The sequence below is a fragment of the Apodemus sylvaticus genome, chromosome 3, assembly GCF_947179515.1.
Source record: "Apodemus sylvaticus chromosome 3, mApoSyl1.1, whole genome shotgun sequence".
Lineage (NCBI taxonomy): Eukaryota > Metazoa > Chordata > Mammalia > Rodentia > Muridae > Apodemus > Apodemus sylvaticus.
The window spans coordinates 138,556,815-138,696,953 of NC_067474.1; the positions used below are offsets into that span (position 1 = coordinate 138,556,815).

At 50.6% G+C, this 140,139-nt stretch overlaps 4 protein-coding genes and 1 non-coding gene across 6 annotated transcripts; 4 read left to right on the forward strand and 1 right to left on the reverse strand.

The window, feature by feature from the left end:
* The first annotated feature begins 5,421 nt into the window (after positions 1-5,421).
* On the forward strand, positions 5,422-36,954 carry Epha10 (EPH receptor A10). Its single transcript, XM_052175672.1, has 17 exons — positions 5,422-5,527; positions 7,387-7,451; positions 8,662-9,340; positions 17,015-17,170; positions 17,645-17,995; positions 22,135-22,268; positions 24,670-24,841; positions 27,298-27,406; positions 32,794-32,852; positions 32,971-33,096; positions 33,896-34,081; positions 34,523-34,584; positions 34,800-35,003; positions 35,248-35,397; positions 35,572-35,765; positions 36,341-36,496; positions 36,669-36,954. Exons 1-17 carry the CDS (start codon positions 5,422-5,424, stop codon positions 36,781-36,783), a joined length of 3,024 nt encoding a protein of 1,007 aa, XP_052031632.1. The 3' UTR covers positions 36,784-36,954.
* LOC127681863 (U6 spliceosomal RNA) lies at positions 8,218-8,319 on the forward strand. The gene has a single exon (XR_007977213.1). It is a non-coding gene; the product is annotated as a U6 spliceosomal RNA (small nuclear RNA).
* Positions 36,955-39,724: 2,770 nt separating the features above from the next.
* Cdca8 (cell division cycle associated 8) lies at positions 39,725-54,336 on the reverse strand. Its single transcript, XM_052177311.1, has 11 exons — positions 54,251-54,336; positions 54,029-54,159; positions 53,795-53,923; positions 50,557-50,597; positions 45,700-45,772; positions 45,162-45,268; positions 43,477-43,541; positions 42,759-42,851; positions 41,629-41,755; positions 40,965-41,051; positions 39,725-40,290 (listed from the first exon to the last, which is right to left on the reverse strand). Exons 2-11 carry the CDS (start codon positions 54,120-54,122, stop codon positions 40,246-40,248), a joined length of 861 nt encoding a protein of 286 aa, XP_052033271.1. The 5' UTR covers positions 54,123-54,159; positions 54,251-54,336; the 3' UTR covers positions 39,725-40,245.
* A 140-nt stretch (positions 54,337-54,476) lies between these two features.
* On the forward strand, positions 54,477-63,858 carry C3H1orf109 (chromosome 3 C1orf109 homolog). The gene is made up of 5 exons (XM_052177312.1): positions 54,477-54,777; positions 55,849-56,126; positions 57,643-57,812; positions 59,241-59,369; positions 59,505-63,858. Exons 2-5 carry the CDS (start codon positions 55,852-55,854, stop codon positions 59,582-59,584), a joined length of 654 nt encoding a protein of 217 aa, XP_052033272.1. The 5' UTR covers positions 54,477-54,777; positions 55,849-55,851; the 3' UTR covers positions 59,585-63,858.
* Positions 63,859-106,207: 42,349 nt separating this feature from the next.
* Rspo1 (R-spondin 1) lies at positions 106,208-128,102 on the forward strand. Of its 2 annotated transcripts, none has more exons than XM_052177313.1 (6): positions 106,208-106,439; positions 110,827-111,171; positions 124,362-124,553; positions 126,512-126,661; positions 126,933-127,121; positions 127,724-128,102. In XM_052177313.1, the coding sequence occupies exons 2-6, from the start codon at positions 111,078-111,080 to the stop codon at positions 127,885-127,887; spliced, it is 789 nt and encodes a 262-aa protein (XP_052033273.1). In that variant the 5' UTR covers positions 106,208-106,439; positions 110,827-111,077; the 3' UTR covers positions 127,888-128,102. The 2 variants fall into 2 exon arrangements, with proteins under 2 accessions (XP_052033273.1, XP_052033274.1); XM_052177314.1 differs by lacking the exon at positions 106,208-106,439 and adding an exon at positions 110,329-110,377.
* The last annotated feature ends 12,037 nt before the right edge of the window (positions 128,103-140,139 follow it).

Genomic DNA, 140,139 nt, shown 5'->3' on the forward strand with positions numbered 1-140,139 from the left:
AGTATAGATGCTGAGCCAGCGTGGCCATCCCCCAGTTTCCCAATGCATAGATTCCTTCTTACCGCGGCCAGGTCAAGTTTATCAGCCTGGACCATGATGAATTCACCGAGGTAAATGTCACCTCTGATCCCACCTGGCAGCTGTCCGGGGTAGCCCTGATGACACTCCCACCTCTCCAAGGCCATTTCTTTCAGACTTCTTTGCTTTCTGACCCCTGATCTCAAGCGGCTGTGTCATTATCCCCTACTGTCTTTTTTTTTTTCTACAGCTCTTTACCTAATTCTGTTTTTCTTCCTATCTCATCAAGTAACCTTACTTTATCCTTTCTTTCCTCCCCTTTTTTGACTTTTTTTAAAGAGTGTAGTTGAAGATTACTATAACAGAGCCTATGTGTCAAGTGCTGTGTTGGGCCACAAACTAATCTTAGATCCTAAAGCTGGGAATAACGGCACACAGTCGTACCCTCAGCACTTGAGAGATAGAGACAGGACCATTAGGAGCTTGGGGTTGTCCTCACCTACATGGAGAACTGGAGGCTAGCCTGATCTATATGAGATCCTGTTGAAAAGGGTTTGTTTGTTTGCTTGCTTAAAACTCCATTTCATTTGTACTTTGAAATCAATTACCTCAGAAATAACCCATCTTGGGTATGTTGACTCCTCTTTTAGGCCAGTGAAGGAGAAATGAAGCAGGCAACGGAAGCAACAAAGGAAGAAGGAAGTCCCTTTGTGGAAGATCTGTACTGTTCTGCCCCTCCACAGCCTTCCGGAGAGCAGAACTCCCTCCTGATCTTCCTTGTGCACTGTTAGTTTTCTCCCTGAAGGAGATGAACTTCTCTGTCCACTGAGGTACTCCCTGCACCTGTGAAACTAGACTTCGCACAGTTCTGAAATATTTTCAGTAATGTGTAGATGGATGTTATAATAAAGTTGGATCTCCGTCCTGGAAGGTCAATTGAAATTGTCTTCAGTGTTTATTGGGTCTCATAGTCCATACAGGTTTCCCGCTGTGTGTGGCCTTAGAGGACAGTATTACAGAGAAGCCTTGCTTCAAGAGGGAGCCTGAGAGAAGTGGAAGAGGAAACAGTTGTTTCCAAGGCCTCTCATTTCTTACTCCAGGAAATGAAGGCTGCTTAGATCCTAAAGATGCCTGTCACAGATCTCTGGTTACAGGCAGGAAGAGTAGGAGAGCGACTTCTGGCCTGAGTATGAAGATGCAGCCACAGAGAAGTCTCAAGGAAAGCTAAAGTTGAAGTGTGTAGACTGGGAGGTCCAGAACCATGGACAGAAACTCAGACAAGGTGCTCCTGGGACCTGCAGGTTCAGCACCATGGCCAGCCCCAATTCCACCTCACCCCCAACCTCTCTTTGCCCCCCCCCCTTCCTCCTCTCAGAGCTATTTTAGAAAAGGGCCTAACCTAGGCTGTAGGTTAACCGGGCTCCTAACACCAGAAAGCTATGATAAATAATGGTTTGATTAAGGCCGGAGAGATGACTCAGAAATTAAGAGATTAAGAGCAGTGACTCCCAGCACTTGGGAGGCAGAGGCAGGTGGATTTCTGAGTTTGAGGCCAGCCTGGTCTACAGAGTGAGTTCCAGGACAGCCAGGGCTATACAGAGAAACCCTGTCTCAAAAAACAAAACAAAGCCGGGCAGTGGTGGCACACGCCTGTAATCCCAGCACTCTGGGAGGCAGAGGCAGGCAGATTTCTGAGTTCAAGGCCCACCTGGTCTACAGAATGAGTTCCAGGACAGCCAGGGCTATACAGAGAAACCATGTCTCAAAAAAACCAAGTCAAAAAACAAAAACAAAAAACAAAACAAAACAAAACAAAAAAACCAAAAAACCCCCACAAACCAAAACAATAACAACAACAACAACCAAAAAAACCCCAAAAAAACAAAAAACAAAAAAGCACTGACTGCTCTTCCAGAAGTCTTGAGTTCAATTTCCAGCAACCACATGGTAGTTTACAACCATGTGTAATGGGATCTGATGCCCTCTTTTGGTGTGTCTGAAGACAGTGACAGTGTACTCATATGTATAAAATAAATAAATCTTAAAAAAATAACAATAATGGTTTGATTAATAGGAGTACTATCATAAGGCACAGTGGGAGGAAGGAAGTTTCCACTCTACTGCTGTCTTCTAAGGTCACACACAGCACAAAATCTGTTAAGGACCATGAGAACTGACTCAACACCAAAAATCATTTCAAGTGGTCTTCCAAAACGCAGATCCAACTTTATTACAACATCCGTCTATGTAAAGTAGCTTTTATTCTCCTGTTGTAATTGTCATCTCAGAGGTTTACTGTTGAATAAGATCACCCTTCCAGTTCTTTCTGAACTCTGGCTGGCTGGTTCAACTCAGCTGTTCTGGCCCAAACTCCTCACCAAGCTGACTGATTCAAACTGGCTTCTCTCAGCTTCTGACTGGATTGCTCTGCCTGACCTCAAACCAACTCTGGCAATCTGTTATAATCTTCTGGCTCCTTCTCATTCTCTGGATCATTCTGTCTTCACCCGTGTCTAGCTTGTTCTCTCTTCAACCTGTCTCTGTAAAACTCTCCCAGGAAAACTGCCTTGTCTGACTGAACCAAAGTCAGCTGATCTCTGCTCACTGAATTGCCCTCTCTTTTCTGTCCTCATGAAAGTTGGGCGTATCCTCTCTCTGACTCTGACTCATTCTTTCAGATCGTCCTCTGATTTGCCACTTTATCTGCCCCTCAATTAGACATCACTCTCAACCATGATTGCTCCCTTCTACAAACTGACCTTACCTACATTGTTTGGGATTAACGATGTGTACTAAAGGTATGTCTGTATTTCAGCCAGAGCTGCCATGTTGCTGGATTAAAATTGCTCTACACATCTACACATTACTAAATGGATTTTAGTAAATGTGTGAAGTCTGACTTCACAGGGAGTATTTCAGTGGACAGAGACGGTCATCTCCTCCATGGAGAAACTAACACTGCACAAGGAAACTAAGGACCAAGCCCTGCTCTCTAGAGGGACATGGGGTGAGGAGCAGTAAGGAGCTCTGCAGAATTTCTTCACCAGCCTCCTGGAAGAGTAGGGTCTACCTTGGAGAACTCCTAGTAAGGTCTGGCTGATTTGCATAAATCTGTAAATATGAGGACGTCTCTGCTCTGGTTTTATTATATATAAATGAACTGCTCACAGGAAGAATGAGAAGGATCAGTTAGGTCACTCTTCTTCCTCCCCTCCCCACCTTTCCTAGGGTTTCTGTCTGGCAACTTCTCCCCTGTGTGCACAACAGAGTCTCCCAACAGCCGGAGGTGTCTTGTGGGCATCCTGTGTAGCCTTACCTAGTTAATTTCATCCATCTATTTGGCTCCTGAAAGATTCCTGTGTGGCTCAGAGGGAGCCAGTGTTTTGGGGTTGTACCCAGGGTCAAAGGCTTTTGGCTGAGGTCTCTGGTACTCAGGTGAGAAGCCACGTCTGATTCATTGCCTGCTTCCAAAGGGATAGGACCTGGCTTTAAAGAAAGTGGGTGGGGGGTGGTGGAGTGATGAAAGAAGGTCCTGAGTCTCTAAGCAGCTTCTAAAAATACCATCTCCCAGCTCTGGGGGGAGGGAGGGGGAGGGGAAGGGGGAAGGGAAGCTGAGCGTGAGGAGAATGAAAAGAGGAAAAAGGTGGAAGATACAAGAATCTTTCTTCAGGTAGGTCTTAGTTCAGAAACACTGCCTGTCCCTAGGAGCCAGAAGGAGGCCACACCTCCTTTTGCTCCCTGAGAGGGCTTCAGTCTCCCAGTGTCTCAGCCCAGCTCTTCCTGATGCCCTTTCTTCCCAGAGGCAAAGGAAACCAATTCCTCCATCCACTCTCCATTACTACTGTTCAACAACTGTACCTGCAGTGAGTTCTTTTGCACGAGTGTGTGTTTGTGTGTGCACGCGCGCACACACACAGTGCACAAGAGTGCCTTGTGAATGACCAGTGATCTATGATTCTATGAGTTCTCTTTATATTCAGGGTCCAGAGGTATGGGATGTGACAGACAAGTGACTCGCTCAGGTATCCTCAGCACAGAGCATGGTACCCAGTAAGTGTTAGCTGGAGGGGGTGGGGAGTACACGGCTAAGCAAAATGTACAGGTGCTGGACCCCACAGTGCATGCACGACTCACACTCCGAGCTTTTCTGGCTGTTGTAGCACTTAAAGGGAGAGGGGCTTCGGCCCCACGCCCCACCCCCACCCCGTGAAAAGCCACAAGGTGGATGGAGCTTCTTCCCCTCAAGTTCAGCTCAATGCTGAAGCTCAGCCGCTTCCTTCGCCCCAGCCCTCAGCACCCCACCAAGCGGTTAAACCTTCAGCTCGCAATAAGTGACCTTCATAAAATAGAGGTCGTGTCCCACGTTTCCTTGCGGCTTCTTCAGCTCCAGCTGAACTCTTCGAGGACTGCTCCGCCTCTTTCCCGGGGACCTCAGATTCCAGGTGCTGTATTTCTAGTCATTCTCCTGGGGTGCTCAGAGGAGAGCCCTAGCCTGAACATACTGTGGGCAGAGGTTGCGGGGTAGGATGCTTGTGTGTCTGGACAGCAGAAGCAAGAACCCAGGAAGCGGATTGTTGGTGCACAATCTGCCACTGCCCGCATCTCGGTGGCGTCCACATGGTTTTCCAGCCTGGGAAGCGGTACTGGTAGGGTGGGACCCTGTCTCCGATCTGACTCTTTTCCCAAGCATCTTCTGGAATTGGCCAGTGTGTGTGTGTGTGTGTGTGTGTGTGAGAGAGAGAGAGAGAGAGAGAGAGAGAGAGAGAGAGAGAGAGAGGAGAGAGAGAGAGAGAGAGGAGGGCGGGAGTAAAAGGAGGAGGGATCGAACCATGCAACACTGGGAGCCACAGACACACAGGAAGAGGCCAGGGCTGGGAGACTCCAGAGCTCCCTAGAGCTTGAGGGCAGGATCAGGCACGGAAACCCCCTGCAAGTCCTGGGAACAAGGGTGCTCCCAAGGCTAGCTAAGAGGCTGCAAGTGCCACCGCTTCCCCGCGGACCGCCCCTCCGTAAGCCACGCCCACAGCGCCTACTTCTCAGGATTCAGGGAGCTAAGGTTTAAGGGTCTCTACTCCACCGACGCCAGCTTGTCTCGCTCTCCAGCAAACCCTATTAACGCTCAGAGCTGCCCTACCCCCACGGTTTGGAGATCTGCAGGACCCCTTGGTTTCCCCCTCCAGCAGGGCGTTCCGCCCCTGGCCTATGAAACCCCACCTCCTCATTCTCTGCTGACCCGGATTGGTGGACCTCCCGCGGCGATGCCTAGCGATTGGTCCCCATGGATGATGGTGACCAGCGAGACTCCGCCCCAGCCGGCGCTGGGGTCTGGGGGCACTGCTCAGTGGTGCTGGGCTGGCGAGGCTGGAGCCGCCGCCGCCGCACTGACAGCTCCGTCTGTGGACCATGGAGACTGGCGCCGGTCCACACCCGCTGCGCCTGTTCGTCTGCCTGATGCCACTCTGCCTTGCTCTGCTTCTGGGTCCCGGGCGGCCCGGGACCGCTGAGGAAGGTAAGGTGGCTTGTGCCTGGGAGCTTGAGATGCCAAAAATTAGGGAGTTGGGGAGGGGGGCTAGGAGATTGGAGTAAGGATTCGTTGGAGAGACTACTTTGTGTTGAGGCTTGAAACAAGCGAGCAGCAGAGCGGGAAAGAACTAGAGAAAGCGGGGAGATTGGCTAAGCGATAGAGAAGAGAGGGGTATTGAGGAGCTTAGGTCTGGAGACCTAGGAGGCTGGGGACCACAGGAGCCCGAGGCAGGTTCAAGGGCCGGTGAGACGACAGGCTGAGTGATTGGAGGTGGGAGGTGTGGGGGTGGGGAGATGAAGGAAGCAGGGAAGCCGAGGGGATGCAGTGAGACCAGAGCATGAGGCGGGATGGAGACGAATAGCAGGGGCCTTCGGGGATCGCAGTGTGGACCGCGGGAGGCTGGATGCTAATCCCGCAGGCTGAGTCCCGGCGCTGTTTGAGGGGCTCTTCGTGGTACTGTCCGCAGTGCTGAATCGAGATCGAGGCCACCGCGCGCAGTCCGCGTTGCGGAGGATTTGGGTCTGTAGGCGACATTAGCGCCGGAGTCTTGCCTATGCTCCCACACCTCTTGGAGCTGTATATTCAGTTGAATCCAGAGGCGTCACAACCAGGTGCAGCACCTGAGATGCCGGAACAGACTCTGCCCGCAGGGTCTGTCCTGGCGCGGGATGGCAGATGCCTGCCAGTATGCAATTCCCAAGCAAGGTTGGTGACGAAAACCCAGCGGACTGTCAGCGGCCCTGCCCACTGCCTCGAGAGTCAGTCTCTCTTGGAAGCTCTCACCTTGGAAGCCCACCCCACTTCCTTACCACTCTAGGGAAGTAATATTCTGAGCTTTGGAGATGGCCTGGCGTCCTGTCTCTAAGCTGAAGCCTCTGCTCTCCAGACCTAAGCTTCTCTGAGCCCAATTGATGAAAGGGTGCAGGCTGCTGCTCTGTCACATTCTGAGGGAATAAAGTGACTCCAAGCTTTTCTGGTAGGGAGGAGGTGGAGAGGGTCATGGATTATGTGTGAAAGGGCCCATGACATTCTTTCAAAGGCAACAGAAGTGACAGCCCCTGGGAAAGAGGCTGGGCAGAGAAGCAAAGAATTCTGTTGCTAAGGAGTCCTTCTACTTCATTTCCACCAGAGGCTCTGGGAGACAAATGAAAAAGGTATTGGTCTCCTCCATGACCTCAGATCTGAGTGGATTTGGGGTGCACCCAAGAATTCCCAGATCCACTCATTTCCTCCTGCTAGCTGACAGTTAAATATAATTTGGGGAAATTGGAGCAGGTGGAGTGGGTCACTGGCTGCTGTCCCTAATGTGGAGGCTGGCCTCAGAACGTCTGCCCTGGCCTCGGTGGAAGGCTGATAGTGACAGTCCGTTCAGGAAGAAAAAGAAAGAAAACCAAACCAGGGTCTGATCTCCTGAATTTGTTAATGTTGCCTTAGGGGGGGCAGGCAGTGTGACTGTGTAGTTTGATATGAAGAGATGAATCTGGATTGGAAATTGGTTCCATTGCAACCACAACGGCCCTCATGAGGGCAGCAAGACTTGGAGCCAGAGAAGAAGGCAACATGGCCATAGAAGCAGAGGCTGGAGTCAGGCACTGAAGACATAGGAGAAGCCGTGAGGCATTACGTTGGTAGTCATTAGTCACAAGCCTCAGGGAATGAACAGTGGTGCCTTCTGTAACCAGGGTGGCTGCCCCTCTCCAGATGTGAGCTATTCGGATCTTCTGGAGCTTTGTTTCCTATCCCCTCCTGTAGCTATCTGTGAGGAACCCAGCAATGGTTCCCACCCTTCTAATCTGACAGCATCCGTGGCCTTCTGACATCCGTGTTCTCTCCTCTTCACATAGTTATCCTCCTGGACTCCAAAGCCTCCCAGGCTGAGCTGGGATGGACTGCACTGCCAAAAACTGGGGTAGGTGCTAAGCTGTCCCTCCATCCCGAGGACCCCGTAGTAGTCTGAGATCAAGCCCCTCAGCACCCTGTGTTTACTTAGGACCAGAATGTACTGCAGAAACTCCTCACCCACACTCAGGCAGGCAACCTTAAGTGCAGTGGGACACACACACACACACACATAGGAGGAGGACTTGCTGGGAAGTGGTTTGGTGGAGGGAGGGGATAAGAGAGAATAATAGGGGACTATGGTTAGAGTATATTAAACATTGTGAAACTGTGGAAGAATTGAACACTTTGCAGTTATTTGTTTAATGTGTTTGTGTATTGTGTGCATGCACGCAAGTGCCATCATGTCAGGAGCACTGCAGGAGTCTGAGCTCTCCACCCACCTTGTGGGTCCTGAGGATCAGACTCAGGTCAGGCTTGGGGCGAGAGCCTTTACCCACCGGGGCATCTTAGCTGCCCGAGAAAGAATTTTTAAAGATGCACACAGAGTTTGTGTTCTCCAGAGCCCTCCTAGAAAATACCAAGTCTTCAGTTAGTCAGTCAAATAAACAAACCAGGAGAACTGACTGTGTCTAAAGACAGAGATGTGAGCTCTGTGGAGCATACGTTGCCCACTGCCTCACGCACATACACCTCTGAGTGGATGTGAATTATTGACCAAGGAAGCAAGGTGGGGGTGGGGTGGGGGATGGAATGGTCACTGTGCCTATCTATCCAGCCAAGCAGCTCCCCCTCTTCAACCTCAGTTTCCTCACCCACAAAAATAAACACCAGGATTGTTTCTCAGCACACTTGTTAAAATTAGGATGGTACAGGGATGATCAGTGCAGCCCCTGCTCAAGGACAACATGTGAGTCTAAGGAATGCTGCATGTTTTAAAAAGAAAAGAGGAAGCCAGGTATGACAGACTGCTCACGTCTGTAATCCTAGAACTTTGGAGGCTGAGGGAAAAAAAATTGCTATGAGTTTGAGGCTAGCCTGGGATATACAGCGAGATTAAGGCCAACCTAGGCTACAGAGTGAGACTCTGTTTCCAAAAAATGTACTGGAAAGAGAGTGAATTGGTGAATTAATTGGACTTGTTCATTTCTGAAGCGACCCCTCACCCTGCATTTTGTCATCTTAGGGGCTTGTATTATAGGGACTGGAAGGGAAGGCAGGAGCAGGGCAAAGGTGGAGAAAGGCCAGGCTCTGAGGTGTCCTCTGTGCTGTTGCCTCAGTGGGAGGAGATTAGTGGCGTGGATGAACACGACCGTCCCATCCGCACCTACCAAGTGTGCAACGTGCTGGAGCCCAACCAGGACAACTGGCTTCAGACAGGCTGGATCAGCCGCGGCCGTGGGCAGCGCATCTTCGTGGAGCTGCAGTTCACGCTGCGTGACTGCAGCAGCATACCTGGCGCCACGGGCACCTGCAAAGAGACCTTCAACGCATACTACCTGGAAACCGAGACCGACCTGGGCCGAGCGCGTCCCCGCCTAGGAGGCAACCGAGCCCGCAAGATTGACACCATCGCAGCTGATGAGAGCTTCACGCAGGGAGACCTGGGAGAACGAAAGATGAAGCTGAACACGGAGGTGCGTGAGATTGGCCCCCTCAGCCGGCAGGGCTTCCACCTGGCCTTCCAGGACGTGGGTGCGTGCGTGGCGTTGGTCTCGGTGCGTGTCTACTACAAGCAGTGCCGCGCCACAGTGCGGGGCCTGGCAGCCTTCCCCGCCACCGCAGCTGAGAGCGCCTTCTCCACGCTGGTGGAAGTGGCTGGGACTTGCGTGGCTCACTCGGAAGGGGAACCCAGCAGCCCTCCCCGCATGCACTGTGGTGCCGATGGCGAGTGGCTGGTGCCCGTGGGCCGTTGCAGCTGCAGTGCAGGATTCCAGGAACGTGGTGACATCTGTGAAGGTATCCAGGGCCCCAGAGGGATGAGATGGGGACATATCATGTAGATGGCAGGATAGAGTGTGCTAGAGATGAAGAGACAGGAGTGGAAGTGGAGAAGTTGTGGGCGGAGCTGGGAGTCAAGACCTTTTGTGCAGCTTCTAGTGGATCTAGCCAAGACTGGGAAAGGTGAATCTGATCCCATATTAGGATACATTAGGCTGTAACATAGGTCTGTCTGTAAAACCCAGCCCTCAGATGCCGACTCAGGAAGATTGGGCACATAGTGAGATGTTGTCTCAACCAAACCAAACCAAACCAAACGAACGAACAAAAACAAAAATGTACAAACCTTTATTTCAGGCAATATGATGGATTCCCACTACCAAAGAGATGAGTACGTACCTCACTTGCAAAGTTAGGAGCGGGTGGTCAGGATTGGGATGCAGGTTTGCCTAGCTCTGCAACCCTACTGCTCCATCAAGCCTCGTTCGTGCATAACAAAACATTCCACAGTAGCCCAACACTCAGGCCTGTATTACAGGGACTTCACCCGTGACCATGTGACCGTGTTCAAGTGAGGCTAGCAGGGACATCTCAGAGCTCAAGAGTGGCAGCTTGCATCTGCCAGCTCCTAGGATCTCACTCAGTTTTCTGAAGTAGAACTGCCAGTTGCTGGTTCCCTGGGTGGCTTAGAAGCCACAGGGTAGGATGGGACCTAGAGTGTGTGCATTTAATCAGAAAATTCAAAGGAATGCATTCTCTCTCTCTCTCTCTCTCTCTCTCTCTCTCTCTCTCTGTGTGTGTGTGTGTGTGTGTGTGTGTGTGTGTGTAATGTCAGAGGAGAGAGAGCATGTGCACATGCCACGGAGTGCAAGTGGAAGCCAGAGATATCCCACAGAGTCAGCGCTATCCTTCCACCGTGGGTTCTGCTATTGAACTCAAGTGGTCAAACTAGACAGCAATTGCCCTTACCCACTGAGCCATCTCATTATCCACTTCTAATCCAGGTCTTTTTCTGGGTGTCAGGGTGATAGAAGTGCATCAGACACAGCCCCAGCTCTTGAAAAGCTCACAGTTAGATGGAAAGGGGCAAAGGTTGATTCTTTTAACTCATGAGAAAGTGATCCGTGCTATAACACAGCTGCAGAGTGGCAGGTGTCAGAGGAAGTGATTACGCTTGATGGTGTGGTTTCACCTGTTGCTACGATGGTGTCGTTTCACCTGTTGCTATGATGGTGTCATTTCACCTGTTGCTATGATGGTGTCGTTTCACCTGTTGCTATGATAAAACACTCGAACCAGAAACAATCCAAGGGAAGGAAGGGTTGATTTCAGCTCACAGATCATTGAGGACAGTCAGGGAAGGAGCTCAAGGCATAAACAGAGATAGACTACTTGCCGGGTCATATGTTTGCCTAGCTTTCTGTGCAGCCCAGGACCATCTGACCAGGGAACGGAACCTCCCTCCAGTGGTCTGGGTCTTCCTATATCTAGACGATCCATCCCAGACATCCCATAGGCTAATCTGATCTGAGAAACCTCTCAATTGAGACTTGGGTAATGCTATGCTGTGTCAAACTGACAGTTAAAGCTGGTCAGGACACAGTTTCCCTACTCAATCAACCGTCCAGATGAGCTGAGGATCGTCTCCAGTTATCATCTCTAGCTCTTATGATGGGTGTGGATGAATACATCTGTCTGTTCCCTGGGAAACTGTGGTTAGTATAAAACCCAGAAGCAAGAACCCTTCTGAGCTCTCCCAAGCATCCAGTTCTGAGTCCTCTGTGCCTGCACTACAGTGGTCTGTCAAAACAGATGTGAACCCGGGTGTGTTCTGTGTTCAGGCATTGATGCATTGCAGGCCACGGGATGTGGTAGATAGATGGTCAGTGGAAATGTGGAGTGACCATGTGTCTCAGTTTTCTTTCTGCTGCTTTGATAATGAGCTTGACAAAAGCAACTTAGAAGAAAGGGTTTATTTGGTTTCTAATTTGATCTTGCAGTCTCTTGTGGTGAGGAAGCCACAGAGAACTGGTCACATTATACACACAGCCAAGAGCAGAGAGCAGTGAATTAATTCATGCCTGCTCAGGCTCCGCAGATTCAGTTCAGGACTTCTGTTCAGGAAATAGTTCCAGGTTCCACCCACAGTCCCCATGGGCCTTTGATCCCAGCACTCAAGATGCAGAAGCAGGCAGATCTCTGTGAGTTCAAGGCCAGCCTAGACTACATAATGAGTTCCAGGATAGCCAGGGCTATGTAAACAGACCCTGTCTCAAAAACAAAAGGGTGGGTTTTTCTACTTTAATTAACTCAGTCAAGACAATCCCTCACAGACTTTGGAAATGGCTATCCCTAATCTAAACAATCCTTTGCAGATGTCTCCAGAAGCCTGTCTCCTAGATACCAGGTTGACAGTTAATGTGTGACACCATCATATTGTGGTGTGTGTCCTACCCACAGGGAGGGATGGGGAGAGTTTTCCAGAGAAAGGGAGTTTTTTCTTCCTGGTGCTTGGAACATTCTGCAGAGGAACAGTGACAAAAAGGAACAGAGTGGCTGGTACTAAATAAGTAACGCAGGGTGGTTACTGTGGCAGGCACGTGGGCGTGTGAGAATCCATGAACTGGAAGAGGGGCGGGGCCACAAGAGAACGATGAAATAAAGACTTAATGCTTCAGGCCAATGAGGACGGAGGCCAGCATGTTCAGATTTATATTTTCAAAAGAACACTCAAGCTGCACCAGAGACGAAATGATGGGGGGAGGGGAAGCACTGGAGGACAGAAGAGAGGAAGGAGGGTGGGCCAGGAGACAGGAGACAGACTGAGCTGTGAACTGAAATGGTAGCAGCCATTTTTGAGTGATGAGGACAGGTGGTTGGGATGGGGGACGTGGTGTGGAATGACTGTTGTCTCGGCACCCTCCTGGGAGTGCAGGAAGAATAGGGTTCAAGGCCATCCTGGATTATATAGTGAATTTGAAGCCATCCTAGGCTATATGAGACTCAATCTAGCCGGGCAGTGGTGGCGCACGCCTGTAATCCCAGCACAGTGGGAGGCAGAGGCAGGTGGATTTCTGAGTTAGAGACCAGCCTGGTCTACAGAGTGAGTTCCAGGACAGCCAGGGCTACACAGAAAAACCCTGTCTCAAAAAAAAAACAAAAAAAAAAACCAAATCCAAAAAAAAAAAAAAAAAGCGGTTTTCACATGCCTTTAATCCAGTGGCTCTGTTTTCCTAATGTGGTGACTCTTTAAGACAGTTCCTCATGTTGTGGTGACCCCGGCAACCTTAAAATTATTTTTGCTGCTACTTCATTCATATCTGTAATTTTGCTTCTGTTGTGAACTGTAATGTAAATAGTTTTGGAGACAGAGATTTGCCAAAGGGGTAGAGACCCGTAGGTTGAGAGCCACTGCTGTAATGCCAGCATTTGAGAAGCAAAGGAGGGCAGCTGTCCAGGATAGCCTGGTCTACATAGTGAGTTTCAGGACAGCCAGGGATACATAATAGATCCTTTCTAAAAGGAAAGTGGTTGGGGGAGGCGTGCTGAGAGATTAAAGGGTCGAAGGCAACAGCATGGTGGTCCGGGGCAGAGCATGCGAAGGGAGCGTGGCGAGCACTCAGGCACATCAGGTCGGGAGCGGTCACTTGATCTGGGCAAGAACAATTTCAGCTGAGCAATGGGAAGAACAGGCTGTAGTCAGTCAGCCAAAGGAGAAAAAGCCCTGTAGAGCCAGAGTCAAAATAGCTAGATGTGTAGACAGCTCAGTCTTGGGGATGTGGCTCAGTTGGAAGAGCGCTCCCTTGGCACCTACCCACAAAGCCCTGGGTTCCATCCAAGTACCACATAAGCCAGTCACAGGGGTGCACGCCTGTACCCAGCATGCAGGAGGTAGAGACAAGAGGATCAGAAGTTCAAAGTCATTCTTAGCTTAGTGAGTTTGAGGCCATCCTGAGCCATGTGAGACCCCCAACACACACACACTACAGAAAGACACAGACAGAGAGAGGGAGGGAGGGAGGGAGGGAGGGAGAGAGAGAGAGAGAGAGAGAGAGAGAGAGAGAGAGAGAGAGATCTCACTCTAGAAGCCAGGATCTGAAGGGAGAAGAGACAGCATCTTCAGCAGAATGTTGGGTTGATAGAATCTTCGTATGTGAACATATTGTTTGAACAGAAAGAGAGCTTTTATTGTAGAGCAGAGACACTTGTTTATGTGCTGGGGGAGAGCCAGTGTCACACCAAATGTGTGCAGGGAGCAATCTGCTCAAGAGAAAGGACTGTTTCATTACTGACGTGGGTTAAAATTGCTGACGCACGCTGCTAATAAAAAGCAGGACAACTTTTAGTTAGCTTCAGGATTGTTTTAAAATAGTCTGTAGTTAGAGCCCTCACGCCTGCATGGAAATGTACTGCTTTTCTGCTCCACCCCAGTGACATCACTGGAAAGAGGCAGCAGGCAGAGAGGGTTGCAAGGACCAGTAGAAGAGAAGACAGAGGGAATGACAGCTTTGAGGAGGGGTGGAAGGCAAGGGTCCAGAGTGGAGATGGCTGACTGTCCTTAAACAGAGGGTGGCTCATCCCCGCCTCTAAGACTGCAGGAGAGGCGATATCAGTCAGGTGGAGGCGTCTGTGGTTTCCATAACCAGCTGTTGGGGGAATCATCAACTCACGACCTTTCTGTGCTCTGCCAGGTGTGGGGTCATCTGTAACAGGGTGGGGGAGCCAGGTTCATGTCTATTTTATGGTGTGTCTTTAGAACCTAGAACAATACCCGGCTCACGCAGATGATAAGCACATGGATGCTTAGAGACTGGAGACCTCTGGTTGGGGTCATGCTCCCTTTTCTCAGGCTGAGACCAGATAAAAGTTGCTCTAACAGCATCATTTCTGCCCAGAGCAGTGGAGGAGATGGGGGAAATCTAGGGCAAATTTCCCAAGGGAGGTGCTGCTGAATCTGGACTTTGTCGGGATACATGACCCAGCTGCCAGGAGGAACAGGGCGTGAGACATCAGGGGCCAGAAGCTCTCTGTGTCCAGGGTTGGCATGGTGGGGGCTACTAGAGAAGGTTAGGAAGGGGCCAGAGGTGGTCAGGTCTGCACTGGTACCTTTAGGCAGTCCAAGTGTGTCTTATAGCCAAGTGGACACTTCCTCAAAGCTAGAGGAGACAGAGCTAAGCTCTCCCCAGTCTTCAGGGTTATGGTTGATATCATGATTATTTTGGTATTTTATTTGGTTTGAGATATGGTTTCTCTGTGTAGCCCCGGCTGCCCTGGGAGTCACTCTGTAGACCAGGCTGGCCTCAAATTCAGAGATCTGTCTGCCTCTGCCTCTGAGTGCTGAGATTAAAAGGTGTGTGCCACCACTGCCTGGTGTCCGCTCTTTCTTTAGTGACCTTGGTTCCTGTAGTAGATAGGAATCAGTGAAAGTTGGCCTCCCCTTAGGGAACACAGACTATTATCAAGTCTCTCATGGTCTGCCTGCTGTATAGGTTACTGGGATCCCCGTGGTAGAGTGACAGGGTTGGCTCTATACAGAGTACCTAACTTGGGCTTCTCCTACGAATAGTCTTTCTCTCTGGTGGCAAAAGCAGCCTGAGAAGGGTAGAGTTCCTACGATGGGAAACATCATGAAGTACGTGAGCAGAGCTGATGAAAAAATCTCTTCAGGGCCAGACCAGTGAGAGTTAAAGTAGAAGATGTCTGATTTTCTGACTTTGACATTGAATTGAGGAAAGTATTGGCTGTCAGGGAGTCCCGTCCTGAGTCTGTCCTTCTACACATCATTCTCCTAAACAACACCTCTCAGAATAGGGAGGACCACAAGTGCCTGTGATGGGGCCACAGAGGCCACAGGTAGGACAGTAACTCTTCCATTCAAGCGTGGCACCTCTACATTTCTCCCAATACCCTGAGACTTACACGTAGGGCACCTCTCCAAACCCTCTCCACTCTAGTTCCAAGCAATCAACAGGCTATGATCACAATGTCCATCTGACTGATGGGTTCCTCAGCCCAAAGAGGCAGAGCTGGTGCTGCCCCAGGCTTTCCAGTCTTGGCTCTGACTTCACTCACAGGCCCACAGGGGTAGCGGCCCTGCAGTCTGTGCTAAAGGAAAGAGGCTGCTTCGCCCTCCCTCTAGATAAGCTGCAGGGAACTCTGGGTAAGATGAGACCCTCCCAAGTCTAAATCTTTCAGACAGTGCAAGAGCTCAGCTCTCCTTCCCAAGGGTTAGTCTGCCTCCCTGCTGTTCTTCCTTCTTTGATCCAGCCTTCCATCCCTTGCTAGACTAGAGGAAAGGCCCAAGGAGACAGGTGAGGACCCAGCACAGCAGAGGGCAGGAGCCAGGAGCCACTGCCCTGAACCCGGACTGAGACCTTTTTTTAGATAGGTATTTAAGGCAGGGAGTTGGCTTGGGGGTGGAATGTTTGCTGTGGCCGCCTGAAGGTCTGAGATGAGATTGCCAGCATCCACACAGCATGGCTGGGGCCCTGAGCTCCTGAGTTGACAAGAGAGTCTGTCTCAAAAAATAAGTTGTGCGGTGACAGAGGTGCAGCACAGGTCTGTTCACACATGGGCAAACACACACCCTGCACACACAAATGAATAAGCTTAGAATCAGAGTATGGTCACGCCTGTAATCCCAGCATTCAGGAGAGGAAGGAAGAACAAAATTTCAAGGTCATCCTCAGCTACACTGATGGTTGGAGGCTAACCTGGCCTGCGTGAGATCCTGTCTCAGTCTGCTAGTTGATAAAGTGTGTGTTTGTTTGTTTCTTTGGGTCTCAGAGGGAGAGACAGCTACTCCCGTCACCACATCAGCAGTCCACACAGATCATAGCTGTGCTTTATCTCAGTCAGTCCCCCTGAGGCAGGGATTCTATATGAGGGTCAGGAAGATTAACCGACATGCCCAAGGCCAATCAGCAAATGTGTGTGTGTGTGTGTGTGTGTGTGTGTGTGTGTGTGTGCGCGCGCGCGCGCGCGCGCGCACGTGATGCAACTCAGCTATGAACCTGAACCAGCTTGAGTTTCAGCCTGTTCCTAGCTGTGCTGTGGGTTGGGTGAGTGAAGGCAGGGGCAGCAAGGCCGCTGAGCACAGCCACACTAGGGCTAATCTAGGGAGCTGGGGGGCACTGGGCAGCTCCACCCCTCCACCTGCCCAGCTCTGCCTCCAAACTGGGTCCAGGTCCAGTCTCTCTCTCCCTCTCCCTCTCCCTCTCTTCCTCCTCCCCTCCCCTTCTGTGTGTGTGTGTGTCTCTGTACACTCATGTGTGTGTCTGCCTACCTGCCTGCCTAGCTGTATAAGTGGGATTGCAAATCTGTCACTGAGTGACAGAACCCAGCTCCTGGAGGCCCCTGCCTTCTTTTCTCTTTCTCACCTCAGGACTGCATCTTTGACCTTAGATCAGTGTGGCACCAAGACTTTGGAAGGGCCAGGCTGGGGTGAAATCCCACTAATGGCGGAGCTCTTGACAGTCTAACCACTCCCAGCCTCACTTTCTTCTTCTTAACCACGGAGATGGAGTCAAATGTATTAACAGGAGTGAACTGTCACCATCCCCTGCACACACAGCTTTCCTCAAGGGCCAGAGCTGTCACCCCACTTTCCTCACTCTAACCCAGGAAAACCAAGAATACAGGGTGGGGGTATGATCAGGAAGGAGACTCCTCCTCACCAACCCCTTCCCACAGCCTGTCCCCCAGGGTTTTACAAAGTGTCCCCAAGGCGGCCCCTCTGCTCGCCCTGCCCGGAGCACAGCTTGGCCCTGGAGAACGCCTCTACATTCTGCGTGTGCCAGGACACCTATGCACGATCACCCACCGACCCGCCCTCAGCTTCTTGCACCCGTGAGTTTCCCTCCTGGCTGGGCGTGGAGAGGCGGGACGAAACCCATGAGCTACTGAGGCAGGGTGGGGTAGGGTGGGAGGCGGGGGAGGGGTGCAAATTGAACTGACAGGGCCAAGAGGAAGGCCCGAGGTAGGTCTGGGAACCTGAGCCTGGAGGATTCCAGAAGGATGGAGAGATGGGGTCAGGATTCTCTGTGGGTGGCCGTCTTGGGAGTACCTTCCCCATCCCCCACCCCCAGGCTCTTCCTGAGCCTGGCAGGGACGTCCCTCCTCTCTGTCATGCCCCCTCTGTTCCCTGTGACCATGTCCCCATCCCGGTCCCGGCGCTGCTCCCCACGTCTGCCTTTTGCCACCTTCCTTACAGCTCCCATGCGGAGTGTCCCATGCCCTTCCCGCCCCGCCCCCCACCCCCCCACCGTGCCTCGCGCTCTTGGGTCCCTGCCCGGTCCCATTCAACGCCGCCCCATGTCGCAGGGCCGCCATCGGCGCCGCGGGACCTGCAGTACAGCCTGAGCCGCTCCCCGCTGGCGCTGCGGCTGCGCTGGCTGCCGCCGGCGGACTCAGGCGGCCGCTCCGACGTCACCTACTCGCTGCTGTGCCTGCGCTGCGGGCGCGACGGTCCGGCGGGCGCGTGCCAACCCTGCGGGCCGCGCGTGGCCTTCGTCCCGCGCCAGGCTGGGCTGCGGGAACGCGCCGCCACGCTGCTGCACCTGCGGCCGGGCGCGCGCTACACCGTGCGCGTGGCCGCGCTCAACGGCGTCTCAGGCCCGGCCGCCGCCGCGGGAGCCACCTACGCGCAGGTCACAGTGTCCACCGGACCCGGGGGTAAGGCCGCGCGCCCCATCCGAGACGGTCCCCCCACTCCCAGATGCGGTTCCCCGCAAGCATCCCAAGGAACCCACGTGACCGCACCCCACCGACCCCCACTCTAATCCCCGACCCAGGTGGTGCCTATGTGTCCCCCTTGTCCCCCTCCACTCCTTTGCGAACTCAGCCACCTTGCAGGAGCAGGGACGCAGGCAGGTTCAGAATGCAAGCGACAGAGTGGCGGCGCAACCCATTTCTGAGTCTCCAGTGGGATGAAAACCACCTTTGACACCACATCCTCGACATTTCCTTCTGATTTGTCTCTCCTCTGGTGCACACTTTCAAGTAATCCCTCGAGTGCCCTTTGCAAGATGGATAAGCGCGCGTGCGTGCAGTGGCTTCTGAGTCTTTCCTATCTGATTGGTGTGTGACCCTCCTTCCCTGTCTTCTGTGACCCTACCCTGTCAATTGGGTTTCCAGCGAGGCTTGGGGTGATTTTCAATCTTTTGTAAGTACCTTGTGGTTTAGAGATGTGCACACACAGGGGGTGTTTGGATAATTTCTTAGTCTGCCGACGGAAATGAAAACATAACTAATATGATTTCTTCTCACTTTCGCCTGGCTGGAGCACAGTAGGGCCTTTGATCCCTATATTCTTTTCTCATTCCTGGGGACGCTTCCTTGGCAGCTGCTTTAAGTATCTCTTAACCGGATCTCTAAGCCTTGGGTTGTACATCCGTTTTCTAATTCTCACATCTTGTCACTTCGTCATTTTTAGCTCTTAATCCCTTTCCTAGGATTTTGAGAGCGATTTCCCAATCTACCTGGTTTTCTGGGACACGTCTGTTCTTCATTGTTTCTGTTGAGACTTAACCCTTGCTATTGCGTTTACATTTTAAACAAGTCAAGGCCTGGGAAAGGAGCTCAGTGGTGCCATATTTGCCTAGCATGCTTGAGGCACTGGGTTTGTTCACTAGTAGCAAATAAGGAAGAAAAAAAAAAACCAGAGAGGCGAGTCTAATCCCAGCACTCAGCGTTCATCTTCACGGTCATTCTGAGACATGTAGTGACTCTGAGCTCAGTCTGGGCCACAGGAAACAACGTTGTCTTAGAGAATAAAAGTAAACCCAGGTGGCTGGAGAGATGGCTCAGAGGTTAAGAGCACTGACTGCTCTTCCAGAGGTCCTGAGTTCAATCCCCAGCAACCACATATTGGCTCGCAACCATCTATAGTGTGATCTAGATCTGATGCTCTCTTCAGACATGCAGGTGAGCCTGCTGATTGGGCACTATGTACACACACTAAATAAATAAATCTTGAGAAATATATTTACTTAATTTTAAATGTATGTGTGTACCTGAATGAATGTATGTATATCCTATGACCATGCATGCAGGTGCCTGTGAAGGCCAGAGCGTCTGACACCCTGGCACTTCATCATAGGCAGCTGTGAGACACCTGACACCTGTGGTGCAGTGAGCGCTCTTAACCACTGAGCAAGTTCTCCAGCATCACCCATCTTTAAAAAAAAAAAAAAAAAAAAAAAAAGCTGGGCGGTAGTGGTGCACGCCTATAATCCCAGCACCCTGGGAGGCAGAGGCAGGCAGATTTCTGAGTTTGAGGCCAGCCTGGTCTACAGAGTGAGTTCCAGGACAGCCAGGGCTATACAGAGAAACCTTGTCTTGAAAAAAACAAATCCAAAAAACAAACAAACAGAAAACCCAAAAAACAAAAACAAAAACATAAAAACCAAGGTCATACTTTTTAGCCCAGGCTAGCCTTAAGTTCATAGCAATTCTCCTCCTCAGGTGCTAGGATAACAGGTATAATTACAAGATTATAAGACATCAGCCTGATTTTTTTTTTCCAAGACAGGATTTTTCTGAGTAGCACTAGCCCAGGCTGTTCTGAAACTTGCTTTGTAGACCAGGCTGGCCTCGAACTTAGAGATCTGTCTGCTGCTGCCTCTTGAGTGCTAGGATTAAAGGCGTGTACCACCACATCCAGCCGAACCTCTCTCCTCTTAGCTGACATCTTTTATTGGCTAGAACAGAAGTAAACCCAACCCTAAAGCAATGGATGGCGAAGGGAAGAAATGTCTTATAGTAGCCAGGCAGGATTGAATAACACACACACACACACACACACACCGCTGCAATCAAAATCAGAGCTTAGTCAATAGGGCAAGGGAGCAGGCTGCTGGCGGGTCTCCCTAGAAGCTGCTCTCCTGGCAAACTGGGCTGTGATTGACCTCATCATCGGCAGCTGGGGCTCAGGCTGAGGTCTTAGTTTGAGCGTTAGGTTTTTATGTTTTTGTTTTTGTTTTGCTTTTTGTTTTTGTTTGTGTGTGTATGATTATGTGTATGGTGTACGTGTGATTGTGTGTATACATGATTGTGTGTATCTGTGTGTGTGTGTATATGTGTGTGTGTGCAGGCATGTATATGTGGAGGTCAGAGGATACCCTCTAGTGTCCATTTTTACCTCCCTTGTTTGAGAAATGGTAGCTCTGTAGGCCAGGCTAACTGTCCAGAAAGCATCTAGTACCAAAAAACAAAAACAAACAAAACCCCAAACAACAAAACAAACAAAAAAACCACTTTATATGGTTTCTGGGGATTTGAACTTAGATTCTCACGTTTGCATGACAAGTCCTTTACCTACTGAGCCATCTTACCCTTCCTTACTCACACCCTTCCTTCTCAGAGGCATCAGCCTTTCATCTAATACATCTATGAGGGGCCAAATTGGAACTGTATCCGGCTGTGGATCCCCTGGCCATCTGATGGCTCTTGGCTGACAGAGTTCAAACGTGACATTTCTTGCCTCTCCCGACTCTGCCCGCATCAGGGTGTACAAAGGGCTTTACCGCCTCCTAGGAGGCTCAGGTCTCCTTCTAAGCCAGGCCCAAGTGAACTGAGCCTGCTGGGGCCAGGGGAGGGGAGGCTCAGCCGCTGTGCCTGGAGTGCAGGCTGCTATTGTCCCGCTCACAAAGACATTGCTTTTTTCAAAGGGTCAGGCACTGGGGAAGAGACTAAAGGATTTTTTAAGTTATTTTTAGGATGGGAGACAGTATCACTCAGTTGGTAGTGTAGCCTAGGGTAGACTACAGCCATGTGGGTCTATCCAGTCCCACTGGCTTTACAGAGGTTAAAAATATGACACTCCCTCCCTGTCCCTTATATCAGCAATCAGCTGTCAACTGTCGGTTTGGGCTCCATCTGTATCCTTAGGCACCACTGGAATTTAAGAGAGCAGAGACTGGCCTACCAGATAGGTAAACCGTGTGAAACCGGAGGCTATTCAAGCCCTTGTCAAAGGGCAGGGTATGCGTTTGCTGTCAGCCGCCTCTGCCCTTTGCTATCTGATATCTATTTTTTCCCACTCCCTGATGTTCCAGAATCTGATGCTGCCTTCTGCACTATTTTACCAACCTCTTGCCGGTACAGGTACAGGACACTGCTGGTTACCAGCCACCGCTCTGGCTGGTGAACCTGATCAAGCCTTTGACTGTATCTAGTCTCATCCAAGGCCTTCATACACAATTCTTCATGCTGTGAGGCTGCTTCTCTGAGAACCCTTTGTGAATTCTTTATAGGGTTTTCCACATTAAGATCATGCCATCCCATGATGCCTTTGTGTCTTCCCATTCACGCCTTTTATTTGTTTTTCTTGCCTGGTTGCTCTGCGCTTTTAGCAGTGAGTGGCATCCTACCCGATCTCCAAACAGAACCTTCCCAGCCTTTCACTCTTGAGTGTGATGCTCGCTGTGGGCTTCCCACGTTTGTCCTTTATCATGTTGGGGTGATTTTCTTCTAATCCCCGCTTGTCTGCAGCCATACCACCGTGAAGGAGCCAATCTGGGCTACACATTCGCTTAGCTCTTCGAACCACAGAATGAGACTGAAGGATGAGAAGCGAGCAGAATGAGGAAAACTGGGAAGGCAAGCGGGGCTTTCCCTCCCAGTAGGCAAGGAGAAAGTGAGAGAAGCCTTGGCCACATATTCTCCCTAAGCCCCCGTCCTACCAAGACTCTGCCCTTCAGGCCACGCCCACATGTAACCAGGCTCCCCTGTGCGTGCCCCGCCCCTTCTGCCCTCACCCAGCGCTTGCGGGTAGTGGGTCCAGGATTGCATCCCGCTCTGCTTACTCTCAGCACCCTGGGAAGAGGATGAAATCCGCAGGGACCGCGTAGAGCCCCAGAGCGTGTCGCTGTCGTGGCGAGAACCTGTCTCTGCTGGAGCTCCCGGAACCAACAACACAGAGTATGAGATCCGCTACTATGAGAAGGTGAGTCCCAGCAGGAAACCCGCCTAGATCCCAGCCTGCCTGCCTTTCTATAAAAGGGTGTGAGTGGTGCATCACTTATGAAATTTACACATCCTCATGTATCCTCTATATGTGTATATATATGAATATATATGCTATATGTATGTATATATATGTGTGTATGTATATATATGTGTGTATGTATATATATATATTCTGCCGGATGTGATAGTGCACACACCTTAAATCCCAGAAATTGTGAAGCAAAGGCAGGCAGATCTCTGAATTGGAGGCCAGCCTTGTCTACATAATGAGTTCCAGGCTAGCCAGGGATACATAGAAAAAAACCCTGTCTAAATAAATAAATAAATAAATAAATAAATGTGCGCCAACAATTCCATAGAGTTCCTTTTAGTTTTGAGTTAGGGTCTTTCCCTGCCATCCAGGCTGACCTCAGCCTCTAGAGTGGACCACCATTCTCAGCAAACAGTGCATCATGAGATACCTTCTTGTTTGCTTTGAAACAGGTTCTCTCTGTGGAGCCTTAGTTGGTCTGAGAGTCACTGTGTAGACCAGACTGGCCTTGAGTTTATTTTGATCTCTGTCAAGATAAAGCTTGTCTCTGTCTCCCAATAAACGTGCAGGGGATTATATGTGTGCACTGCTGAAAGTGAGTTTTTTTTTATTTTTATTTTTTGGTTTTTTTTGGATTTGTTTTTTTTCAAGACAGGGTTTCTCTGTATAGCCCTGGCTGTCCTGGAACTCACTCTGTAGACCAGGCTGGCCTCAAACTCAGAAATTCACCTGCCTCTACCTCCCAGAGTGCTGGGATTACAGGCATGCACCACCACCGCCCGGCGAGTTGGTTTTTATGAGATCCTTTTGCTGGTTTCCTTTTGTTTGTTTCTTGTTTGCTCGCTTGCTTGAGACAATCTCACTATGCAGCCTTGGCTGCACCCCGGCTCACAGGGAGCCCCCTGCTTCTGCCTCCTGCGTGCTGGGATGGAGGGTGTTAGGGCCTGTGATGCCAGCCTTCTGCTGCATCTTGTAATTCTTGTCCCCATCCCCACCCCAGGCTGCCTCAAATGCCCCTCCTCACAAACAGCCTTATGGCCTTCTCCTTCCTTCTCCTTCTCTTTCTTTCGTTGGCGGTTTATTTATTTATTTTTATTTTGAGATCAGGTTTTTCTTAGGGCCAGCTAGCCTCTGCCTCCACCTCCCACGTGCTGGGATGACAGGCTTGTGTCTCCACAGCCACCTTTCTCTTCTCCTGTGCATTTCCAGTCTGCAGTTACTGAGAGTTCAGCTGCGGTTTGATGAATGGAGTTGTTCCCCAGCCCGTGGTCTCTTTCCCCATCAATTTGGTGTCTTTAGCTCCGAGACGTGATCTTCTGCGAAATGGTGCCTCGCCTCACTTTCATGCAAATTAATTCATTAAAGAGAAACTTCTTCCCCAGTGTGACAGGATTCCACTCCCTCAGAGCCGTGTGGGGCTTTGCTGAGTCAGATAATGACTCTGATTAATAGAAGTCTGTCGAGAGCTGTGACAGTTGGGGTGCCCAGGAAAAAAACAGGGTCACCAGGTCACTTTTTGGATGTATGGGCCTGGATGACTGGGATGGGGAGCTGCTGGCTGAGAGAGGGCAGGCAGGCTGCGTGGTGAGTCTGGTCTCTCTCTGTATGAGGCATGTCAGCTGTCCAGGTGGATTTCCTGGATGTCCACAGCTCAGATCAAAGCTGCGGGCTGGAGAGATGGAGTTGGGGTTGGGGGAGTTTGAGCATAGAGAGGAACGTTGGGTGTCAGATGTACTGGGTCAGACCTGAAGGATTTAAAAGTGCCACCCTGGCTGGCCCTTCCTTACCAAGGATGGCGTGTGTGTGTGTGTGTGTGTGTGTGTGTGTGTGTGTGTGTGTGTGTGAGAGAGAGAGAGAGAGAGAGAGAGAGAGAGAGTAGGGGAGGCTGCTCAGGGCTGCCTAAGACCCAGCACAGGAAGTAGCTGCTCCCCAGTTACAGTCAGTGCTCTCCTGAGTCTCCAGGTAAGGAAGTTTTTTCCCCTTGAGTCCAGGTGCCTCATCCATGAATCAAAACAGAGCAAAGCCCCAAGCTAATCCATGCTCTCCTCTGCTTTGCACATCAGTTGACAGGGGGGTGAAAAGCCTTTTGTCTGTGTGAGGCTTGCTTGTTACCTCACCCCCGGACTGACAAGCCCTGGTAGCCACCACCTGGTCACCCCTGCAAAGAAAGCTCTGGCCTATTATGGGACTGAGTCTAGAGGAGAGAGGCACAGCGGATTCTATGGAGATGGTGTGGCTCAGGTTCCCCCCACCCCCAACTCCTAACCTCAGGGTAGTCCCTTGGGGTTCCCTGTCCCCCCTCCTCTCAGCCTCCTGGGTCTGGGCCTCACTGCACCATCCTCTCCAGGGTCAGAGTGAGCAGACTTACTCCACAGTGAAGACAGGGGCACCGGCTGTCACTGTCACCAACTTGAAGCCTGCTACCAGATACGTTTTTCAGATCCGGGCAGCCTCCCCAGGGCCTTCATGGGAGGCCCAGAGCTTCAGTCCAAGCATCGAAGTGCAGACCCCAGGGGAAGGTAAGCCATGTGAGTGCTTGGGAGATTCTGGACAAGGGTAGTAGGTGGGGACAAGGGAAAGGAGCCACAGGAGAGCTTCAAGCCTTTAATCTCATCACTAGGAAAGCAGAGGCTGGCAGATCTCTGAGTTCAAGACCAACCTGATCTACAGAGTGAGTTCCAGGACAGCCAGGGGTACAGAGAAACTCTGTCTTAAAAACAAAACAAAACAAAACAAAACAGAAAACCAAAACAACAACAAAACAAAACCCAAACAAGCAAACAAAGAAAAAAGCCACTTCACATCTTAGTCAGAGAATTTGAGATCCACCCGCAGTGACCCACTAGGCATCTTCCCAAAGACCCGCCTTGGTGCAGTGTCCACTTCCCGCTCTGGGCTTAGCGTGTGAAGCCGACTTCCCTGAAATGGGGGAGACCGGAAGGGGCACAGGCCAATAATCTGGACACTTGGAAAGCTCGAGAAAGGGCCATCCATCAAGAAGCATCCAAGGCCAGATGCCTCTACCCAGAACTCCAGGCTGGCAGCTGTGACACCACAGGTAGCTGAGCTGGAGACGCGTGGGAGGGAAGGAAAGGGAAACCAAGTGTTTGAGGCCAGCCTGGGCTACATGACATCCTGGCTCAAGAAACGAGAAAGGAAGGGAGGAAGAGGGAGAGGAAAGAAGAATGGAAGGGACAGAGGAAGGAGAGAGGGAGGGAGAGAGAAGCGAATGGTGTATAAATCACATCTCAATAAAGTCCCAACAATAGAAGAGAAGCTGAACTTGAGAATTCTCCATCTTCCAATGTCCACCTTCCTGGTTCTGTGCCGGTTCGTCCCCTGCCTTCCCGCCCCTCCCCATTCCCTTCCAGTACACAGCCAGAAGCTTCCAGCACACAGCTCTCTCTCTGTTGCTCACTCGCTCACACTCACTCGCTCGCTCACACTCACTCGCTCACTTGCTGCTGGCCCCAACCCTCCGGATCTCACCCCCACCTACCCTGCACAGCTCTTGGAAGTATTTTCCCCAACAAAGGCAGCTCCCCCCGAAGAGGCATTCTGGCACCTGCTGTCAAGATAAGAATTCTTCCCAACCTGCTACATGATGTAATCCAAGATAGGAAATGCTGGGATCCCTAAGAGAGGTGAAGGTGACCCTCGGAGGGGTCCTGGATCGGGGAAGGTGGTCAGCAGAACGCCTGGCTGAGTCTGGCTGTGGGCAGGTGCTGGGCAGAGCAGAGGAAAACCGTGACCGGGGGATGTCTGAACAAGTGGAAGGGAGCAGGGGAGGCGGTTGGTAGTGGAAGCCACCTGAGCCACCCTCCTCTTCTTTCCTCCCCACTCCCCTGCTACAGACAGCCATCTTTCTCCTCAGCGTCCAGTGCCTCCCTCCCCTCCTTACTAGTTCTTCTGAGCCTTTAAGTCTCACACCCCTCATTCCCATCCGGACTCCCTGCACCACAGGCTGCCTCTGTCCTCTCTGCTCCAGCCAGGCAAGAATGGGACGTTCACTCCTCCCGGATAGTTCTTTCTCCCTAGTCTGTGTCCAGGGTCCTTTGGTTGTGCCTCCCCAAGTTCCCTCCATTCCCAGACTCAGCTTCCGTCCTGTTATCCTCTGCCTCTGTACAGTGTATCCTCCAGTTCTGCGGCTGGTTGACATTTCCCAGGCTCCATTTGTGCATATGGGCCTGGGATGCAGACTCTGTGTCCTTCAGTCTCCTAGGCCCCCACCCCTGCTCTGGTTATGTATTTTTGTCTATAGTTAATATTGTTTATTAACTTACTTAGTTTTGTCTCTCAGTCTGGGCCTGTGCATTTCTATGAGCAGACTGGGGTCCTGTGAGTGTCTGTACAGTTTTGAAGCTGCTTTGGCATTAGGCAGAGGGTTTGGGGGAACAAGTTCCAGTCTTGGGTTCACCTGGGTGTGGTGGCACATGATGTAGTCCCAGCACGTGGGAGGTAAAGGCAGAAGCATCAGGAGTTCAAAGTCATCCTTGGCTACACAAGTTGGAGGTCAGCCCAGGCTACATGAGACTCCATTTTAAAAATGAAACCAAAGCCGCCACAAAATCCTCTGTTCACACCACATCTTCTCTGCTTAAACTCCAGACAGTGACCTTCCCAGGACTTTTGTAGCGATGAGGCAGGATGCTATAGTTGAGGCATGAAGCAGCCTGCTTTAGACACAGGCATGCTCAATGTCGAGGTACTGCTGTTGGTGGAAACTCTGTGTTGGGAAAGGAACTCAGAACAGAGGCTGTGACTCTGCAGAGCTTCTGGAAGTGTCTCGTTGCCTTGAAAGGCATAAGGGGAGGCCAACCCCAGCAACCTGGACTCTTGCCTCTGCTCAGAGCTGGGCTGCAGTGGAGAGGCCCTGCAAGGGATCCTCCTGACTGCTGAGATAGAAACCTCTCTCGATGCTAGGCCAGGAGCCTAATCCTTTGTCTGCCCTCAGCTCCTGTTTTTACCCCTCTAGTTGCCCCAGGGTCCAGGAACCAAAGCCCTGCAGTGGTTGTCACCGTGGTGACCATCTCAGCCCTCTTGGTCCTGGGCTCCGTGATGAGTGTGCTGGCCATCTGGAGGAGGTAGGTAGCTGGCTTCATCCTGCTGGTGACCTCTGGTAGGTTCTGTTCCCATATGTATAAAATATGGACACACAAGTACCTATATGTGCAACACACACACACACATTCACAGACTCACACACACACACACACACACACACTTTCACAGACTCAAGCACACTGCTACATAGATCCCAATGCCGCCAGGGAACACATGCCAGCAACCTTCGGCTGTGGAGGCAGGGAAGTCAGGGGTTCAAGCTCTACTTCAGCTACATATAGAATCTGAGGCCAGCCTGGTCCCTTGTCTTTCCCTCCCTTCAAAAAGATAGTAGTGTGGCCAGCGCGGCCCCTCCCCCACATGCTACTCACGCACCAGCTGCAGGCACTGCAGTTAGCTCAGCCGTGCTGGGATGAAGGGGATTTGGCTCCTTAACTCATTAAATGTCAGAAGGCATCGCTGAGGATGGAACCAAGCCCCAGCTGCTCCTGTGCGATTAGGATTCTCCAGAGGCGCTAGGCACGCACAGGCCCCCAGTTCTGGCCCCCAGGGGATCTGAAGCCCCTTGAACACAAGCAAAGAGAAAAAGTAAGTGGGTGGGAGAGAGGGGGACAGAGAGGGAAACTCATCTGTCTGAGCCACGGCCCTCTAAGAAGCTTGCAAGCAGAAAATGGTGAGGACGACTGGTGGCCTGGGGGGGGGGGGGGAGGAAGGGAGGGAGGGGCCAGGACTGGTCAGGTCTGGTTGGAAGAAGATTCCATTTCCTTTGCACAAAGCAGAGACTTTTTAGCGGTGCATATCCCCCACCCTGCCCAGGGCCAGAATGCCCAGGGGTTCCTGGCAGCCCCATTCTGGGGCTGTGGCAGGCAGAGCTAGAGGGTTGGAGCCGGGTGTAGAGGAATTGTGGGCTTGCTGGGGAGCTCTGGCCTCCTGTGGGCTGGAGGGCCAGTGAGTGTTTCTTTGATCCTGGCGATTTGCATGGCCTCGACCAAAGTTCTGCCAGTCAGAGGAGAGATGATTGTCCTGCAGCTCCAGGACAGGAAGATATGACAAGCTGGGATTAAAGGTGAAGGCTTAAAAAGAGAGGATGGGGGGTTAAGGGAGTGTGGCACGGCAGTGTGGGGAAGGGGGTGCCCAGGCAGGCCCCTGTCCAGGCACCTCTTCTCCCTGAGGGACCACACACACACAGGCATGGTATAGAATAGAGTTTATTCAGAGTAGGGGATGGGAGTTAGTGCTAGAGAAAGGCAGAGAGAGAGAGAGTGGAGGGGGCCATGACCACGTGTGTGTGTGTGTGTGTGTGTGTGTGTGTGTGTGTGTGTGTGTGTGTCTGTGTGAGAAAGAGAGAGAGAGAGAGAGAGAGAGAGAGAGAGAGAGCCCAAGGGGCAGAGGGGTAAGAGTATGTGGGAGAGCAGAGAGAGCAAAGAGGAAGAGGAGGGGCAAGTAGTCCCTCTTATAGTGGGCCAGATCTATGGGGCGGGGCATACCTGGCTATTGCCAGGTAGGTGTGGGGTGGAGCTTAGACAGAATACCAACAAAAGGCATGCGCACTGAGGAGACAGAGGCAAGTGGAGCAGTGAGTTCAAGGCCAGCCTGGTCTACACACAGAGTTCCAAGATAGCTAGAGCACAACAGAGAGACTCTGTCTCGGAAAGGGTGGGGGAAGGGAGGAGGAGGAAGAGGAGGCGAGGCAGGACAAGAACAGGGAGCTCCGTCCTCACAGAGCTTCACTTGAAGTCCTTGCTCTGGGGCTCTTGGAAGTCAGGGATGGGCAGCTGCTAGGAGCTTCTCATCCTGGCTTTAACCATCAGGGTTGTGGAGGCAGGAGGCAGGAGAGAGACCAGTGGACTGGAGTAGGCTAGGATTAGCTACAGGCTAGCTGCTGACTTCAGGACAAGCTGCCTTTCACTGAGGAGAACCAGAGAGTAAATTACCATACTAAGAAATGGATTTAATCACAGAATGTTCTTTTTAAAGGTTTATTTTTAGGTATGTGTATTTTTATTTGTGGGTGAGAGTGAATGTGGGGTGTATGTGTGTGTGTGTGTGTGTGTGTGGTCACGTCTACTCTGACAAGGCCACACCTCCCAATCCTTCCTAGATAGTTCCACTAACTTGACACAGAGCATCTGAGACTGTGGGGCCATTCTCATCCACACCACACACTGAGTCCTAGGAAGTGTGTTAGCCATCTGTAGCTGTGACGAAATGGACAATATAGTCAACTCATGATGAAGAAAAGTTCTGGAGGGTCGGAGGGGCTTGCAGTTTCAGGAGTTTGGTCCGTGGCCCTTGGCCTCAGCCCTGTGGGTGGCCAGTCACCTCAGCAAGGGCTTGGAACCTAAGCAGCTGCTCCATTCACTGGCAGCCAGCAAGCAGACAATCAGGAAAGGACTGGGGTCACAATGTCCCCCAAAGGGCATGTCCTCAGTGACCCGATTTCTTTCTCCCAGACCACACCTCCCAAAGGCTCCACCACCTCCCCTTTTCACCCCAGGCCGTGGACCAAGTGATTGAGCACTCAAGCCCTTGGGGGACAGTCCAACACCATAAGCCAGATGTGATGGCTCACATCTTTGAGGTTAGCCTGGTCTATATATGGAGTTGCAAGACAGCCAGGGACTACAGAATGAGACCCTGTCTCAAAGCAACAAAACAAGAAACAAAAATAAAACACCCACACTATATCTGTAAGCTCTTTGTTAGCATGATGTTGTTAGGCAAGGCTGTCATTTTTTTTTTTTTTTAAGATTTATTTATTTATTATATGTAAGTACACTGTAGCTGTCTCCAGACACTCCAGAAGAGGGCATCAGATCTCATTACGGATGGTTGTGAGCCACCATGTGGTAGCTGGGATTTGAACTCAGGACCTTTGGAAGAGCAGTCAGTGCTCTCAGCCACTGAGCCATCTCTCCAGCCCCAGGGCTGTCATTATTATGGTTTTATTATGTATAAGAAAAAAAAAAGAGCCACGCAGTCCCACAGCCTCTGCGAGGGGATGCTCAGATGTAAGAACTCACAATCAATTGCCAAGGGCATGTGTCAGAGTCCTTTCGTGCCTTTCTCTCCTGTGACACACTTCCCTTTGCAAAGGGAAAGCACCTTGTCTCCTGGGCTTTCTCTTCGGCTCCTGTGACAGCTCTTCTCCTGCCTACCTCTAGTCCTCATCCGCAGTTCTCCTGTCCCCTCACTCTGGCCTGATCATTCTCAGTTGCTCCTTTCAGGCCTCCTCATCTGCCCTGCTTTGTATTTTCAGAGCAGATCCACCTTCCATCAGATTCCCTACTTATAAACTCCTCTGCGTCTCCCACCGCCCAGGAGTTAATAAACCCGCACTATAAGCCAGATGCAGCGAGCTAAGATAGCTGAGCTTCCCCGTTCTGCTTGGCCTGTGGCGCTCCGTGAGCTCTCTGGCCACCTGCAGTCTCCAAGCCTGTCATCTTGCCCTTCCACAGATCTCTCACAGGATGGGCAACCCCTGTAGCTCAAGCTACTGCCATCTCCTGAGGGAACTCTGGAATGGCTGGCTACCTTCTGGCTGCCAGGATCTTCTTTCTCAAATGCAAGCTGGAAAAAAAATAAAAAAATAAAAATCCACATAAAGTATAAATTGAATCAGGCCCTGTTCCAGGTCCCTACCACCGGCTTTCCTTTGTTCCCAGAACAAAAGCCAGAGCCTTCACAGGGCCAGGAAAGTCCTGCCTCAGGTCTCCAGATCTAGACTGCCCTGGGCTCTGCCTCTGGCTCAGGAAGGATCAGCTTGTTAATCCTGATAGGGTAGCATGGGGCTTTGTGTGAGAGTGTAGACTTGCACGTCTCTGAAGTTTTCTCAAAGCAGAATCACCAGGAACAGTGACAGCACTGAAGAGCTAGCAATCCCAGCTTTGGGTGGTCTGTGTGCCCAGGGGAGGAGGGTGTGGCACTGCAAACCACAGCCACAGCTGCAACTGAGGCAGCAACAGGTGACGAAAGGGGGCAGGGTGACAAAGAATCTTTCAGCAGGGGTGGCACAGTGCATAAAAGTGCTTGCCATCAAGTCTGGTGACCTGAGTTCAATCCCTGAGACTCACAGAGTGGAAAGAAACTATTCCCTCAAGTTGTCCTCTGACTTGCACAGGAATGCCAATCATAGCATGTGTGTGCATGCATGGGCACACATACTCACATACACAAGTAATTTTTTAAAAGATAGATTTATTTATTTATTTATTATTTATTTATTTATTCAAGGAATGCTCTATCTGCATGTATACCTGCATGCCAGAAGAGGGCATCAGATCCCATTATAGATAGTTGTGAGACACCATGTGGTTGCTGGGAATTGAACTCAGAATCTCTGGAAGAACAGCCAGTGCTCTTACTGCTGAGCTATCTCTATAGCCTGAGAGAGGTAATTTAAAAGATTAAAATGTTTTAGAGAGGTGGGGCTGTAAAATGGCTTAGTGAGCCAGGCATGTGGCACATACCTTTAATCTCAGCATTTGGGAGACAGAGGCCAAGGCAGGTAGATCCCTGTCTTAGTTAGGGTTTTACTGCTGTGAACAGACACCATGACCAAGACAACTCTTTTTTGTTTGTTTGTTTGTTTTGTTTTCTGGATTTTTTTTTTTTTTGAGACAGTGTTTCTCTGTATAGCCCTGGCAGTCCTGGAACTCACTCCATAGACCAGGCTGGCCTCGAACTTAGAAATCTGCCTGTCTCTGCCTCCCAGAGTGCTGGGATTACAGGTGTGCGTCACCACCGCCTGGCTAGAGAGACAACTCTTGTAAGGACAGCATTCCATTGGGGCTGGCTTACAGGTTCAGAGGGCCAGTCCATTGTCATCAAGGCAGGAGCATGGCAGCATCCAGGCAGGCCTGGTGCCGGAGGAGCCGAGGGTTCTACATCTTCATCTGGAGGCAGCTAGGAGAAGACTGTTTCTAGGCAGCTAGGATGAGGGTCTCAGAGCCCACAGCCACAGTGACATAACTGCTCCAAAAGGCCACACCTCCTAATAGTGCCACGTCCTGGGCCGAGCATATTCAAACCACCACGATCTCTGTAGGCCAGCTTGGTCTACAGAGTGAGTTCCGGGATAGCCAACACTACACAGAGAAACCCTATCTTGAAAAACCAAACCAACCAACCAAAAAAAAAAAAAATGGCTTAGTGGAGAAGGGCAGGCAGACCCCACAAGGTGGAAGGAGAGAACCAACTTCTGCAACTTGTCACACACACACACACACACACAATAAATCTAAAAATAACTTAAAAGTGAAAAGAAGCCAACAGGACAAGAAAGTCGCTCCCCAGAAGAGGCACAGAGCTTTTCTTTCTGAAGGGACCAAGAAGCTCTGTCCTGGGCGCTGGTGAAGTGGGAGGGGCTGAGGTCCTCTGGTGAAAGGCTGCCTCTGTGTCCCCACAGGCCCTGCGACGGCAAAGGAAGCGGCAGCGCCCATGACGAGGAGGAACTGTATTTCCACTGTGAGTTGTCCTTGCCGCACATACCTCTGTCTTTGGCCCCTTCCCAGTGGCCATCACCTGTTATCCCAGCAATGAGGCCCCATTTCCTCAGGCTCTCTTTCTCTTCCTCTGTTCTCAGTCAAAGTCCCGACACGCCGCACGTTTCTGGACCCCCAAAGCTGCGGGGACCCGTTACAGGCTGTGCATTTGTTTGCCAAAGAGCTAGATGTCAAAAGCGTCACCCTGGAAAAGAGCTTGGGAGCAGGCAAGCCCCTGGACCCTTGAAGCCTGGATTCGTCAGGGAGCTCCGCCCACTGGATAAACCCCACCCACCAGGCAACACCCACTGGGGAAAAGTCTCTGCCACTTCTTTCCAGAAAGCTAGTTCCCAGCCCGTGGCCAGAAGCCCCGCCTCTGCACTGAGGGCGTCCTTTCCCAGAAAGCCCCTTGCCCGACTGAAGTGTCTGTGGCTCTGCCCTCTCTGGTCTGTTCCCTAGGTCACTGTGGGACATCTGCACTCAGGACCTTTCTCTGGGCAGTCTCAGTGTAGTCCCAATGGAACAGCAAGGAGAGGTTTTCCCAGGAAGCTTCAGGCCAGACATACGTGAGGTCTGAGGGTGGATTATCTGAGTAAAGCGCATCCTCTTCGGCTCTGAGCCTCAATTTCTCACCTAAAAGGTTGCTATGGAAACTCCCCAAGCTCAGGGCACCTTGCTGGCTTGTTGCTGTGCTCCAAGAAACAGGCTTCTCCCCAGAACCCACAAGACAGAAGGCAGGAAGAGCTGTAGCGCAGAATAGATGTAGTCACCACTTACATCACTAGCAAAGCCTTGGCTTTGGTGCATTTAATGACCTTTGATGGGCAAGCACTTTCAAAGTTACTGTGCCTCTGACACAGAGAAGAAGACTAAGACTAAGAGGAAAAAAAATGGAGACCAAGGTTACGATGCTTCAAACTCTAGAGCTTCCCACCACAAACTGGAAAGGACCCCAGGACCCAGAGTCACCTTGGCTCAGCCTACTCCATTTGTTGGTAGGAGTCTGAGATGCCCGTTTCTTCGCAGGACGGTTTGGGGACCTGTGCTGCGGCCACCTGCAGCTGCCGGGTCGCCAGGAACTGCCCGTGGCCGTACACACTCTGAGGGATGGCTGCTCTGACGCCCAGAGGCTCAGCTTCCTGGCTGAGGCCCTCACCCTGGGGCAGTTTGACCACAGCCACATTGTGCGTTTGGAAGGAGTTGTCACCAGAGGTACGCCTGGTACTGCACATCCCTATGCTTGGTCGGGCATCAGGTGGGGGTGCCCCTCGGCTGTGGTGTGGGCCCAGGCACAAACCTTAGTTCACCTCCACTTTAGTGACTCAGGGTGGCCCCTCTCTTGCAGTGGCCATGCTGACCCAGAATGACCTTTCCAATTTCCATTAATATTTGGGGAGCGGATCACTGTCCCTTTGGATGATCTTTCTCAGCTGACTCCTTACAGCTCTGTCTCCGTCTCTGTCCCACTATGGACAGATGACCTTTTTTGTTTTTTAACCTCAGCACCAGGGTGGGTGAGGGTGGGGCTGGGTGGGTAGGTGACAAGATTAGAAAACTTGGCTTTGCTTTGGGCTGTTTTGGCTGAGGTACTGCCGGAAGGGGGCGCTGTACACAGGCAGAGGCAGCAGCTCAGTGTCTCCATCCCTGATGCAGGAAACCCCTTGATGATTGTCATCGAGTACATGAACCTCGGGGCTCTTGATGATTTCCTCAGGGTGAGTCACCAGTTGGAGCCCTCTCCTTGGGTGGGAAAGTACCAAGGCCATATTTTTCTTGGCGCTTCCCTTTTCTCTTGGGGGTTGGGGTTGCCAATGCTCCCACTGGGCAGGCCGGCCCGATGCTCACAGTACACTGAATCCCAGAGGGACTTAGGGGCTTCCTGGGTGATCTGCGTGTACAGCCCTGGCTTCAGTCCTCACTAATTCCATAGCATCACGAGGGGGAGCTGGTGGCTGCACAGCTGATGGGTCTGCTGCCTGGGCTGGCATCCGCCATGAAGTATCTGTCAGAGATGGGCTACGTTCACCGGGGCCTTGCAGCCCGTCGAGTGCTTGTCAGCAGTGGCCTCGTCTGTAAGATCTCTGGCTTTGGGCGGGGTCCCCGGGACCGAGCCGAAGCTGTCTACACTACCATGGTAAGGAGTTCCCTTCTTTGCTACCACATTTGCTGTTTCTCCTGGTGACCATACCCATGGTCTCTGTATCTCGGTTCAGCCTCCTCCTCTCTCTGGGCTCTCCCCTTTGGTAGTACCATGCCTGTGTCAGCTGGGCAGCTTCCTCAGCTGTGGAGGGGTGAGGGCAAAGCGTGTGGGACTGGCTGTGGGTGCCAGTGGCCAGCCTGGATGAAGCCTGCTGTTGACTCAATGCTTTCCCACCTAGAGTGGCAGGAGCCCGGCGCTCTGGGCAGCTCCTGAGACTCTACAGTTTGGCCACTTCAGTTCTGCTAGTGATGTATGGAGCTTTGGCATTGTCATGTGGGAGGTGATGGCCTTTGGGGAACGGCCCTACTGGGACATGTCTGGACAAGATGTAAGTGACCTACGGATCCAGCTCCCTGACCTCTGTCTATTGATCTTTGACCTCTTAGCTCCCAGACCTCTCTTTCACGCCCATCCCGCCTGGAGTCCCTGGGATGATGGTGGGGTGGTGCTCTATGTTGGGTAATTGGAAACATCCTGTCTGCTACTCATCTCTGGAGCCTAGGTAATCAAGGCTGTGGAGGATGGCTTCCGCCTGCCACCCCCCAGGAACTGTCCCTCCCAACTGCACCGATTGATGCTAGAGTGCTGGCAGAAAGACCCAGGTGAGCGGCCCAGGTTCTCCCAGATCCACAGCATCCTGAGCAAGATGGGGCAGGAGCCAGAACCCTCCAAGTGTGCCTCGCCCACCTGTGTCAGGTACATCCTCACCGACCCCTAAGCCAGGCCAGTCAGCCAAACTATCACCTGTCTGTAAATATCCTCCCAAATCCCCACGGCAACCAAGCACCTCACCCGACCTGGGCAGGTGTGAAGCCCGGCACATTGTCCAGACCGATCCGACCTCCCCTCACCAGGCAGTCATGTCCTGGAATCTGCCCTCTAATTGCCTCAGCTCTGCACCTGCTTGAGTATCCGACCCACTTCTTCAGAGGCTTTTGGGTGCCCGTGAGAGGCGCGCTCATCACTGGGTGTGATCATCTGCCTTTTCCCATGGTCTTTTCTTTTCTTTTATTTCTTTTATTTATATGAGTACACTGTAGCTGTCTTCAGACACACCAGAAGGCATCAGATCTCATTACAGATGCTTATGAGCCACCATGTGGTTGCCAGGAATTGAACTCAGGAGCTTTGGAAGAGCAGTCAGTGCTCTTGCCTGCTGAGCCATCTCTCCAGCCACCTCCCCTGGTCTTTTCTTGAGCTGCTTTTCAAGAGTGACTGGGTCTTATGCCACACCCTGGCTGTTGTCTGACTGTAGCGTCTCTGCTCCTCAGGCCTCCCACCCCCCTGGCAGACCGTGCCTTTTCTACCTTTCCCTCCTTTGGCTCCGTGGGTGCCTGGCTGGAGGCCCTAGACCTGTGCCGCTACAAGGACAACTTCTCTGCCGCAGGTTACGGGAGTCTGGAGGCCGTGGCTGAGATGACTGCCCAGTGAGTCTAAGAAGCCAAGGTTCTTAGGAAGGAGAGCCCCTTCTTACCTGGGAAAGCCCCACCTGTCCTGGTCCTGCGCCCTTCCCAGTCCTGAGAGGGGGAAGTAGAGGGCTGGTTCCATGGGAGGGGTAGGAGGGGTTGGTTCAGTTGGATGTAACCTTCCTCCTTGCAGGGACCTGGGGAGCCTTGGGATCTCTTCCGCAGAACATCGAGAGGCCCTCCTTAGTGGGATCAGTGCCCTGCAGACTCGAGTGCTACAGCTCCAGGGTCAGGGGGTACAAGTGTGAGCCTCTCAGCCCTGCCCAAGGACCTGCAAGCTGCACTCCCCTTGGCTGGGAAGAGTGCTCTCACTTCGTGGGCCCTGAGCTGCTTGGTACCACGTTGTCCCATTTCATTTTTCCTCACAACACCTTGCTGACCTAGTGGTCCTAAAACGAGGTTCAGATCCCCAGAGAGGACCCCAGACAAAACAGTAGGAAGGTTAGGGTGTCAAGGGAAGATTGGGGTGTCAAGGGTGTTGGTTGGGCAAGAGTTTCAGTTGTCCTAGCTCAGGCTCCTTGGGCTTCCACACAGGGGTCTGCTGCCTGGGCTGGCATCGGCCATGATGTATCTGTCAGAGATGGGCTATTGTAGGGATTGGGCCTAATCAGTGGACATCTCATTTCCAGAGAGCTTTTGACTTGCCAGGCCTTAAGGGTCCCTGAGAGATACCCACTGGTTCTGGCGGGGACCTCAGCTGCCTAGGCACCGGAGTATGGGAGCCTGAGCCAGTAGGTAGTGTCCCTTACGTCCTGTACCTTGGCGAGGTCTATCTGCACATTGGTATTAATAAGGCCCTAGCAGGCAAGTGGTGCTGAGCTCAGGGACTGGACCCCCGGTGGAAACTGCAGAGCTGATGGCTTCCTGCCTTGGGGTTGGCAGTTCAGGATGAGGGCCAGGCTCCTAATAGGCCACACAAAGGCCTGGTGCTTACCCTGGGCCCGGATGTCTGATTTGGTTGGAACTGATTTCAGAAGAGCACAACAGAGGCTTATTCTGCATTCTGGAGAGTGGAGAGGAGACCGAGGGAGTGGTTTGATAGGCTGGTCTAAGCCCTACTCTATACTTGGGGAAGGCGGAGCCTGGAGCCAGGGTCAATGTCAGACCAACATGGGGAGAAGCCTGGCCCTGGAGAGTTTGCCTTTCCCTATGGCTCCAGCGCTCTTCCCTGAGCAGGACAGCGAATCCTCGGGTGAGCCCCTTCAGGCTGCTCAGTCCCTGTACACTATACATAGTTCCCCTGCAGCGTTCAGAGTTCTTGAAGGAGCGTGGTGCTAAGCTGACCTATCTGCAAGGGCCCTGGCAGCTTTGAGACCTTGAGACCAAAGCCATCCAGGGAGGGCAGAAAGGCTGCTGGGTGTGGACAGGCCCCTGATGGATGCCTGTTTTGCTGTCGTGTGGTATGGAGGAAGTGTCATGGGCTGAGGCAGAGCAGGTGGGAGTGGAGAGAGGTAGGCAGGATAGAGAGCACCTTTAGAGGGAGCACATTAGGAGGGGATACCCCCTGGGCACAGGGGGGATGGGCAGGTGGAGTGTGGTTGCTTATATGGTGGGGGGTGGGGTGCCCAGAAAGGCTTCTTTAAAGTCAAAATTGAGTAAGGCTTTGAGGGGCGGGGTGTTCTCTCCTTAGGGTGGAGTCATCATCAGGCTCAGAGTCCAAGCAAGGATGTCTAGCGGAGAGCCTGGAAACCATAATGCATCTTTGGGGAATACCCCATAGTGGGGAGCAGTGACTTCCAGCAGTGCCTTTGGCCTTGACTTGCCAGCAGCAGCTGTCTTCCTCAGTCTCCCCACTCCAGCTCTCTGGGCACTTGACTGAGCTCAGTGACTGCAGGAAACTGAGGCAGACTGGGATACTGCTCCCACCTTTGACAGAACTAGGGAACTGAAGCGTCCCACGTGCTCTCCCTTCATCCTCCCTCTAGGGAAAACTGGTCCAACAGTCATGGGGACCAGTGCCCTGTCTTGGGTGATCAGAACCTCCTCCCCATCTCCAGCGACATCAGCCATTAAACTCCTCCCCTCCCCAGCTGTTTGCCGAGGGGTCCCTGGCTGTGCTGACAGGACTTCGGTGTCCAGGGTAGACCTCCCCTCTTGAGGAGGTCCTAGAATCCTGAGGGCTCCCAGGCCTCAGCCCTGCACAGGCACCAGCATGATACAGGGTGCTGGGTCACTGGGGACCCTCCACAGATTTATTTTTATATATGGAGATGTTCACTGGACAGAGGGAGGTCACCTGCAACCCATATTGCCCTGTTACCCACCTGGGGGGGGGGGGAAACTGGTTGTGGGTGGAGGCTCCTTTGCGGAACTCTAGAGATGTATTTATATTTCTAGGTTCTATATGCGGTACCGAGTAATAAAAACTTGTCAGTGTTACCGTCTTCCTGTGTGGCACTGTTGAAGTGCTGCACAGCTGTGAGTGGGGAATTCCAACCTCAGAGCCTGGGTATGTGAATGCCCGAGAACCTTCTTTGTGGATCATCTGTTTCTGGTATGAAGAATGCCAAGTCCAGCAGAGACAGGACATGAGTGGACCAGGGCCAGGGGCACATGGGACACACTAGGTGTCACGAGGTTGCTTCACAAAACCAGTCAAGTCAGGGTGCTGGAGGAAGTGGCACCTACAACTTTTGTGGAGCTGGGGACAGGAAAGGACTGGTTGGGTTACAGATGTGTGTGGGAGCTGCTCTAAGAGTGTTCAGGACACAGGTGGCTACCTTGGATCTTAGGAGCATAGATGTGAGCTAGAGACTGACCTCTAGGGCCACCACAGGAGGGAGGCCACCCAGTGAGCACACGGATGCTCCCGCACTACAAGGCAGCTGAATGGAAGGGGGCTTGAGCGGTCGGAAGGTAAGGTCAGTGTGGAAAGCAGGAGGGAGAGAGACCTCCCTTAGCTCCAGAACTGGGAAGCCAGCGGGAAGCATGATGGGTGGGTGGGTGTCCTGCCTGCTAGACCATGTTCCACACTTCAGTTCTTCAGTTCATCCTCCTCAGCTCCTGGGACAAAGTGCGGGGAACACACTGGCCTGAGTTACCACAGCACTGGATCTTGGGGTCCCCTTTGGAGAGGAGATTTTGCCCACAGGAAATGTCTCCACACTTCTGAGAGGGCAGCTGCCCGGGCATGCCCATGTAACTGCAGCTCCTAAACAACCAGAGTGGATGCAGATGACCGAGGACAGATTTAAAAACTAGAGCAAACTAAGATTTATTGAAAACAGCAAGCTTTCAGGAGGACAGATCAGCTGAGGTGGGAAGTGACGTGTATAAAAGCTTCAGGAAAGGAAAACCAACTTGAAACATGTCCACTCACCGAGGACAGAAATAACAGAACCTTACAGGGGGAGCTGAGTGCCTGGCCCTGCAAGCACATACCCTACTGCTGACTTCACAGCCCGCCGGGGCCCAGGGCGAAGGTTACACTTGCCCTCTAGGACAAGGCTCTCAGCAGTGTTTAGCCCCGTGGGACCTTGAGCCATAGACAGTTCTCAGTCACTCCGCACCAAGCACACAAAGACCCTGACTAGCCCTGTGTTCCCCGTCTAAATTCTCACAAACCAGAAGTGTGCAGCACGACGCCACAGCCGTCAGAGAAAAACAAAGCACCCTTGCAGGTACTGGCAGGTGGAGCAGCCCACAGAAGGACAGATCTCAGTGGTCTGCCACCATCGTCCCTGCTGCCACCTGTGTGCCCTGCTGTCTTCTCATCGGCCCGTCGGTATGCTGCGGCAGATCTGGGCAAGGCGGCTCTAAAACAAGGAGAGAGGTCATTCAAGATGTGCCTGGCACACTATGCCAGTCAGTTCAAGTCTACTCAAGCACAGGATTGGTTTTAAAGAGCTGGTTATTTTTATTTTGTGCATGTGGGGGTGTCTAGTGTCTATGGAGGCCAGAAGACAGACACACTGGATCCCCTGGAACTGGAGTTACGGATGAACTGTTGGGTGTGCTAGAAGCCAACCCTGAGTTTTGTGCAGGAGCAAGTGCTCTTCCACACTGGGCTGTCTCTCCAGCTCCCCAAGCTTGGATCTGAGCGACTCTCCTGCTTTTTTATTTGTAATGTAATCTAACCAGCGAGTAGGTGGAGACTCATCTCTTAAATGAGACAGTGAGGTACACAGGTACTGCAGGATGACTCTCACCTGATGTCTGTGAGACCTTAGTACATATTTAGGATGCCAGCTCTAGACTTGTTCTGTCCTGTGGCCCCCTCACTGACGCACACAGGGGGGGCTTCCAGCAGCCATGCCTGTAGCCCAGGCTCCCGCCCACACCCAAGCACAGCTGCGGGCTGTTCCTCTTGAGAAGTTAAACTGAGACAGCAAATGGAACAGTGAAGAAAGCTGTGCTGTGCTCCTCAGTGCCCCACAAAGGCCAGTGTCAAGGGCAACCTCCTCCCTGTGGGGACGAAGCTGGGACTCACCGAGAGCTTCTTAATGCTTCCCAGGGCCTCTGGATTCAGCTGAGCAATGTCAACCCTCTGCAGTTCGCTGGCCAGTAAGCGCAGGCTCTAGGTGGGAGGAGAGAGCGTGAGCGGTGCACTCTTTCAGATCACAACACCCATCAGCCAGTGGACCCAGGGTCTCCTTAATATTCTGCATTTAGTGACAGAAATCAGCGGGGATGGAGAAATGACAGTGTAGGTGGATGTTAGACCTGAGAGACACCACACTGCTGTCAGTAGGCCACTGGCTCACAACCACAATAGCACACAGTCCCCTCCTCTCATGCAGGCCGAACTGGTATCCTGCTCTCCAAAGCACCAAGAAGCCAGGCCAGCTTGTTTTGGGATCTGCGAAGACTGCCGAGGGGGAGCTCCACTGGCACGCCCCAGCTAGCCTTCCTCCGCACTCCCTCCTCTAGTGCCCGTCACTGCGCACACCACAGACCGGATGCTGCATAAGGACAGCAAAAGGCAGTGAAGGGCAGATGGGCCTCGAGCCTGGGTGTGCGGGAACCCGCTGCGGGAACCCGCCCTCTGAGGGACGCTTCGGAGTCTCTGAAGCAGGTGTTGGTAGACAACTCAGGGAAATGAGAGGTTTCACGGGGCAGAACACTGTGGCCTGGCTCTCCAGGGCACCACTTACCGCACCGCCACCTATGGGCACACTGAGGGAGATCTCTTTGCTGTGCGTGAGAGGGCTGCCATTGATGGAGATGTTGTAAACCTGCTCTTTGGATGCTGGAGAGCGTAGACCTGGAGTTTTGAAAACCCTAAAGGGTGGAGAACTCTGTAAGGATGGCTGGGCAGACTGAGTAGCGAGGCCTTCACAACCCTTCCAACCCCACCTCATCTCGAGAACTAGTTCTCAAGCCACACACTTCTAAGAAGGCAAATTCTAAATTTAGGGAAAAATTTTTCAAGCTGGAATGACTAAACACAGCTGGAGAAAGGAGGCTGCTCTCATCAAACACGCATCCAGCAGAAACCAACTTGTACCCGAGCAAACCGAAGGTCAAAGCTCTGCACAGTGCCCACCGCCCACCAGTCCACAGAACCACACCACACACGGGTTTCCTGTGCTCCTGTCCCGAGGAACTCTCCAGATCAAAGGTGGCTGATTCCCAGACTATATCACACTGACTCCCAGACCACCCTTCTCAGGACAGTACAATTACACATTTCTTACAAAATGGCGTCCCCTAGCTGTCTCTAGAAACAGTGGAGCAGGAACTAAAGGCAGGTCTTAATTCCTTATTCTTCCCGTGGAGGGGAGCAACATGGACACACACCATTCTCATCTCTTTTCTCTGAGAAGGGTCTCCTGTAGCCAGGTTGGCTTTAAACTGGCTGTATAGCCAAGGATGACCTTGAACTGATCTTCCTGCCCCCAACTCTGGAAGGCTGGGATTACCAGCGGGGACCAAGCTACCACTCCTCCTTAAAGATTGCACAGGTTTCCGACCTGATCAACCAGCCCCCGGGGCAGGTGTTAACCTCTGCAGTAAACTGTCTTGTTATGGTGGCCTCAGGTCTTCCTTCCAAAGGTACAGAAGTAAGCAATTATTCATATTTAAATGCCATCTGACCAGAATTAGAGAAGGCTAAAGGCCCCAGTCACCACAGGCCTAGGCTCCTCAGGTATGGAAACTGAAAACAGGGGCGGGGCAGGGGCAGGGCAGGGGCCTTACACCAAAACTCAAGAGCATCAGCTGAACTACTGATGCTGTTCCCGACCAGGCTCCACCCAATTCAACTGTTGTTCTCGGTACTCACTGGGAATCAAACCTAGGTGTCATGCCTGGGGTTGGTTTCACCAGAGACGGCTCCAGCCTGCTCATAGCTGGCGTCACAAAGTTATGGCTTAACCTGCAGGTAAGAGACAGCCAGCCATGAGGGGTTTCAAGTCACAGGTTCAAGGATGACAGTAGCTATAGAGGTCATGTGAGATGGTGTCCTGCACCTATCACATTGGGCAGCCTCCGAGCTGCCTGGGAGGTAGGCTGGCTGCAGATGTCCATCGTAGTAGACAACTTCCCTAGGGGCCCACCGCAGTGAGGAGCAGACAGGCTGGACCCCGCAGTCTGTGGCAGCCAGGGGGAAGAGTCTGCGGACCTGAGAGGCTCCCTCCCACTCTCTGGCAGCTGGCTGATGACTGCAGTCAATGCCCTGATATGGCCCACTCTCCTTCAGAGACATACAGCCACAAGTCCCTGGGTTGGCCCCCTTCCTCACAAAGGGTTCCTGTGGAGTCCCCGAGATCCATTTGATCCCATGGAGATTCCTACCTTAGCAGGGCCAGGAGAGGCATTTCAAGAAATTATAGGGCTGGAAAGGGGGCTCTATGATTAAGAGCACTTCCTGCTTTTCCAGAGGACCCAAATTCAGTCCCTAGTGCCCATAGCAGGTGGCTCCAGCTGCCTCTATCCCGGCCACACAGAAGGGGATTCTCCACTAAAAGCAAACAACACACCCACCCTGGATGACCACTGACCTTTTGCTTCTGCCTCTTCCCTGTATGGACTGGGTTCGCTTCTTGGGTGGAAGGCATCTTTTGACCTAAAACCACAAACCTGAAGTCACTAAAAGCCTGGCAAAGCAGAAAAGAAAGATAAAAAATGGAGGAGAAAAAGAACCAGCTTTTGAAAGGAAAAATAAAACTCAACATAAGAAGGCTCGTCACGGCTGAGCACAACGGCGCCAGGTGGCTGAGGCAGGGGACAGTGAGTTTAAGGCCAGCCTGGGCTACACAGTGAGACTGCCTTAAAAACCTACCCAAGCACACGGGAGCCACTGTAGAGAATTTAGTGATTAAAATATGTAGAACCTGAGGACTCTGAGAGAGGATGCGGGCCAAGATTAAAGGCACTCTTGTGAGTATGCACGTGTGTGCACTCAGACCCAAGTGGAGGCCAGGGACAGATGCTGGGTGCTTTTCTCCAGTGCTCTCCACCTTGCTCCAGACAGGCGCTCTCACTGAATTTGGAGCCAGTCAGGGTGGCTTGTTCTCACTATGTTCCTTAAGGTACCACTACAGGGTGACCCAGGACATCCCAGGTGGCCCATGCAGGAATCCTCTGCAGTCCTCACCTGATCTAGGAATGTCTGACAAGAACCCTGTTCCTCTCCTGTGCCTCTCCCCGACCCTGCCATCTCTCTCTCTCTCTGGTTGTCTTCCTGTGTGGGTTTTCGGCAGGAACTCCTTCCCATCTCTCCTCTAGTGCCCACATGAATGTATAAGACCCAGGCGTCAGAATCTCTCTCCTCTCTCCACCCCGCTGAGTTCCCGGCGGGACAGCAGGACAGCCAGCTGCAGGCACTCCTCCAGCACCTTAACGGCCACTCTACCTCCAGGCTCCTAGGGCCACCAGACAGCAGCTGCCTGGGCCAGAAAGCATTTATTATCTCTGCTTTCTCCTTTCTTAGATCAACCGAGCAGACTTTCTTCAGAGAACTCACCCAAAAATCATCCCTACTTTCTTTTTAAGGCATTAAACTTTAGGTTATCCTAGCTGGGTTCCTTGACCTCTTCCATTTACTATGAATAGTTTTGAAATATCGATGGCTCTTACCAGTGCGGGGCTGGCAGAGTGCAAAGTTGAGCTTGGGCCACTGGGCCGTCCATTATCTGGTCTCTACTGTCCTCCATTTCTCTCACAGCTTCTATCCCAGCCAAACCAAACCTCTTCCTATTCCTCAGAAAGATTTTCCTCTCCTGTCCCAAGCTCCCGTCCCCTTCTTATTTAACTAACGAAGCTGGCTGAAAGGCCTGGCTGTGTGTGTCCTAACGGTTCTCGCTTCCTCCTCTTCCCACTTGGACGACAGTGACTTGTGCTGTCTGACAGAGTGCAGTCTTCTCGGTCTGTGAGCTCTGCCAGCACAGCACTGGATTCCACACTGAAAAAAAAATTGCTTTATGCACGCCGGTGTTTTGTTTTCAGTTATGTATGTGGTAGCCTTGTGCCCCTGGGGACTCTAGAGGCTAGAAGATGTCAGAAATCTTGGAACTGGAGCTATACACAGTTGTGAGCCAGCATGTGGGCACTAGGAAATGAACCTGGATCCTTGCAAGAAAAGCCCATGCGCTACCTGCCAAACCATCTCTTCAGCCTCATCCCGCACGTATCTGCATACCTCCTGTTAGCACTTATTCTTAACAGAAGCTGACTCCCTACTTACTTTTGCAGATCGAAGATTCTTCTGGCTCTTTCTTTTTCTTCCTCCTCTTTCTCCTTCATCTTCTTCTTCTTCCTTTATCGATTCATCCACCTCGATTACCTTTCGCTCTATAAGAAACAGGTTTTTTGGATTTGTTTTTTTTCCGAGACAGGGTTTCTCTGTCAGGTAAGCAAAATTTATGGAACTTAAAGAGAAGGTGGATTATCTAAACACCTGAGTGATAGTGCAGGAATGGAGCGCGGCACGCAGAACCAGGGAAGGGCTGTCTACAGCCCAGCCTGCGCTGGATGGCGGCACAGCAGGCACGGCAGGTCAGTTAACTAGACTGGACCTAGAGGCAAGCTCTGAGGTCAGCAAGAGACTGCCAATAAAGTGGAGAGTGGCTAACAGCCAAGGGCAGCAGCCTCTGCCTCCATACACACTCACACTTATCTGTGCTCTCACAAACACCATAAACATATACGAACAACATTATACCAAAAAAAAACCCAAAAAACAAAAAAAAAAAAAGAAAGAAAGAAAAGGGAAAATTACTCACTTTTAACAGATTTCAAAGGTGTCTGAATAGCTTCAGCTGTTAAATTGTTTATTTCTCTGATGTCTTGATCAGCCTGTGACAAACAGCCAGAAAGTAGTAGGCTTAGTCCAGCATGCGTAAGAAACAGTACATTAAGGTACAAATTAGAAACTTACCACACAACTCAAGACCAAAGACCTCGCTAATAACTTACTTCTGCTATGTTTTTTCCTTGTTCTGTTTCCTTGTCTCTTCTGTCATTCCTCAGAGGCAAACCATGATTAATTACTTCACTTTTTTAGAAGGGGGTTTATGGATTTGGCTATGTCTATGTACGTACCTATTTATGTATGTATGTATGTATGTATGCATGCATGCATGTGTACACATGTATGTGTGTATATGTGTATACACACACACTTTGCAGAATGCGAAACCCTTTTTCCATTTTCTTTGCATATTAGCTATTTGAGACAGGGTCTTTGTACTCGACCAAGAGGAGACTGGGTTCGTGGTCAGTCCCTTCTTCATGGGACACGTGAAACATGACTTGACACAGGAGGATGGGTAGACAGGAGACAGTGGTCAGGAGATTCCTCTGAGGATGTTTATGCTTAGCAACAAACCATTCGCAAACAGACTAATGTCTACCATGCTGATAAGAAGGAAGGTGGACACTGCCGTCAACTTTGTGCCATCTGTAGTAATGATATCAGGCCTCGAGCTCACTGCTGGTGGCAGGCCACTGGCAGTGTAAGAGTTAACAGTTAAGGCCTGACTGCAAGGTTGGGTCTTGGCTGTCTACTGAGACCAAGGATCCCAGGACTCCTCATTCCTGCCTAGAATAGCTCTCTGTGCTTAAATTTCATGCAAATAAATACAGTTTACATACTACTAACACCTGCTTTTCTCTGTTAGGCAGAGGATGCCCAAGTGCCTAAGACTCAGGAAAATCTATACGGAGTCTTGAAGGAGCTTGTGTGCTAAGACAGCTCAGGTACATTGAATTAAGCTTGTCCTGTGACTTCACTGGAGGGAGATTCCTGGAAGCTTATGCCTGGCTTCCTCTGGTTTTGTTAAGACAGGGCCACTCTATGTATCCCTGGCTTTCCTAGAATTCACTATGTAGACCAGGCTGGCCCCAATCTCCAGAAATCCAGTTACCACTGCTTCCCAAATGCTTGAATTAATGGGATACACCACCATGCCCAGCTGCTCGACTTCCTCTGAACTACATGGAATATGTCCTATTGTACCTTGCTCATTCTGTTTTGTATTTTTGGGATAAGTGTCATCATCATGTGTATAACTATAGGCTGAGGCTTGTGAATCTTCCTAGGGAATCACTCCACCCGAAACTCCACCATTTGCAAGGCTGAGGCAGGAGGATCAATGTGCTCAAGGAAAGCCTGGCTACACAGTGGTCTTGGGAGCCCCAATAACCTAGGTCAGAGCTTTGGGGCCAAAGTATCATTCCTTCCCTGGGCTTCAGGTCAAAGCTAAAATTGGAATTCTTTCCATTTGGTGTGGTAGTGTTGGACCTCCCACACTGCATCACAAGGCTTATTTGCAGTTCTGTGTGTCTGTATATATTTAAAATGAGAGACATATTAGCTATGAGTGTGACTCATCTCAAATGTTTTGAAACATTAAATCTGGGTCTCTGCAGGGAGATGAGTGAACTGAATCCTGAAAGTCACTGCAAGGACCAGGAGTGTGGACTAAGATACTTCACCTGCCCTGGTCCGCCTCGCCTGCCCCACCCTTCTAATGCAGCACACACACCCCAACGCTTGACCTCTCCCTAACCCAAGACCGGCCTCTAACTATCTTTTAACTTCTGAAGCTGATGGATACCTGCTACTCAGTGAGACTACAAACCCTTAAGTCACTGTATCCTTTCAACCAAAGACTCCAATTTTGGTGAACTCATACAAACTATGATCAACTTTTTTCCCCACGAAAATAGACAAGTGTGTGTACACACCATTTATATACAATTTTATCATGCCAAGGGACTCTGTGAAAGTCAATGACAGACTAGTTCCTCACTCTGTCCAATACAACTTTCTGCAAGGCCAAGCTTTTTCTGTCCAAAGTGGCGGCAACTGGCAACATGGCTGCTGGCATCACAGATGTGGTTACTGCCTGAACAAATAAAGCCTTCATTTTTGCCTCTCTCTTTGCTGCCTTCAGTTTTGGGAGTGATGCTAGGAGAGAATACAGAAAGGGTTATGGTGTGCTGAGTCTCTAGGAAGGATCAGTATCACTTCAGCAGTAGGCATGATAAAGCCAGTCTCTACATTACCCAGTCTCCTAGGCTGGGTCACAACTTAATGCATTTAAAAGAACTTAAGCTCTAAGGTTCTCTACTTCCCTTGCAAGTTTAGGGTAAAAGACCACAAGGAAGGTGTCAAAATGGAACTAAGTCCCTGTGATGGTTTAGGAATGACAAATCTACCCTTTCCTATGATATTCTGCATGAACCATGTCTGTGATCATAAGTGTGAGCTTTTCCCCAAACCAAGCCAGGATCCTAGGATAAACACCATTAATTCAACTCTAATACTATTCATCTAAGAATACTATCAGATCCTGTGATCCCACCCACTACCCACCCAACAGCAGCCTTGTTACACTACCTTCTGTTCTGATCCACTGGCTACAAATAGGGTTCCCACTGCTGTGTGAGACTAGAGCTGCTCTCTCAACCCCGAGAAATACTCTACTTCATGTACCTGTGTGTACGAGCACGTGTCTCAGCCCTCATGTGCTCAGAGGACAACTGTGATCAATCATTCTCTCCTTCTACCATCTGGGCTCCAGGTATTTAACCCAAGTTGCCAGTTGGAGTATCTAACTCCTGAGCCATTTTGCCAGTCCTACATTTGGCAGTTTATGATAAAAATTACTATTACTACAAAGGGCATAGAGGAAGAGATTGTGGGAGAATAAAACATCCCTTCCCAAATACACTTCTCTGGCACCTTTCCAGCCGGTTACTCAGCATTACACACCTCTATGGGTGGACCTAGGCTACCTCTCAGCTCTTCTTTGGTGAAATCCTCTCCACATTCTCCGCAGAAGCAAACAGCAGAGGTGGGCAGAGCCTTGCCAGCAGAGGTCCCAGCTGCCTAAGAAGACCTGCCCAGGCGAACTGCAATGCTAACACCGGCCTAGCCAGAGGCTAGATGGAGAGCCTAGGAGACTGCTTGTGTAAACAGGATAACCTCTGCTCTCCTTGGGATCTTTTCTCACCTCCCATAATTTGCTGTTACCTCTTTCCCTCCAAGGGTCTTAAGCCCCTATTTATAAGACCTTCAAGTTTCTTTCCCTACCCTCTGGTGATCATCTATATTTTATGTTTATAAGCTAATCTGACCATTTCCAATTTACTTCATAGATTAACATTATTCATCCTTCAGAGGGAGAAGGAAACACACAAACTTCCCTACCAAAGTGTTGGGGAGAGGCCACAGAACCCCCATGCCCTTCTGCTGTGCACTCCACCCCACCCGCTGACTCTCAAACCCTGTTTGTTTAAGGGTGTATGGAGGAACAGAGGCATGGCTCACTGCTGGCCACTGGTGATCAGCTTAGGCCTTTCTTCCATAGGAGGGTGTGCTCTGAGCTCCAGTCCTCTGAGGAGATAGCTGAGTTCCCTGGCAATGAGTTCCCTGGCAAACAGGACCCCATCATCCAGTATGTCGGAGGACTTTCCGTAGGTTTCTTCATTAACACAAACCCAGGCAAGGCTAACAGATGTTTGCTGTGACTAGCAAAGGACTCTCACTACCGTAACCATGGAGCTGCAAAGGACAAGAGGCCAAATATTCTAACACAAGATGGTCTCATTTCTGTAGTCTTATGAGCGGGCCGGGAGGAGGGACTGGACAGACAACTTTGGTTGAAAGCACTAGTTGTTCTTATAAAGGACCTAAGTTCAATTCCCAAGAACTACATGGTGGCTCACAATTCTGTAATTCCAGTTCAAGGTATCCAACACCTTCTTCTGACCTCCATAACCAGGCATTCATGTGCTATACATACATACAGGCAAAACAGGCATACACATTAAATAAATAAATCCTTAAAAAGGGGAGGTGATGTAGAACACATGGGCAAGAATGTAGACAAAGCCTTCGGGATGGACACACACCCATTTGCTCTTTGGTACCCACGGAAGAGGCAGGAAGATCGTGAGTTCTAGGCCACTGTGTGAGGCTGACTCAGGAAATCAAGGGGTAAAGAAAATGGAAAGGCATTTGCATAGAACTTAAAATGTGTTATAGCTTATTTAAAAATTTCTCTAAACAACTCAGAACACTTTTTTTTTGTTTTGTTTTGTTTTTTTTTTGGGACAGGGTTTCTCTACATAGCTCCGGTTGTCCTGGAACTCAATCTGTAGACCAGGCTGGCCTCGAACTCAGAAATCTGCCTGCTTCTGCCTCCCAAATGCTGGGATTAAGGGCGTGCACCCACCACCGCCCAGCAAGCCAGAGCACTTAACGGAGGTAACTGCTGTGTAAATAGTTGCTCAGTTGTAGAGCTTAGAGAATAGGTAAGTAAATATTTAGTGTAGATACACTCTATTTTTTTCTGAACATTTCTGACCCATAGTTCATTGCAAGCCCAGAGGAGGAACTCACAGAAGGAAAGGGACTGTCACACAGCGAACTCCTTTTCTGGACTGAGATCTATTTTGACTTCATGTATGCAGTAACTTGATACACATATAATTTTTTCAGTTGACACAGATAATATCCCCTGACAAAACCCTTTCTACAGTATACACCCAGTAGCTGTATTTCTTTTCTTTTTTTGTGACAGAATTAAACTTACAAACTAACCAACTCAAAACCAAGATGGTTCACTTACTGTGGCTGCCTCTTCCAGGGCCTGCTTGTTTCCTCCTAGGGCTTAAAAAGAACATATTTCATTACTCTCAGGTGTGGATGATTACTGCCTTCTTAGCACTATCAATTATCTTTCTCAAAGGGAGCATCCAAGCCTTTCCTCTAGCACTGTCTTTAGATCTTTCTTCAGTGTGACCCTCCCAGTCGTAGCTAGTGATTCTACCATCTCTGTCCTCAGAGTTCCTGTTGTTTCCTCAGGCTATCCTCAGGCTATCCTCAGACTCAGAGCTTGGACACTAAGCATTTCTTCTGCTCAGTACACTTCTCTGTACCCTAAAAACTTCTATTCATTCTTTAAAACTCAGCTTATAATACCACATTAAAACTGTTAATACTTCTATAATAGACTACTTCAAACCGTAAATACTTATATACAAAGTACATCAAATTATTCAAAAGCTACTAAAGCTACTTAGGTGTCTAGTCCTGCCTGAACTGAATTCGAGATAATATCCCTTGGTCCTGGCAAAAAGATATAGAACAAAAGCTTAGGTGAGCGCCTCATTACAAATCTTCAGGGGCCTGTCGGTGATGGCACACGCCTTTAACCCTAGCACTTAGGAGGCAGAGGCAGGCAGATCCAAGAGTCTGACGCCAGCCTGTGGTACAGAATATCTGTGAACCCCAGCACTATGTTATTTACTGGAAAAACCTGTTTCTAGTTGTGGTGTGGCTCAGGGTTAACACACACCTTTAATCCAAGAGCTTTTTGCTTGAGTACTGTAAACAAGATTAAATAAAGTCGGCCATAGGTCAAGAGGTAGAGCAAGCAACCAGCTGACAGGAAGTGAGCATAGGATTATTAAGAAAAAAACATAGAAAGCAAGAACAAGTCAGGAGGGTGGACAGAGACATACAGGAAGTAGAAAGGAGGGGCATTCAATTTGAAGGAGGTTTCTTGAGATGGCTGGGAGAGGCATCTAGGCCTTCTAGGACATCAGCTGAGGAGGGAGGTCAGCTGGGTGCGTTCTCTGAGCTAGCAGACTTTCACCCCAGCATTTGGCTCCCAAGTCTTCATAGGTAAAAATCAAACTATTGAGATTTTGTTAAATCAACAAGCCTGGTCTATAGAATTAGTTCCAGGACGGCTGGGGCTACTCGGAGAAAGCCTGTCTCAAAAATGAAAAAGACAAAAACAAAACAACAACAAAAAAATAACCAAAAAAAAAAAAAATTAAAAAAAAAGACAAAAGAGTCCTCATGGAATCCTGGGTACACAGTTAAGATCTTAGGCCTTACAGGGAGAATGCCCAGGGAGCAAACAGACTCTGCCTCCACACATTATGAGAAAGTGAGTAATGGGTCTCTCTGGGCCCTAATCTTATCATTCTAAAACTGGGCTATTTGCCAGCACAGTGGCACATGCCTTTAATCCTAGAACTTTGGAGATAGAAGCAGGTGGATCTCAAGTGTGTTCAAGGCCACCTTGATTTACCTAAGAGTTCCAGAATAGCCAGGGCTACAAAGAGAGCCTGTCTCAGAAACAAAACTGGCTTATCCTATTAATGCTTATTTAATTCATACGGACTGGCTACTACTCCCATTTTTTTTTTTTGTAGTACTTATATTTCTAAATTCTATATGGATTTTTAAGTGGTCTTTCTCCGCTACCCTGTAAGTTTCTAGGGGCAGGGACAATGTCTGCTTTTCTAGGTACATCTTTAGTACCTAACATAGTGACTGACACTTAACTTTGTAGAAATAAATCAACAGATGGATTAATAAGGCATGACAGAAGAATCTTGTGAGCAAAACATACACTTCCACCTAGGAAGAAAGAGACGCACTGGTAGACATTAGTGATGAGGAAGGCAGAGAAAGCAGTTGGAAGAGAAAGGAGCCTCCATGTTTCCTCAGAAGTGGTAGGAAATGGGTTGGGATTTTTCTCTGGTCAGAGAACTACTCCTATCTTTGCAGTTCATAAGTGATGTGCTCATTTAAGTTGGCATTTTCCATACGACAGAGCTGTTTGAGGATCCTGTTCAAAATGAGCTCTGACAAAACCAAATAATTTTATTCTTAATTTATTCATTCATTTTAGAATGCTGTGTTTGCACAAGTATTTCCCCAATGTATGAAATTATGTGAAATTGACATTTCAGTGTGCCCAGAAATCAAACTCATCATGGCTATTTTGGAACTATTACAGAAATCCAGTTCCAGCTTTTTTTTCTTTTCTTTTCTTTTTTTTTTTTGGTTTTTCGAGACAGGGTTTCTCTGTGTAGCCCTGGCTGTCCTGGAACTCACTCTGTAGACCAGGCTGGCCTCGAACTCAGAAATCTGACTGCCTGTGCCTCCCAAGTGCTGGGATTAAAAGTATGTGTCACCACAGCCCAGGCCAGTATTCTAAGCTATGTTACCTGGCCCGTTAAGGGCATGGTTTGCCTACCCAAAGGCTGGATGGCAGTTTCAGATGGGACTGAGCAGTAGGGTCCCCAAAATATGGATGTGCCCTCCCGCAACTCTCCCCGTGGACACAGAGATGCTGAGACAACATGATGTGTCCTGGACTTGCAATTCTCTTCCTCCTCTGTGAAGCTGCAGGATAACTTTTACAGTCCTGCCCGAGTGACTGCATCTTTGCCTGTTGGCAGGTAGGCTAGGCCATGTCAGTGTGGGACAGCCTCCCCCAAGCCCTGAAAGCCTTCCAGAATCAGAAGCTCACTTTGTACTATAGATTTGAGATCTCTCTCTCTGTGTCTCTGTCTCTGTCTGTCTCCCTCCCTCTCTCTCTCTCTCTGTCTCTTTCCCCCTCCTCCCTCAGACCTCCATCATGCTATCTGGTACATCTCTTCTAAAGCTTTCAACAGTGAAAGTGAGATGCACTGTCATAATAGCGCTCATCTGAAGGGTAATTCATGCCCGCTTCTTTCCTACGGGCCTATCATTCGTTTATAAGTTATGATAGATGGCAATTTCCCACCGGTGGTTATTTTAGACATTAAGAAGGGGCCATCCGAATGAGTCCCTATAGAAAACTTTCAAGATAAGCACTGGTCGGCCACGGGAAAACGCTAGCAGCTCTTCCCCGCCCCCCCCCCCGCCCCCCAGACCGGTTTCTCTGTGTAGCCCTGGCTGTCCTGGAACTCACTCTGTATACCAGGCTGGCCTCGAATTCAGAAATCCGCCTGCCTCTGCCTCCCACAGTGCTGGGATTACAGGCGTGCGCCGCCACCGCCCGGCTCGCTAGCAGCTCTTACCGAAGTAGTCAAGCCAATTCATCTCTTGCAGCGCCTTGGGGAGCCGAAGGATCTCGATGTTGTAGAAATTGTCCACCTCCTTGAGGAAGGTCTGTCTGTCGGACTCAATTTGCTTCATTCGAACTTGCACTGCAAAGAAGTGAAGGCGGACGTATTCCGCGTCAGGTGTACGAAGCAGTCGCACCCGCGTCCCAACCCACCCAAAATTCACGACCACGCGAATCCACCCCTTACCCTCGCGGTCGAAGTCCTTCAGGAAGGAGGCGAGCTTCCGGCTCCGCAGCGTGTTGGTTTTGGTACCGCGGCTGCTGCGTTTCTTGGGAGCCATGGCGCCAGGGTACGTCGAGCGACTGCCGGCTTAGCAACTGAAACAAGGAAAGGGGGCGTGTGCGGCTGGGGAGCAGCGAAAAGTTCAGTCGTTGGTGTCTAGGTATCCAGAACTCTGCGGAAACGTACCTGCAGGTCCCAAAACACAGACGCAGGAAACCTCACGGATCCAGCTAAGGGACGGGCGGCTCCTCGGATAACCGCCACCCAATTCAAACTCACACAGCCTAGCCAATAGCAAATCGCCGTCTTAGGACGGTTCACAACGCCCAATCACAATAAAGCTTCTTCTCCCTCCGACAGCCAATCCTCATAAAGGACTTCAATGCCCAGAAATCATTGCGGACACGCCATCTTTTCGCGACTCCAGAGTCGCGCTAACTAGAACTAGAGTGGTGAGTTCGCTCTTGTGGATGTGCAGACAGTGCCAGGCGCAGTGTAGTTTTTGATGTACTTAGCGTTGCCAACCCAGGATTTACGTTTTCCTGATGATTTAGGAACGGGACTGGTAATCTTAAAGAGAGGAGACAAGACTCAGACTCCAGAAGCACAGGTCCGGGAATAGACCCCGGAGACTCGCAATCTAAAGCTGATTGCCCCGTGGTGAAGAAACCACTTCGGAAGACCTGAAGCAGCGGACCTTCTGCAGAGAACTGGTAAGTGGACCTTCAGAATCTTTATTATTGAGTGTCAGCGGTGACAAGAGACACAGCTTCACTGCCACCTTCAGCAATGTGAGAGTTCTCCTATCCTTTTAGGGACTTAAGTTCAGTTGATGGCTCAGACGCTGAAAATAATTCAGCACTAGCCGATTTCTGAAGCAGAGTTACATGAACACATTTGATACAGGAGCTCACCACATAACGCTAGCTAGCCTGGTGGTCTCTGTGTAGACTAGGTTGGCCTCGAACTCACAGAGATCTGCCTATTTCTGTCTTCCCAGTGCTAGAATGAAAGGCGCATTCGACAACTCCCAGCCTAAAGCTGTTTTAAATACAGGCTTACGCACAAGAATTAAGAGAGAGGCACCTAGGCATAAAAGACACTTGCATGCTGCTCAAAGAATCTCAGAAAGTTAGACAGATTCGCCAGGGAGATCAGCAGTTGATTTTCTTTTCTTCCCCCCCCCCCCCCAAATTTCTTGAGACCAGGCTGGCCTCAAACCCAAAGATCCACCTGGCTCTGTCTCCCGAGTGCTGGAATTAAAGTCATGTTACATTTGCTATGCATGCTTATTTTGGTGGCTTTCAGGTTACATCTCAAAAGAGTTTCTAAAAACCCTTGTTACTCCCTTCAAACCAGAAGTTGTTTGATAAGGGAAGTAAGTGAGGTGGCTTTCAAGACTCTTTGAGGATATCCTAATCTAATAAAGGGAAATCAGGAACTCCTACGGTTATAAATGGAGTAGTGTGCGTCCTTTCTTTGTAAATGGGATTTCTGGTGAGATTTCTAGAACATGGAAGGCTTACAGCTGGGGAGGAAAGACCTTAAGCAGTTGGTAAATGTACTGCTGCAATTCTTACTTCATTGTTGGCCAAAGAGATCAACCTACTTCCAGGATGAGGGATTCTTTTTCGCGTCCCCCGAAGCCTCCCTACCTTTCAAGATTGCCTGGGGACTATTTGAAGACAACAGCTGGTCTTAAGAGGTCGTAAATGACTCACCCTTGATGCAGGTTCTCCACTTTTGGTACCCTGATTCTCTTTTGTTTTACTTTTTCTTCCTAGAAAATGGCTCATGACCAGCCTCTGCTGGCTGTGCAGGAGGCCCTGAAGAAGTGCTTCCCTGTGGTGGAGGAACAGCAGGAACTGTGGCAGAGCACCCTGCAGGACTGCTCGCCCCTCCTGTCCTCTCTCAGTAACCTGGCCGAGCAGCTGCAAGCTGGACAGAGGCTGCGGTTTGAGGACGTGCCGGCCCTTCGCCCCTTTCCAGACTTACAGGAGCGGTTGCGGCGCAAGCAGCTGGAGGCTGGTGACATTGTCCTGGACAAGCTAGCTGAGAGGCTGTAAGATGTTCCATGTCCCCCATTTGTTGATGAACAGATCTTAATGCAGCATGGCATCCCAGTTGGGGTGGTCCTGCAAAAATTGACAAAGGCAAGGCAGGAGCAATCCTGCCTGGGTTAAGGTTGAATGTCTGTAAGTTTGAGGCCAGTCTGGACTACATTGTAAAACCATGTCTTAAAAGAAAGCCCAAACCAAGCCAGGTGTTTAATCTCAGCACTAAGAAGGCAGAGACAGGCATGTCTCTGAGTTCAAGGCAGTCTGGTCTACATAGTGAGTTCTAAGACAACCAGGGCTACACAGACAAACCCAGTCTCAAAATAAATAAGTAATTCAACAAACAAATAAATAAAAATAACCCCAAACCAATTAAATAAATGGAAGAAATTATAAAAGCAGAAAAGAAGAGCGGAGAAGAGCGCAGTCCTCTTCTGTAGCGGTCCTTGGTATCCTGTAAGTCAGGAAGAGCCAGGAGTAAGGACGGTGTGGACGGTACCTTGTACACCTCTGGCTTATCCCTGTTCATGCATTTGGAAGCAAGAAAATGGAAAATCAAACTGATTGTCTTGATCACAGAGCCAGGAATCTGAAGCGTGCTGCCTGCCTCTTAAGCCGGGCTCCCAGCACCACTTGGTCTATGCACAAGTGGATGGATACATGTGTAACTAACTAGTTTGCAAAACAGCAACAACACAGGTGATACACAGATACTCTGTTTTCAGCACCACTTGGTCTATGCACAAGTGGATGGATATATGTGTAACTAACTAGTTTGCAAAACAGCAACAACACAAGTGTTACACAGATACTCTGTTTTCTGTTTGTTTTTAATCTTAGAGTCTATAAGCAGTACATACTTGAAGATTTTCCATTGTTTCCTGTTTTTACAGCATAAGCCACAGTAGGGTATTTAGAACTAGAGTTCTGGGCCAGGGGATTCCTTGTCCATTGGGAAGTTGCAACTTTTGTTTTAGCAATGGATTCCTTAGAGTCAGCACCAGAATAATAAAAGGCACTTTATACATATCATCATATTTATTGTTCCAGTGACAATTCATTCACTGATTGTGTGTTTGCTGTTCTTGGGAGATACAGTAAGCAATGGAGCCTTTATGCACAGGGGAAATAACTCACTTTCTCAGCAGTCTGTGCACATTGAGCCCACATTGCCACTGAAGAACTGGCCAGACAAGGGAAGTTAAGATAGCTCATTGGGTAAAGGCGCTTACTGTGCAAGCCCGATGACCTGGGTTCAATCCACAGGTCCATGGAAAGGTGGAGGGACATAGCGGATGCCACAGTGTAGTCCTCCTATCTCTACACGTATGCTCTGGCGTGTGCATGCCTTCCCACATGCTAAATTAAAACGGCTGTAGCTCAGTGGTAGACCACTTCCCTAACATGTCTAAGGGTTTGAGTGCCCTCTGAAACAAAACTTCAAAATGGCAGTAGTGGTTTGAGAAGCTTTACCCCCTATCTTTTTTGGGGATTCTGCCTAACACCCTACTTTTCCCACAGAGCCACCCTGCTCAAGGTTCGTAACACTGTCAGCAGCCACGTGGAGCAGGTGTTTCAGGCCTATGAGCAGCACGCGTCGGTGCTCGACATTGAGACCATCCTCCGCCCCTCGGTTGTGAGCCCTTCTGTGGCTGACATGTTGGAGTGGCTGCAAGACATCGACAGACTTTATCGACACTCATATCCTTCCAGGGCATCCTGACTGCCCAGAACTGCCCCTAGAGGCAGCTTCAGATTTCACAGGGGCAGCAGGCTGTACGATTTGCTGCAGTTCTCTGTGCTCAAACTTAGATTTTTCTTGCATTTGTCTTTTTTAAATAGTCATTCCTTCCTGTTTATCTGCTAGGCACTACTCTAAGTGCTAAAAGGCAGACATTAAAAAGCGCAGTGTATGGTGTCAGACGTGGTGAGCGTTAAATCAGGTGGGGCAGGTGAGGGGGAAGGCGGGGCTGTGTCTAAGATAGTGTGGTCAAAGCAGGAACCCATGAGGCAGTGACATCCTGAGACAGTGATGCTCACAGCACTTGAGCACAGTTTGAAAGGGGGAAGGAGGGTGGTCCGGGTAGAATGAACATGGAGTGGACGGCCTGGGGACCGCTCGCCAGGCGCATGTGGGAACTGGCCACGAGGCCAGTGGGGTGAGGGCAGGGGGTAAGGAGAGTGACAGAGGGCCTTGGCTTTTGACAAGGATCTTGAAGGTTTTGGGTGTTACTCTGAAAATGAAGTTCTCAGAAGCTTTAAGCAGAACCGTGTGGTCAAGACCTATGCTTACCAGTGCCGTCCGTGCTCTGAAGAGCATCGGCACGGTGGGAGCAAGCCCGAGAGCAGGAAATGGCCGCAGGTCTGGCCTTTTCTCCAGGCTTATCCGCGACTGCCATCTGAGCCTGGTTTGCCCCCTTTGTCGGTGCTCCTAGGCGGGAGCCTCAGTCTCGCTCACTGCCTCCAGCTCGCTCACTTAGTAAACTACAAGTTCAAGTTTCAACTGAACAGGGACCAGCGGCACCCACTGCGTTCCTGGTTTTCATGTTGTGATCAAGTATAGGACATGAAGCAGAACAGATTGGTTTCAGGTCATAGCTGAGGGACATGTCCATCATGGAGGGAAGCACAGAGACAGGAGTGCAGGGAATGCTGACTGCTGGCACTCCGTCCACTCCTCATTCTGGGACCCCAGCCTGTGGACCGACACCATCCACATTCAGAGGGATCTTCCCACTTCAGTTACACCTTTCCAGAGACACCATCACAGACACAACCTGTATCCTGTTTCCATGGTGCTTCTAAATCCAGACAAGTTGGCAGAAGAGATTGTTGCCTAATCTGGAAATGTAATGACACCCTTCCCTCACTTCCGTTTTCTGTTATAACTGCAGTAGTGGTACTATGTGTGCTGGTGGCAGCCGCTAACACCAATACCACTAAACGCTGCCACCGGCTAGGCACCGAAAGGCACTGGTCAGCTCTACTGCCCCGCCTTTGTTTTTAATCACATGGCTTAGATGGACCATGTTCAACAGTAGTCCCATAAGAGCGCTTGACCTAGTGACACAGACATCTCGGTTTAAGTAAGTTCCTTTTCTTTCTGAGCAACCCTTAACATCTGCGAAGGTACCTGAAGAGAAAGTACCTCCTCTCCTCTATCCACTGGGGAGACTTGGCCGGCATCCAAGCACTGCCCAAGGCCTGGGACCAAATTTCAGAAGATGAGTGCCAAAGCTCTGTGTCAGGTACTGGTGTCTGTCCGTCCGTCCGTGCTGCCTTCTGTCCCTGTGGCTGGCCTTTTTGGGGGTGTTAAGACCCATCCCTGCTGTGCTTTGGGGCCTTGATTAACCTGATGCCTTGTACCTTGTTTCCTGTTCTAGATATCCTGGTGAGTGTCTCCTTCTTCCTGGAGGAGCCAGGAGGTCGTGCAGTGTCTGGAGATCTGGAGCACCGCAGTTGAAGGCTGCCATTGCTACCCTGGCTATTTCTAAGTGAGGGTCAGCATTGCTGCCTGACTAACTGAAACACCAGTGCCTACGCTAGAGATCCCTAGGACTTCTCCATGCTAGGCCATGACAAGGGTCCACGGCTGCTGCACCTGTGGCTCTGAGAAGCAGATAGAGATCGAGAAGACAGGAAAGGCAGTGCTGATAAAAAGTGTCCACCAAGGCAGGAAAAGGCAGAAGGCAAAGTTGTGTGGCTGCTACTGCCGTCTGAACCATATTCTCTGGTTGGCTCAGGTCCTGATTCTGTGTATGTCATATTTAAGTCTTTAATGGCTTAAAGATAGGAGTGGGTCTGGGAGTCCAGGGCAGAAGCAGTGTGGGGGGGAAGGGGGGGAGGCAAAGCCAATCCCCTGGAAACCCCCCTGAAAGGGAGGGACTGAAGGAAAGGGAACATTTAAAATGTTTACCCCTTCATGAAAGCTCATTATCAAGCCAATGTCCATTTCCAAAGTCAGCCACCAGGGGGCGATGGTGCAGCATGAGCCGTTCTGAATGCCTTGTAGGTGAGGAAGGTCCCCTGTTGCTGTTTAAAGCCACTGATGGGGTGGGGAGTTAGATATCCCACCCAGGACTAGGGAGGCAAAGAAAGGTGGATCTCTGTGATTTTGAGATCATCTTGGTCTTCATAGCTCCAGGCCAACCAAGGCCATATACTGAGACTGTCTCGAAAAAGAAGACGTGATGGAGAAATAGTCATGACAGGGCTAAGGGACCTTTCATTGGCCATGGTCGTCTGAGTTTGGGGTCACTGGCCAGGGGAGGAAATGCCGGCTGCGATGGTTGGTTTGTGTATTCTACTTGACACATGCAAGGCCACCTGGGAAGGGAGTCTCCGTGAGGAATGTTGTAGACTTGGTTGGCTTGCAGACATGCTTGCGAGATTTTCTTAACTGAGGTGAGAAGACCGATCCTGAACGTGGGTGGCAACGTCCCAGGGGCTGGAACCATGACAAGGGAGACAGAGCAGGCAGAGCCCTAGCAGGCACGCACTAAGCCATTGCCTTTGGTGGGGAATGTGCTGTAATGAGCTGCCTCAGGCTCCTGCCACCGTGACTCCTGGAGTAATGGATTCTAACTTCAAATTATAAGCCTTCTAAGCCCTTTCTCCCTCCAGTTGCATCTCCAGTAGGTTTTGTCATGTTTTAGGGTTCTCTAAAGGAGCAGGACTAATGATAGAATGAATGAATGAATGAATGAATGAATGGAGAGGTATTGGTGGCAAGAGTGAGGGCAGACATGCCTAGAGCAAAGGCTTTCTTCCGGATGACGAGCTGCCACCGCAAGATGTGGCCCAGATTTGGGTGAATCTTCCCATCTCAGATGATCCAGATTTAGGGTGGGTCTTCCTACCCCAAATGATCCAGTCAAGAAATTCCCTCACAGGCATGCCCAGCTGCTTGAGTCTCAGTCGATTCAGATGTCAAGTTGACAGCCAAGATTAGCCGTCACACGCAGCAACAGGAAGGAAACCGAGAAGCAGCCTTGAGTTGGTAGGCCTTGCTTTCTGTGCAGCAGCCACTGAACCCGGGGTCCCAGCTTCCCGTAGGCTTGGACAAGTCAAGGCTGCCGTGTACAGGGCTTAATGCGGAGAATGGGTTTATTGTAGCTTTTGAGTTTCCAAGACAGGGTTTCTCTGTAGCCCTGGCTGTCCTGGAACTCATTCTGTAGACCAGGCTGATCTCAAAGATCCACCTGCCTCTGCCTCCTGAGTACTATGATCAAAGGCTTGTGCCACCACCACCACCCAGCTCAGCTAAGGATGCATACTTTTAAAAGAAAGTGGCTTTGCTTTCTTACTGCATTTTTTTTCAATTAAAAAAAATTAAATACAGAAAGGCATAATGCGAAACCCACCTAATATTTTGATCTGTATCCCTTTTCTGTTCTTCACCAATTTTAAAACAAAAACATTGATACAAACTCATTCTTTCTAATTTTGTGGATAGTGGGACATCTGTAAATAAGTCAATAAAGCTGTACTATATAGACTGTATGACATTTAGTAAATATATTTTTTCTTTTTATGCATGTTTGTGTATATGCGTGCATGCTTGTGTAATGTGTGTGTGACTTCAGATGTCATCCTGACGAATGCCGTCCTCCTCCTTTAGGCTGGTCTCATTGGCTTTGAGCTTATCAGTAGACTATCTTGGCTGGCCAGTGAGCTAGGGAATCCTCCCTCCATCTCCCAGTTCTGGGATTGCCACAGCACCTAATGATCTTCCTCAGCCTCTCAAATGCCAGAGGTAGAGGTGTGTGCCACCATGCCCACCATTAGTATTGAGTCTTCTGCTGAGCCCTGGGTATACAGATGAAAGAAAGCCACTGGAGGTATTATAATTCGGCAGGATTTTTTTTAAAAACATGTATGAGTGTTTTGCCTGCATATGTCTGTACACCATGTGTGTGCCTGGTGCCAACTAAGGCCAGAAGAGGGCATCAGATCCCCTGAAACTGGAATTAAGTAGCAGCCACCATGGAGGTGCTGGGAAGTGAGTGTGGAGTTTTTATAAGAGCAGCTGGTGCTCTCAACCTGTGAGCTATCTCTGCAGCCCTAGGCCAGGCAGTTTTAAATTAGTGTTTCTAAAACTCAGATGTGCATGTAAATGACCAATATCTTACTAAAACTGAGACTTGTAGAAGGGGCTGTAGCCAGCCAGCCTGGCAAACTCAGCTCCAGTAGACCTTGCCCCTTTCCCCACCCCCTCTGCCTTGCTAAGACCATTAGGTCATATTCCTAAAGCCAGCATCCAAGGTCTGTTCCCTTATTTGGTCACTTCCTCCTTTCCAAGGCTGACCACCAGGGGCCAACTATCAAAGTATTGAAGTCCAGCAATCAGAAGCCCCCTTTGGCTCACCTAATTAACCTGTTCAATTAAACTAAACACCTCATCCTAACCCAGTATTTGCCCTTTGCTTTTGTAAACTGCCATTTTCCTGTGGGCCACGTCTGTCTCATTTCTATCCAGAGGCAGTCCTGCCTGTGCCCTCCGGGATAAATACCCCCTCCACTCCCCCTTGTTCTCTGCTCTTGGGATTGTAAAGAATCTGATTCTGAATCAGATTTATATTATAAAGTAGCAGGATGAGTAGAGAGAGGTCAAGAACGCTGAGGGAGAGAAGTGCTGACTGCGTGGGGACCACTTTATGGGGTTTGCCGTTGTGTACCCACTTGATGGGGTTTGCCGTTGTGTACCCACTTGATGGGGTTTGCCGTTGTGTACCCACTTGATGGGGTTTGCCGTTGTGTACCCACTTGATGGGGTTTGCCGTTGTGTACCCACTTGATGGGGTTTGCCGTTGTGTACCGGTGCCGTGGGTTACAATTACTCCCAGAGCCTCGCACCTTAATAAAATTCTGGATGACAACTGTGTAGAGTTCATAGGATGGGATGACAAAATTGTCTGTGAGGGCAGCTTGGCCCAGACTGTGTAGAATCTGGAGTTTTTACTTAACAGTTTTATTGGGGGTGAGGGGCTGGGGGAGATGGCTTTCAGTAAAGTGCCTGCTGAACAGGCACAGGGACCTGAGTGTCCTTGGCACTCATACTAAGGCCAGGTGCAGTGACATGCACTGTGGCCTTAGTTCTGGGGAGCAAGACAGACTCTGGGGCTTGCTGGACAGTGAGTGAGCTTTAGGTTAATGGAGAGATCTTTATGCCGGGCAGTGGTGGCGCACGCCTTTAATCCTAGCACTTGGGAGGCAGAGACAGGTGGATTCTGATTCAGAGTTTGAGGCCAGCCTGGTCTACAGAGTGAGTTCCAGGACAGCCAGGACTACACAGAAAAACCCTGTCTTGAAAAACCACAAAAGAGAGAGAGAGAGAGAGAAAGATTTTGTCTAAAAAAAGGGGAGTATAGAACAATAGAACTAGACACTTGGACATCTATCTCTGGCCTCCATGTGCATTTGCACACACACACACACACACATACACACGTGTATTTTGTGCTATAGATAGGAACTTGTGTGTGTGTTTGTGTGTGTGTGTGTGTGTGTGTGTGTGTGTGTGTAGTTGTGTGCTATATAACACTTTAGCCATTGAAGGACCTCATTCTATCTACGCAGTATTGCTAGTGACTTCCTAGGTATTGTTGCTGAAATACACCCTGTGGGTTTTTGTCATACAGCAGAATCACTAAGGTGCGTCTTTCAGAGTGTACCTGCATTAATAAATATAGTTGTAAATATTTCATGTTTGCATAATAAAGCTAAGTCTCCTTGAAACAGGTATGTATGGTGTTTATTAATAACTTATTAAAGTAGAATTGTTTTGGTTTTCTTCACTCTTAGCTTTTCTATTAAAAATGCTATCCTTTTGTTTTTGCACAGAATGAATTTTAAGTGCCTGATGCCTGTGGAGGCCAGAGGAGGGGATTGGATCCCCTGGAACTAGGGTTAGGGATGCTTATAAGCTGCCTGCCATGTGGGTGCTGGGGACTGATTGGGTCCCCTGCAAGAACAGCAAGGGCTTCTAATTACTAAGCCCTCTCTCTAGTCCCTAAAATGCTATCTTCTTGATTATTATTTTAGATTTGAGATCTAAAATAAATGTAATTTACTTATTGAATAAGGTACACATCACCTGAAGTGTAAAATTCAGTGAAAACTCCCCCCTCTGCCCAGTTTCCCTCATTGCAGACCGCCTCTGATGCCTTTGTGTAGTGGGTATTCTCTGAGGTGGTCCCTGGTGAAGCCACTTCTAATGTTCCTGCCCCTGTCCACTCTTTGCCACCCTTTGATGTGGGCCGCTTTGTAGTTTAGCTTCAGATTATTAGGACAGTGAAAGTTACTTCTAGAAGTAGGTTATAAAGAACACTGCAGCTAAGAGCACTGTCTGCTCCTCTAGAGGACCCAGGTTCAATTCCCAGTACCCACACAATGGCTCACAACCATCTGTAGCTCCAGCTCTTGAAGATCCATTGCCCTCACACAGACATATGCTGCACAACACCGATGCACATGAAATAAAAATAAACCATCTAATAAAAGGACACTGCTTTTATCTTGGACACCACCTCTTGCTCTTCCTTGTATGCCCCTCTCAGGGAGAGTTAGCTGAGATGCTATGAGGCCACCTTGTGGAGAGATGCCTGAGAGCTCTGTGCTGGGCAACAGTGTGAGGGAGTTTGGAAACATCCTCCCTAAGCCGGCTGAGCCTTCAGATGGGTCCACAGCCCTAGATGGTGGTCTGACCATGATGTCAGTGGAGCTGCGCTCGGATTCCTGGCTGGCACATGGAAGCAGAAAAATTATTTAAATCACTGTGCTTAAGGGTGTCTTTCCTCCCGTGGCAGCAGATGGCTGGCATAGGAAACAAATGATGGGTTTTTTTTTCCCCTCTTTGTTTAGAGAGTATAGTGACAGTTTTATATCTGTTTTTAGCCCCTGTACCTCGGAATTCATTCTATATAAATCTATATCTTTCTTAAAATGTTCAAAACAGCTACAGAGATTGGGAGATGGCTCAGCTGGTAAAGTTCCCCTCGAGCATGAGGGCCTGAGATTGGATGCCCGGTGCTCACATAAACTTATACAGGCTGGCACACGTCTCTTTGCGGATTGGTAAGCGTCAGGGTCAAAGTGAGACCCTGTCTGGCAAAAACCAAGATGGAGAACAGCAGAGGAAGACACCTGAGCTAGACCTCTGGCCTCCTCAGGCACATGCATGGGCCAACATCCAAACATTCATGCATGTAACGTAAGATGCTGTTATACAGTCTGGTATTGTGTTGCTGTCGTTTATTGAACTTACCTCTTTTTGTTTGTTTGTTTGTTTGTTGAGACAGGGTTTCTCCGTGTAGCCATGGCTGTCCTGGAACTCACTCTGTAGACCAGGCTGGCCTCGAACTCAGATATCTGCCTGTCTCTACCTCCCAAGTGCTAGGATTAAAGGCATGCGCCACAACCGCCCGACTTGAATTCACCTCTTACTGATGAATATTAAGAGTGTTCCCAAAGTCAGCTCTCTCTGAACTCCCACATTTACTAGTATACTAATTGCTCCCACGTACTTTGGGTGGGAAGTAACCGGGGATTAGAGCCCTGGCCTGGTCCAGGCTAACAAGTGCTCTGTCACTGAGCTGTATCCTCAGTCCAGAAATTTTCAGTTAGCTAATCATATGCCTTATAACAACAACAGCAAAAATGTGTTAACATTTTTACTGGGATTATCAAATTTCTAGTAACTTAGGAAAACTCACCCTGTGCGAGTCCCAGGAAAGCTCTTTACTTAAGCATACAGCTGAAGGATGGAGTGTGCTCTTTCCTGTGCCCCTCAGTGGGCCACACCCTCCCCTGCCCTGGGAGCCGTGCATAGTCTGTTCCAGTAAAATGAAGAACGTTGGCTTTCCTGTCGGTGTTCAGAAATCGGCCTGAAGATTCGGGGCTGGGGAGATGGCGTTGTGGCAAAGTGCTTGCTGTCCAAGCCCGAGGAGCTGAGCGAGGCAGGCACCTGTATAACCCTGGCGCTGGGAGGTGAAGCAGGAAGATGCTGGAGGCACGCCGGCCTGGCCGCCTAGAGCCAATCCCTGAGCTCCAGATTCAGTTGGAGTCTCTATCTCAAAACTTAAAGTGGAGCGAGACATGGTGCTACACACCTGTAATATTGAGTCTTTAATCCCAGCATGCCAGAGGAGAAGTAGGATGATCTCTGAGACTGTGATGCAAGTCTGGTCTACATAGGGAGTTCCAGGACTGCATAAATCCTGTCTTAAACAAACAAAATCTTAGAGCAGGGATGAGCCCTGGCCTTCATATGTGCATGCATATACACACACACGTGTACACACACTATACCTCCTAACATACATATGAAGGCTCTTTCATGGCTGGAGTTGTGGCTCCATGGTAAAGAGCTTCCTAGCCTGCGTGAGACTCATTGCTAACACTGAAACACAAGGGAAAAAAGTCTGCTCTCAGACAAAGTAAGTGTTGTCCTAAGCCCAGGTTCTCAGGAGAAGGAGCCCTGCCTGCCTCGGGGGAGCCCAGGCTTAGTGACTGACTGCTGTGTCTGACATCTGCCAGGTACTTTCCAGCCAGCCGGAGCACTGGGTCCTTTAGGGTTCCTTTTCCCCCGTGAGGAGGGGGATTGGCATGTATGCACTCCTGTATGCATTGTGTAGGAAGGTTACAACGTGTACTGCACAGCCTGTAACCTAGGCTTGTGGTCAGTCCTCAGCACAACGTCTAAGTAGCTGTGTGGTCCTGTCCAGGGATTTCCCCTGGCTAAGTCTCAGTTCTCCATTTGCATGATGGAGAGGGCACTATGTCCTTGTAGGATTATAAGCTTCATATAAGAAAGGATATGGAGCCGGGCGGTGGTGGCGCACGCCTGTAATCCCAGCACTCCGGGAGGAGGGGCAGGCGGATTTCTGAGTTCGAGGCCAGCCTGGTCTACAGAGTGAGTTCCAGGACAGCCAGGGCTACACAGAGAAGCCCTGTCTCGAAAAAACCAAATCTAAAAAGAAAAAAAAGAAAGGATATGGAACAGATCTGGGGACAGTTGTCAACATTTAAGAAATCAAGATACCCTCAAGATTGATTAGCCCTGGCAGTCCTGGAACTAACTCTATAATCTTGGCTGGCCTTGAACTCCCTGAGATCCACCTGCCTCAGGCTCCCCAGTGCTGAGATTAAAGGTGTGCACCCAGTTTGGTATGCTCTTTAGCATTATGAGCATCATCCAGTCATTTGATTTTGAGACAAGATCTCCCTCCCTCTATCGTCCAGCTTTAGGACTGGTCCAGCTTTAATCTCTTTGCAACCCTCTTCATGGGATTTCAGGTTGCACTACCATGGCCAGCTTATTTAACATCTATTGCAAGCATTGATGCAAGTATGCTTTTCTGCATTGAATAGATGAGGAGGCTCAACTGTGGAGACGGCGAGTTTCCTAAGCCCCCACTGATGGCCAAGAACACTGCTGCATTTACACAGGATCTTGGCTCTGGTGAAAGGGTCTTTCCTACTGGCCACTGTCCCTTCTCTGTCACAGAAAGTGAGAGTCTAACTAATGCCTATCCTCTGAGTGCCCTGCCCTGTGGAGAGCCAACAGAATGGCCCTGGCAGCAGCCCATGGAGTGTCCTGACCCCTTTCAGGGGAGCGCCAACCTTACCAGTCGCCATCCTTTCTGATCCCATAGCCAAGAGGGTTGGAGTGGTTCCCAAGGCTGCCTGCCAGAGCTTTATACTTTGCCCTTTATGCCAGGGCCTGGGAGGAGAATGCCAGTTCTTCTTAAAGAATGACAGGGAGTGACCCTTCCATCATTCCTGGAAGGTCCCTTCTGAGTTTCTGCAAAGGGCAGAAGAAATGAGTTTCCCTGAGCCTGGTGCCGGTGGAGTGAACTAGAGCCCCCGAACCGGAGGCCTGGACCCCCATGGTGGACAGGGACTTACTCTGTGTATTCCCAACAAGTGACCCTCATTCTGTTGCAAAGCCATTATCCTGACTGGCCTGGAACTCAACATGTAGACCAGGCTGGTCTCAAACTCACAGAAATCTGCCTGCCTCTGCCTCCCAAGTGCTGGAAGTAAAGGTGTGCGCTACCGTAGCCAGGTCTTTCTCTGATCTATAGGAAAAGCAGCGGTGTAGACAGGGCTGGCCAAGCAGAGTAGAGACAAGGATGAACCAGCTTTTGAATATCCACACCATACTTCTCTTCAAGAAGCTTCCAGCCCCGCAGCTAGCATCCAGTTCCAACAGACAGCTCGCAGAGCCCCTGCACGCATGCAGTCAGGAGCAGGGCAGTAATAAAAAGCAGCTCAGCCTCATCCCGGTGGTCCAGCCCCCAGACCTCTCCATGGGCCCAGCCCTGCGCGGATCACCACGATACCGAGGTAAATAAGAGAAGTCCGTGCAAGTCTGGTGTGAGCAGGTCCCGTCAGGAAGAATGTGCAGGAGTGCCGAGGGTGGAGATAGTGGCTGATTCCTTCTGTAGGAGGCGAGTGTGGGAATGCATGACTAGATCCTTGGTGAGCCTGTTACCCTCCAGTCTCTGGTGGGATGAGTCATGGGGCCAGGGGCAGTGTGGTCCAGCCACCACGCTGTGAGCAGTGACCCTCTGCGGTCCAGCTCTCCTGATTCAAATGTGTGGAGTGGTTCTCCATTTTCGGAGAGCCCAGACTAATAAATCCACTACTCAATTGCAATCTCCACTGCGCGTTTATAAGCAGCAGCTGACTTTTATCAGCTAGTTTGTTCTTTTATATAAGCAGAGTTTTATGAGGGTCTCCTGAGCTGGCTCGTAACGTGATGAAATGTCTTCAAAACTCAGCCATAAATCGCCGGCACCTGCCAAGCAGGGGCTGCCGAGCCCCGGGCACATTTCGGCCAGCTGGAGGCTCTGTTCTCTTGCCCAGTTTGCATTTTTTGTACTTGTCTCTTTAAACTCGGATTTGTTTTTCAGCTCTCCGCGGGGCAGGAAAAGAAGAAGCTAGAAAGTTACATCTGTGCTAAAAATGTCCTCTGGCTCCTGTCACTTTGTGAGCTGGTTTGGATCTCTCTTCTGAAAAAAGAGACATCAGGCTTCCCAGCCACAAGAAGCCAGGGCGGGGTTGACGGAGCACGTCGTGATGACTCGGCCGCCTTCCTGGGCCATCATCCTCTGGGCTTGCCAGAGGCCCCTACCCTTGCCCGTCAGTTCTGTGAAAAAAGGGACCAGCTCCAGAGGCCTTTCCTCCAGATGGTCTCCAAGTGTGACATCCTTTCCAGCGGCCCGAGTTCTCTCAGTGCAGAGATGAAATTCTCATACCCCTTTCCAAACCAGGTAAGACCTAGACTCTCAGGGGAAGCCAGATATTCCTCCCTCTAGACAAGGTAAACTGGGGCCCTTGACCTGTACCTCTGAGGTACCGGCCTTCCTGTTTGTGGGTTCTTGTCCTTGTGGTTAAAGAATCCAAGCCAGAGGTTCCTAGCTCTCTCTCCAAGGCCCCTGTTACTCACTTCTCTGTCAAGGGATCTCTATGCCCAGACAGGCCCCATAAACTCTATAGGTACCTGCCAGTCCCAATTCACTAATCCATCATCAGTGTCTCCTTCTTAGACTTTCTGGAAAAGTGTTCTAGTCAGCACACTTGGCTTGGAGGAAACTGCCTGTTCCTGTGCTGGAGCTGGGGTCTCTGCTATGGAGAGCAGCTCCTTATCTCCTGCTCTACAGCACTGCTTCCTGCTCTGGGAGGGAGCCCACCTTCTTTCTTTGTCCAAGCCCAGCTCAGATACCACCCGTACCATGCTGACCTTTCTTACTCTCCTGGTCTCCTGGTCAGAGTAAACTCTCTTTCCTCAGCTCATCACTTCTGGTTTTAACACTCTTTACTTTTCTCTTACCCATCCTTACTTCCTTTCCAGCTCAGAGAAGGTCTCCATCCGTCTTAGAATTCACCCAATGTTGGAATGGCACAGAGACCCTTGTGTGGCCTGGTATGGGAGGCTCTGCTCTTCTTGCCAGGGGTGACGGTGGGCCTTGGCAAAGCTGGCTAGCTTCTATGGTCTCCAGGAATGCAATAATGTCCTGGGAGGATCAAGATCTTTGATATTGTCCTGGCTCTTCCACCCATGACTGTGGCCTTGGGCTTCGCCTCTCTTATCTGTGAAACCAGGGTGGCAATACCCACCTCATAAGATTGCTGTGAAAAGCAAATGATCGAATGCATTCAAAGCAGGGGCATGAGGCCTAATACCCCAACAGGTTCTTAAGCAGTTAGACATATCATCCATCCCTATAAGAGGACTTGGGGCTGAGACCCACCGCTTTCTATCAGGATCCTGCTGGGCTTTGGATATAGTCCCTGGCTACCTGTGAGTTAAAGGCTGCATGGATGACAGACATGAGACAGATGGCTGGACAGGTTAACCCCATTCACCTCAATAGCCAAGAGCCTCTGGGCAGCCTGGGCAGAACATCCTTCCTACCCCAGGTCCACACACTGGCAGACCCAGATCCACCCAGCATTGCCACTCGGGTGGAAGTGGCGGCTACTGTCCCAGCCCCAGCACTGTGGCAACAGCCCTGACTCGACTCATGTACCACATCAGGGACCAGGTCCAACCTCCTCTCAGCACTCCTTCTTCCTCGAGCTTCCTGGTTCCCTTCCTCCTGGAGAAGTGGGGTGGAACCTGCCCACACACAGAGGCTGGCTAGGCCATAGCCTTCTGTGGCTATGGTAGAGAAAGTCCTGGAATCCTGACCCAGCTCTGCCTGTCAGCCTTGTGGGAGCTTGAGCTTGGGTCTGGGCCTTTCCAGACCTACGTTTTTTTATTGAAAGTCAAGCAAAGCCAATGGCATGGCTGGTAGGCAAAGGTATTGATTAAGGGTGCTGTGCGAGAGGAAATGACTTGACTCACGGAAGAACTTCAAATCCTGCTGGAACCTCAGTGGTTTTCTTCTGAGGGGTGGCAGGGAGAAAGATCTGGAAGCCTTGAAGAAGACATCTGCTATCTCTCATGTTTTCTCTGCTTTGTGCTTTATGTCTTTATGTCTAACTCAGCAACGTTGTGATCTGTGTGATTTCCCCCATCTTATAGACGAGGATGCTGATGGAGAGGGTGAGCCACACTTTAGCTGCTTCCCCATGCAACGGGGACACTGCTCCGAGAACCACTGGGATGCGCTAAGTGTCTGGCCCATTTCCTTTCTCAGAGCCAGCCGCCTCTGTTAGGTGGTACTCAGCCCCAGAAGCAGCTATGAGCTGGACAGTGGCTTGCTCTGGTCTTCTCAGATCCCAGCCTAGCCTGAAGATCCCTGAAGCAGGCAAGAGCTCCTGGGAACGGCTCATTTAGGAAGCATAGCCCAAGCAAGATCATAGGTGTGTCATTTTCTGGCTACACATTAGAGGCGAGGCAGGTGGTGTGAGTTGCCTCTCTCTGCCCAGGGCAAACTGGGAAGAGCCTAGAGTTTCTCTCTGCACATTGAGATCAGTAATTCTCCAGTAGTCAGGTACCTGAATTGAGCATCATAGCACAGAGAAGTGTCTCCAGGGCAGCCAGCCCTGCTAATGAGCCTGTGATGGTAAACATCATCATACGAGCTGCCAGCCCTGACCTCTGAGCTGTGCCTGGCACTCAGTACAGTTGTTCCCACCCAGGACAGCCTGACAGCTTCCTGTGTACAGCTGCCTTCCAGCTTGCTGCCTTGTCCAGAAGGAGGCAGGCCAAATTTGGCAAAGTCACCGTCTGTATCCTGTAGAACTCTGGCCCAGTGTGACATAAACAGTCTCTCCATCAGAAGAATGGAACAATTCTGACCAGTGGTTTTGGTTCTTGGCTGCACATTGGATTCATTTGGGAGACTTTAAAAACTGACACTGCGTAGACTCAAGTTCACCTTAAAGATCGTGGTACAGGAGACAGGAATTCAGCCCTGCCCTCACGTGACTTGGGATGCAGCAATGGTGGAGAAGAGCTGCCTTGGGGGGACACACCCACGAGCCATTCTTTCCAAGCATCTGCTGCCTCAATCACGGAACACGTACCAGGGTCTGAGTCTGCGTTCCTGCCTTAGGGAGCTTGTATTGCAGTGGAGAGAAATAAAATCAATTTAAAAAGGAACCCATCAAGCCAGAGGGTAGTAAGTGAGATACGAAACATGGAAGGAGCTGGATGTGTTGGCACATGCCTACAATCCCGACACTCAAGAACTGAAGGTAGAGGGTCAGGAATTCAAGGTCATTGTCTCTTACGTTACAAGTTAGAGGCTAGCCTGGGCTGAAAAGAAAAAGCCTATCTAGAAAGAAGAGACAGAGACAGACACACACATATAGACAGACAGACAGACACACACACACACACAGAGAACGAGAACATGGAAGAAGTAATGGGGTAGAATGATTTGGGGAGGATATAAGAAGGAGCACGACGAAGCCTCCCAAGGGCTGCCATTATTACTGGGACCTGAATGAAGCATGCGCGCAGGATATGCAGCTGTCTGCAGCAGAGGTATTCAAGTGTTGCCTGGACTCAAGATGCCGTCCGAAGACCTGCGAGGGGAAACTTCTGGTAATGCTGAGGCCACGCTTGCCTTTTCCACTCTCATTGTCTCATGAGTGTACGAGAGTTTTCCGATGTCTTGTGGTATGTGATGACATCATTGTGGGATATGCCCTTGTGTATTTTACAAAACTTTGGTAAACAGTAATGGAGATTTCCACAGGAACACACACTAACGCTCTGGAGCATTCAGCTTTTCAGAGCCTAATGGAGTTAAGGTTGAGAAGAGCCTCTCTCCGAGAGGGAGCCTTCTAGAAGGTTCTCCCATCAGCTTGATGGGTTCGTCAGAGTGGGAAGGAGCAGATCCAGAGGGTAGAAAGGGGTCAGATGAGAGGCAGAGGGCAGGTGTGGTGGCAGGGCTGCATCCAGCACAGGGGTAGCTCGTGCTCTAGTGAGGAGAGCTGCAGTGAGCAAGGGACAGCAGTCGGGGGAGCTAATTTCAGAGGGTGATGCGTTTGATAAAGAACACACAAGTAGGAGCTGGAAAGATGGCTCAGCGGTTAAGAGAATTTGATGCTCTTGCAGAGGACCAAAGTTCAGTTCCCGGCACTCACATGGTGGCTCCCAACCATCCATGCATCTGAGCTGGGCTTCCAGCCTCTGCTCTGATCATCAGTTCTCAGCCTGTGAAACTCCTGGCCTTTGTTCTTTATAGAACAACACAGCCCTCTGCTCTCACCTGGAAGCCACCAGCAGCCTCACCTAGAAGCATTCTGGATCTGCTGGACTTGCAGTTCTCTGACCTCAGAGGGCGACCTGCTGAGCGTGGAGCCAGCAAGATCTGGGAGGAGGGGTTTCCCCAAGCTAATATATTGACTACATTCATTAAAGCTCAGTCTTGATTGGCAAAATGTCGTCTTGACTCAATTCTCTTTTTGCCGCCTTCCCATACATCCCAGGGTTTCTTTTCCAGGTATCCGGTTCATTTGTAACTGCTGGCAGCAACACATGAGTGCAGTTCCAGAGGATCTGACACCGTCTTCTGACCTCCATGGGCACCAGGATGTGCACAGACATAGGCAGAATACTCATGCGCATAGAGTAAACGTTCAAAGAAAGAACATAGAAGTGGGCTCAAGAGACAGCTTAGCATGCAGAAGTGACAGCCATGCCAGCCTGAGCTTTGTTCCCTGCAACCCACAGAAGTCTGGATGCAGAGGTAGAGACAAAAAAGTTGCCTAGAAACTTGTGAGTCAACCAGCCAGGAGTAGGAAACATGGCTGAAACAAGAGAGAACTTGCTTCAGTGAGATGGAAGGCAAGAACCAATTCCAACAAGCATGCGCGAGAATACACACACACACACACACACACACACACACACACATTAAAAGAACAAAGATTAAAACAATAAAAAACAGAGCAGCTGGTCCTGGGCAGCATGCATCTTTAATAATATCACTAGAAAGTCTGAGGCTGGAAGATCCAGAGTTCCGGCTTAGCCTGGGCTACTTTGGAAGACTATCTCAAACAATAACAAATGCATATGAGTAGTCATGGAGCCGGGCGGTGGTGGCTCACGCCTGTAATCCCAGCACTTTGGGAGGCAGAGGCAGGCGGATTTCTGAGTTCGAGGCCAGCCTGGTCTACAGAGTGAGCTCCAGGACAGCCAGGGCTATACAGAGAAACCCTGTCTCCAAAAAACAAAACAAAAAACCCCAACAACAACAACAAAAGAGTAGTCATGGGCTGGGAGGTGGTGGCGCACGCCTGTGATCCCAGCACTCTGGGAGGCAGAGGCAGATGGATTTTTGAGTTCAAGGCCAGCCTGGTCTGCAGAGTGAGTTCCAGGACAGCCAGGGCTACACAGAGAAACCCTGTCTTGGGGAAAAAAAAATCCAACCCCCCCCCCAAAAAAGAGTAGTCAAGGGATAAAATGACTTAGCGGGTATAAGAGGGAGGAAGAGACTGAGCTCATAACTAGACATCCTAAGGGATGAGGCAAACTAGCAAGAGGACAGTGGAGACTCTGTGAAGCTGACCCAGCGATGCGGTGGATGCAGGGTGGGTAGGGTGCAGGGCGGCTCTGGATCGATGGTCAAGGTCAGAGAACGAGAAGATAATGAACTTTAGGGTAGGAGGAGGGGATGGAGTGAGTGTGAGTCAACACCATGCCCCAGGTGGAGGACATCCAGCCGGCTGCTGAATGCATGAGTCTGGAGCTCACAAGAGGAGTCAGGCTAGAGGGAGAACAATCTTGGAGAGAGATTGTGCAGATAGAAAGCCAGCCGCAGAGCTTGATGGGAGTGCCTGACCTTTCTGGTGTGGTCCAAAGTCAGGAAGAGGGTCCTGGGGAATCAGAAGGCAACGGGGGATCCAGGAGAGAATTTCAGGATGGGGCTGAGGGTCTGGATTGGAGGGGAGCTGGGGGTAAATGGAGATGAAGCAAAGGTGATAGTGTGGAGGGCCACTGTGGCAGGGGAAGCAGAGGCAGGTTGCAGTTCAGGATGGAGAAGTCAGGAACATTCCGGAGGCAGAGGCACCGGAGAGGTCACATGCGAGAACTGATGGTTGGTGGCACAGAAGGGCAGATCACAGGTAGCAAGTTTGGCTCAGCAAGAGGGGAAGGCAGGATAGACAGCTACAGCAGGTTCAGGGGACGGCAGGCTAGGGTCAAAGCTGTGTGCCCAGAGGGACCAGGATGGCATGGCGGCTTGAATGCCAACAAGAAACAGGAAGGCCAGCAGGACCTCAGGGAGCCAGCAGGAAGCCGACTCTTGGGGCTCTTCTGTCCTCTCCCCATAATGAATCCACGAAACACCAAAATACATCGGGCTCAACAGTGTTTCCCCTCAAGAGCCCTCCTGCCCATCTCCAGTGTTCTTGGCTGTTTTCTTCATAGTGGGTGGATACAGAAGGAAGAGTGGGAGGGGCCGAGCATCCCACCTTCATGTAGGGAAGCAGATGCTGAGAAAGGACCCCCTGGAAATGTTTTAAGGTAAGCAGAAGCAAGCTGAGGCTGATCAGCAAACAGTCATCTTTCGCTAGGTTGTCCCCTTCTTCACCCACACAGGCTGCCTCTCTCCCACTGGTCCACCCAGGCTCATTGTCTCTAATGCTGCCTTCTCTCCTGCAATGTCATCCCCCAAGCACACTAGTCTCTTAGAGGACAGTACTTCCAAACCTCTCCAGTGCGTCCTTTTCTTCCACACTTGCCACCTGGAAGCTCCTGGCCTCTCGCTCTAGTCTCCATCTTCCCAACTTACTCTCGGCCAAGGCGACGGCTCTACTCCAAAAGTCCAACAGCGTTCTTATCTCTGCAGACTCCCTAAGGTCCCAGGGCCTGCAAAAAGTTCTTGGCATGGTGTCCCACCACTTTCCCTTCAGCTCCTAACATTGTCTCAGGCCCTCTCTAACCACGCACACATTTCTCGCCTCTGCCCCTACACCTTTGTCTCAGGGGACATCTGTCAGGATGCTTGGGAGATGTCCAGAGGATGGTTAGTGTGTGTGTGATGTATCTGTGTGTTGCAGGGAGGGTATACATCTGTATGTGGGTGTGAACATGCATGTGGAAGCAAGAGCTCAACTTGGGGGTCTGTCTCTTGGGATGCCATCCACTTTGGGTTTTTTTTTGAGACAGGACTTTTTTGAGGTCAGGAGCCCACCAAATGAGTGGCTCATTAGGCTGGCTGGTCCCAAGCCCCCAAGATCCACCCGTTTCTTGTTTCAAGATCCATTTGTTTCTCCTGTGCCAAAGGACTGCCACCGAGCCCAGAGCCTTTCAGGTGTGTTCTGAGAATCAAACGAGGTCCTCATGCTTACAAGGCGAGCACTGCCCCAACCGGGACACCCCCTTGGCCCTCTGGTCCCCTGTCACGGGGCAGCCTCTTTATTGCCCTCTCCATGAAGTCTTCCTTGACCACTTAAGACAAGTCATTGTCCTCCTCCTCCTCTCCTTCCACCATGTGCTCCAGGAGAACAACCTGTCTGATCTGAGGTGGCTGGCCACCTGTATCCCCTTTGCCTTGCCCTGGTGTATGCTTCTTCAGGACAGGATCTATGCATCTGTGTGTCTGTGTCCGTAGAAAAGATCTATGTATCTCTGCCAGAACCAGAGTTTGAAGCCCTTTAGATACTAGCCTGGACTGATTAATTAATGAATAATTATTAATGAGATTAATTTAGTGAGTAAATGAATAATCTGCCCATTGACCCATCCATCCATCTAGCATCTATTCCTCCATCACCATTCACAAGAGTCCCTTTTAAAACATTTTTTATTTTATGTGTTTTGCCTGCATTATACATGTATGTACCACTTTCATGGTTGATGCTTACAGAGGCCAGAATGGACTGTCCAATCCCTTAGAACTGCAGTTACTGCCATGTGGTTGCTGGGAATTGAACACAGGTCCTCTGGAAGACCAGCCAGTGCTCTTAACCACTGAGCCATCTCTCCAGCTTGGTCCCTTATTACACTGCTTTAGCTGTCTACTTTAAAAAGCATACTGTCTTGTTTTACACAGCTTACAATGTACCCAGGAAGGAAGGCTCTGTCATACTCTTGGAGGACTTGGCCCCCATGTGGCCTGTGCCCAGAGGACCACTGACAGCTTGCATTCTGGGTATCCCTGCAGAAAAGCCCTTCCTGAAGTCCTGCAGACTAATTCACCAGTTGACTCTATGGGCAAGTCAGGCCTAATTACCCTTAGGCCCAGGCATAAGTCTACTTTGCCTGGAGGTTTATGTGGGTTGCTGTGTGGAATGAAGCCTTCTCTAAGAGGCCCCTGGTTCCCCAGCCTTCGAGACAGCCCCTACAAGTCACAGTGGTGATGCCTAGTCACATCTGCAGGTAATTTCTTGCTCCATCTGCACTGGAGTGGATCTTATTCAGATCAGAACAACACCCTCTGTCCTTGTGCCATCTCTCGGGAGGGAGGGGCCCCTGTGTCCCCTGCAAGCATGTTGCTCTAGCTCTTCAGTGGAACCTTCTGTCTCCTAGCGAGCTCTGATGGCATTTGGAGTAGCCACGAGGTCAGCGGGCATGCTCACTGTGAGGGCCTGGCCTCCAGCAGCTGGGTGCGTGCACAGAAAGTTCTGGGCTGTGCTGCCTGACATTTGAAGTCATTTACAGGGAATAAGTTCCATGCTTGCACCCTGCTCAGCCTTTCGTAACAGCAGCCAAACTGTCCGCCCTGGACAGGACATAAATTCTGCTGCCTAGTCACTGGGCCAGCTCTTCTCCTGGAACTGCTTCCTTCCCAAAGCTTGCGGGGGTGGGGGTGTAGGGGGAGGAGGCGGGAAACACAGCTCAGGAAATGTTTCAGGAAACTGATGCAGTGTAGGAGAGAGAGCACGGTATTAACAGATAAAGCTCAGAGGTCAGCTTCTAGGCCGGGCAAGTGCCTTTGCTCTGAACGGTGGATCTTTTCACTTTTGAGAGATGTGTGGTTCCTGCTTCTGCTTCTGATGATTGTATGAAGGGAAGACCCTAAATGTGCTTGACACCCCAAAGAAGGCCCCCACCAGGTACACAGAAGGAGCTTCTTCCCACCACCTGCAAAGAGGCTGTGCACACTTGGACGAGGAATGCAGCCTTTCTGTGCTCCAATTTCCATTTCTGTGAATGAGATCAGGGCCATACTCATCTCACGTGACCATTGGGGACACTAAGTGGATTGTCACATGTTGCAGGAGCACAGGTCTCTGTGCAGTGGACCTAACAATTGCTAGCAGAAAGCATCCTGCATTTCTCTGTTCATACAACAAAATGTAGAGGTCCTACTGTGTGCTGGGCAGTAGGCTAAAAATGTAGAGCAGTTAGGGATACCAATTAGGATCATGGTCATTCGTATGATCTGCTGACTTAATTTTTCTCTTCATTGGCCCATCATCATGTGCATGTGTGTGTGTGTGTGTGTTGCTGGGAACTGAAATGCAGGCCTTTGGCATGCTAGGCAATTGCTCTACCACAAAGCTTTAGACACAGTCAATTAAAAAAAATTTTTAATTGAGACAAGGTCTAAGTTACTCAGGCTGGCCTTGAACTTGCCATCTTCTTGCTGCAGCCCCCAGAGTGGCTAGGATGAAAGGCCTACCTGGCCTACCCTTTTTGTTATATGAATTTCCAATGTCTAGGTATAGCGGTGCATGCCTTTAATCCTAGTACTTGGAAGGCAGAGGCAGAAGGATTTCCATGAGTTAGTTCTAAGGCCATTCTAGTCTACATAGCAAATTCCAGGATAGCCAGAGTTATATAGTAGACTCGGTCTCAAAAAAGATGCCATTGGAGGCTTGTTGATACTGCCTAGCTGAACTTATGGATGTATCTAATGAGGCACAAATCCTGTGACGACTTCTAACTAGAACCTAAATGAGGCACAAATCCTGTGACGACTTCTAACTAGAACCTACAAGTTCAGATCTCCTGGTCACCATCTCCTTGCTTTTTCCAAGGTCAGCTGATACTTTTACTTCAGGAAGTCTCTTCCTCCAGGAAGTCTTCAAGAACTCCCCTCTGGTCTGGCTCAGGTGGCCTGATAGGACTCTTCCTACAGCCATGAGGTTTGGGGCTTCCTTTTTCATGACTGAAAACGGGCAGGTACTGGGTGTAGATGGCTCCCTGCCCTCCACAGAACCTACAAGACACTGGACACAAAATGGATGCCCTGTAAATATGTCTCAAACATAGACTTTGGGCCTGTGGCCAGGCTCTTACTGGGGAGTGCCTAACTCCTCCTTGGACCTCACCCTCATGGGGAAGAACTTTCTGACCAATGGCTCAGACAATGGATTAAGAGGGGTGTGTGTGTGTGTGTGTGTGTGTGCTTATTGAGAGATAGCTGGCTCTGACCATGCAAGGGACCAGAACAGGGGAGCACAGATGGCAAAGTGGAAACAGAACCAATGAATGTCAGGTTTGTGTTCCTCAGGAAATGAAATGTCATTGTGGTGAGCCCAACTTGGCAAGGTAGACCAGTATCTGACCCGAATCATAGAGTTCTCCAGCCAGGCAGCCAGGCAGCCAGGCAGCCAGGCCTCCCAAGCACGGCAGCTGCCAGGTGCAGGTGCAAGCCATCCGGAGTTCTGGCATATCTGCTGGGCATAGTAGAAGCAGTGAGGGTAGAGGTCATCAAATCGTCACCTTCTTGGGTTGAGAGGAGACACTCTGGCCATCTTGATTGATGTGATCCTAGAACGTGGGCCAGGATGGGGCAGAAAGCAGGACTGTGTCAGGACACAGTCAAAGGCAGACCCATTGCAGATGGGCTACTGCCATCCCCACACCTCTACCCCAATCTAGTTAGTACCACTTAACCTCTTCCGTGTAAATCTCATACTGGTCCCAGAAAGATAAGACACTTCCTGAATGAGCAGAGGACACACCAGTCCAACCCTTCTTCTCACATCCTGACCCCCGAGAGAGCCATTCTGGCATCTCTGGTTGCTCTGGCAGATGACAGAAGAGTGAAGTCTACTTCTAGCTTCATCTGACAGTGGTTAAGTTCCTTCTGAATCCTGACTCATGGCACCTCCATAGAGGAAGGGAGATAGGCCGCCTCCACCTACTGAGTACTGGGATTACAAGCATGTGCCATCAACCCCAGTGCCTCCTGCCAGGCAAACACCTTGACAGAGCTACATCCCCAGCCCTCACTATTGATCATCATTATTATTGATTTATTTATCACTTATTTTATGCAGAGAAGTCTGAGGTAGAAGGTCAATATGTAAACCAAAAAAAGGCAGAGCTACTCTGGATGGAGGGAGAGATCTGGGGTCCCACCTGCTCTGCCCCTCATGCCTCTGAGCAACCCATACATACACATACATGCACACACATGCATATGCATGTGCACACATACATGCACTCCCACAGACATGCATGCACTCCCACAGACATGCATACACACACGCACACATATGCACACACATGAACATACACATGGACATACATGCATGCACGTGTACACATACATGCTCACACATACACACACATGCACACACACAGACACATATGCATACACATACACAGAGCCTGGAAGTCAGGCTGCATGACCTCTAAGGGACTTCCTTTTTTTTTTTTTGCAGGGGTGGGAGGGCGGGTTTTTTTTTGTTTTTTGTTTTTTGGATTTGGTTTTTTCGAGACAGGGTTTCTCTGTATAGCCCTGGCTGTCCTGGAACTCACTCTGGAGACCAGGCTGGCCTCGAACTCAGAAATCCGCCTGCCTCTGCCTCCCAGAGTGCTGGGATTACAGGCGTGCGCCACCACCGCCCCGGCTATGGAGGGAGGGCAGGTTTTGAAACAGGGTTTCTCTGTATAGCCCTGGCTGTCCTGGAACTCACTCTGTAGACCAAGCTGGTCTTAAACTCAGAAATCTGCCTGCCTCTGCCTCCCAAGTGCTGGGATTAAAGGCATGCGCCACCACCGCCCAGCTTTCTAAGGGACTTCTTGCCCTTGATCAACAAGGGTGCCCAAGTGGCTTTAAGCTGGGAGATCCAAGAGCATTGCTGTCACCTGGGTGGCGCACTGGAGATATACATGTTCGGTAGCAGAGATCCCAATGGGCAGCCCCGGGACATGTTGCTCAGGAACAAGTCGCGTCTCATGGACCGAGCTCCCTAGGAATGGTGTGTTTGGATGTGCATGTTATGTTGCCCCAGGAGGGAGGTTGTCTGGAGGGAACCGACACTTTGGGCTCAGAGAGCTAGGGTGCTTGCCTAGAGAGGAGGGATGCTCCAGGAGGAAACCCCTTACTTGAGGTGACTCAGATCTCAAATCAAGTCCAGCCTTGCTTTCTCCATGGGGGAGCAAAAGTGAGGGGTTCCAGACCAGGCCAGCCAGACCTCCAGCCCCTGCTCCGGAAACCCCCTCATTCCTCAGTCGTGCTTAATCCCTGTTAACAGCAAGCTGACCTCCCGCCTCCCCCAGATCCTCACAGGCTGCCTTTGAAAAATAAATAAATACGTTCTCCATTATCCCATTAGCAGCTTCACAGGTTTTTCTCTGCTATTAGAGAGCCCCTCCAATGCAAGTGGAAACACGTGTCCCGAAGACCTTCCTTCTGCGCCTGCCACAGGGATGGGCTGCCCTCGAGGTAAGAGTGGCCGACCCATCCGACCCATCCATCCGCAGCTGCCCATTGGTGGGCTCAGAACCAGCTCAGGGCCCAACATTTGCCAACTATAGCAGGATCCAGGGGGCTCTGCATGCTCTACAAGAAGTTGGGAAGTGTGGCTTCTTTATGCTGCCCCTGCCGAGCTGCGGCCTCAGCTAAAGTTCTTTGCCATTCTGAGGCTCACATGCTTTTAAAATAAAAATAAACACAAAAGGACTTTATATTTCTTTTCTTGAAGGATTTAGAAGATTGAAATGGTCTATGGGAACAAGAAAGGGTTTTAAATGCACAAAGTATTTTGCCAGTGGGGTGAGGGGAGGGAAGGCCTCATTTTGCTGGTCTCTCTATCCATCTACCCTGAAATGTAGAAAAAGATAGAGCTAGGCCCTCCCCGGCTCCGCTGTTCTACAGCCAGAAGTGTTGCCTCCCCTCTAGTGACAGTGCCTTCCTCTCTGCATCCTCACTGCTGTCTGACAAGATTCTAGATGCCAGCCCAGGGGCTTCTCAAGGTAATGTTGTCTGGCCACAGGGTATGACGATGCCCAGTACAGGCCCTGGCACCCAGCAGAATCAGGTAGGGAGCTGGGAAGGTGTTTGTCCCTCTCTGTCCCACTGTTTGGTCCCCTCTTTCATTTTCTGCTGGTAGCCCTAGACAAAGGGACTCAAGGAAGGGTGGGTCCAGTTGTGTAGAGTGGGGGGTATTTCCAGCTGCCCAGTGGACAGCAGTGACTTAGGTGGGCAGGTCGGGAGGCCTCTCTGTTATTCTGAATAGAACCTGGGCTGTGCTTGGGTCAATCAGCCTGCCTGTGAGATCTCCCTGGGAGGTCACTCTCTGCTGTCCCATTCTCCTGCAGTATAAAGAAGCCACACTTCCCAGCTTCTTGTAGAGCACATAGAGCCCCCTGGATCCTGCTATAGTTGGCAGTAAATCCTGTCTCAGGCCATCACTGAAAGCCTTGGTCCCTAGCTCCCATTTTACTCCCCTCCCCCTCCATAAAACTTGCCTTCATTCATCTTATCCGTGAGCTTCTCCCTGGGTCATGGAGTCACTGACACACACTCTATCCAACACCACTAAACTATGCTATCTATAGATTGGCTGTGCGACCCCAGACAAGCAGCCCAACTACTTCTCCACCTCTAGGTTTCCTATCTTTAAAAGTGCTGCTCTGGGGCCTTAGCAGGTAATAGATCGACACAGAAGTTGGCACTTTGTAAACTCTGCAAACAATAACTTGCTACGATTACTCTCTCTCAATCCCTGGAACTCAGCACCAGGGGCCTAAGAGCATGTGTGTGCATGCTTTGTCCTGGACACAGCTCCTCGGTCCTTCCTCCTCCTCCTCCTCCTCCATGGGTGAGAAAACTATGGGTTCTGTCAGAGTAGAGGTGCCAGATAGTGGAGAGTAATGGATGACTGTGCCTGGCAGTCTTGGAGCCCTCAGCCTTCCCGGGCAGACAGGAGCCTGGAGCACATCCCTGGGTTGGTCTTAACTACTTGCAGGGTCTGAGGAGTTGGAGACATCTTCCCCAGCCTGCTGCCTCCACTTCAGGCTCATATCAGCTGATGAGCAGCTGGACCTCCTTGTTGTGACCCCAGAAGAGCCCTCACCTCTCACCTGTTACCAGGGGCTCCCCTCTTCTGGGTTCCCCCAAAAGTCACAGGAGGGGGTTGAACCAGGATGGTCTTCCGCTCTGGCTTGCCACTCACTCTCTGAGCGAGCCACCTTTGGAGGCCAAGACTGGAGCCTCTCAAGAGATGCTGCACAGACAGTCTGCGCTGGTGCACGTCCTGAATCCCATCAATCCCAGCACTGGGGAGGTAGAGGCAGGCAGAGTTTGAGGTCTACAGAGCAAGTTCCAGGTCAGCCAGGGCTACAAAGAGAGACACTGTCTTAAAAAACCAAAAAAACCAAAAATAAAACAAATGAGAGAGAGAGAGAGAGAGAGAGAGAGAGAGAGAGAACCTGCTTTCCATCTTGCCAAAGCCTTTATCTCAGGGACCAGTGTCAGCAATGTCAGACTCTGTGTATGATCTGGGGTTCTCTCTGACAGTGACCAACGGAGCAACAGGTGCTTTGAGGGTCAGGATGGGGGTGGTCGGAGGCCTAGCCTCCTCCACGGATGGCCTCCTGGGGGACTGGCTTGGATACAATCAGGCAGGGGGCAGTGCTGCCTGACCTCTTGTGAGTCCAGAGGCTGAGGTTCTGTGATTGATTCTCCTCTCAGAGTCGCTCTCCTGGGAAAGCCTCAGGTCTGGGTAAGGGGAGGAGTCTGCAGGGCCCATATTCAGGGGCGGATTAGCCAGGGGAACTGCTCCCACCAGCAGGGAGGGGAGAGATAAAGGCTGGGAGCTGGAGAAGGGGGGCCCAACACCGAGACATTCCCTCCCCTGACCTTAGGCCCACACAGAGCCCTGTCTGTGGTGGGGGAGGGGGCCGCCCCCTTTCCCAGGGTACTGGCCTGCCTTGGAGCCCAGGGCTTTCTCAGGCCCTTTATTAAATTTCTCGGGAGCTAGAGGGGAGGTTATCCCTCCCCCTTGTCCCTGAGCTCCCCTCCTTTTGTCTCCCTCCCCAGGAGGGTCTGGAAGGAGCTTTTCTCATTATTGTGGTTATTAAAAATAAATGAGAGAGACAGAGACACAGGGAGAGAGACCAGAGAGAGAGAGAGAGAGAGAGAGAGAGAGAGAGAGAGAGGCAGGCAAGGATACAAAGAAAGACAGAAGGAGCTGGGAAGAAAGGGGCAGAGGGGGCAGATATGGAGACATGGAGGAAACTGAGGGCCTCGGAGTGGGACTGGGGCTTTGAATCTTGCGGCTGCCTTGAAAGCCATACCTGGTAAGGAGTACGGCCACATCATCGAAGTAGCAACAGCTACCTACAGCACAGAGTCACTGCACCTTCTTTTGTAGTGCCACTGAGAAGCACACTTGCTGGTAACATTGGACTTATAATGTTGGATGCTAAAGACTTGGCTCTGTCTATGGAGGCAAACCGCCTCTAAGTTATATACATGAGAGTCAGGCAGACACACAGAGAGGCAGGGAACATGATACGCCAGAGAACTTGGAGTCCCTGGTGATGTCTGTGACAAGGTATCAGGGTCCCCGTCTTGTGGAATGACTATTTCCAGGGTCCAGCTCTCCTCTTCCTTGGTCATCACCTCACTTTTGTGGACCAATTCTTGACAACCAAATAGGGGAAAGGCAAACACTAAAATCCAACAAGCCATAGAGAGATCACTTCTGTGGATATCTCTGTCCCTTAGTTTCTTATCTTTAAAGTGTAGATGGTGGCTTATTCCTGTAATCTCAGCACTTGAGATGCAGAGGCAGGAGGATTACCTTGAGTTCCAGCCCAGCTTGGGTTACAGAGTGAGAACCTGTCTCAAGAAATGGGGGTGGAAGAGACAGAGAGAGTGAGCGAAAGAGGGGTCAGAAAAAGAGGAGGAAGAGGAAGAGGAGAAGAAGAAGAGGAGGAGGAGAAAGAGGAGGAAGAGGAGGAGGAGGAGGGGGAGGAGGAGGAGAGGTCTACCTCTCACATTACTCTGAGGCCATGGGAAATGCATATCTTAACACAGTACTAGTACCCAGATTTTAGCTGTTGCAGTTCCAGGCCACGTGAATTCCATTAGTTTAATTGTTTATTTTTGAGACAGGGTCTTAACTCACTATGTAGACCAGGCTGGCCTCAAAATTATTTACTTTGAGACAGGGTCTTCCTAGGAAGACCTGATTGGCCCAGAACTCTCCATCAACCTATCTTTAGACTTCACAGAAGAAGCTGAGCATGAACTTGAACAAGAACAGGCAAACCAACCTGGCACCAAAATTGCTATGGATTTTTGAAGAGAAAAAGGACTAATATAATTCATCTTAGTTTTTATTTTGTTTTGTCGTTTTATCTCTAATAACTTTTTTTTTTAAAAAAAAAGCCAGACAGTGGTGGCACATGCCTTTAATCCCAACACTTGGGAGGCAGAGGCAGGCAGATTTCTGAGTTCAAGGCCAGCCTGGTCTGCAGAGTGAGTTCCAGGACAGCCAGGGCTACACAGAGAAACCCTATCTCAAAAAAAACAAAAAAAATTTTTTTTAAAGGCTTACTTTTATTTTATGTGTCTGAGTGTTTTGCCTGCACATATGTCTATGCACCACATATGTGCCTGGTGGTCCCCGAAGCCAAAAGAGGGCATCATCAATTCCTCTAGAGCTGGGGCCACAGATGGTTATGAGCCACCATGTGGGGGATAAGCCCCAAGCCCAGATCCTCAGAAAGAGCAACAAATACTCTCAACTGCCAAACCATTTCTCCCCTCCCCACCCAACACACACTCCAAATCAGGGTCTCACTATGTCATTCTAGGTGGCTTGAAATACTAAGTAGACCAGGCTGGCCTCAAACTCACCTAGATCTACCTGCCTCTGCCTCCCTAGTGCTGAGTTTAAAGGTGTGCACAGCCAACCTGGCTTGAATAGCTTCTTTTAAGGAATAAAATTCAGGGCTGGGAGAGATGGCGCAGTGGTTAAGAAAGAGCACTGCTGCTCTTCCAGAGGACCTAGGTTCAATTCCCAGCACCTACAATTGCCACTCACAACTGTCTGTAACTCCAGCTCCAGGAGCTCTAACACCCTCACACAGACACACATGCAGTCAAATCACCAATGTACATATAAATTAAATAAATAAATAAATAAATGGAATAGAATTCATTCATGAAACTTCTCAAAGTGTAAAGTGTATCAGTCACTGATTTTTTAGTGAATCATGGAGGCATGCAACCATATCACGGCATGATTTGAAACATCCTTGTCAAGGCCAAACCCACGGGGCAGTCAGTCCCTGTTCCCGCCCTGATCCTGGGCCACTCAGTCTCGGTCTGGCTTCTGTCCTCATGCACGGTGTCGGGAGGGTCAGCACCCCTCATCCCTGTGCACTGCTCTCTTACTCCACCTGACAGCTGCACTATTGGATGCTCTTCTACCAGTCAGGGGACTTTCGGATTGTTCTTAGGGTACAGGCTTACGTAAGAGCATGGCGTGTGGCTCAATGGTGGCGCTCTTGCCTGAGATGCACAGGCCCTCGGGTCAGTTCTTCAGATTGAGGAAGAAAAAAGAAGGGTTACATGTGATACAAAGTGAAAGACATAAGATTAGTGAGTATCCGATCATCTTAAATAGATTTAGGGGAGAGAATTTCTTTGTGGGCACACACGTGCCTGGCATAGTTGGAAGTATTTTGCAGCCATAGGCTGTTCACACCACAGCTCTGGAGTGGGCGGCATTGTTATTGCCTCTGAGGAGCCTGCAAAGGGATTGAGAAGGGCAGGAAGGTGGACTAGTGGGTGGAGCTCACGCGCAGGAAATAGAGAGTGGGGAAGGAAGCCCAGAACTTGGCTTCAGCCTTGCAGCTCCCAAACTCTTCTCCACTCAGAGTAGGAGAGAAGGGTGTGATTTAACAATGGCCTGCCCTGAGGCTTAGGGAGAAGGAGGGGGAAATTGAGGGTCCCACAGACTTTCTTCTCCCAGTACCAGCTCTGCCTAGGGCTTATAGGACACACTGCCTCCTCTGCTGTCCCGCTCTGGCGTTAGCTTAGAAGCGCCAGTGTGTTTCCCTTCCATGACATCTCACAGAGCCTCCTCATGTGGTGTACTTATTATGTACAGGGTTGGCATGGGTGCCCTATTATACTTCTGTGGGCACCCTTAGGTGTAAGAGTGACACCATGAAGACTCAGAAAGGTTCAGCATCTTGCCCAAGATCCCGATGTTCCTGTGCAAATGGAAGAGCCCGCCTTCCTGCATCTCCATGTGTTGGACTCCAAAGGCCGCTCTTCCTCTTTCTCCCTCAGCTCCCCTCCCTTCTGAGGCTGCAGTTGCACATCTGGCTCCCAAATGACCCCCCCACACCAACCCCCCCATCAGGAGGAAAGGCAAAGCCTGGGGACCCTGTTGTAGGGAAGGGAGGCTGGGCGTAGGAAGGGCAGAGGGGCCGCTACCCTTCTTCCCCAGGCTCTGATGGGCTCAGAGGCCCTCCCTAGGGAGGCGTGGTGCCCTCTGCTCCCGTCCAGCTTCTCCTGAGAGACAATATGCTTCTCATTAAGCTGGCGTTGGATTTTGCAAACCGCAAGTCTAATTGTGAAGTTGGGATGGGGAGGGGTATAAATAACCGTGCCTGGGGGAGATCAGTCAGCCCCTCCTCCCTTGGGTGGCTCTTGGCACAGTACTGGCAGCTGTGCCCCAAGCCTTCACCCACTACCAGCTTGGAGTGAAGCTTTAAGGACCAGGCTTCTAGAGAAAGTTTGGCAGAGGAAAGGGCAGGGCAGGATACCACAGGCTCTGCTGTTTTTTATGTTTCCTCAGGCAGACTAACCACCTATGCTTAAGCTCCTCTGGGCGCCTCTGTCTGATCAGGACTCACAGAAGGCAAGATGAGTCTTTGCTCACACTAAGGTTCTTGGGGATTGGAGAGCCTCCGGATGGGACACACCCAACAGGAGGAAACCACAGGCACCGAGGGTCTGGGGTTGAGGGGCACAGGCTGCATCCCGCCCGACCCAGCAGCCACAGCTCACAGAAAAGAAGCTGCGTAATGAGTGTGTAACTGAGTTAGGCCCACAGGAGCCTCTGAAGGCTCCAGTTTCCTCCCCACCCAGTGGCTCTGTCTGGCTGACTGTGGAGAGCCGAGATGCCGCCTTCTCAAATCCTCTCTGAGAGTCTCAGCCAGGCCCCCATGAGACAGAGGAGCCCTGGCTGGCCAGGGTGGGACTGTCAGGTCTTAGGAGTGCCCCATCACATCCATCTCCCACAAGCATGCCTGGCAAAAGAAGGTAGGGCAAGGGGCCCAAGTGCTTTGTCCCCATGATGCCCTCAACAGAAAGAGGGGGTCCAAGGAAACCCCAGAAAGGTTGATCTGAGTCCCTAGGCTAAAATCTCATCCACATGGGACCTGTCCTGGGATTTGAAGGATAGAAGAGAGAAAAGGCACAGGATAGGAGGCTGGAGTGGTTCAGTTCTGAGGCTCTGACCTAGAACCTGTGGTCCCAGGAAATCAACTGAAACTGAATAGAACAGGCCCTGTCTGTACTGGAGTCTGAGGCCTGGCTTTAAGTTCGGGCTCCATTAACCTGCCTGTCATTCCTTCCAAGGCAGAGCTTTCTCCAGGCTCCTGAGGCTGCCGGGCATGTCTCTATAGTAACAAAGATCTGTCGTCACCTTCACTAGGCAGTGGAATTCTTCCATCCATTCATCCATTTTCCCATTATTTATCTTTTTTTTTTTTTTTCAAATATGGCTGACAGGCTCTTCCTTGAATGGTGGTTAGGACTGACTGAGTTATGAAGTGTAAAGCTCACAGAACACACCTTGCACAAACAAATGTCACATGTTAGCTAAAAGAGTGAGAGGCCCTCCCCAGACACAGAAAGGCGTGACAACCATCGCCTGAGAAGAGGAAGATGCTACGTCTGCCCTCCAGAAGTTCAAAGGTCCTGGAGGCCTTCGATGGAGTAGGTATTATCCATGAGGGAGTGGTCACCACCCACACAGTGCCTGAGGATGTTGCATAGAGTTCTAGGACCATGTGGAGTGGCTGGCCACAGAGGTATCTGTGTGTATACATGTGCACACTGATGTGTGTAGCACTTGCAAAGGCTGCACTTGGTTTGTACATATGTGTGTACAGGAATGCAGGCATCTGCATGTGATGACCTTTTTAAGGGGAAATGAAGAGTTTTGGGGTTGTTTGGTGGAGCACAAGCAAGGGGTCATAGCCTGGGCAGTGGCTTAAGGAAGGCCCTCAGATGACAGGAACCTGAGGGCACGCAAAAACAGCCAAGGAAGGAGGGGGGAAAACCCATTCCAGACAGAGGGACAGCAAGTACAAAGGCCTGGGGGCCCTGGGATGGACTCAGTCAGGCCCGGGTGGGGCAGACTAAGGCCTTAGTTACAGTTGTAGAATCCAGTGTTGGTTATTTACTAGTCTCTGTGGTTGAATGTGAATTCCAAGGCTTGACGGCATCTTTGTGTGTGCATGTGTGTACACGCACGCACACACACACACCTGTACATACACGGCATCTTTACAGCAATGTTGTGAGGTGTGGGTAACCTTCACAGAGCAGCTGACCTACAGCAGCTTGCTTAGGTGACCTGGGTCACACCGCTATTGGTCAGTGGCAAACAAGACTCTTTGTCCCTCTTCTGGCTTCAGGAGTCTCAGGAGACTCTGTCTTTGCCACGCTAAAGAAAGAACCAAGCAAAGCCAGCCGGCTGCGACAGACTCCTGAGATCCTCCCCTCTGAGGTACAGCTCCTGAGATCTAGGACATAAAAGTCTCTGCACCCCAAATTTCTGGAAGACCCTGAATGCTCCTGAGCTTGCAGAGGCAGGGCTGACCACCTTCTCACATCCAGTCTACGGAGAACCTGTCACAGTTACGCACTTCCTCCCTCGGGCCCCTGGATGCTGTATCAGACTGCTGCCAGTTCTCCGGATCCTCACCAGGCAGGCAGTTCTTTGGTTTGTGCCTTGGCGCTTGCTGTGGGTCTGAGATAGGCAGCGAAGAAGTGTGGGATAAGGCTCCTAGCACACTCTTGTCCACACTGGTGAGCTCCAGACTCCAGGTCTCTACCAGCTCCTACCTACCCACTATCCTAGCTGCAAGGACCACTTGATTCATGTAAGCTCCAGGGGCTAAGACCTCTGGGGACCATTACAAGGAGTGCTGAGGCCTGGCTCAGGAGGAGGCATGGCCAAGGTGCAGGGTGAGTGGGGGGCATGTTTTATTCTGAGTCCTATGGTTTGGCCAACTCTCTACCTATGTCAGAGGAAAACTGCCTATTCTTGGGTGTCCAGTCTCAGACCTCAGAGGAATGCTAAACCCACTGCACAGTTAGGAAAACTGAGGCTTGTGCCCACAGGGAGAGGCCAGGAGCCGCTCTGTCTTTATACTTTCAGAGGCCAGTCTGTCCGTCTTTCTATTCACCCATCCTCAGGCCACTATCCACCGCCAAGCCCTTTCAGGGCTCCCCCAGCCTGTCCCCAGCGACCCCCTTACAGGGAATGTGATGAAAGGCCTATTTATTACACTTCAGCTCGGACAGTTGTTACAGATGTTTCCAATTCGTCAGCCCCCTCGCACATCTGTTCCTGGTTGAAGTCAGAAGAGAAAGAAACAAGGAAAAAGTCTCTGCACTTCACACAGCCTCTCTCACATGCACAGACGCCTACCTCCCCTCCCCCGCCTCTCCCACAGACTGCAGAGGCCCATGCCCTCAGGTTCCAGTGCACCCCACGCACCTTCCCTGCTTCTGTTGAGCCCACCACCCAGGGCATCAAAGCCACAGTCAGCTTGCCCATACCCTAGACCCATGTGTTCCTACACCTGTCCCTGAGCCCTGTGCATAACCCCCCTGGGTCGCAGTGTGCAATCACAGTACCAGAGGATGTTGCATAGAGTTCTAGGTCCAGCCTAGACTGGACATCCAGGAGGGTCATCACCTCTCCTACTTCATGGAGATATTGTATCATTTAAGACCTTGTGTGGTAGTACTTAGCTTGGTAATGAGAAGCCGATCTCTGGGCAGGCTAGCAATGACCCACCTTCTCCTTTGCACAGATGCATACATACCATTGCACAAATTTGCTCCCGTGGAGGGGAGAGGTCTGGACCTGCTCCAGAATCCCTGGGGACGTTGATCTCCTGTGATTGTTCACCTTCACACATAGATAGCACAGAGACAGAGTTGCATGACGCCGCGTGCTCAGAGGCACACACTCACACAGAGAGACAAGCCAATGCACACATACTCTCTGGCACCCGCTCATCCTCATGCTCACACCTGCACACGTTGCCACAGCGCACCCTTGGGCTCTTGCCGCTGCTTGCCCACACCTTCACGCTGGAAGAGCTGGCTGATGCCTGGAGAGGCATAGGAGACACCGAGCGAGCGGAGCGCAGCCTCCACAGCCTGCAGTAGACAGCCAATGACCCACAACTCCTAGGCAAGCTGGGTGCTTTGCAGGTGAAGTGCCTGGCTGTGTCTCTTGCTGTTACTCTGTATCTGAAGGAACTTGCTCCAAAGAAAAGCTCTGGAAGGAAGGGGAGGCTTTCAGGGGTGCAGCAGCAAGATGACTATTTTGAGAGCTTTATTGACTGGCACCTCTGTCCACCAATCTCAGCCTCCTGATCTGGGCATGGACAGGAAGGAAGAGCATCAATTTCATGGCTTCCTAGCTCCTTGGTTCCCACCAAGCACAAGGCATCCACAGTGGCTCGGCCAGCCTACCTTAGGACTTCTCCAGCCTGGGGTGCTCTGGGTGGGCTCAGCCAACTCCCCCATGGGGTCCCCTGGGCCACCAACGATGACAGCTGTGATATCCAGTTCTGAGACTTGGAGAGCAAGAGGAGTTCCCATGCCTTTCTCTGTTTCTCTTCCTCTGTCTGGAGTCCCTACTCCCCAACCCAGAACCTAAAGCAGCGGGGAGAGCAGGTGACTTGTCCCCATTCCAGGACAGGCTGGACCTGGAGAATCTGCTCACTGGGCACTCAGCAAGCCCTGCCCTGTGGCCTCCATGTCTGAAGGGGAAGGAGTATATGCACCACAGCTGCCCTGTGACTCCTCCAGGACACAAACTTCTCTCATCCCCAAAGCCAGGGGCAGCTCTTCCTCAGGAGTATGTGTGTGTGTGTGTGTGTGTGTGTTCACACTCATGCCTGGTGTGCACATGTGTGCACATATTTTAGCTAGTGCGCATGTTGAATGCATGTGTGTTTGTGTGTGAAACTCAGTTGCTGTTGCTTCCGGGACCCTGATCTACCTCTTAACTGACAAGCCAGGGCCCTAGTAAGGCTGGGCAAAGCATCTGGAAGAGGTCAGCTTTCATTGTGGTATGGGGGTCGGGGGTGGGGGGCACAAGCTGGGCAAGCCCAGGGGTGGCTTGGAGTTAAATGTTTCAGGTAAAGGTGCTTGCAGCCAAGTCTGACAGCTTGTTTGTCATCCAGGACCCACATAGTAGAAGGAGAAAACTGACTCCTACAAGTTCCTGACTCCTCTGATGGCCACCACTGTGTGCATAGAGCCACAAAATAAGTACAGAATGTAACCCAATTATACACACTAGATGTGGGGCATAGTGGTACACACCTTTAATCCCAGTACTCAGGATGCAGAGGCAGGCGGACCTTTGTGAGTTCAAGGCCAGCCTGCTCTACATTCTACATGCTCTTCCAAGGCTCAGAGAAGGTAGGTGATTTGTGCAAGGCACAAAGCTGGAGGCAGCCCTGAACGCTGTAGAGCTGTTTGTGCTTCTACTGTGCTTCTGAGCAGATCAAGATGACCAAATCCTGTGTGTGTGTGTGTGTGTGTGTGTGTGTGTAGGGTATGTTTAATGCCTTGCATGAAGTGTCACACAATGACTCATGCTTACACATAGTCTGCTGTGTCCTTGTGCCTCAGTTTACCCATTAGGGGTCCCAGTACACTCTCCATATGCAAATCTGCTTCTCCATCAGACCCAGAATTTATTTGTCCTGACAGTCTCAAAGATGGACTGGACATGGAATCCAGGGTCCAGGTTACATTCTGGGCTACATAGTGCCCTAGTTGGAACTTTCTGTATCACTCAGGCTGATTCTCAGGAGTATAAGTGTGTGTGTGTGTGTGTGTGTGTGTGTGTGTGTGTGTTCACACTCATGCCTGGTGTGCACATGTGTGCACATATTTTAGCTAGTGCGCATGTTGAATGCATGTGTGTTTGTGTGTGAAACTCAGTTGCTGTTGCTTCCGGGACCCTGATCTACCTCTTAACTGACAAGCCAGGGCCCTAGTAAGGCTGGGGAAAGCATCTGGAAGAGGTCAACTTTCATTGTGGTATGGGGGTCGGGGGTGGGGGGCACAAGCTGGGCAAGCCCAGGGGTGGCTTGGAGTTAAATGTTTCTTAGAGGTCAGTCTGAAATTTTAACCCAGGAGGGATACAGCATACTTAGGACTAAATGAGAAGACAGACTCCTTCAGAAAGCAGGCATGCACACATACTGAGGCGCGCGCGCACACACACACACACACCAACACAGACTCTCTTATGGATAGCAGTAACCACAGACTCATACATGAGGACACTGTTGAGTCTCCTCCTAGGAGCACCACCTGATCCCTATCTCCTCGGCCCACCCTGACCCTCCCCCACACCCGTCTTTGAACCTGAGCTCCCTGAACTGCACTAGGGAAGACTGACCTCAACAGACTGGGGGGGGGGGTTGCTTCCCTGGGTGGGGGTGGGGATCATCCTCTCTGGTCCCCTCCCCAGTGTCAAGGACTAGGAGCACCTGAACCTCATTAACTGTCCAGCCAGCCCTGTGTAACTCCTCTGGGGCAGGCTGGCAAAGCAGAGGGTGGGGGGAAATGGAAGCTCAGGGGCCCTGACCATCTCAAGCCTCTGTCTCCAGAAGATGGGACCAAGCCTGTGTCTCATTTGTCCCCTGGCCCACATGCAACCCCATACCTTCTATGGTGAGGGTGACAGGCTTCTCTCAGAGATCCATCCATGCAACATGCCCACTGCTGGATTGGAAACCCCGTAGGCTACTCAAGGCCACCATAAGCACCCTGATTTCCTGGCATTGTCTATTGCTGCACATGGTATCCTCTCCTCCCCCTTCTTCTTCTGCCCCCCCTTCCTCCTCTTGCTCCTCCCTTTTCTCACCCAATGCCTTCTCCTACTCTTTCTTTTCTTTCTAGACTGGCAGTTCTCGACCTCCCTAATGCTGTGACCCTTTAATACAGTTCCTTGTGGTGACCCCCCCCAACCATAAAATTATTTTGTTGCTACTGTTATGAATCGTAGTATAAATAGCTGATATGCAGGATGTCTGATGTTTGACTCCTAAAGGGGTCGAAACCCAAAGGTTGAGAACTGCTCACTGTTCTGGGGTCTCTAATGATGACTTGACTTGCTGTGGTTTGAAGACCTCCCACTGCTCTTGTCCCCAACATGGGCTTTCCTCGCATCTGCCCTGGGCCCTTGTGATGTCTCATCTCAGCTGACAGTCACTTTCCTGGAAGTATTGGTCACCTGTCCACCCCAGCTCAGGCTCTTAGAGACTTTTGGGTTTTTTTGTTTGTTTGTTTGTTTGTTTGTTTTGTTTTTTCAAGATAGGGTCTCTCTGTGTAGCCCTGGCTGTCCTGGAACTCACTCTGTAGACCAGGCTGGACTGGAACTCAGAAATCCGCCTGCCTCTGCCTCCCAAGTGCTGGGATTAAAGGCGTGCGCCACCACCGCCCGGCTTTCTGATAGAATCTTATTTCTCTCAAATGGAGCACCCTCTACTCACAGTTCAGGCTGTCAATTGCTTGCCTCTCTTCCCTGGGGGCCACCAGAGCAGAAACCAATTCTGCCAATAGTTTTTTTTGTTGTTGTTGTTTTGTTTTGTTTTGTTTTTTGTAGTTTATGTTTGTTTTTTTTTCTGTGTGTGTTTGTGTGTATGTGTGTGTGTGTGTGTAGGTAGGACAGCCAGAAGAAGATAACTACATTGGGTATCTTCTTCCATTGCTCTCCATCTTTTGTGTGTGGGTGGGGTGAGGGGAATGGGGAAGTTGAGACAGGGTTTCTTTGTGTAGCCCTGGCTGTCCTGGAACACTCTGTAGACCAGGCTGGACCCAAACTCAGAGTCAGGAATTCAAAGGCCATTCTTTGATGCACAGCAGGCTTGAGGCAGCCTGGGTACCTAAGGCTTTGTTAAAAACAAAAACAAAAACAAATGATTAATTAAAAATGAAGAAGAGAGCAAGGCAGTGGTGGCGCATGCCTTTAATCCCAGCACTTGGGAGGCAGAGGCAGGCAGATTTCTGAGTTCAAGGCCAGCTTGGTCTACTGAGTGAGTTCCAGGACAGCCAGGGCTATATAGAGAAACCCTGTCTCAAAACAACAACAACAACAAAACCCCCAATAAATAAGGAAACAAATAAATAAAAGAAAAATGAAGAGGCTGGGCATGGGTGGCGCATGCCTTTAATCCTAGCACTTGGGAGGCAGAGGCAGGCAGATCTCTATGTGTTCAAAGTCAGTCTGGTTCTAGGGCAGCCAGGGCTACACAAAGAAACTCTGTCTCAAAAAACAAAACAAAAGAAAAACAAAACAAAAAGATAAAAAGAAAAAATGAAGAGGAGGAAGAACAAGAAGGACAAGGAAGGGGGAGAGGGAGGAAGCAGCTACTTCAGATTACTTATGTTTTAACATGATGTACAAGGCTGCATGTTCTATTTTTAGGCACCAGAAGAAGCAAAAAAGCACATACAGAGTCAGTACAGATGGAAGCTTTTCGGAGCATTTTCAGTCTCTGACCTGTTCAACTCACAGATGCTCAGAATTCCTGACTACAGGGGGCAACAGCGTAACACTCACTTAAGAAACTGGAGAAATGACTGAAAGAAACACAGTCGGACAGTGAGAGAAGTGAGACAATGAAACACAGTCGGACAGTGAGAGAAGTGAGACAATGAAGGACAGTCGGACAGATGAGAGAAGTGAGACAATGAAGGACAGTCGGACAGTGAGAGAAGTGAGACAATGAAGGACAGTCGGACAGTGAGAGAAGTGAGACAATGAAGGACAGTTGGACAGTGAGAGAAGTGAGACAATGAAGGACAGTTGGACAGTGAGAGAAGTGAGACAATGAAACACAGTCGGACAGTGAGAGAAGTGAGACAATGAAGGACAGTCGGACAGTGAGAGAAGTGAGACAATGAAGGACAGTTGGACAGTGAGAGAAGTGAGACAATGAAACACAGTCGGACAGTGAGAGAAGTGAGACAATGAAACACAGTCGGACAGTGAGAGAAGTGAGACAATGAAACACAGTTGGACAGATGGGAGAAGTGAGACAATGAAACACAGTTGGACAGTGAGAGAAGTGAGACAATGAAACACAGTCGGACAGTGAGAGAAGTGAGACAATGAAACACAGTTGGACAGTGAGAGAAGTGAGACAATGCAGGACAGCTTCAGCCCACAGGTCTCTTAGTCACACTGAGTTAGTTGAGAGAGGTTGGGGGCTGAAGCTGAGAACCGAAAAGGAGTTTGGAGTTTTTATATTGTTTTGCTTTTTTGTTCATTCGTTCCTTCACATAGCCCTACCTGGTATCCAATCTTTCTGTGTGGTTGAGTATGACCTCGAACTCCTGATACTCTCTACCTCTCAGATGCTAGGATGTCAGGAGTGCGTCACCACCCTCTGCCCAAGGCTGAGTTTGAAGCCCTGTGTGGCACTGTAACCCAGGGAAAGTCGGTTTGACTTAAATTCTGGTTCTCTTCTCTGGGAGATGACCAAGAGCTGATGGGAGTGCTTCCAGAGGTCCTCGTCTCTTGGCAACCTTCTGTACTCACAGCCTTGGTGTCCGAGCCGTGAGCCTTAGAGATGAAAACAGTTGGTCCTTAGTTTCTGAGAGAAGCAAAGATTCAGTGGGGAAGCTGAACTGTCTTCATTTTGCAGAATGGAATCTGGCTCTCTGGCTTGCCAATCAAGGCCTTCCCAGGTGCAGTCAGCTCCCCAAGCCCCACCTCCCCAGGTGCAGTCAGTTCCTCCAAGCTCCGCCTCCCTAGGTGCAGTCAGCTCCTCCAAGACCCGCCTCCCCAGGTGCAGTCAGTTCCTCCAAACCACGCCCCATTCCATGCTTTATCCTCCCATTGCATGCAATAAGCTTTTTCTTTCTCTGTGTGTATGTCTCTCCGCGTCTCTAACTCTCCGGGTCCCTGTCTCTCCTTTTCAAGACACTAGAAAAAAAGAACACTTTAACTGTGACTGTGAGACCAACCCAGTGAAAAAGAGTTACTGCCAGAGCTTTCCTGCACTGCCAGACTGAGGAAACACTAGATGCAGAATTGGATAGGATGGCTCAGCAGGTTGCTTGTCTGGTAAGCTTGCTTACTTGAGTTCAAAACTCTAATCCCACATAAATGCAGGAGAGAGCAAACTCCACAGAGTTATCTTCTGACTTTGTGGCACCTGCATGCACACACATATGCAATAATATAAATAAAATCTACTTAGTTTAAGAAGAGAGAAGAGAATGTATATACGAAGACCATTATTTGTTGTGTGATCCTAAAGAAAATTAATTGGAAAGCTGAGTGTGTTCAGGCTCCTGTCAGGGATTCGTGAGACAATCCGATTTGGCTGCTGCTGTTCCGAGACTCACGGTTACCCAGGGCAATGGATACATACACAAGCACTCTGTGTGCCAAATAATGTGGCCTGAGGTGCCCAGAAAATGACAGGCAGGGGGAGACAGTAGAAATGAATACGACCAACAAGTAATTAACATCCTTTTCTCTAACACCGGTACTCAACTTAAGTTGGGGGAGGGGAACCACACAGAGCCCAGTAGGTTAATTACAAAATCCACAGGAAAGAACAGATGACTGGGTAGCATCAATGCGTCTGCTCCATAATCAGGCAAATTGAAGCCAGGACCCAGCTCTGCCAATCTAGTGAGCAAAGTATTTTTTTTTTCTTTAATAAGAATACCCCGTGTGGCTAACCTTGCTGCTCTGTTCCTCTTTGTCCATCCGGCCCTCCTGACCAGGCTCCTGTGGCACGCTTCCCGCTGTTCTCCAGAGCTGAGAGAATCTAGGAGCCTTAAAAAAGTGCTTACAAAGCAAGAAGTCCCCAGAGCCTGGAATGGGTGACCGTGCCACTTCCAGGGGGGCTGCTGGACCGACCCCCTGGGTCTCCTTGTCTGCCTAGGGAGATAGTATCAAGGCCACAATGTCTGATGGATGGAATGGGGGGGGGGCGGGTGTGAAAGGCCAGGACTGAGGCCCGCACCATACAGAACAGCTTGTTCTGAATAACCCTGTGTTCCCCACATTGTTTTTCTCGGGGGGGGGGGGAGCCACTGGCTCTTCTAGCAATGGGGATCCTGGCAATAAATGTCAACACAATCACCTCCCAGCACCTCACTCAGAGGATCCATTAGAACAGCAAACTGAAGATCTGAACTGGCGTGCCGAACACTCATAAAACACCATGCGAGCAAACCGCTCTGTGTGACAACTGCTATCAAGCAGCCTAAGAGGAGTGGCTCTCCCACAGTCAGGGGTAAAGGGAATTCTATCCTTCCTGTGTGTTTGCTAAAGACTCATAAATCGCTCTTGTAATTGGAAACTAGCTACATGTAATTACATAATTGTATAGAATGTATAGCCATATGAAATTAATGTTACGAGATATAATTAACCATTAATTATGTACTGCCAGAGGGGAGTTACCCAGGCAAGAGATTTTTTTTTAAAGTCACTTAAATTCTAATATATTTTATATGTTTTATTTGTATTTATATGTATCAAATAATCACACCCAATCACACCGTATCCCATAAATGTACAATCAAAATATTGTCTTCTAGCTATTTCCCCGAGATTACAACATTTGTCATAGAGTGGGGGACACAGGAAGAGGCTCATGGAACTCATTAGAAATTTACAGGACTCAGAGGCCCAGAACTGCCCCCACCCAGGCTCTCTAGCAGTAAAACCACTGCTGAGGGAGAGGAGCCTCTTTAGTGAATATACCTGCAAGCTGTGCAGACGGCTTCAGAGACGCAGCTGCCCCCGTCACCCCTGCTCCTGTAAGTGACCTCAATACGCTCACTGGTCTACCACACTGGAGTTGGATGGAATGGTCATTGGTTTGCTATTGTCTTCTATGGAGTGACTTGAAATAGATTCCTCTGGGCTGGGTGTAGGCTCACACCTTTAATCCCAGAACTCAGGAGGCAGAAGCAGGTGAATCTCTATGAGTTCGAGGCTAGCCTCCTGTTCTAGATAGCAAGTTACAGGCCTGCCAGGGCTACTACACAGTGAGACCCTGTCTCAAAAACAAAAGAAACAAAAAAGAAAGAAAGGAAGAGACTCCTCAGAAAATTCACTCAATAGATAATAATATTTAATGTTATGCACACATATGTGTATATGACATATGTACACCATCTTTCAGCAGACTGGTACCAGCAACCCTCTTGTGTCCACCGTCACAGTGCCAGGGTTAACAGCACAAAGGCACGCCCAGCTTTTATGTGGCTTAGAGAGTCCTCGAGCATGCACAGCAAGTGTTCTTAACCACTGAACCATCTCTCCAGTCTTAGCATCATTTCTTAATACATTTGAAAAGCTATTGTAATATGTGACCAAGGCCTATCTAGGAAAAATGTGTTCTTTTTTTTTAAGATTTATTTATTTATTATATGTAAGTACACTGTAGCTGTCTTCAGACACCCCAGAAGAGGGGGTCAGATCTTGATACGGATAGCTGTGAGCCACCATGTGGTTGCTGGGATTTGAACTCAGGACCTTTAGAAGAGCAGTCAGTGCTCTTAACCGCTGAGCCATCTCTCCAGCCTGAAAACTGTATTCTTAAAACCAGAAGCTGAGTCTTTCTCTATTTTCCTGGCACACTGATGGAGTCTAATCAACCATAGCGACTGATCATGGAGGAAACTGTGTCTATGCATGCTTAGCTCTCTCCGTGTCCATTCTAAAGCAATGCCCACACCAGGCTGATCCTGCATTCCCAAATGCACACAACTAAAGTTCTGACTGGTGTGAAGATCAGAACCACCCCGGCCGGCACTGGGCACGGTGGCTCACACCTTTAATCCCAGCACTCAAGAGGCAGGGGCAGGCAGAGTTCTGTGTTTGGGATGAGTATAGTTCACACAGTGAGTGTCAGGACAGCCTGAGCTAGACAGTAAGACTGTCTCAAAAAACAAAACAAAACATACCAGAGACATGCTAATGCGTGAGAGAGAGCAGATGCACACTGAAGGCCCAGGGAAAGCAGACAGAGGATGTGCCTAGGTGACCTCGCCAGTTCCACCCCGCAGGAATTGTCCTTATTTGCTGTTCCTTCTGAGGGCCTGTGCCCAGACAGCCACTCACACCCCGAGATCTCACCACCTTGCCTCCAGGCAACTTATCAGAGATTAACAAGACAGATCGTCCAGGGCCTCAAACTGTCCTTTTCTGGAACGGGCCTCAGGACCCCTGTGACAGTAGATCTCCAAAAGCCCTGCCCCTGGCCATACCGTGTCGAGGCGATTTGAGGCTCTGAGCGGCCAATGTGCCTTCTTCACAGAGAAAGACCAGGAGCGAGGAGAGATGTGGGAGGAGGGACTGTGCACCGAAGCGGGAAGAGCCTTGGATGCAGGAAAGCAGATGCCCCCACACACACCTCACTGCCCCCTGGGTGCTTTACCCAACGCAATCGTCCAACAGACCTCCTTCCCTGTGACCCAGCTTCAGAGTGCTTCTGTCCCTTGTCACCCAGTGACCTTGAACCAAAACACTAGCAACATGTCTTAAAAGTTCTGGTATAACAGTGGACTTCTTTTTTTGCAGGTAATAATCATAGCTGTTGTTATCTTGTTCTCAAAGCAACCTTATGAGACAGAGGGTGTCTTTAAAACCAGTGGACAAAGGGGGGAAACTGAGGCTCATTGATGCAGTGATATAGAGAGCAAACCCTGAGTTCCAGTGATGGAGTGCCAGGCCAACTCCATGCAGCTCCGCTGTGAAGATGCCCGTATTCTTTTTTTTTCTTTTAATATTTATTTATTATTATATGTGAGTACACTGTAGCTGTCTTCAGATACCCCAGAAGAGGGAGTCAGATCTCATTACGGATGGTTGTGAGCCACCATGTGGTTGCTGGGATTTGAACTCAGGACCTTCAGAAGAACAGTCAGAATGCTCTTAACCGCTGAGCCACCTCTCCAGCCCAGATGCCCACATTCTTTGTTTTGTTGTTTTTGGTTTTGTTTTTTCAAGACAGGGTTTCTCTGTGTAGCCCTGGCTGGCCTTGAACTCAGAAGTCCGCCTACCTCTGCCTCCCAGGTGCTGGGATTAAAGGCGGGCGCTGCTGCTGCCCGCCGCTGCCGCTGCCGCCACCCAGCCAGATGCCCACATTCTTAAAGGAGAGGAAGACAAAGAACAAAACGTAAAGGGGAGCGCTGGGATGCCCATCAGTGGCCAAGAGCTTGCTTAACATGCAGCAAAGCTCCGGGGTCCTCAGGGATGCCAAACTGAACAAAATACAAGAAAATATCAAAGTCTGGGACAAAGCGCTCTGGAGAAGGAACGCAGAACAGTCTGCTAGCAGTACTAGAGATGGAAAGAAGAACCTTTAAGGAGGCGGTGGGCGTCAGAAGACCTAAAAGACACAGAGTAGGCAGAGTACAAACCCAGGAGAAAAATCAAAGTAAGAGAAAGCCTTTAGTGGGCAGGACCAGGACTCAGGTGGCAGGGCCACTGATGAGAACACACAAGTGTCCATTGTCAGCACAAAGAGGTGAAGCTCTTGGGAGGTGGAGGCAGGAGGAACAGAAATTCAAGATTGTCTTTGGCTTCATAGAGTTCCAGGCCAGCCTGGGCTACATCTTAAGAAAAAGGAGATGGAGGAAGAAGGAGAGGAGATGCAGGAAGAGGAGGGGATGAAGGAAGAGGAGGAGGAAGAAGAGAAAGAGAACTTTCAACAGGCAGCATGGCTCTGGTGTGGTCAAGGGATAGCCAGGGAGAACATGGTGGGCAGCCAGAGGCCGGCCCCAGAGGGCTTAGAACCAGGTGGGAACCTTGGTGTCAATTCCAAGTGCAGCTGGATCCACAGGAAGGGTCTGAGGGTGCTGTGGGAGGCAGCGCTGCACAGCCGTCTCTATCCAAATCCCCAAAGCCTGCAAGCACGTTCCTCCACACGGCAAGAAGATCTCCCAGCTACCATTAAGGACCTCACTGACGGGAAGTTTGTCTTAGATCTTCTAGCTTTGCCCTGTGTTATCATAGGAGTTCTTATAAAAACAAAACAAAACAAAACAATAAAACAAAGCTGAGGGTCCAAGTCAGAAAAGGAGTGGTGACAGAAGGGAGAGCAGGAGTGATGGAAGGAGGGGACCTCCGAGCCAAGGGATGCAGGTAGCATCCAGTGAGCCCTGAGCAGCAGGAAAACAGATCTGCTCAGGCTGACTAAGGTGGCATATGCCAGGACTCTGGAGACTGAGTCAGGAGGATCCCAAGTAGGCGGGAAAATCACTGGCAGTTTGGATTCTAGGTGGAGTGTCTGCCCCCGAGTCTCTCTTGTCTCAAAGAGTCCCAAATGTTGAGAGGCTGAAGAGGAGAAGCCTGTAGCCGAATCCTTCCACCCCCCAGCACCGTGCGCATGCTCAGGCTGGCTGGGGGCTGCAGGCTGCTGAGATGCCCAGGGAAGGCCCGTATAGACACACATCACCCAGAGTAAGAAGAATCAGGCAAGTGTAACCATGTGCTCCTGTCATCACAGCACTTGGGAAGCTGAGGCAGAAGGATAGCCATGAATTCAAGGCCAGTCTGAGATACATAGTCTCTGCCTCAAAAAGAACCCAAAATACAGCCTGGAACATAGCCCAGTGGGTAAAGTGCTTTGGATCACCATCATCCATTAAAAAGCTGCGTGTGACAGCGGGTGCCTGTGAACCAGCTCTGGGAGAGTGAAGACGGCAGGTCCTAGAGGCTCGCTGGCCAGTCTAGGTTCAGTGAGAGACCCAGTCCCCAAAACTAAGGTAGAAAACAATCAAGCAAGGATGGTGTGAGGAGCTAGGAACGGAGGAGGGGGCTGGGGATCTTACAGTATGCAGTTCAGGGAAGGAAGCTTTTGAGTGAGGCTAAGAGGCATGGCCACGGCCATAGGCGGGGAGGTAGAAGCTGCTTGGTCCGGATGTCCGTATTGTATAGAACATTCCAGAAGAGCCAAGGGGTAGCGAGCAGAGAACAGTCATGAAGAAGATACTTAAGCCTGCCACAAAGAGGTGTCTCAGACAGGTGTCCCCATGTTCCTTGCGCCTGGCAAGGGATGCAGGACAGTGCAGGAATGTCACCAAGGAGAAGAGGGAGGGGAAGGAGAGCCCAGGTACATCCTGGGGCCGGAGGGTGACCAGGTTTTCCAGCTTCTGCCTGCAAAGGTGGAGACTCTGGGGAGAGGTATTTATGAAGGCACAGAGCCTCTAGGGGAGGCCACGGTGGCTTTTGGCAAGGGAGCTATGGGACAGACGGGCTATGGGACAGACGGGCTATGGGACAGACGGGGTGACTGAGCTTTTGCACCATTCTTAGGGCAACACTTTCTTGACAGGAGAGATAAGAAACCATTCTGTTCCTAAGCTGTCTTGAGTCAGTGCAGGTGCTGAGGTAACCTCTGCTAGGATGAAAGTGACATGCATGAAGTATGGGGACATTTGCTCACGTGCAGCAGCTCCACAGACTTGCTTTGCTGATTAAATGATGACTTGGGTTTGGAGAAGGAGCTGTAGGATCTGAGCATCACCTGACTAAGCCTGCAGAACTACAGAGGCATGGACCACTCTGGCTGCCATGACAACCCGGCCCATCAAATAGCCACTGAATCTGTCTGTGGCGCTGAGGTCAGCAGAAGGAGTAAGATACGAGTCCTGTCTGTTAGGAGCTCAGGCTCCGCTGAGGGCAGGCGAAGATGAGTGATGTTCCACAAATCAGGCTAACATTCTGAAGCTGAGAAGTGTATGGGGAAGAAGATGCTTCTGGAAGAATCCACAGGTGTCCAGGTTGAAGCAGTAGAACCTTATCAGGGAGACTCTAAATACTTTTATTGGCCACTAGCTTTCTAGCTGCGAATTTCTGAGTAGTTTACCTGACATCTCAGTGGCTATGCATTCACACGGGTCAGGGGAGGCAGCAAGAGGGCTCAGCAGGCAAGGGGGCTTGCTTCCAAATCTGAGCACCTGAGTTCCATTCTCAGGAACCGTATGGTATCTGACCTCCAGTGGGCACCCTGTGCCTCCTGTGGGCACCCCTCCACACACCAAATAAATAAATAAATAAATAAATAAATAAATAGATAAATAAATAAATAAATGTAAAAGAAAGGGGCAGAGGGAGGAAAAAGGAAAGAGAAAATCTGTGGTTGGGAAATTTGGCCATAGATTATACATTTGCAAATCAGCGTGTGGAATATATTAAATGCACAGGAAAATGTCTTCCCTATGCCTCCATTGGGTCACATGCTCTAACCCCCATCTCCCCCCACCCAGGGGCTTTCCTCTCTTTCTCACCCATCCCTGGGCAACACAACCAGACTGCTCAACTCCCACAGACTTCCTCAGGCGAGAAACCTGAGCCCAAGCCCAGCACTGACAGCTTTGCCTTCTAGGGGCCAATGCTGAGTTCTCTCTCTCTCTCTCTCTCTCTCTCTCTCTCTCTCTCTCTCTCTCTCTCTCTCTCTCTCTCTCTCTCCCTGCAACAAAATAAAGCAAAACAAAAGCCCAATGCCTGGCGTGGCTGGTCAGGGAGTTATGCAAGTGTGTAAAAAAATAAAATAAAATAAACATTGCGTTTTCGGCATTTAAGGCTGTTTGATTAGGCGCAGAGCTTTAGCCAAGGGCTGATCGGACACAGGAGGCTGGGGCAGCCAGAGAGGGGAGGGCCTCTGGGCAGTGCTGCAGGGTCCTGGACCAGTTCCTACGAACTTGGGGAGGCTTCCGGGCATGAGCCCAGACGCTGGGCACTGGAAAGCCAGCACCTCCACTTTCTCGGGCTGGCCACCCTGTGCTCCTCCCTGGTCATTTGGCCATCATCGGGACACCCCAGGGGCCACTCGATCCTTGACATCACTACCACCTCCCATCCCTCCCAGCGACCCTGTGCCCTTGGCTTGGCGGTCAGGGCTCCCTCCTCCACTAAGGAGATTCCACAGTCTGTCTTCATTACTCACCCCACCCCCCAGTCAGCCCATCCTCTCCGCTGGAACTGAGCAGATTGCAGTTTGAGTCTCTCTTCATCCAGCCTAAAGTGAGGGTGGAACACAGCTGTTTGCCACCCTCAGGCACGGGGTTCCTTCCTTCCCTCCAGGTTTAATTCAACCTTTCCTCGGTCTATGCAGGGGTCTGCAACCCTTCCTTCCCTACTTTGTCATCTCACAAACATTTTTCGAGTTCCTGTCCGGGATTGGGCATCCTTCATTTCACGAAACCCTCAAAACAGATGAAATCCGGGAGTCTCAGCGAAGTTAAGTAACTTAGTCCTGGCCACACAGGCGATGGGTGAGGGACCAGGGACTGGACTGGGGGGCGTATTGTAGGATCGCCCACACTGATTCCAGGGTAAGGAGCCGATAGGAAACTTTCCTTCCCTTGGTCTTCCCAGCTGGTCAGATGCTCTGAAGGTTTGACCCTAAAGGAAAGAAGGGTGTGGCCCGGCCATTACAAGCCCTACCATTCTATAGCTGCCCCCTTTCCAAAATTCTGATGGAGGGCACCAGCCTTAGCAAGCATCCTGGGTCCCTGCTCCTAACTCAAGAAAAGCGAGTGCGGGGCGGGCAGAGGGGACATGAGCTCGCGACGTTCGCCACACAGCGGACGGCGCGTCCCTCGCCCGGGTGTGCGGGAGGGGGCTACGGAGTCCCGGGTCCGGCGCTCCAGTCCGTTTTTTCTAACGGATCGGGCAGGGGGGCCGGCCGGGGGTGGCGCCGGGGGATTCCCTCCCTCGTGCGAGCCGGGGACCGGCCCCTCTCCGGGCGCGGGGCGCAGAGCCCGGGCGGCGGACTGCGGGGCCCGCGCGGGCCGCCCCAGCACCAATGCACCGGGCGGGGCGCTGGCGGCCGAGAAGGCATTGAGCAACTGGGCGGCGGGCGGAGCGCGGGGCCGACGGCAACGCGGGACCCAGTGGCCGCGCCCTCGCCCCTCCGGGCTGCCCCGCCACGGCCGCTGCGCCAGGTGAGTCCCGCGGCCCGCGCCGTCCGCCCCGGGGTCCTGGGTCCACGTCCGGGAGCAGGCGGAGCTGGGGAGGCAGGGCAGAGCCCGACCCCATCCCGTCGTCCCGCTCTGCACATCAGCCCGGGGCACCCCGCCCGGTCCCCAGCCGCGACCTTCCCGCTCCATCCGTGCCCCCGCGCACCCCAGCGGTAACCCAGCTGTGACCCAACCCTGACCCACGCGACCCAGCCCCACTTCAAGTCCCCAGCCCCAACCCACTCACCCCAGCCTTGCCCATGCATTCCAGCTGCAACCCAGCTGCGACCCAGCCCCATCTGGAGTCCCTAACCCCGACCCACGCACCATAGCAGCGACCCAATCCCGACCCACGCACCCTAGCTGCTACCCATCTCCGACCCCCTCGACCCAGTCCCTCCTCCCAGCCTGACACAGCAGAAGGCCAATGCGCTGCACCATGGCCTGGAGGGGAGAGGTGTGCTGCGGCCACCCAGGGACTTCAGGGTGGACAGGGCACAGGAGACCCGATCCTGCGCATTTGCAGTGCTTTGTGGGGATGCTGGGGAAATGGGGGGGGGCAATGGATCCACTCCCCTGGCACCTGTCAGAGAGGGAGGGAGGGAAGGAAGAGAGAGAGAGAGAGAGAGAGAGAGAGAGAGAGAGAGAGAGAGAGAGAGAGAATGAATGGACGGTGATCCATGCAGGCAGGCACCCAGAGCAGAGCTTCTCTCCGCGTTCCGCGTTTGGGGGCAGCGGGGTGGGCACAGTCTCTGAGCCTGGCATGGCTCTGCTATGCCCACAGGTCCCACAGGCACACGTTCAGTTCTTCTACCCCTGCCCCTGAAGTACTTCATCTCTTTTTGGCCTCCAATTCCTAGGCCGGTTGCCCATCCCAGGGATGGGAGCATTGCCTAATGAGAAACCACCGCCATGATTTACATTTTCTGGGGTCCGTATCTGACTTCTGACGGAATACCAATTCATCCTAACAACGCTGTGGTGGGCAAGGAGGTGAAAATTCCTCCAGCCCCTGCTCAGCCTGAGTTTCCGCCCTCAGCCCCACCCGCAGCTGAGTCCCCTTCCCCAGTGTGGCTCCACCCTATAGGTTCTCCCCTCCCTGACCCCTGTGACCTCAGTTTGTGATCTCTGCTCTGGCCATCTCAGCCTCTGGCCCTCAGAGTCTTCACCCTGTGCTGGGCCATTCCGAGAGCCGCGATGACCCAAACTCCTTAGCTCTCTGCAAAAGCAAGGCTCTGGGACGGACTCCCAGGCACCTCACTCCCAATATTAGTTTTAAAGTTCTCTGTCCTTAACTCCATGTTTCCCTGTAATCCTTTCTCCTTCATTTGTGTTGGAGTAAGGTAAGGTCCAGCCCCTGCAGAGGGGAGGAGGTGTGCAGTAAGTGGGATTCTGCCCCAGCCAGCGAGGTTGTCCTCACCCCACCAGCGCCTGGGGCCTTGAGCCTATTCATTACTCTTTCCCACAGGGTGGTGTAAGGAGCCCTCCCTCCCAAATGAACTTGTGAGCGATAGCAATTCAACACCCAAAGTAAATGGGAAATGATGGTAGAAACAGCAAGGGTATTTAAAAGCTCCCCCTCAGCTCCTGGCTCCTCTCCGGAGTGTCAGTGTTCCCTTTAGTGCCCAGGTGGGACCCAGAGTAGCTGAAGGGAAAGGGAACCCCAGAGACAGGCATCTGTGGCCCTCGGGAGCCTGATACCACAAAGTCTAAGGTCTAAGACCTGCCCTGTGGTTAACAGTCACCCCAGCAAGTTGTCGGAGACCCTGGCAATATTGGGCCATTGTTTGCCAGCCTGGACATATGCACCTTCCCAGGGTCCTCAGCTCCTTACCCATACTGCATTGCTCCTGTCTGCTGCTTACACTCCCTGATGTGGATGAGCTATTAGCTTATTTGCTTCGTTTGAGATAAAGATACACAGTGGCCGAAAGGATTTGAGATTCTTTCCACTCCAGGAGGAAGTCAGGGCCCCCGATGCCAACGAAATTCACATCTGCCCCTCCTCTCCATGCCAAGCAAAGACAGGTTTCCTGGAGATCTTGGGGCCGGGGAGGGTTGGGAAAAAGTTCTCACTAGCAGGAACTCCAGGGACTTGGTGAGTGTGGCAAGGACAGGCCAGAGGGGAAGCTGGGAGGATGGGGAAGGAGAGGAGAGAAAGCGGGGCTAGGAGTTGCCCTCAGCGGGGCTGCTCAGCCCTTGAAGTACCGAGTGCCCTTCTGTGGGCACCAAGAGTACGGAGACAGCTAAGAGATCTTTCCTGAGTGGTGGACCCCATAGAATGAGGCCAAAGTCAAAGACCCAGGCTTGAACCCAGACTTGTTTGAGGCAGTGTTTGCAGACACAAGGACTGGTGGACCGGAGCTGTCCAATCCTAGCATCCTATCTGACACAGGCTTTCCTGAGAGGTGACATCTTCAGGACCAGGGCCACCAACCACAGAGACATGCACATGTGGCCATTGCATGCTGGGACTCTGCATTTAGCAGGCTACCCTGTTCATTCAGGGGATGTTAAATGCCTTTATGGGGGGGGGCATAGGAACGTCGACACACAATGAAACCTCATTCATAAAAAATGTAACTACATTAACTGAAACCCCACTATTGCCCACCCTGTTCTGAGCACATTGTGGATGCATTCACCTATGCAGCTGTACCTAAACTAGACTCTTGCAGATTAGAAACTAGCCTCAAAGCTTCTAGGCCAGTAACCCAAAGTAACACAGCTAATTCACTAACAGAGTTGGCCTTGCAAGCCTGGCAGCCTGGCCCTGAAGACTGTACCCATGACCATTAGGGACCACATCCAGCGCCCCCCCCCCCTCCCCAGACTCTGTTGGGGCTGAGGACTCTAGTTTGGTGCACTTGGCTGAATATCCATGGTTATAGGGGATGGGATGTGACATGGGGCTGGGAAGGTTTGGCACGGAGTACTAGGTGCGGGGGTGGGGGGCTCATACGCAATGGCAGCTGTGGAGCACCAGGGGTGCTGGGGGCATCTCTGCTGGCTCCAGCTCCAGCACCAGGTGGGATCCATCAGGCTCATGTAAACACTTCTCCCAGGCAGCCTAACCACTTGAGTGTGTCTGGCCTTCAAAGCCAGGGGGAGAGACCGAGGAGGGAGGAGGGAGGTACCGAACTCCCTCAGGGGGTAATGATTTATCTCCAGTGCAGGTGGGCTCTACTGGGGCCTCTTTGGGAGGTGAGGGGGTGGACTGGGCACAGAGGAGCTGAAGGGGAGAGGAGAGGGGGCTGGAGGCTCCTTGCTGAGTATCTCGGATTTCTCATTAGTAAGCCAAAACAACTCCGAACCAATCCCGGTTTCATAGGTGAAGAGCCCGAGGTTCAAGGAGGCCTAACGACCAGTCCAGTGACAGCTAACCCGTGAACAGAACCTCCGGGGGGTGGGGGTGGGGGTGGGGGAAACAGGTCAAATGCTCACCCTGTGAACCTAAGTGGGTGCGCCAGCGGCGGCGCACTTTCTCGGTGGCGGGCGGGCGCGTGCGTGGGGGAGCCTGTTGTGAGTGCGTGACCCTGTCAGTGGGAACGAAGCTCTCTCCCCTGCTCCTCCTTAACTCTGCAGCTCGGATGCCCACCTTCTCAGACACTGCGGCCGGCGGCCGGCCGGCGGGGATGGGTGCCCCTGCCCCCATCACCCTGGCCACTGGGTCCAGAGCCCAAGCTGTCCCCGGGCTGGGGGATTATCACCATTCTCTGCAGTCTCTAGCCAGGACGGGCAGTTGCTGCTGTTTATATCCCCTCACAAAAGCCAGGCCCGCCGGGCCTGCTGTGTCAGAGTTTCTGTGGCTGGGGGGTGGGGGAGAACCCTCACTTCCTTTTCTCCCTTCAACCCCAGAGGGCCATGATGCAGAATTTGCCTGCTTGCTAGAGGCCGCTGCTCTAACTTCTGGACTGGGACAGGTGAAAGGCACATGAGTGACTCAGCACTGGAAAGAGAAAGCTGAGGAGTCACAGGAGGACAAAGAGCTCCTTTACAAATGTCAGGATATCCTAGCAGCATGAGATCTGTAAGGTAGACTTAAAGAAGGACTTCTGCTTAGAACCAGCCAATATTAGACAGGACCAGGGCAGCTGGTCCCTATTATTGAGAAATCAGCAGGGACAACAAGGTTTAATTTGGGCAATCATTGTAATCCGGTTACTCAGGTAGCTGGTCCCAGTATTAGAATGTAAGATGCTTGGAGACAGGAGGATGGGATTTCTTCTTCAGGGGTGCCTGGTAGGGGATGTGCAGCAGTGTCCAGACTTCCTGAGTTCTACAAAAGTCCAGGGCAGGGAAACCCAGGGGAAGGGAGGTAAAGGGACTCCGGGACACCGTGGGCTTAACCCTTCTCTCTCCTTGCCCACAGGTCTATCTTGGGGGTGGTTCTCTGCCGGTGTGAGAAGACTTCTCATGTGACCCTCTGAGGTGGCTTCAAGCAGGACAGGACTTCCCTTTGGGCCAATGGAGAACCCGGCTCCACACCCCCTCAGATCCCAGCTGAGGTTATGGCCGATCTGGCCTGCAGCCCGGGCCTGGGTCTCCTGCCACTGACCCAGCCTCAGAGCCTTTTAGCAAGAGACCACGCCTCCGCCAGGGGCCCGGGGCTGGCCAGTGACTATGCGGCTTGGGCTGTGTGTGGTGGCCCTGGTTCTGAGCTGGACGCACCTCGCAGTGGGCAGCCGGGGGATCAAGGGCAAGAGGCAGAGGCGGAGTGAGTACCTCTGGGGGCGGGGCGAGCTGCTGAGGACCTTGGTGTGGGCGGGACTGGAGAGCCTCTGGTGGTTTTCTTCTATGATGGCTGTCTCTGCTCTGTGAGCGCTGTGGATTATCCGGTGGGTGGTTTCATTTGTCGAGATGTACTGATCTATCAACCCCTCATTATTGACCTTCCTTCCTCTTTTAGACTCTGCTTTCTGGCTCAGTGCCTCTCTAGGAGGCCCTTTGACCCAACACCAGTTTTGCAGGGTATCCATGGTGATGCTTCCTGGGGTGGAGAGAGTCCCTGTCCTGCATGTCCTATTCCCCAATCCCAGGCTCAGGCCCGGGGCACCTCTCTGAACTGCAAGCCTTTGGACAGAAGCTCTGCACATCTGGGCAGTTAGCACCCAGCTTTCCTGTCGGGTGACAGACAGGAACAGCACAGAAAAGAAAGGGAGGGGACTTTTTCCAGTAACTTAAATCAGGCCCCGTGGGATTCCCCCGAGCTGAAGCCAGCGCACCCTCTGAGTGTCGATGACTTTATCATGTGAGGCACCCCTGTAAGATTTCTGAGCACAAGAAATGCCTGTAGCCTCAGCCTCAGCTGGGACAGGGCTGCCAAAGCTGGTCAGACGACACTGAGACACTTGGTTTTAAAAATCAAAACAGAAAGAGAGAGAGAACAAACAAACGAACAGGATGGAAAGATGGCTCAGTAGTTAAAAGTGTGTACTGAGGCCGGGCAGTGGTGGTGCACACCTTTAATCCCAGTGCTTGGGGGGCAGAGGCAGGCGGATTTCTGAGTTCAAGGCTAGCCTGGTCTACAGAGTGAGTTCCAGGACAGCCAGGGCTACACAGAGAAACCCTGTCTCGAGAAAACAAAAACAAAAACAAAACACGTGTACTGCTCTACTGAGGACTTTGCTCCAGTTTCCTAATATCCATATCCATGATGGGCAGCTTACAACCACCTGTAATTCCAGTGACAGAGGGATGTGACACCTCTGCGTTCTCTGTGAGTGTGCATGCACACACACACACACACACACACACACACAGACACAGACAGACTTATTAAATATTTATTGATATGTGTAATAAATATATAAATGTTTATACATTTATATAATTAATAAATATATAACTATATATGTAATGTATAATAAATATACAAATATGTAGATAATATTAATATATAAATGCTTATGATTAAAAATATTTTATAAGAGAGAGGAAAGAAGCTGGGCCTGTAATCCCAGCACTTGGGAAGCAGAGGCAGGTGGATTTCTGAGTTCAAGGCCAGCCTGGTCTACAGAGTGAGTTCCAGGACAGCCAGGGCTACACAGAGAAACCCTGTCTCAAAAAACCAAAAAAAAAAAAAAAAAAAAAAAAAGGAGGAAAGAATAGAAAATCCAGTTTTCTTTTCTTTCTCTTTTGTCTCCCTTCTGTTCATTTGAGACACAGTCTTGCTACGTAGCCCTTGTTGGCCCAAAATTTCCTGTGTAGGCCTCTGATTTGTGGCAATCCTCCTGCCTCAGTCTCCCTAATAATTTGCAGTTCTTCGTGGAGTTCAGTGAGCCCAGCGCCCATGGAAACAGCTCGCTAGAATTCAAAGTTAATGCATCCGCCTCCTGGCCATCCCTACCCTCTGCTCAACAGCTGCAGTAATGGGGGCACTATGTCCTGGGAGTGGCCAGTGGATGCTAGTGACCCTGCCAGAGAGTTGGGTGGGGGCCTCTCCCTCCCAAGGCCTTGTCCCTCTTTCCACATCCCCCATCAAGGGCTGTCGTGCAGGCAGGAAGTCTTTCCAAAGTCTCGCCCAATTCCCCCTTGCTTCACTTTTCTCATGGGACTGATGCCCGCAAGCCAGAGAAGGCTGAGTGAGGGCCAAGGCTCTCCACAGGAGCGGCGCAGTCAGGAGTGGGAGGGGCAAGAATCGGTGAAGCTGGAAAAAAACGCCAGCTTAAAGAACAGTTAGGCAAGGTGAGGTTCTAGCAGCAGCAGCAGCAGCAGCAGCAGCAGCAGCAGCAGCAGCAGCAGCGAGGCCTTCAAACTCCTCCCCATGCCTCTGTTGTGGCCGGCGTTTTGGACTCCATGGGCCAGATGTGGCTTAGTGATTTAGAGTCAGTCGCCTCCATTTCCGAAATGGGGAGACAGAGAGAGAGACACACACATCAGGACACTGAGACAGACAGAGGGGCCAGCCTTACTCATGTGACATGCATGGTGATCCTGTTCACCCACAGAGGGTCACATGTCCATGGACACAGGTGGACAGACCCGGGTTCGAGTCAGTGGAACTGACATAAGCACTGATTGGGATTTAGTAGAGCGGCTTCTCCCCGTGGCTATCAAACACAGCAATTTCGATATGCCTGATTTTGAACTAGCCACATCTGATGCCTAGGCAGCATGTACATCATCTTGTATTACTGACTGATGTCAGACAAGGCAAGAACTCGGTGCTGTGAGGCTCACCAGGCATGATGGGGTGTGCTATCAGTCGGTCCTTGTTACATGGCGATCCTGAAACACCCCTGTGAGGTGGCCATGTCATTGCATAGGAGCACAACCAGATGTCTGGGGATGATGGATAGAGATACAGATGCACTGCAGGCTTGGTGGTGGTGCTGGGGGTTGGGCATGCACACCCTAACTTTAGATACACGTATCAACATTATGTGTATCTATACAGTTAAAACTACTGTGTGTGTGTATGTGTGTGTGTGTGTGTGTGTGTGTTCATGGGCAGAGGGGTTCTTGGGACACAACTTATGGATGTGGAAGTCAGAGGGCAACCTTTAGATGACAGTCCCTGCCTTTCCCGCTTGTCTGAGACAGGAGCGGATCTTTTCCATGCTCTAAGCTGGCCTGTGAGCATCAGGAGTGGCCTCTCTTTCCATTTCCCATTGGTGTTCTGGGGCTGTTGATGCTTTTGATTCGGGTCCAGCTTTCACATGGATTCTGGGGAACCCAAAGCCAGGTGGTCAGGCTTGTGAGGCAGGCACCTCTGTCTGATGCGCCACCTCTCCAGCCTTGCTCGCTCTCTCTCTCTCTCTCTCTCTCTCTCTCTCTCTTCTTTCTTTTTCTTCCTCTTTCTCCTCTTCTTCCTCCTCCTTTTTTGGTTTTTGGTTTTTTGGAGACATGGCTTCTCTCTTTAACAGTCCAGGCTATCCTAGAACTCACTGTGTAGACCAGGCTGGCCTTAAAGTCACAAAGATTCATCTGACTCTGCCTCTCAAGTGTTGAGATGGAAGGCGCACACTACCATCCCTGGACTTTCTTCCTTTCTTTTCCTTCCTTTTTTCTTTTCTTTTCTTTTCTTTTTTTTTCTTTTCTTTTCTTTCTTTCTTTCTTTCTTTCTTTCTTTCTTTCTTTCTTTCTTTCTTTCTTTCTTCCTTTCTTTCTTCCTTCCTTTCTTCCTTCCTTCCTTCCTTCCTTCCTTCCTTCCTTCCTTCCTTTCTTTCTCTTTCTAACAACCTTTGTAAAGCATAAAGTCTCTTTCAGACTTCAGTTTGCAAAGACCATTTTGTGATATGTATTTTGGGTATTGTGGAGCAAGGGTAAAGGAAGGCTGGGGCCCGTGTGGAAGGGCACAGGGAGGGGCCCAGAGAGGAGGAGGGCTTGATGTACAGAGGAGCCTCTGGCTCTTGCCTGTCTGTCATCCTCTCTGGTGTGTCAGTCAACAATCGCTTGTGAGAATCAATGCTTTGGTGTTTTGAACTGGAAGTGTCTGATCCTGAGGTCTGAGAGATGTTCTTCCCTCATGGAGTGGAAGAGAACATTCCTGCTGACCTGGGACAGGTGCTCTCGATGCATTTATTTATATATTTTATGTATGTGAGTAAACTGTTACTCTCTTGGGCATCGGATCCCATTACAAATGGTTGCAAGCCACCAAGTGGTTGCTGGGATTTGAACTCAGGACCTCTGGAAGAGCAGTCAGTGCTCTTAACCACTGGGCCATCCTTCTAGCGTGGCTCCCCTGGGCTCAATGAACATTCAGCAGACCCACCCTGGCCCAGGGAATCCAGGACTAAACCCCATTCCCAAGATGAGCCCCTGTTGCCCTTTCCTGCTTTCTTTCCTCCAGCCTCATCCTCCACCATCTCCCTGTCCTCTACCTGCCAACACGCCTCAGGTGTCTCAAGGCTGGCATTCACCCACAAGCACTATCGTGAGTCCCAAGGACTCGCTCATCGCCCTGGCTCTCCTGAGTTCCTACTTATGCCCAGCCCCGCTCCCCACACTCACTGAGTGCTCACCAGCATCTACGCCTATATCACACCCTCCTTGAGACTCCACAACACACACTGCTCTCAGCCCTGCACCAGATAGCTCCACCTCTTGTGAGGGAAGCCCAACCCTTCCCTGGGCTCCCACTTAGAAACAAGACCAACTCTGCCCTCCCAAGCCCTTTCTAGTGGGAGGAGGAGACATCTCATTGGAAATGACAGCATGCTGTTGTATCTACCATGACTGATTCAAATGCTGGGGAGAGGAGACCACAGGAAAAGAGCCCATCCAGACGTACAGGGAGGCGATCAGGGAGGACTTCCTGGAGGAGAAAAGTAGTTCTGAGGCTTTGGAGGCTGCACAGTGTTCTAGGCTAAAGTGTTAACTTAGAGAAAGATATAGAAGATCAAAGAGTGATATGTTTTTACTGCTTAGGGTTGTGTTGAGGGTGGAGGCAGGCAGGGGGGAGTAGCTCAGGGAAACTTTTTGGGCCATTAGGAAGGAGATCTTACTTTTAGGATGTGATGCAATGTTTCAGGCAGGGGTCAGGGGTCATCATAGGTTTGGTTGCCTGGTAAAGGGGCTCTTGGGAAAATGATCTGGGGTTAGAAAAACTGTGAGCAGGAGACTGTATTTCACTGAGGGGCTGGCAAGGTCATCAGAGCAACAATAGTCCTTTTCCTGTCTGTCCCGAGCATAGTACCTGGCCTCGCACATGATAGGCAAGTCTCTACCACTGAGTCCCCCACCCCCACCCCACCCCGCCCCACTCCCCATCCCTACAACTAGAGCTTGAATGGCTTTACAGAGGGTTGACAGAGGCCAGAGGTAGGAGCAGCCACAACGGAGGCACAGCTTTGTCTATGAGGGCCAGAAAAGGGGACTTGAGGATTGATCAATTGATCAATCGATCGATCGATCGATCGGGTGAGATGGCTCAGCAGTTGAGAGCACTGGCTGCATTAGCAGAGGACCTGGGTTTGGGTTCTAGCATCTATGTCAATTCACCACCATTTGCAGCTCAAGTTTCAGGGACCCGATACCCTCTTCTGGCCTCCTCCAGCACCATGCACGCACATGGTACACAGACATACATGCAGGCGAAACATCTGTACCCAGAACTTCTTAAAAATGTGTCGGGGAAGCCAAAGGTTCCAGAGCAGAGACAGAAGTGGGGGAGGGGTAAATGGGGAAGGCTGGTGTCCCTTTTAAGTTCCCCCCAGCCCTTTCCGAGCCTAAGACACTCCCTCCTGCAGGCAGCCCTGGGCCCAGGCACCACAGAGAGCAGCAGGAATGTAGAGGATCTGGCCCTTTTCCTTAGCAGTGGGACAAAGCCTTGTTGAACTTCAGGGCACTCAGCACTTAGGGCCTTTGCACAGGCCTCCGGTGGGTGCCCTTCCTGCCCCTAGGCAGCTGGCTCAGAGAGTGAGTACTCTGTGCCACTCCCCTGGAACTTGTTGTTACAGGGTCAATCCTGCTTCCCTATTGCTGGCTAGACCTTTGTCACCTAGTGCTTGTGCTCCGTTCCCTGCAGTCCTGGGAACCTGTTAGCTGTACAGTGAATTCCTGGGGAAAGGAACTTCTCCTTCTCCTTCGCTTTTTATTTTGTCTTTTTCTCTTTCATTTCTTTTTCTTTTTGAGACAGTCTCAAATAGCCCAGGCTGCTGAGAAATACCTTATATTTCCTGCCTCCACCTCTCCAGTGTTAGAATTGCAGACTTGCACAACCGCACTGGATTGGTTTAATTCTGGGGACGGAGCCCAGGCTTCCTGCATGCAAGGCAATCACTCCACCCACTGAGTGACAGCCCTAGCCCCTCCCCTTTTGTATCCTTTGTGCTTCCTCCCCAAACGCCCATCATCTTCCTTGGGTCCTCCATTCAAGGTCGTATTCCCATGTGTGACCCAATCCTGCCTCTGTGGAGCCCCTCCCACAGTCGTGGGTAACCCTCCCTGACACTCTCGAGTCTCCCGAAGCTGAGAGTGTTGGGGGTTCGGGGACGCCTGTTCCACCCTGGTAAACAGTCCTTGGTTCACTAAGCTAACCCCTGCCCGTCACTGAGTCCCTACATCTGAGCTTCCAAACCCTCGAGGGCCTGAGAACCCTCATGCCGGCTTCCCGACCCTCCTCTAACCCAGCCAATCCCACCGACTGACCTCTGTATCCTGTCTCTCCTATCTCTTCAGGTCTTCACTCCATCAATTTCTCTGCCTCTGAGTGCTTCTGAGTCTTGGCATTCCATCCTACCCATCCCACACTTCCCTTTCTTCCCCTCCCCCATTTCTTTGAGACAAGGTCTCACTCTGTACCTCAAGATGGAGCTCAGCTCAGGGCAGTCTTCTGAGTGCTGACTGCATCATCCCCTCGCTCTGGAAGCCTTCTCTTCCACTCAGTCCCAAGCTCCATTGTTGTTGTGTTTTGTGTGTTTGGTTGGTTAGTTTTTTGAGACAGGGTTTCTTTGTGTAGCCCTGGCTATCCTAGAACTCGCTCTGTAGACCAGGCTGGTCGCAAACTCGCAAACTCGGAGATCCTTCTGTCTCTGCCTCCTGAGTTCTGGGATTAAAGATGTACCCCATGTAGATTTCCCACCTTTTAACTTGGTTCCTCTCCCCCTCTCCCAGCTTGCACCTCCCCAAGATCCCTCCTCTACCTCTTCCTAAAACCCTCTCTCCCTCTGCTTCTCTGCGGAGGACCGGGACTGCTGAGGCATCCTGCTACTAGCCGTGGCTAATGAACACTCACTCTTCCTGAAAGCAACAATGTTACTTCTTTTTTGTTACTCTGTTGCTTTTGTGCCTCCCATGCTGAAGCCACTCCCAGTGGGGTTACCAACTACACCTGCTCCTGACTCTTGTCCTTCCCGCCTTCAGCTTGTTGGCACCTTTCTCTTCTGATGAGTACTCTCCTCTCGTGGCTCCTGGGATACAGGATGCTTTTCAGAATCCTTCCCCATCTCTCAGTTTGGATTCATCAAGGCTAACCTCTTCCTTTTCTGTCTTTCTCTTGGATGTCTAGTTCTCTTCCCAGCCTCTTGGCCAGCGGTTCTCAACCTTCCTGATGTTGCAATGCTTTGATCCTCCTGTTTCCTTCCGTTGTGATGGCCCCCAACCATAAAATTACGCAGTCACTACTTCATAACTGTAATTGTGTTACTGTTATGAATTGTAATTGTGAATATCTGCTGTGCAGCATATCTGCTCAGCAACCTGGAGAGCCGGTGCTGTTACCCACTTGCTGTTCACACACCTGCTTGTCTTTTTGTGTGCATGTGCGAGTGCGTCGTTTTTGTTGTCTTTTTGTGTGCATGTGCGAGTGCGTCGTTTTGTTTGATGTTTGGGTTTCTTTGAAGCAGGATCTGGTGTAGCCTAGCTGAGGTTAGCTTAGAACTTGCTGTATAGCTTTGAACTCCAGATCCTCCTGCTGCTGAGATTATAGTCCTGTAGCACCGTGCCCAGTGTCCCACTTTGCCTTGGATGGCTGTTTCCACAGTCAATCTACTGACAAACTGTACCTTGGGAGCTCCAGCCCCACAGGGCCCACTGCCTGGTGGCCCCCTTTCCTGAGTGGCTCACAGGGCCTGCCCACTCAGCATGACTAAGCCCCTTCTCATTCCCCCACCCCCCAATCCCGTTCTTCTGGGATTTCTGACCCAGTGACGAGTCAGTGATTAGATTACCCTGATGCACAAGTTCATTGTCTCAAAGTCACCTTAACTTGTGTTTTGTCCTTTATACCACAACCTAGCACCTGGTGTGGGGGACCTGCCCCCTGAAGATCTCAGCTCTGTTTGCCTCTTCCCTGCCTCTCAGTCCCGCAGTTCACTGCTGTTCGAAACTGGTTCTCACTGTGCCAGCCTAAGATTGCAAATCCTCCTGCCTTGGCTTCCAGAGAGGTGTGCAATACCTCTGCCATCCTTTCCTGAGAGTTTTGACCTGGGTATCTTTCGGCTTTTTGCCACCTCTTCAGCCTGTTGTCCATGGCACTGAGGGCGCCTTCTAAGGGGAAGGTCTGACTTTGGCTCCCGTCAGACTCCCTTGCTGTCTTTGAGCTAGTCTCTTTGTGAGTCCTATATAGTTGAGGTTCTTGATCTGGTCTTGCTTCTCTTTCAGCTACTGGTGTTACCATACTCCCTGTGTTCCTCCTCTGATGACTCTGGGTGTACCACACTTCCTTAGCTAATACCAATGTCAACGGAGAAAAATGTAGAGTAGCTGGTTGAGTGGACATCGAACACTGGGACTCTGAGGAGGTCTATGCAAATCTGTTTGTCTGTTTGTCTGTTTGTTTTGATACAAGGTTTCTCTGTGCAGCATGGCTGTCTAGGAACTTACTCTGTAGACCAGGCTGGCCTCCAACTCAGAAATCCACCTACCTCTGCCTCCCACGTGCTGGGACTAAAGGTGTGCTCCGGGATCTCCTGACACAAATCTGTTCTTAACAGAGAGACTAAGCAGAGAGACTGAATATTGAAATCTTGCTACCAAGAACTGACCCAAGTTGAGCAGCCCCAATGTCCCAGTACTTAGGAGGTTGAGGCAGAAGAAGCCTTGAAAAGTGCAAGTACAAGACTAACCTGGACAATCTAGTGAGTTCCTATCTCAAAGTAAAAAGAAGGTTGGGGATGTGGCTCAGTGGTACTGGGCTTACCTAGTACTGAAAGAAAAAAAAAAAAAGGATTGAAACCACACAAAGCTATAGGAGGGTCACCTGGGCCATCTCAGCCATTGAGGCTAAGGCAAAAGCACAGAGTGAGCATTCAACTCTGAAACAAACTTGAGTCAAGTGTCCGTGACTCAAAAAACCTTCCACGAAACAGAAACAGTCCCTACACTCTACAGTGACTACACACGCTTGGCACACAGCTGAGCAAAGCCCTAAAGACTGCGTGTAGCTGCCCCTGCGGTAAGCAGACCAGGCAAAATGAAAACAATGTTTAAGGTTACCAACGTGCAGTGCCACTGACTCCATGCAAACAAGTTTCACATTAAAGAAGTCATTGAGCCATGCTTGTGGTCTCCATGCTTCCTCCACCAGCCTCTCTTCACCTCTCGCCCGGAGCACATACTGACTGAGGCATCGTGGTCCAGTAATTTAACCTCTTCATCTCCTCATCTGTAAAAAGGACAATGGATGCTGACAGTGGCAGGGGTATGATGACTCACACCTGCCATCCCCGCACTTGGAAGGCAGAGGTGGAAGATCGTTTCAAGTTCAAGGGAGCCTGGGCTACGTACCAGTTCTGGGGGATAGCTTGGGCTACATTGTGAGACCCCCCCCCTACACACACACACACACACACATACACACACACACCTCAAAAGGGAAGAACAAAGCTGAGACTGTAGCTCGTTTGACAGAGGACTTCCCTAGCATGGGCAAAGCACTGTGTTCAGTTCCTGGAGCCTCATAAAATTGGATGTGGTGGCACAAGCCTGTTGTCCCAGTTCTCAGGAGGAAGAAGCTGGAGTTTAAGACTAGCCTTGACCATGTAGGGCGCTTGAAGAGAGCTTGGACTACCTGAGTTAACGTTTCAAAAGTAAACAAATGAAAGCAAGAGGTCTGCAGCCAAAATGTCTGGGAAGTGCTTTTTTTCCCCTCTCGTGCTGCACAGGTCTGTGGTGTTCAGGGTTGCAAAAGGCCCTGCAGGGAAGGATTCTGTTGAAGTGGTGACATCTGCCATTCCAGGTCACTGGAGCCTGTGGTCAGAGGACCAGGAGTTTGGGGCCAGCCTGGGCTACATAGTGAACCTTTGCTCAAAATACAAACAAAACACTGGGCATGGTGGTATACACCTTTAATTCTAGCACTGGGAAGCAGATGTAGATGGATCTCTAGGAGTTCAAGACCAGCCTGGTCTACATACAAATCCCGGGATAGTCAGTTTTCATAATATAGATCCTGAATCAAAAAGATCAAAGCAAGAGCAGGGTTAATCCCAGCGCTCCAGAGGCAGATGCACATGGGTCTTTGAGTTCAAGGCCAGCCTTCTCTACAGAGCAAATTCCAGGACAGCCAGGGCTGTACAGAGAAACTGTGTCCTGAAAAAAAACAAAAAACAAAAAAACAATTCCCCCTCCCCTTGAAAAGAAAGATTTTTTAAAAATATAAAATTTTAAAATAGTAAAAATTTAAATTTAAAAACAGAGTCAGCAAGATGGCACTGCCAAACTTGATGAGCCTAATTTGATCCCTGGGACCCGCATGGTAAAAGGAAAGGACCAGAAGTTGTCCTCTGACCTCCTCATGTGAACAGTCTCTCTCTCTCTCTCTCTCTCTCTCTCTCTCTCTCTCTCTCTCTCTCTCACACACACACACACACACACACACACACACAATTAAAACAAAAGAAATAAACACACACAAAAAGGACCAGCAAGATGGCTCAGGAGATAAAGGCACTTCCTGCATAGCCTGATGACGAGCTTAATCCTCAGATCCCACTTAGAGGTAAAAGGTTGTCCTCTGACCTCCACACCAGAATGGTGGCACAGACATGCATACCACCCCCTCACCTACATTACCCTTACCCCCCACAACAACTATTATTACCACTACTACTATAGTAGTACTGCTATTACTACTGGTACTACTAGTAATATTACTCTAGTAATATATTGCTGCTACTACTACTATTACTAGCTGAAAGTACGAATGGTCGGGGAAGGATGGCTCAGTGGTTTGCCCTATAAGCATGGGGACCATGGGACCCGCAAAAGAAAAAACCAGGCATGGCTGTGCATATCTGTAACTCCGCCACTGTGGGACAGAGACAGGCAGATCATGAGCACTGGTCTTCGAGCCTAGCCAAAATATCCAGCTTCAGGGCAAATGAGAGACTCTGTCTCAAAGCCCTGGAGCAGAGAGTGACGGAAGAATAAAGTCAGGGTCCTTCTCTGGCCTCCATATGCACACGTGTGGGGGTGTACACGTGCACACTCACATGCACGCACCATAGTGCACACTCACATGCTTGCACCATGCTAAACACAAGACAAATAGATAAATAATCTGTTTGAGATTCATTTCACATGCTGGCTCCAGGTCTCACAGGCGTCGTTAACCTTTCCCTCCCATCCTCCTGTTAACATCTAGAAGAAGCCTGTGTAAAGGTCTCTCTAAGGGAAACACTGGCAAAGGGACTGAGTTCCTTAGTGTGATACAGAGGGAAGATACCTTATCTCCCACCATCCCCTCCCCCACATTATCTGCACAGCCCTTTGCCCCTCTGGTCTTGTTCCTTCCAGGACCCCTAATTCTACTCTCTAAAAGACATATTTCTACTGATCCTTGAAGAAGGGGCCCATGGCTCCTCTTTTAAGAGTCCTTTCTCTTCTCTTTCCTTCTCCTTCTCCCTTCTCCTTCCATTTCCTCCTCCTCTCTCTTTTTTCTTTTCTCCTTTTTTTTTAAAAAAAGACAATATCTTGCTTTATTGCCCTAGTCTGACCTCCAGCTCATAATCCTCCTGCCTCACTTACCAGAATGCTGGGATTACATGTATAAGCCACCATGCTGGCCTTCCCCAGACCCTTGAGTCCAGTGTTGCTGGCTGGGGGACACCGGCACTCACATATGGATGGGTGTCTGTCCCGTGGAAGGCCGGTCCTTCTGCAGAGAGGCTCGGCTTATTTGCTGCCTGACCTCATCCTGAGTTCATCCTGCATGTGGCGCACAGAAGGCAAAAGGTGAGCGCTGGCTGAACACTTACTGAAGGCTCAGGATGAGACCCGTGGAAGGTCACACTGCCTTCAAAGAGCCCTAGACCAGGATGTCTCCACCTCAGCATCACAGATATTTGAGACCATGTCATCATTTTTGTCTAGGGTTGAGCCACACACTGGAGAATGCTCAAAATCTTCTCTATTTTGCTTTGTTTTCAAGACAGGATTTCTCCATGTAGCCCTGGCTGTCCTGGAACTGGCTCTGTAGACCAGGCTGGCCTCAAACTCAGAGATCTGCCTGCCTCTGCCTCCTGAGTGCTAGGATCAAAAGCATGCGTTGCCACTACCTGACTATCAAGAACTGATCTTATTTCTGCTCTCGTGATGCCAGGAGCAACTCGCTTCTCTGGTTGTAATGATCAAGAGAGTCCTTAGGGACTAGGGAGATGGCTCAGCACTTGTTGCTCTTGCGGAAGACCTACATTCAGTTCCCAGCATCCACATGGTGGTTCACAACAGTGCAAGGCCCTCCAGGCCTCCAGGCGTGTGCATGGTGCACATATATACATGCAGGCAAAACACACACATAAAGTAAAAAATAAATCCTTTTAAAAGTGTCCCTAGGGTTGGAGATTTAACTCTGCAGAGAGCTTACCTTGCTTGAACAAGGCCCTGAGTTTGGTCCCCAAACCACATAGACTGGATGCAGTAGCATCTGCTTGGGATCCCAGTACTTGGGCAGAGAAGGCAGGAGGACAGAGGTTCAGTGTCATCTCCTGACTACAAGAGACCCAGTCCTTAAGAAAGAAAGAAAAAAATGTTCATCAAACATCTAGGAGGCAAAGTCCCTCAAGTTGAGACCTTTATTCTAGGCATAGGCTATTCTAATTATCTTTCAGTCTTTCTCTTTGGATCACTTAATCCAGGGTCCCTCTTGCTCTTAAAACTTTACCAGCAACTGAGAAGCTACATTGAGTACGGCAGGCTGAAGTTTCCTCTTCTTGGAGAGAGTCAGGATAAGTAAAAGGAACGACTGATTTTCATCTCTGGGGATCAAGAACAAGTCTATAGGCTCAGGCTGAGCTGGAGACAGGAAGTTAGGGGGACAGATCTAGACATCTGCACTACCTAGTTAGGGTCTCCCGGGCTTGTGCCTAAGGCATCCTTGCACACAGCTGTTCACCTTCGAGATGCTGGTTCCTTTTGTGCAATGAAGCCCCCAAAGGACTGTCCCCCATCCTTGTGGGAGCCTGGCAATATGGGGTGTCTCCTCTACAGCCACCTTTTCATCCTTTCTCCACCCTGCAGTCAGTGCTGAGGGGAGCCAAGCGTGCGCCAAGGGCTGTGAGCTCTGTTCAGAAGTCAACGGTTGCCTCAAGTGCTCGCCCAAGCTCTTCATTCTGCTGGAGAGGAGCGACATCCGCCAGGTGGGCGTCTGCCTGCCGTCCTGCCCGCCTGGATACTTTGATGCCCGCAACCCTGACATGAACAAATGCATCAGTGAGTGTTTGGGGGGGGGGCAGGGGCTGGAGAGGCCCCAGACCCTGGAGGATGGTCCTATAGCCAGTGAGACATGTTGAACAGGCACAGGAAAGAAGGGCGAGGCTCTTGATTCAAATACACAACTGTCGGGCAGACATCTTCCTAGACACTTTACCCATAATCCTACGGTGTACAAGCCAGAACCCCATCCTCCTCTCCCCATATCTGCACCTAATTCTGTTCCAACAGGTCACTCTGAGTGTTCCGACTCATCGTCAAGCCAGAGACCCCAAATTAGTCTCTCATTGTGCTGCCCAACCCACTCACTAAGCACAACCCCTCCCCTGTTGTCATAGCTAGGCTCCCACCACCTGTCGCCTCCCCCATTTCCATAGCCTGTCCATCTTTCTTCAGCCCACCCTCTGCACCGCAGCCACCAGGATGCTTCTGAGACCCACAACCTGGTGCACACTCCTGCTGCTAGTCACCTCATTGTCAGCTCTACCCTGGCTTCAGGGAAGCCCCTGTCTGTCCTCTGTGCTCTCTTACAACTCCCCTTGCCTTCTGGCTCTGCCTTTCCACCCCAGCCACAGTTCTATGTGCTGTAAGGCACATGCTATCTGGTCTCCATCCCATCCCTGTGACATTCTGGGGGACATCCGGTGAACATGTAAGCTGTACCAGGGTTTCCTCTCTTAGTTCAGTGCCTTGACTGCAGAAGTCATTTCCAGATCTCAGATCATTGAGTCTCACGAAAGCCTTTGGAGGGAGGCTGGGCAGAATGGACCATGGGTTCTTAGCGCTGATAACTTAGAGGCAATGGGGGTAGGAGAGTGGGGTGGGCAAATGCCTGGTGTCAGCTAAGCTTTCTGGGTTCTGATCTCAGCTAGGCTGCTAGCTCATTGTATGACCTTGAGTGAATCTTAGGCCTCTAATAGCTAGATCATCTTTAAGTTGGAAGTACTAGTTTTTTCCCCTCTGGTTGCTGGGAGACACACCTATAAACCTCTTGGTGTTTGGCACCTATGGTATTGTTATTTTGGTTCTTATTGTACTGGCACCCAAACCTAGGAGTCTACTTATCTTGGGCAAGGTGGGGGTGGGGTGGGAGGCAGAAGGGAAGAAGGAGGAAGGCGGGCAAAGTTGAAATTAAGCCACTGGGACAAAGGTACAGTAGGAGGCAGGTGGGTGGCTTGGTAAGGTGAGGTGGACCCCGGAGCTGCCGTCTTGATCTTGAGGACATTGGGGGAAGAAGGGATTCATGGATGTGTCAGAGTCTGGTTGGACTGGAAGCTGGAGCTTCAGGTGCCAGAGACTGGGAGGCAGCTGGTACCACCCAGTCTGGAAAGGACGATGGTGGAAGGCCTGTTCCCAGCCAAGCCCCATTCTGCCCACCTCCCGCAAAGGAGGGAGCTGGCAAGAGGAGGTAGGGAGGGACCCTGGAGTCCAACCCAGGGCTTCTTGGAACTTGGATTTGTACAGGGAGAGGAATTTGCCCTGGGATTGCGCCCACACTTCCGAGTATATTGTTTCTGCTCTGGGCAGGAGGAGACCCAGCACTGGGGTGCTGCAGGTGCCCAGCAGTGTGGGAAGGGGTGCCACACTGGTGCTGTCTGGGGGTTCATCCTCCCATTCAGTCCCACTAGGGGGGCTCTGGGGTGCTGAAACAGTCCTGTCTGTCTGTACCAAGCCCAGAAGGCTCTCTCCTCCCCTGAAAACTTTGGACTTCATATGGAGTCCCAAGATCTGAGACCATTTGGATTCTGGCGGGCTGTTGCTGGCAAGAATCCCAGCCAGTACTCTGGAGTGGCTACTTAGGTGTCCCTCCAGTTTGAAAGATTCCTCTGTAGGAATCCCAACCTAGACCAAGATCCTGACCTCTTTGAGTAGGTGTGAGTGGTGGGTTTGGGGACTGGGGAATAAAAGAATGTGCCCATCCTGGCCTGGGCCAGACTCTGTTCTGCTCTTATCCTCAGAATGCAAGATTGAGCAGTGTGAGGCCTGCTTCAGCCACAACTTCTGCACCAAGTGTCAGGAGGGCTTGTACTTGCACAAGGGCCGCTGCTATCCAGCCTGTCCGGAAGGCTCCACAGCAGCTAACAGCACCATGGAGTGCGGCAGTCCTGGTAAGGCCAGAGGCAGAGGACCCAGAGCAGAGAGGATGACAAAAGTCTGGCCACAGGGGGCGGGACGGGGCGGGGGCGGGGCAAGACTACTTCACCTTCTGGAACAACATTTTGGGGTTCTTTCTCCGTGGTTCTCTGCCTCTGGGCTAAAGAGCTCAGACCTGAGGTCTGAACTGAGGGTGGATTCTGTGTGGGCTCCCTGGGGCACTCAGGGGCAAGAGGGGCGGCCTCTTTGCCTCGCTTCCCTCCCTCCTACCTCACCTCCTGTTAGCACAATGTGAAATGAGCGAGTGGTCCCCGTGGGGACCCTGCTCCAAGAAGAGGAAGCTGTGCGGTTTCCGGAAGGGATCGGAAGAGCGGACACGTAGGGTGCTCCATGCTCCTGGGGGAGACCACACCTCCTGTGCCGACACCAAAGAGACCCGGAAGTGTACCGTGCGCAGGACGCCCTGTCCTGAGGGTGAGCTGTTGCCTCTGCACCCTGGGGACCAGTTACATTTATGTCCCATGCTGTGCAAGCTAAGAGCACATCCTGGCTGAGGAGAGTGCCCCGGGATGCTGCGTGGCAGGAATTAGTCGCTTCTGAAGGCTTGATCCCTGTAGCTGTTCCATTTCTTCAGGGTGCTCATTTTAGAAGGGTCCTCGGAGAGCAGAGGGGGGCAGCAAAGCCCCCAGAAACTTGGACCCACTCAGATAAGGCCACAGAGCCCGCCGTTGGCAACAAGGTAGATGGTGACCACCTTGCCGGGTCTCAGAGGTGGCTAATGAGTGGCAGGGAGTGGAAACGGGGACTGTCCCATTTGTCCTGAACAGCCAGGAAATGCTCTAGGGTTTTTGGGGTCCAAGGGCTGAGGAGAAGGAGGCTGTCTGGTGTGCACTGGGGAGTGGGGTGGACTGGTTCTTAGACTCATGCTGTAAGGTCCCCTGAAGAGGCTGCAGCCTGAGGTGACTTACTGTTGCCTTCCCATCCCGTTTCCTTGCCATTGCCTTCTGAGGACCCCTGGGCACCCAGAGTGTCTGTACATCCGTTGTTGATTTTCCTCCACTATCCAACTGTTGCAGGGCAGAAGAGGAGGAAAGGTGGCCAGGGCCGGAGGGAAAATGCCAATAGGCATCTGGCCAGGAAGAACAGCAAGGAGCCAGGCTCCAACTCTCGGGGACACAAAGGGCAGCAGCAGCCACAGCCAGGGACAGCAGGGCCACTCGCATCAGTAGGACCCACCTAGGCACAGTGACCCGTCTCCAGATCCTGTGTGGAAGAGTCCAGGGCTGTACTGTATAATGAGAACTTTCCAGAACTGGAGCATCTGGTAGAGCAAGTCCACACATACCCTACCCACCCACCCACCCATCCATCTATCCATCCATCCATGGACAAATATGGCCACATCTGAAAATGTCAACACACATGCACACGCGCATACACACACTACACACATACCACACATGCACATGCGCACACATACACACCACACATGCACACACGCACACACACACATCACACACACATACAAATTCTTGAGGTCACTGAAGATACTTCCATTCTGTGGCCCAGCCATGCATTCAGTCTATACTGCTCTTCGAAGACGTCTAAGAGAACCTTTCCCAGCATCTGAAATTAAACTTCAAGGAGTGGGACCTTCTGGAGGAACTTCTGGGACAGCATCTGCCAGATGTTCTGCAGATTGGAGCCAGCTCCTTGCTGGAGCAGCTGCGGAGGGCGAGAGCGCTCTCCCCTGTCCTGAGAGGCACTCCCAGCTGCGAGACTTGATTGTTGGAAATGAGAATCACTACACATCCGTGGTACACGTCACGGCTGACCTGACTTGGAAACTGCTTAAAGGTTTATTTCAAATTAAAAAGAGAAAAACAACCCCCCAGCACTCTGTTTGTTTTCAGGGTGTGAGGTTTTGGTGGATGGGGGGGGGGGAGTGGGGGGGGTAAGGAATGCCAGGGAAGGCCCGATTAGGAAAGCTCCCTAGCAGCCTCTAACAGGGCAAAACTTGTTTTGTTTTGTTTCGTTTTTAAGATTTTAAAACATTAATAAGAATGTATGGGTGCCTGTGTGAGTTTATGTGCATCACATGCACGCAGGTACCTAACAGAAGCCAAAGTTTCAGGAGTTTTCCTAAATCCTCAGCAAAAGCAGCAAGTGTTCTTAATCGCTCCAGCCCCGTCTGCATTCCTGTAAATCAGAATGTGGTCTCCAAGCTGGGCGGTAGTGGTGTATGCCTGTGATCCCAGCACTCTGGGAGGCAGAGGCAGGCAGATTTCTAAGTTCGAGGCCAGCCTGGTCTACAAAGTGAGTTCCAGGAGAGCCAGTACTATCCAGAGAAACCCTGTCTCAAAAAACCCCAAAAAACAAACAAACAAAAAAAAAAACAACAAAAAACAAAAAACAAAAAAAGAATGTGGTCTCCAGGCCAGCCATGACCTTAAGGGCAAGGAGGTGGTTGGGAAAGAGACTCAGGTGCCATCCCAGACACAGCAGGCTCCAGCTAGTGGGCGCACACACCCTAGTCAAGACCTCTCCCTCCCTCAGAAGTCCAGGTCAGCTCTGCGGGAGGACTTCCATCTGGGAGCTCAGGGTCTGCATACCCGAGGGTACCCCTGTGGGGAGGGACAGAGCAGACTCTCTGAGCGTTGTCAGGCTGTCAGACCACTGGGGGTTGACCTGGGCAAAGCTGCTGTGGCTGCCAGGACTTCATAGGGCATCCTGGGATCCGCTGGCGCCAGTGCAGGCCAGGCTCTGGACTCAGAGAGGCAGGCTCAGCCTGCTCTCACAGAGCTCAAAGCATGATGGGAGAGACAGACATTCATGAAATGAAGGTGCACGCAAGACCCCGAGTGCAAACAGAGGGAGGCAGGGGCAGGCGGATTCTGGTACATTCAAAAGGCTTGTAAAAGTGAGAAAACAAAACAAACAAACCACCAAACGCTGATGAGACAACAATCAGACTTCGTCCTTCCAGGGCGGCTTCTCAAAATGGGAGATTTGAGATCAGCTCTGAAGAACAAGTAGAAGGATTTCAGATCAATATTAAAGTCTTGTGCCAGCAAGAGGGCTCAGCCAGATGACCTGGGTAGGATCTGAGACTCACGTGGTGGAAGGAGAGAGGTGACTCTCTGGAAAGTTGTCCTCTGACTGCCATATGCCCGAGAAGACATGGACACACACACAGACACACACACACACACACCACAATGAGTAAATAAATAATGTAATTTTAAAAATCTTCAATTTTTAAAAAAAGGTTAAAAGTCCTTAAGGGTAAGGAAGACAGAATAAAATTTAGTTATGAAGCCAGCCTGGGGCTGGAGGGTCAATAGGAGACTGCCTGCCTAGCAGCTTAAGATCACAAGAGTAATACTCAGAACCACAAAAGTAAATAAACAAGTATAAGCCAAGCTCATCGTGGTATTCACACTTGCTATCCCAGCACTTGGGGGTCAGGCAGGAGGGTAGTGAGTTCAGGGCCATCCTGAACTACATAGTAGGACTGAGGCCAGGATGGGCTGCCTGAGACCTTGTCTCCAAAAAGCAACCAACCAACCAACCATCCAACCATCCAACCATCCAACCAACCAACCAAACAGCAAGCTAGAAGCTGGAGTGATACATTGAACAGTTAAAAAATGTATACTGCTCTAATAAAGAGTTTGGTTCCTAGTATCTAAGTCTGGTGGTCCACAACTGCATGTAACTCCCTCTCTAGAGGGAGCTGATACACGTTTCTGACCTCTTCAGGCACCTAAACACAGGTATACACACACACACACACACACACACACAACTTTTTTTAAAAGTTTTTTTTTTTTAAGATTTATTTATTATTATATGTAAGTACACTGTTGCTGTCTTCAGACACACCAGAAGTGGGCGTCAGATCTCATTCCAGATGGTTGTTAGCCACCATGTGGATGCTGGGATTTGAACTCAGTACCTTCAGAAAAGCAGTCAGTGCTCTAAACCATTGAGCCATCTCTCCGGCCCCACACACTACTTTTAAAAGCAAGCTATCACACTAAAGAAAGTGTGTGAGATATTATCACAAAAGACATCTTGCCTTCAGGTCTCTGGCCAGGGGTTCTGGGGACTGCTACTTGGAAGGATGTCAGCTAGGCAGCCAGCTCCCAGGACAGCTCTGAATTCTGGGTGGCCTGTCTTTCGGAAGCACTGGCTGCCACCACCTGTACATTGGATGCTCTGGGTTATTCTAGCTATGGAGGAGGCGTCGATCCATCATGGCCAGGAGGGTGTGGCAGAGCAGGGCTGTTCGTTCAGAGATTCCAGGAAACAGTGCCTGCACCAAGGAAAGGCAGTTTAGAGCAGTGTGCCCAGTAGGGATCGATGAGCCAAATGTGAATGGATTCTCTAACTCTTTATGTTGGTGACACACTGAAAGGCAGTATTTTGTCCATATTTGCTTAGGTAACCAACAGATACTGGGCTAGGGACATCTGATGTAATTCATTCACATTTTAACTAATTCTGTGTATATTTTTGCACATACAGTATGATATCATTCAGATGCTGAAATTTTTATCAGAAAATTAAGTTGTATTTAGGCTTCATACAAATCAAGTTTGATTGAAGCAAGAGATTTACATGCTAAAATTTATAAAAGGATCTGTAATAAGTAGATTGAATAATTTTAAGTTTTACTACTCAAAATTCATTTTTTTTTCAGTTTCCTGGTGCCTATATTTAAAGTGCTCAATAGCCAGAGGTCATTTCCGTGGACAAGACAGTTCTGGGTTCGTTGTTATTGTTGTTGCTGTTTTAGGCAAATTCTTTCTCTACATAGTCCTGTCTGTCCTGAAACTCACTATGTAGACCAGGCTGGCCTCAGACTGAGAGAGATCTGCCTCTGCTTCCTAAGTGCTGGGATTAAAGGTGTGAGCCACCACACCTGGCATCAACAACACAGTTTCATACAGAGGGGACAGTATAATCAGATGTCAGAAAGGAGGTTGGTGTTTAAGGAACCAGAAAGAAACCAGGAGAGCTGGAAGTCGAGGAGTACAGGTGACAAGCAGTGATTCTGGAAAGATTCTCCGGAGCTGGGCTTTAATTCTCAAGCCCAAGTCACAAGTAAGAGACTGTGTGACTGTACTTGCATTTTGCAAAGTTCATGTCATGTACTGCGTGACTGGAGAGGCTCAGGAGCTGTTGCAGTCATCCAAGAGAGCAGAGGGAGAGAGAGAGAGAGAGAGAGAGAGAGACAGAGAGACAGAGAGACAGAGAGAGAGACAGAGACACAAAGACACAATGACACAAAGACAGACAGGCAGGCATTTGGAGAATAAAGAGTTTGGTGATGCACTGGATCTGAGAAGATGGGAAGTGGAGTACAGAGAGTGGTGCTAATCAATGTCTGGCTAAGCACCCAGACCTACATGGTACAGTGTGCTGAGAGGGACGTCTTTGAGGAAGACCACTGTTTTTGTTTTTGTTTTTGTTTTTCTTTTCGAGACAGGGTTTCTCTGTGTAGCCCTGACTGTCCTGGAACTCACTTTGTAGACCAGGCTGGCCTCGAACTCAGAAATCCGCCTGCCTCTGCCTCCCAGAGTGCTGGGATTACAGGCGTGCGCCACCACCGCCCGGCTCGAGGAAGACCACTGTTAAAGCCAGAAGCAGGAATGCCCATCTGAGTCTGAAGTGGGGGCAGACCCAACCTGACCAAAACACAGGTCCCTCGGGGTTGTGTGTAGGTTTGGAAGAAGCTAAGTGAAAATGGACTGCAGGGTGAAGAAGGGGTTTGGGACCTGGCTCTGAGGCTCTGAAGAACAGCCTGAGGAAGACCCACTGACAAAAGAGCTGGAAAAGGACAGGCAGAAGGAAATGGAGGGATAGCAATTTCCAGAACCAGCAAGGAGAGCTGGGAGGAGCCAAAGCTACAGGGAGACCAAGAAAAAAACAGGGCTGGGGATGGGCAGGGGCCTGAACACTGCTGACCTTCTTCAGGGCTGTTTGAGAAGCAGGAGGAAGGAGCCCATTCCTCCTGAGTCTTCTGCTAGCAAAAGGGGAGGAAGGGAGATACCACAGGGATGTGACATAGCTCCAGAAAGACTGTTTATTTGTTTGTTTGTTTTTGAGACAGGGTCTCACTATATAGGCTATCCCTGGTCTTTTTTTTTTTTTTTTAATAGAAAGGACTATAGCATATTCAAAACCTTCTATAAGAGTCCAGAGGATGGGTAATAGGTTTGGGGGAAAGATGTATTCTGAACAGGCAGAGGAAAATACAGGCATGAGGAAGCTCGCAAACAAGAAAGCTAGGGCCGAGGTCTGTGCTCCTGCTTCCCTGCAGGTCTCACCCAGACCTGCCATCCCTTCCCTGGCTGGTTGCGATTGGGAGCCTGGGTCGGCATGGCTGGTGCCAGGATGCCCATAGCAAGCTAGAGCCTCTTCCTTTGTGTGTCTTGCCTCCTTTCCCTGTCCTTGGCAAATCTTTCCTTACGGTCAGTTTTCCATTGATGTGTTTGTCTCACTGTTGCTCTTTCCTGTCTCTTAGGTCCTTTTTGTGGTTGTGATTGTTGTTATGGTGGTGATGGTTGTTGTGGTGGTTGTTGTTGTAGTTGTTGTTGTTGTGATAGTGGTGGTAGTAGTGGTGGTGGTGATGGTTGTTGTTGTAGTTGTTGTGGTGGTGGTGGTAGTGGTGGTGGTGATGGTTGTTGTGGTGGTTGTTGTTGTAGTTGTGGTGGTGGTGGTGGTAGTAGTGGTAGTGGTGATGGTTGTTGTGGTTGTTGTTGTTGTAGTTGTGGTGGTGGTGGTAGTAGTGGTGGTGGTGATGGTTGTTGTGGTTGTTATTGTGGTTGTTGTGGTGGTTGTTGTGGTTGTTATTGTGGTTGTTGTGGTGGCTGTTGTGGTGGTGGTGGTGGTTGTGGTTGTTATTACCCTGTCTTTCTGTGCCCCCATTCTCATCTTTTCTCATTATGTGTCAGTTTCCTCTGGCCTACCGCTCTTCTAAGTCAACCCTCTGTGTGTCTTGGCTGTTTCCAATGGTGTCATCCCATCTCCCAAATCATTAGGTGATTCCAAGTGTGGCTGTTAGCCTGCAATCATGGCCTCACCCAGGACCTTGTGAAAAACACAATATCTCAGATTTTGAAGAATTCAAATCTACCTTGTAACAAGATGCCCCTGGGAAATTCACATATACCAGACTGATATAAGCTCTCTTTTAAAACCACAGCCAAACAAGACCCAGAATGAAAGGGTCTCCTGAGTGCCGTATCAACCCCTTTGATGTTCTGGGCTCAGCTTCTCTTTATCATCTCCTCTATCCCCTCACTTCTAGAAGCCACCCCTGGGATCTGAACAATTCAGGGAGGGCGGTATCTGTGGCTCCAGGAAGTCCTGCGTCTGCAGATGCTTCCACATCTGCAGGATGTCTGGTCAGGGGCCATTCTTGTCCTGGTATCTTGTGAAAGTCCGAATGCCACCCCAACACATTGTGAATACAATAAGCCCTGGGCATGTTCTTGTCCGTTTCTGAGCTGGATATGATGTGGGTTTGAAAGTAAGGAATGGTTATCTGTTCACAGTCCTACAACACCCACTTGAGGCTGGAGTCCTAGGGAAGCCTAGAACCACGGGTGGTCCTGAAGAGGTACTCGGTGCTTTGGAGGGTGAACAAGTGTTAGAGGAGGCCATAAATCTGTGTCAAGATGCTTCTCCCTGCTCCAGGATTAAATGGTGAAAACACATAGTTCTACGTCTTTATTTGCCTGCATAGTTTGGAAAATGTTAGCTCTCCTCTATGGGGTCACGCACTTACCCCGACCGACCGACATATTTCTGGCCGCCTTTCCCACCTCCAGCTCTGGTATATTTTCTCATCTCACTGTTTGGGGTGATGAGGTTATGCGTTTTCTGGATTTTTTAAGTGGGGATTTCCCCCTTTCGTCTGGTTTGTTTGGCTGGGTTTAAGAGGACTGGGAGAGAATTCAGAGCCAGGGCCAGCACTCCAGGGCCAGGCCCCCAGGTGTTGGCTTTTTGCCCCAGAACCCTCCAGCTATGGGTCTGAGGTGCAGTGGAAACCTTCACGGTGGTGGGGAATGGGGAAATGGGCTTCAAGAACAGGTTCTGTCTGGCAAGACAAAATGGATTCATTGGAAAGGGCAGGAGCATGCTCTTTTGTAGGTGGAGGTCACAAGAACAAAAGCCTTATTCTAAGGAAGAGGTGATCTAATGATCGCTTTGAGGGATGCTGAAATGCACACCAGGGCTGGGTACACCTGCTTTGCTGTGGCCTAGCTTCTGGCTCTTTCAGAGAAAGAACCAACCCTTGGCAGGGGTGTGGTAGAGCCCTCCACTGTAGAGTCGGTGACCTGCTCTGTCTGGAATGATTTCTGCATTGGTGGGATGCAGGAGAATTAGCATGGTGAGCCTCTACCTACCTCCAGCAGGCACTGCCTACCAGGTTGGTGCCTGGCCATAGAGACTCTGGCCCATGGCTAGAGAAGGTAACTTGGGTTAATGCCCTACAGCCTTCCAGAACTTAAGTAGGAAATTGCGAAACAGGGCTGTGTTCTGAAAGAGAAAGTATGTGAAAAATGGTTCCTCCCTCGCCTGCCCTCCCTGGGGCTTGGTGCAGGGAGGTAGGTGAGATGGATTCCTGGCGGGGCCCACTCCTGTGTGGGAATGAGGGCAGGGGCCAGCTCCCAGCAAGCTGCCAGCCTTGGATTATTGGTTACTGATGGTGTGGTACGTTTTCCTCATCTGTTGAACCTGGTCCGTGGACAAGGCCTGCTTCTTCCTCCAGCTAAGTTTTGTGTCCTCAAAGTGTTGGTTTCTAGTGGCTCCCTCTCAATCTCATATGGACCATGGCTGTTGACTGAGTATTTGGAATGTCTTCAGGTTGAGCCAGGCCTGTCCATAAAATGGGAAGCGTTTGGCGGTTCCATTGCCTCTGGCTTCCCGTCTTGGCCCTAGCCTGGCTGTCTTCTTCAAGGAGTCGGGTGGGCCTCCTGCCAGCATGCTTCCCTGGGAAACATCGAAGTGAGTTAAAGTCAACAATGAGTTCATCTCCAAAAAGAATACGCCAGCAGCCCCGGGGTATGGAGACAGGAGGAGGCCGAACAGAGACCGGGGGACAGAAAATGGGATGGGTAAGGTAATAATACCAAGGCAACCACAACTGATCCAAGTCTGGCCATGGAGGTGATGTGGCTCAAGAGACACACTTTCTGATACCAGCCTTGGAAGGCAAACTTGGCAAAGGTGGTGATGGCGAGGACATCACCTTCCCAGAGACTATTCGGAGCGTTCTTCTAAGGACTGGGGGCTGACGCAAGGCAGAGGGAAAGAAGGAGGCCAAGGTGATGGGTCAGCGAGTTGTGGCCCAGCTGTCTCCTCAGGCCTGCCTGGGGGCTGGGGTGCACACCGGGATAGACATGTGGGCGGGGCAATGCTGCTGTGCCACATGCCATCTTGCGTGTTGGAACAGAGGGTGATGTGACATCGAAGCCAAGGGCAGAGCAACCTTTTTTTGTTTGTTTGTCTCCCCCCCCCCACCCCAGACAGGGTTTCTCTGTGTAGCCCTGGCTATCCTGGAACTCACTTTGTAGACCAGGCTGGCCTCGAACTCAGAAATCCGCCTGCCTCTGCCTCCCAAGTGCTGGGATTAAAGGCGTGTGCCCAGAGTTTTAAAGTGGGTTCTGGTGACCAACTCAGGGCCTCATCCTTGCAAGGTAAGCATTTCACTGGCCCAGCTGACTCCCCGGCACAGATCCTGACATTTGAATCTGAACTTCTTTACTTACTAGATTTGTCGCTGAGGACCCTACATGAGGATTAGGGTTCCTGACTGAGGCATGACCTGCTTCTGACTGCTCTTCCTGAAGGGCACTGGACTGATCGGGACTCACATGGCCAGACTCACTGTAGCACTCAGAAGTCCCAAGTGAGGACACTGGAACCAGCTGGAGCTGGAACCCCTCGTTCTCTGTGGGCCCTGGAGTAGAACCCCAACTTGCTCCACCAGCTCAAGAGCTGTGCTCCTGGTAGAGGAGGGCGTCCATGCCTCCCTGCCTGATCAAAACTGCTTGAGCCAGGTTGAAATACACAGAACAAATCTGGCTCAGACCTCTGCTATGCCCCCGAGGCTTGGAGGCTCTGGCAACGACTGCCTTGAATATACACTTGGCCTCCCTCCCAAGGGCAGGACCGTGGCCGATAGACTGCTTCATTTCTCCCCTGCCCTCACATTCATTCTCCCAAGATATTTTATTGTACGAGGTATTTGCCTACCATGCATATTTACAATTCTTTCCCTGCCACCAAACCAACAAAGTGTCCACAGACATCGAGTCTCGCTTTCTCACAAACACATTCTCACTGATTCCCATGACTTACCCTTCTCCCATTTCCACCAGTTCTTTCTCTTTTCTCAAATATGCTCCATCCTCTGATCTCTCCACGCAGGCTGAGTAGGGCTTCTCTGCTCTTCTGGAGAGCCGTTAGCGTCCTGTGCACCACAAGCCTTAGTCTGCCTTATTACGTTTTTTTAAAATGCACACTTGAAAGTTCTTCAGGTTACAGTCATGACTTACCTTACCCATTGGTCTCCTGGATATTCAACCAATGGCATTTGCCTTCTGCTATCATGGACTAAATAGTGGATACATGGAAAAAAGAGAATTAATGATAAAGTTCCATTTGCTTTTTCCCCCCTTGTGTACCTAGTGTGTACAGGCATGCGCACAGAGACGAGATCTCATTGGTGTTGTGTTTGCTAATTAAGCTAGGCTGGCTGGCCAGTGAGGCCCTGGGTACTCACATGTCCCCATCTTCCCAGGGGTGGTACTTCAAGCATGTGCCACCACACCCCAGATTTTTTATGCAGGTTCTGGGCATTGAACTTGGGTCCTTATGTTTGCAAGGCAAGTACTTTATTGACGGAACTACCTCTCTGGGACAGAGCCGTTTTGGTTTGTTCTTTCCTTTTATCACCTGTCACTGGAGATGATAATTGCTGATGCTTCTGAGTCCTCTTTCCTTCTAGGAGTAAAGGGGGGAAGAAAGGGGGGACGAACATCATTGAACTGAACACTGTTGGAATTCTGGGCCCAAAGCAACCTGACCTTCTATCCCTCATCTTTGGCCAGTACGAGTTCTGACAAGCCAGGAGTACAGCACTACAACTCTCCAGGGGTACTGCCTGCTGCTCCCTTCTCCTGGCCATCTTCTCTTCTCATTATTCACTGGTACCCAGTTCTGGTTGGGGTTTTTTTTCTGTTAATCTGACTGACACAAGCTGTAGTTATCTGGGAACAGGAACTCCAATTGAGAAAATGTCTCCCTCAAACTGGCCTACAGGTAGGTCTGTGAGGGGCATTCCCTTGATTACTAACTGACATGGGAGGGTCCAGTCCACTGCAGGTGAGGACCACCGCTGGGCTGGTGGTCCCGGGGTGTATAAGGAAGTAGGCTGAGCAAGCCATGGAGATCAAGGCACTAAGCTGCATTCCTCCATGGCCTTTGCTTCAGTTCCTGCCTCTAGATTCCTACGCTGCTTGAGTTCCTGCCTTGAATTCCCTCACCGATGGGCTGTGACCAGGCTATGGAAGCCAGAAAAACTCTTTCCTTCCCAAGCTGTTTTTGGTCATGGTGTTTATCATAGCAACAGAAAGCAAATTAAGACAGGGGACAGCATATGTCACTATGTTGCATGACATGTTTCTGTCCCCATGCTCCTCTGTAGATAGTTCACTGCTTTTTAATACTGGACAAATTATCATCCTGTGGGGAGCACTCCTGCCCTCAACAGCAGTCCCCTCTGCATCACTGTGGATTGCTTGTCTGCTTTCAACCTATCTATGGTCACACTCTCTAGTTGAATGTCCCCCTCCTGATATCAGTGCCTGAGCCCCTCTGTTCCGTGGGATCAGCTTGAGGTGGTGATCTCGGACACATGATCTCTCTGGTTTTGTTTTTGTTTTTGTTTTTTGTTTTTTGTTTTTTGATGACAGGGACACCTCCACTGTAAAGGTGGTCTGTGTACCTAAAACCCAAAGGACTTTATGTAAGAAATGTGGCAAGGGGGGGCTGGAGAGATGGCTCAGCGGTTAAGAGCACCGACTGCTCTTCCAAAGGTCCTGAGTTCAAATCCCAGCAACCACATGGTGGCTCACAACCATCTGTAATGGGATCTGACGCCCTTTTCTGGGGCAGCTGTCTGAAGACCGAGACAGTGTAGTCACATTAAATAAATAAATAAATAAATAAATCTTTAAAAAAAAAGAAAAAGAAAAGAAATGTGGCAAGGATCAGACTCAGAGCATGACCTAGTTGTAAGAAGGGCAAGGACTAGGGAATCTTTGTACACCCAAGGAAAGTGGCTCTATCATTGGAAGCAGGATGGCTATCGTAGTCAAACAAGGCCAGATGTCCAAAAGAAGGCCCAAACCACAAGGCTGCAGCTGCTCAGGCTGAGTGTGTCCAGCCTGACTGCAGATCTGAGACGTTGCTGGCCCTTAAGAAGTGCGAGCATTCTAGGTTGGGACGGGACAGGAAGAGAAGGGGCTACGAGATCCAGTTCTAAACTTTGTGTTGTCTGAGAGGAAAGTACTAAAGCAATAGAGAAGTTACTTGTTAGAAAATAAAATGATCAGGCTAGAAAGATGGCTCAGAGGTTAAGAACCTGACTGCTCTTCCAGAGGTCCTGAGTTCAATTCCCAGCAACCACATGGTGGCTCACAACCATCTGTGATGGGATCTGATGCCCTCTTTTGGTGTCTGAAGATAAGCTACAGTGTACATTCATGCAAGTGAAATAAGTAAATCTTTAAAAAGAAATGAAAGTTATCGTTAGTCATGAATGAAAGGAAGAAAGAAAGAAACAAACTAACTAACAAACAGAAAGAAACAAAGAAGTGCTTGAGGTATTCACCCTGCTTTCCCTGCCCAGGTCTCCCGAGGACACTGAAGCACCTGGAAACCTGGAAACTTGAGTACAGCTGACCTTTATCTGATGCTTACACCTGCTCAACCCTGGCCTTACAGGGCTTCACGTGACCTTCAGCTCAGCCTTGTGATCTGGACCACCATCGTCATGCCTGTTTTATAGATGAGTAAACTGAGGCACGGAGGGTGGACAGGATGTAACCAAAGGACAGGGCAGCAAGAGGAAAGGTTAGGACTGGAGCTCAGGTAGCTTGGCCCTGCTGTCATCCAGTCGGAGATAATGAAATGCCTTTGCGAAGCCTGTTTCCCCATATGCATGTGTCAGTATCCTACTTGTTCAGAGTCTTACTCATTCACAGGAGGAGGGCTTCCTTGGGTTGGAATACGTGTCCTCATAAACAATGCCTGCAGTTCACAGAGCCTTCTACCAGCCCCCACCCCTCCACTCTGTATCCGTGTGGCTCATGACTGCTCAAGATGGGCTTACCACAGTGTAGCTGGCAGTCTGTGTTCCAGTGGCTTCCTTGGCCTAAAGATCCCTGTGTGCCAGGACCAGGTTGGGTAG

What these genes read in the sequence shown, in the direction of transcription:
- Epha10 (XM_052175672.1), top strand. Translation starts at nt 5,422, where the DNA reads ATGGAGACTGGCGCCGGTCCACACCCGCTGCGCCTGTTCGTCTGCCTG. An exon ending in GCCCTCAGCTTCTTGCACCC is followed by an intron (nt 17,171 to 17,644) that starts GTGAGTTTCCCT and finishes CCCATGTCGCAG; the next exon opens with GGCCGCCATCGGCGCCGCGG. An exon ending in GGAAGGAGTTGTCACCAGAG is followed by an intron (nt 34,082 to 34,522) that starts GTACGCCTGGTA and finishes TCCCTGATGCAG; the next exon opens with GAAACCCCTTGATGATTGTC.
- Cdca8 (XM_052177311.1), bottom strand. Translation starts at nt 54,122, where the DNA reads ATGGCTCCCAAGAAACGCAGCAGCCGCGGTACCAAAACCAACACGCTG. An exon ending in CCCTGGAAGAGGCAGCCACA is followed by an intron (nt 45,773 to 50,556) that starts GTAAGTGAACCA and finishes TGTTTGTCACAG; the next exon opens with GCTGATCAAGACATCAGAGA. An exon ending in AGAATCTTCGATCTGCAAAA is followed by an intron (nt 43,542 to 45,161) that starts GTAAGTAGGGAG and finishes TTGTGGTTTTAG; the next exon opens with GTCAAAAGATGCCTTCCACC.
- C3H1orf109 (XM_052177312.1), top strand. Translation starts at nt 55,852, where the DNA reads ATGGCTCATGACCAGCCTCTGCTGGCTGTGCAGGAGGCCCTGAAGAAG. An exon ending in GCAAGACATCGACAGACTTT is followed by an intron (nt 57,813 to 59,240) that starts ATCGACACTCAT and finishes GCAACCCTTAAC; the next exon opens with ATCTGCGAAGGTACCTGAAG. An exon ending in GTGCCAAAGCTCTGTGTCAG is followed by an intron (nt 59,370 to 59,504) that starts GTACTGGTGTCT and finishes TTCCTGTTCTAG; the next exon opens with ATATCCTGGTGAGTGTCTCC.
- Rspo1 (XM_052177313.1), top strand. Translation starts at nt 111,078, where the DNA reads ATGCGGCTTGGGCTGTGTGTGGTGGCCCTGGTTCTGAGCTGGACGCAC. An exon ending in GGGCAAGAGGCAGAGGCGGA is followed by an intron (nt 111,172 to 124,361) that starts GTGAGTACCTCT and finishes TCCACCCTGCAG; the next exon opens with TCAGTGCTGAGGGGAGCCAA. An exon ending in CAGGACGCCCTGTCCTGAGG is followed by an intron (nt 127,122 to 127,723) that starts GTGAGCTGTTGC and finishes CAACTGTTGCAG; the next exon opens with GGCAGAAGAGGAGGAAAGGT.